Source organism: Diabrotica virgifera, chromosome 2, assembly GCF_917563875.1.
Source record: "Diabrotica virgifera virgifera chromosome 2, PGI_DIABVI_V3a".
Classification (NCBI taxonomy): Eukaryota; Metazoa; Arthropoda; class Insecta; order Coleoptera; family Chrysomelidae; genus Diabrotica; species Diabrotica virgifera.
In genome coordinates, this window is record NC_065444.1 from 248764046 (window position 1) to 248898429 (window position 134384).

The 134384-nt window shown below is 32.3% G+C and overlaps 1 protein-coding gene across 1 annotated transcript; it reads left to right on the plus strand.

The window, feature by feature from the left end:
- Positions 1-3798: 3798 nt before the first annotated feature.
- Positions 3799-60027, plus strand: LOC114326530 (uncharacterized). Its single transcript, XM_028274925.2, has 3 exons — positions 3799-3937; positions 30153-30406; positions 41165-60027. The coding sequence occupies exons 1-3, from the start codon at positions 3823-3825 to the stop codon at positions 41738-41740; spliced, it is 945 nt and encodes a 314-aa protein (XP_028130726.2). The 5' UTR covers positions 3799-3822; the 3' UTR covers positions 41741-60027.
- Positions 60028-134384: the final 74357 nt, after the last annotated feature.

Sequence of the window (134384 nt, forward strand, 5' to 3'; positions counted from 1 at the left end):
CCTCTTAATACGGTCTGCATTGTATGTATTATTGATTTCCAAAAACCCGTTGTCTCTTCTTAAGCTGTATTCTATCTAATTTGCAGAGAAAGTTAAGAAACTGTAAAAAAAAGAATGTGTGTGTACTTTGTACGCACGTAAGAAGTTATACTTCTATTATATGATTTAAACGAAATTAATATACTTTTTATTTATATTTTATTTAAATATTAAACTAATTTATACTTAGTACTTTTCAAACAATTTTATTAAAACAGTGCCAAAAATTAGAAAAATAAAAGAATAAAACACACACAAACACATTAAAAATGCCACAAATGATTTCTGAACATTAATTGTCGGAAATTTTTTTAACTAAATACGTATTTTCTGAAAATAAAATTATATAATAAATATACTTACAATCATAAAATGTATAAAAAAAATAAAAAAATAAAAGTTTTTATTGGGATTCGAACCAGCTATCAGCGCGGTTGGTATATTGGGGTTCATTCGCCTTAAACGCTTCGTCACGGAGGCAATGTGTCATTATGTGCGAAGATCGACTAACTAAACGGATTAAGCTTTTGACATTTTTGAATTAAATTAAATTATTTTGATTTTGAATTGAAATGATTTAGAATTGAAAAAATACAACAAAACATAGAGTAAGAAAACAATATATTAGGTGAACATTGATAGAAATTTTGATGGTAATCAAATTATGTAAATAAAAGAATTACATACTATGTATTTTGGTAGGTTCAAATAGGTAGGTACCTATGATACATTTACAATTATTACGTACCTGTTGCTTTTAAAAACTATTTAAATGTCACTACAATTATATAAACTTTTTTGTTTCTGTCCTCACAACAATAAAACTAATATATTCTACATTTGTTTATCTTCATATTGAACAATTATTTATTATTGACAGATCATTTTAACGCCCAATCAGAGCTCGTATAACGACTAATACCATACTGTCGGTGTGCGCATGCGCGCAGATCAATATAAATTCACCCTCAATCTCAATCGCGCCTAAAGAAGTATAACTTCAAAAATATTTTTATTTTATAGAGGCAAAACCAATAGGTCATTTAAGGGCGTAAGGGCAAAATTTCGGCTTCAATGCTTTTTGAATTCATTCATTTTTTCGAATCCTAAGAAAACTAGTATATATTTTTGAAAAATTAAACGCAGAATGAAATATTACATATTAATATTACAAATATTACAATATTACAGGCCCGCCCCCTGGGGATTTTGCCGCCCTGGGCAAGATCAGCGACCGCCGCCTCTCCCCCTTGGTATACCCAAAAACTCAAAAATTTCACCATGGCTCTTAATTTGCTGAAATCTATCACTTAATACATTAACGGTCTATAATTTTTAAATAGAAGTCAACTTTATATCGTGTCTCTGGATCTAGGTCCATACTTTCATCTTCAGCCTTCTTTCGAATTCTCAGTTTCTAACTTTGATGAGCCCTTTTGCGTCTGTCAAATAGTCCTGGAATTTTAAATCACCTCCGAGAGACTTAAAATGTATTTCCTATTTTTCTAATAAATTGATAGCTTGATACGCTCCCATATCAATACTCTGCATATGCGACTACGTTAATGTGAAGTAAAATGCCATGCCATATTACCACAGAGCAAAGAAAAGTAAAATCACGGATTTGATTTGCCAAACAGCTTGCCTCATGAGCAACCATTTTATCGTTGTTTTTATTCACGGTGATTTCTACAAGAGCATCGTAAATTTCTTCAATTTGGTCTCTAATGGGAGTACCTAATTGCATCAATTATTCTACTTTCCCATATAGTTTCGGACAAAGGTTTCAATGTTAGGCTAGAAATATGATTTTTCAGCATAGTTCAACGTTGAATAGATGCTGGCTGAGAAAAAGTTGTAAATTTTGTCACTAAGGAAAAGAAAGAAACTGCAAACTGTGAGGCTTTAGCAGCATCGTTCACGACCAAGTTAACTGAATGGCTAGAACATGAGACATAAAAAGCTCTAGGATTCATTTTCAAAATTCTGTTTTGAACTCCAAAGTTCTTCTCTTCCATGCTTGCCCCATTATCATACCCTTGTCCTCTCATATCTTCCGAAGGGATTCCCAGTTCATTCTGGGACTCTGTAACTCCCAAGCCAGTGGTTTCCACTACAGGCACAAATCCACGAAAATGCTCTTCAATTTTAACACTTTGTGAACAAGAACCTAAATCGACAAAATGTACAATAATAGTCATCTGTTTCACCCCAGCAATATCAGATATACAATCTAAAATTATGCTATAATACTTTGCTGATTTCAAAAAGTTTAAAATTTTATTTTTGATTTGGTCATGGAGGAGCTGAATAATTTCGTTTTGAATACGTTTTCCCATATAGTGATGCTGCTTGTTACTCCCATTAGTTATTCTCCTAATGTGCTCTTGTAACACAGAATCAAAATTTTTAAAGAGCTCAAAAAGCTTAAAAAGTTAACATTGTTTTGACGAAAATGTTTATCAGAATCGCCCCTCATTGGATGACACTGATGTGCTAAGAACTGTATTATTGATATAAGTCGTTGTATTACATTTTTCCAATGACCAGTTTCTGAATTTAGAACTTTTTGTGTTTCTTCATCGATGAATTTGCCCGATTCTAGTCTAATTGCTAGTTCTACCCACTGTCGCTGTAACTGTAGATGAGCTGGAGACTTAGCGCGGCTGGAAAAATCTTCAGCCATATGTTTCTAATTATTATATCCATTTTCAGTAAAGTTAATTTTAAGTGAATTTCAGTGCATTTAGTTTAGTTCTGATCCTACTATTCTTATGCGATGAAAAGAGGCGGTGTTTTCTATTTTCCGTCGAATTGCAATTCCGAACCTTGAATTGTTATTGTTTCACTTACTTAATTCTCGTTTTTACAGTTGCATTTTTGCCGCTCTTTTCCATAATACTGATTTATTATAATATTAAAAACAAGTTATTATTTCTTTAATTTCAAAAATTGGCTGTCCTCTAAAATTTGCCGCCCCTGAATTGGCCGCCCTGGGGCCGGGCCTGATTACATTGTTACCGAAGCCAAAAGTCTCTTAGAATAAACAAAAAGTTTCTTTTGAATGAGATCAATTAAAAATCACACTAAATTTTCTCTTTTTCACCCCCGTAACCTATTTAAATAAACATTATAGAAGTGTTCAGGACTTTCGGCCTTCGGTATTTAATAACATAATCGTTCATCCTACGTTTAAATTTTTCAAAAATACTAATTAGTTTTCCAGCATTCGAAAAAAAAATTGAATGCATTTAAAAAAACATTGCAGCCGAAATTTTGCACATACCCTCTTAATAGGTGTATGGATTCATTGAAATGTCATGAAACAAATGATGTAAAAAAACGAAGAAAAAAAGAAAAATCATGGAAAAATTGGGTGAAATAGTAAAAACGAAAAATATGATGTCATTATAATATTAAAGATAAGGGTTTTAAGAAACAGTCTCATTTTTTTATCATACGACAATCCCAGAACTGCTAAGGTGATCGCTTTTTAAAGTCACTCTTAACTCTATCTTTTTTTAGCACCAGTAATTAGTAAAGAAATGCATTGTACGCGATACCTATTGTCCAACCCATAAATTAAAGTATTCCAGACAATGATTTGGAGAATTATTATTTTTTACCGTCTATTAAATTAAAAGAGCAACTACAATCACACCCTGGACATGGAATCGATGAGTCGGTGCTGCCTATTTAAGCGCCTATCTGAGTAAGAGCTGCTCAATCCGAGACCAGTCTGCGACAAGTGTTGTGACCCTTGGGACCCTTGGACCTTCCAGAATGAAGCCTATGTTTTACTTGCCGAACGACTGGTGGTTGTTCTTGTACTATGTGTTCACCGTGGCTGGGCTAACCAACGTATTGGTGGGTATATTCAAGGGGAGATCTTATGAGGGTGAGTACCATATTTATTTTTGAAATGATTTTTTTTTAATTGTTGAGTTGAGCTATTTCTTAACTTATTAAGTTTTTATTATAGCATTTTTTAATCATTTATCTATTTTTATTTGTGCAAAAATATTTACCGGCAAACCAAATTTTAGTTTACGAGATGTTTTCTGTATTTGATTAATTTTTGATAGCAATAGTGAGTTAGTGAAAATTTTATTTTTAAATCATAAATTTTTTTCTACCTGAATTTTTTGTTAATTTGTGAGTTGGGCGTTAGCTTAACTTAATAAATTCTTATTTTAACCTTTTTATAATTTATCTGTTATTTATGCAAAAATAATTACCGGTAGGTAAGACAAATTATTAAAACATAAGTATTTTTGTGATTTGTTTAATTCATTTGTTAGTTATAATTATAAAGTAGGTTTAGTAGATCGAAAAGCCTTCATTGCTTATGATAATCTTTCTTATAAAATCTTATTTTCAATTCATAAACATTTAGATTTTTTTTGTAATGTTTTTTAATTCGTTAGTTGAGCAATGGCTTGACTTTCTAAATTCTTATTTTAACATTTTTTTTATCATTTATATGTTTTTTTATGAAAAAATAAAAACCGGTAAGCCAAATTTTAATTTAAGTAGGTACAAGAATTTTTAGTATGTATCAGATTAATTTATTTTTTAGTTAATATAATAAACTAAAGCTATAATAGCATTTATTTTGTATTTCAGGCATGTAAAATATTTTCAATTTATAAATTTTGCAATTTTGCTATAATATGATTCTTTTGTTAGGTTGTGAATTAGGCGGCAGCTTGACTTAATTAATTCTAATTTTAACATTTTTTTATCAATTATCTGGTTTGTTTTGTGCAAAAACAATTACCAGTAACCCAAATTTTAGCTTACATGTACTTTTGTATTTGGTTTATTTATTTTGAAGTAAGTAAAAATAGTATATCAAAAAACCTTAAGAGCTCATGAGAATTTTTTAATAAAATTTATTTCTATATGTACTTTTATAATTTGTTAATACACTTTGGGCCAAAATTAACCAGCCACCTTAAAAATGGGTAATTTTTGATGTCTTATATCTTCTACACCTGTTGGCCGATTTAATTGATTTTTTTAATGTGTTATAGCCTTATTTCTTGAGAATATCGTTATAATAATATTGTTCCTAAACAGGTAATTTTTCATTGTATAAAGGGTGTCGGAATCAAACAGTTTTTTTTTCCTTAAAGTTTGCATCACCCTGTGGAATATTCTAGCATTTGTAGAATACTGAAATTAAAACCTAACTATATCCTCAGCTTTCTCAACATTTTGTTTTTTGATTGATTCGCTTATGTTGGATAATAAAAAAGTTAGGTGCTTTAACAACTAGACATGTTTTTTATCAATGTTTTTAAAAAATTTTGGCAAAGTTTAAGGGTTAATTCTGCATGAAAAAATAATGACAGTTTGCTTTATAAACTTATGTCCGCAAATGCTTCGTTTCCGAAATATTGGGTTTTGAAATTCTGGATCTCGGAGGTAAACTACACTATGTCATTTCGAGCAACTGTGCTTAGCGTCTGTTTGCAACAAAGTTTAGAGCACTTAGAATGTTAATAAAAATCTGATATATGTCATAATGGGCTGATAGACAATAGGTCTATACTTTAATGATATTATATAACCAATTTCTATAATCCAACTAATAAAACAAGTGGATCAAAAAAACTTGTTCAAAAAAACACCATGTCGACATAGGTAGTGTAGTTTACCTCCAAGGTCCAGAATTTTTCTGACAAACTGACGATTTATTTATTGCTTTAAAACCGGTGGAGATATTCAAATGCAATTTGTTGGGTTTTATGAAGCAGTTATTACATATTATTTGATATACAATTAAGAAGTTAATATTCACCATTGTCGCGCATACGGGTAATATGAGCCATCATATCCGTAGGGTCTAGGACGTTTCATCGTCGCCGTTTCGATGCCGCCAGTTCATCGCCGGCCGATTCATCGCCAGTCAGTTAACAGCTATCTGATATATTTCCGAATTTTCGAAAGTTACAATTATTATTTATTTTTAGTATTAATTAGGTCTAGGAAATGCGAGATATGACGGCGATGAAATGGACTGGCGATCAACCGGCGGCATCGAAACGGCGGCGATGAACCAGCGGAGATTGAAACGTCCCATTCCGTATCCGTATGCTCGCCAGCGGTGAATATTAAATGTTTAATTTTATGCCAAAAAATGTGCAATAAATACGTCTTAAAACCCAACAAATTTCATCCCCTGTCTCGGAAACGAAGCATTTGCGGACATAAGTTTATAAAGCAAACTGTCATTATTTTTTCATGTTGTAATTATATTTTCATAAAATTTTTTAAAAACACCCTGTCTTGATAAAGAACATGTCTAGTTGATTAAGCATCTAACTTTGTTTATTATCCAACATAAGCGAATCAATCAAAAAACAAAATATTGACAAAGCATGAAGCTATAGTTAGGATTTAATTTCAGTATTCTACAAATGCTAGAATATTCCACAGGGTGATGCAAACTTTAAGAAAAAACAGTTGGATTTGTACACCCGGTATACTTTCAAGGAATAGGGCTACAAGAATATGAGGCTATATTGTCAAGCAATAAGGCTATAATATATTAACAAAATCACTTAAATCGAACAACAGGTTTAGGAGATATAAGACATCAAAACTGATCCATTTTTAAGGTGGCCGGTTAATTTTGGCCCAGAGTGTATAATCAATTTGTTTCTATAATGTTTTTTGGTTAATTTGTCCCTTAGGCGGTAGATTGATTCAGTAAATTCTTGTTTTAACATTTTTTTTATCTTTTATCTGTCTTTTTTTGTGCAAAAAATAATTGCCTGTAAGGACAATTTTAATTTACAAGTATATTTTGTATTTGGTTAATTTATTTTTTAGTTATTATTATAAAGTAGAATTAGTAGATCGGAAATCCTCCATAGCTCATGAGAATTAAAAATAATAATTTTCAATTCATAAAATTTCTATATGATTTTTTATGATTTATATTTTTCTTTGTGCAAAAATCAATTACCGACAAGCCAAATTTAAGTTTACAAGCATTTTGTGCATTTAGTTAATTTTTTTTAGCTCTTATTAAAAACTAGATTTAGGTACTAGGTCGAAAAAGCTTCATCACTCATAAGAAATTTTTCTTATTTTATTTTATATTTTTTCAATTTTAAGCTTTTTAAATATTTTGTATCGTGCGAAGGCATGTACAATATATGTTTTAATTATTTATTTGAGGACCTATTGGGTTGTGAAGAGTAGGTTCTAAAACCAAAAAAAGTTAAGTAAAGTTTTCCATTTTAGTGGGTACTTTCCATTTTTAATTTAATTTTCCATTTCCAACAGTCGTTTTTTCCGATTATAGCGCGATTTACCCATAATTCGAAAAAATGTTTCAAAAAGTTACTTATTTTACGTAAGGAATCCGAATCTGCAATAAAAAATGGGGGCTCCTATTTAAAATTTTAAAGTAACTCCCCACCCCACCTCCGTGGGGGTCGTGTTTGCTGCCATTCGATAGATTTTTCAAACATATAGGGCTTTTCATCGATTGTCATTTGTTTCGAGCTTGTGTCATATGTCGTATAATCCGTGTATATTAATATTATACACAGATTATACAACATATGACAGAAGCTCGAAACAAATGACTGTGAATGAAAAGCCCTACTCAATAAGCTTATTTTTCAGTTTTTCGATCTGATGTTCATTTCGCGAAATATCGTCATTTTGATCGTGTTTGGTATCATTCGATAGATTTTTGACAAATATTGAGCACGTATTTTTTTGTTTTTAGATCTATCGTTCATTTCGCGAAATATTCGCTTTTTTCTTGTGAAACTTTGTGACTCACCCATTTTCTTACGCCCCGCCCAAATGGTCAGATTTTTTAATTATACACTGTTTTGCATGTACTTAACTTACCTTATCTTAATCTGACGATTTCGAGTTTTTCTAAGGATATATTTTTTTTGGCCCCCCTTAACAAATTCCCTGTGTTTAGAGCCAATATATGGTAGAGATACATCTACAGTTTACCAGGTTTCTCCCCACATGATAATCTGACGCGCTCGAGTTACTGCAAAAATCCCCGCTTAGGCTCCCCTACCATTATGAATTATGTCTTAAAACAAATATTATCATTCTCTTTGATTTTGGGTCGGCTTCCCTAATTACGTTTCCCCATAAGTTTCTATCTTGGGTCATACAAATACCAAACCCCTTTTAGACTTGGCTAATTATCTCTCCATAGGTCTTCTTTAGCCTTCCTCTTCTGCTCCTCCTACGAATTTAATTATTTCTCTTTTTTTCTTTGTCCAAATATACCATTTTTTTATCCGTAAACCAAATTATAGTTTATTATAGTATTTCTATTAGATTAACTAATATTTATTTTTAATTATTATGATTTAGTACAGTTACAGTACACTCAAAAGCCTCCCGCATTTCAATCTCCAACTTTTTCGGTCGGTCCATACCTTCTGTTTTAAGGCTGTATCTCTCATTATTCTTTTTCTCCATTCTAATGCTGGTCTTTCTCTTCTTCTTCTATTATTACTCTAGGCTAATTAGCAAAATACAAGAAAAAGTTATTTACCAGCAATTTTATTTCTGAAATCGAATCTTATGATTGTATATATTAATAATATAGGTATGCAAATTCCGCAGATAGTGTGCTACTTTTTTATAAACAAAATGGTGCCCGAAAATCGTGTTTTTTTCGATTTTTTGCTCTATAACTCCAAAGATTTCAACGTTACACCAAAAGCACCCAAATAAAAATTCACCGTAATTAAATTCTGCATACAGACGTGTTTTTCCCGATTTACTTCGACGAATATTTTCCCCGGAAAATGCGGGTTTTTCCAACAAAATCTTTAATTTCCAAATAAAATTTTAAATAAGTAATTTTTTATCAATAATTAAAAAAATCCTGAGAAAAAAGATTATAATTCCAGAAGCCGATGAAAATTGAATCAACAGTTTAGCAACAATTGACTTGTTAATTAAAAATTTACAGTTGCTATAATAACCACAATAATTACGATACATAAGAATAACTATGATTTTTGTATAAAAAGACGCTGTACCTATCTATTTCATTTTACAGAATTGAAATTGGACTATTTAAGCGGCCTCAGAAATATTTTAAAATTAAAAACAATTTTTTGGCTTATATATAATAGAATATCTCGAGAAATATTATAAACAAATAGAATATCTCGAGAAATATTACATTAAATTAAATCATGAAAACGGTATTGAAAAAAAAAGCGGCAGGACGTTTTTTAAAAGAAAAAACGTTTAATTGTGATGAGTGGTTCCTGAGATACAACCGGTCAAAATTCACCGGCATTTACGGCAAAGACATAAACATTGGGATCATAATTTTCAAACCATCACTATAATAAAAACTATCGATATTACCAAAATTAGTGAAAATTACCAAAAATTGCAAAATTCTAATCAATAATTAGGTTTAAGAAAATGTAATGTCAAAGTTCAAAATCGGTATACGTTAAGAAAATGCATTTTCTCGGCTTTCCATAAACCAATTTTCTTCACTCTTTTTTTTGTTCCCAAGTAACTCGAGTAGAGCCATCTAACTAACGCATTATTAAATGTCAAAGTTGCTTTTGTTTTGTTATGATAAATTAATTTATTTATTATAACAAAAATTACTAATTTGTTTAAATAAAGATTGTTTAAATAATTATACATCTTTAAAATCAGAATATTTGTGTTTTAACGTTAAAAGGTACACTTGTAGTAAGTTTATCTATAAAAAGTCTGCAACTGGCAAAAATATGTAGTTTTCTTTTCTTATAAATAAATTAATGTATTATAACAAAACAAAAGCAAGTTTGATATTTAATAATGCGTTAGTTAGATGGCTCTACTCGAGTTACTTGGTAACAAAAAAATAATGAAGAAAATTGCTCCATGGGAAGCCGAGAAAATGCATTTTTTTAACGTATACCGATTTTGAATTTTGAGATTACATTTTCTCCAACCTAATTTTTGTTTGAAATTTTGCTATTTTTGGCAATTTTCACTCGTAATATCGATAGTTTTTATTATAATAATATATGCTATGAGTATTTTAAAAACATGACAGTTGGTGTGGAGAAAGAGGACAAAAATAAAAAGGTGGTGGTTCCAAAATTATGATCCTATTGTTTATATATTTGCCGTAAATGCCGGTCAATTTTGACCGGTTGTGTCTCAGGAACCACTTATCATAATTAAACGTTTTTGCTTTTAAAAGAAGCGTCCTGCCGCTTTTTTTCCAATACCATTTTCATGATTTAATTTAATTTAATATTTACCGAGAAATTCTATTTGATTATAAGCCAAAAAATTGTTTATAATTTTAAAATATTCCTGAGGCCGTTTCTTCTTCTTAAAGTGCCTATCCGTTCCGGATGTTGGCGATCATCATGGCTATCTTGACTTTGTTTACCGCAGGGCGGAACAGTTCAAAGGTAGTCGTGTTATACCACTTACGTAAATTTTGAAGCCAGGAAATGCGTCTTCTTCCCGGTCCTTTTTACCATTTACCTTCCCTTGGAGAATCAGTTGGAGAAGGCCGTAACGTTCTTGATTTCTCATTACATGTCCTAGATGTTCTAATTTTTTTGTTTTTATGGTTATGACAATTTCACACTCTTTCACCATTCTACGCAGGACTTCCACATTGGTAATTCGGTCAACCCAGGATTAAGATGCGCCTATAACACATTTCGAAAGCCTCGAGCCGATTCATAGATGCAACAGTTAGTGTCCATGCCTCCATTCCGTAGAGCAGAACGGAGAATATGTAGCATTTCAACAGACGGTATTTTGTTTTTAATGCTATGTCTCGACTGTTGAAAATGGGCTCATTCTAACGTATGCTGTTTTCGCCCTTATTATTCGCTGTTTAATTTCTGTTGAGTGGTCCCATTGGCTATTTAAATTCGTACCCAGATATGTATAATGTATATTGTGCTCAACTCTTTCGATATTCTGTTGGTTGATTGTAAGTTGAGCGTTTAGTATTGGTTTCTTACTAATTTACTAATTGTCATAAATTTGGTCTTCTTTATGTTAAGAGCTGGTCCGTATCTGTTGCCGACTTCTGTTATACGATTTGTTAATATCTGTAAATCATTGAGATTATCGGCAAAAACTATGGTGTCATCTGCATATCTAATGTTATTCAACCATTCACCATTTTTTGATACTCCTTTGGCACAACCGTCTAACTAGTGGCCGTTTAACTAGTCCAATTTCAATTCTGTATAGTACGTTAGATAGGTACAGTGTTTTTATATAAAAATCGTACTTATTCTTATGTATCATAATTATTGTGGTTATTATATCGACCGTAAATTTTTAATTAACAATTCAATTGTTGCTAAACTGATTATTTAATTTCCATCGGCTTCTGGAATTATAATCTATGCGTAAAGAGCGTTTATATTACCAAGTTATTTAATTATTGATAAACAATTACTTATCTAAAATTTTAGTTAAAAATGAAAGATTTTGTTGGAAAAGCCCGCGGAAAAACATGTTTCTATGCAGAATTTACTTACGGTGAATTTTTATTTGGGTGTTTTTGGTGTAAAGTTAAAATCTTTGGAGTCATAGAGCAAAAATTGAAAAAAACACGATTCTCGGGCGCCATTTTGTTTATAAAAAAAAGTAGCACACCATTTGCGGACTTTGCATACCTATATTATTAATATATAGAATCATAAGTTTCGATTCCAGCAATAAAATTGCTGGTAAATAACTTTTCCTTGTATTTTGCTAATTAGCCCAGAGATTTTTAGAAAAAACAAGTAATGAACCTGAGATCATTTTGGATAAATATTTTTATTAATTCAATGTAGCTTTTATATAAAATAAACTGTTCTCGCAGAAAAAACGCTTGAAGTGATTTTTAATGTCAATTACGAGAGCCCAATCAATTTTTTAAATAACATTTGTGTCAACTCGACGCTAAAAAATATTTTAATCAGATAAATATCAAAATTCGTTTTATAGACAAAGGGTACAGGTTTCGCGTATTGTTTTTGAATTTTGCCATAATTAAAGTCAGTTTCTATAGGGCTGTTAAATAAATTAACGTTGCGCGATTTTTTTCATTTTTTACATTTCTCATGCCTCACAGAATTTGGTGGTTTTGAAAAATGGGCTCTAACAATGGAAATTCCATAGTAGTCTAGTCGCAACATAGGGGGTCCCGTGGGCACGTTTAGGTCGCCGCGAGTTGATGGTGGTATTATAGGTTTTTTGGGTCGCTGAATCCAATGGAAGTGGTCTGGAAGCCCAAATGTGGTTCGTTTAATTGTTATTAACAAATTATGGTAACAATAGGTGTTTTCAGGAATTATTAGAAGTTTTGTAAATAAATTGATAGTGTTAAGGTCTTCTCTGATATATTTTTGGTCGCTGAATCGAATGCGACTAGTCGCGATTGTTCAAAATGTGTTCTTATCTTGTCAACAACAAAATAATTGTTTATTCGCCAAAAAACTCGAAATGCGTTATCTACAGCAAGTTTGTAGTCTTTTTCATAGGATTTGTATATGCCAAATCGATTGTCACTAGTCGTGATAGTTTAAACAATGTTCCGAATTTAATATTAATAAATTATTGCAAAAATAACGGTTTATAGTACGTTTACTCACGATTTTTGCTCTAAATTTAAAAAAACCGCTTGGAATAACATGAAATTTGGCATGGTGAACTCGAACTCGAAAAGAACTCGAAAATTATTGACTTAATGAAAAAACTGTATAGAACAAAAGTTGCTTAGAATTAATCATTTTATCCACTTCTTATTTTAACTTATTTTAAAGGTTTGTTTTTCAACCATCAAAATGGGGTGAAACTCACCCCCAGGCTATAAGCAGACTCAATCCAAGTGGTTTTTTTAAATTTAGAGCAAAAACCGTGAGTGAACGTAGTATAAACCGTTATTTTTGCAAAAATTTATTAATAACAAAGTCGGAACGTGGTTTAAGCTATCACGACTAGTGGCAAATCTATTTAGCGTATAAAAATACTATGAAAAATACTACAAACTTGCTGTAGATACGCATTTCGAGCTTTTCGGCGAATAAACAATTATTTTGTTATTAACAAAATAAAAACATATTTTGAGTAATCGCGACTAGTCGCATTCGTCTCAGCGAACAAAAATACACCAGAGAAGACCTTAACACTATCAATTTATTTACAGGGCTTCTAATAATTCCTGAAAAACACCTAATTTTACCATAATTTGTTAATAACAATTAAACGCACCACGGGACCCCCTATGTTGCGACTAGTCTATAGCGACCGAATCAATCGCAGTGATAAACTTGAGAATCGTAAAAAGTGGCGAAAATCTCGAAGTGTTTATTTATTTAGCAGATTTTTTACCTCTCCTTACCTTTAAAATATATTATTTTGGTTTACGTCGATAGGATACTCTTATCAAAAAAATTTAGAAAAATCATATCGAATTTTTGCCGTTGAGTTGATAAAAATTTATTTAAAAAAAAATTATTTCCCACTCCCAGCTGTGTGTAAAAGTAGTAATACACATTTTTGTTGACAATTATCTCAGCTACACTATTTCCCTTTTTTAGGGGGCCCGGGGTTACAAATATTTTTGCGTCTTTTTTTGGTTCCCAAAATTGACATTTTCAGCAAAATTTAGCTCGTTCATATTATTTTGAGAGGTTCAGCGGCATTTTCGTATTTGACGATTGGACTATGCACTTCTATAATAATGCTATTTTTTTAGCATAAGTATATAGCACTTACTTAGTTATTTATTTTTCTTATTAGCTGGAATTAATTTTTGGAAATTTTATGTTATCAGATCATAGACATAATAATTATCTTAACAGTTTCAAATTATCTAAACTTACAGTGTAATTTATCGTTAGTAGTCAAAATACAGCTTAAAATATACAGTGCTAGTCAAAAGTCCGTACCCCTCCTCGTAACTTTTGAACGGTTATACCTATAATAGTGAAATTTGGAGGGAGAAAATAAACGGACGTAGGCTTCTTAACTAGTCATGACAGGTGACGTAATAGTGACAGATGACATTACAGAGCCACTGTGACCAATAATTTTAAATAGGACCTTATGGCAAGTGATACCTCCTTTGAAAGGTATTCAAAATACCTATTCAGTCATACTAATTTTTTTGGGTTTAAGTTGATTTTGATTTTAGTGAATAAATTAAATAAATATAATATTGTAGTTTCGCATTTAATTAATAAAAATTCAAATGTCCGCCTATGGTTTTTTTGTCAAAAAAGTTGACGTTATTCAATTCTCTGGTAGTTTTTACGTCAACCTCAACCTTTTTGATAAGTAACCATAGGCGAAATTTTTAAATTTTTATTAATTAAATTCCAAACTACAATTTTATATTTATTTCATTTATTCATCAAAATGAGCTTAAAGTCAAACAAAATTAGTATGGCTGAATAGGTATTTTGAATACCTTTCAAACGAGGTATCACTTGCCATGAGGTCCCATTGAAAATTATTGGTCACAGTGGCTCTGTAACGTCATCTGTCACTATTGCGTCATCTGTCATGACTAGTTAAGAGGCCTACGTCCGTTTATTTCCTCCCTCCAAATTTCATTATTATAGGTGTAACCGTTCAAAAGTTACGAGGGGGGTACGGACTTTTGACTAGGACTGTATATGCTGGTAACGCCGGCCGGGGCCCCACAGTGTCAGTTAAATTTAATACCTAAATAGTAGTCGGCTGAAGTAAGATTTTTCTCAGTACTTCGAATAATCCAGGTATCCAGGAAACTTGTTTAGTTATTGTAAACCTATAAGAAGAAAACCTAACTGTTTGCTGTAATAGGCTATTGATTATGTATTTTAGAAAGGAACTACAACGTTAACGGGGTTTTATAGAGTCAATGGACCTCTATGTATGAAAAAACCGCGGAGTGCTACCATTTAAAGGGGTGCGTTTTTAAGAAAGGGGTGAATTAGTCCCTAGGCACAGGGCGAATTAGAGTGAGTTCTATTCACCTTTGGTACAAACATGTCTACAGAAAAATTGTTACAGGTTAAATTTACTATCGAAATGTCACATTTTAAAGTCAAAAATATTTTTTTTTACAAAAATATATTCAAAAGAAAAGCAAGAAAAAAACACGAAAGGAAGCATTTTTGTTTCTTGCCCTATAACTTTTTTCCACGGGGATATAGGTATATGCATTGCTTAACAGAAAAAAAACTTCCATCCTTGCTATTTAAAATGGAGTTTGGTGTAAGTCTGAATGATTTATAGTTTCCAAAATATGATTTTTCAAATTTCGCCACTCACAACAATTTTGGGCGATTTTCCTTGTTACTTCGCAAATATTGTTTTGTAACTTTTTTTACACAGCTTTAGGTATATGCAATGTTACATTTAGTAGGAAGAAAAGTCAAATACCTTTAAAATGGTCTATCGTAGAAGGCTGTATGACTATTTTTAAGTAAGATATGGTTTTTCAAAATTTTACACTTTTAATGACTTTTGATATATTTTACGTTTATTTTTAAATTTCTCATTATAACTTTTTTATTGTATATTTAGGTATACACATTGTGCAATAAAAACGAAAGCTTATTTTCTTTGCTTTAAAATGGTGTATTGTAAAAAATTCTAGGTCTATTTTTAAACAAGATGTGCTTTTTCAAAGTTTGACATATTATACACATGCAATAGGTCACACTAAGTTGGAACCATATGGAAAACTTTTTATTATTAACTTTATGAAAAAAATTATTCTTTATAAAATGCTCTGCATAGTCTAAAACCTAAGATGTAATCATCAGATATAAAGTTTTATCAATAGTGTACGAGGTATGTTAAAAAATATGAATTTCACTCAAGAGTAAAGTACCCTTATATTTCACAATATCGAAAAGTGTTATTAAGGAAAGTTATTTGGAATTAAAAATTATGGTACAGTATGTAATTATACTCTTCTAATTGAAAAAATAAAATTTTTTAAATTTTTTCTCAAATTACGGATACCCTTGGATATCCTACGGATATCTTGTTTAAAAATAGTCCTAGAGGCGACTGCAATACACCATTTTAAAGTAAAGAAAATAAGCTTTTTTTATTCCAGAACGTATATACTTAAATGTACAAGAAAAAAAGTCATATTGAGAAATTTAAAAAATAATCATAAAAAATATCAAAAATCATTAAAAGCATAAAATCTTGAAAAAGCACAACTTGTTTAAAAATAGACGTACGACCTTATACTGTAGACCGTTTTAAAGGTAATTGAGTTCTCTTTCTACTAAATGTACCACTGCATATACCTAGAATTGCGTAGAAAAAAGTTACAGAACAATATTTGCGAAATAATTGGGAAAATGATTAAAAAATTCTGTGAGCGGCAAACTTTGAAAAATTCTCTTTTGGAAACTGTATATCCTAGAGTCTTCTACCAAACCTCATTTTAAAGAGAAAGGATGGAAGTTATTTTTTGCTGAAGCAATGCCTATACCTATATCCCTGTGGAAAAAAGTTATGGGGCTAAAAACAAAATTGCTTTCTTTCGAGTTTTTTTCTTGCTTTTCTTTTGAATGTATTTTTGTAAAAAAAAATACTTTTGACTTTAAAATATGATATTTTGATAGTAAATTTATCCTGGAACAATTTTCCTGTAGAAGTGTTTGTACCAAAAATGAATGGAACTCACCTTAATTCACCCTGTGCCTAGGGACTAATTCACCCCTTTCTCAAAAACGCACCCATTTAAATGGTAGCACTCCGCGGTTTTTTCAAATATAGATGTCCGTTGACCATATGAGACAATAAAATCCCGTTAACGTTGTAGTTCCTTTTAGCTTTCTTATTTTGAACATAATCAATAGCCTATAAAGAGTTCGGAGCCATTTTTAAATTATTAACAATTTAGTATAAAAAATGCGATTTTTTAATCATTTCACACCCAATTAAAAAGCTAAATAGTTAACATAAAATTACGGAATTTTATTTTTTAGAACATTGAAAAAGCTTCAAATTGTCCATTTTTGAAATTTAAAAAGGCAATTTGTTCCTTTGCACACTGCAAAATAGTGCAAAATCGTTATTTGTTAATACTATTATTGACATTAACCTAGAATTTTGTGAAGTTTCCCCCAAACGTAGTTATTTGGGTACTTGGACGAACTCCCAAAATTTCAGAACAATTCATCAATTAGTTTAAACCTTATTATTCTATTTGATTTCGCAGAGACTTATTTTTTTTTCAACAACATTAGTCAGAAAACAATATAAACACGGAAATTCTACGCTTATCAAATGAAAGCTTAGAGATAAACTGTCAATATTTGATTTGGCACCGTCAGCATTGTCCTATCTTCATTAATTTCTGTCTTATATTATTATGAAAGAAGCTCTTTGGAATAAACAAATAGAATAACTTTTAAACTAATTGTTGTATCGGTCTCAAATCATGAGGGTTTATTAAATAGGCCAATATCCAACTGTGTTTGAAATACCAAAGTTTTAGGATAATTATTTTAATATTAATTTATTAACAAAATAACGATTGTATCTTATTTTGCAGTTTGCGAAGCAACAAATTGACTTTTTAACTCAAAATTTTGAAGCTTTTTCAATCTTCCAAAAAATCAAATTTTTTAACTTTATATCAACTATTTAGCTCTTTAGTACATTCGCGGACACGACTGCATATGCAGACACTGAAAAAGAGGCATGACTGTGAATATGAAGATGTGTCCGCGAATGTGTAATGGGGTGCCAAAAGTCGACTAAATCGCTTCTGTTGTACCAAATTAATGATAATTAAAAAACAGCTCCAAATTTTCTTTTTATATATCTACAATAACTAAAAAAGTTGTCAGATACAGTTTGTTAAACCTAAGAAAAAGTTTGATAAACTGTACCTGGATTATTCCCTGAGTTATGAAGTCCTGAGAATAATCTTACTTATTACCTGGACTAGGGACCTCACAATTTGAGTTACGGATGTTTGTCCAAATTTTCGCGCCAATGTGTTTAAAATGCATTTATTTTTTTCGAATCCTGAGAAAACTAATAAGTATTTTTGAAAAATTTAAACCCAGAATGAAATATTGCATTATTATCGAGGGCCGAAAGTCTCTGAAAATTTCTGTAATGTTTATTTAATAGGTTACAGGGATGAAAACAAAGAGAAAATATAGTGTGACTTTTAATTTTAAATATTTCATTTAAAAGAAACTTTTTGTTTATTCTAAGGGATGTTCACCTTCGGCCATAGGTAATAATGTAATCTTTCATTCTGCGTTTTAATTTTTTAAAAATATTTATTAGTTTTCTCAAAATTCGAAAAAAATGAGTGCATTGGAGCCGAGATGTTGTGCCTTTATCCTCAAAATTTAAAATTTAGATAATTAGCATGTAGTACCTAGCTAAATAACAAAATATATGCCAATAAAAAATCATTTTATATTGTTATTAAATTAAGAACAGTGTTTCTATTTTTTATTATATTTTACTTTATGATAACAGCAAAAAATGTAGTGTAATGCATACAGTCAATAATTATTGTAATTATTCATTCAAGTGATTAAGAAGTAGTTCGATAATATCATTATACAAACTTTTTATCGACCTCTTTCATGTTTTAGCACTTTTTTATCACATAATTATTAAGATAAGTCTCCTATATTTGTTGATATACTACAGAGGAATTGTCATTAATTATTCACCGTCTAGTTATTTGTTAATAATTGTTCATTGTGATTACATATATGCATTCCAGAAAACAAATAATAGTTAAAGAATGAGTTTTGAATTTTTGCACGTCGTCGTATAAATAAATCATAATTTTTTTAAAATCTATCGTGATTTTTATGTAGATTTTTTTAATAATGCCTCCATTAGTGCAGCCGATATGTGAAACAATTGTGCATTTAATGATAGAAATATATAATTTGGACCACATATACAGGGTGTAACAAAAATACAGGTCATAAATTAAATCACATATCCTGAGATCAAAAATAGTTCGAATAAACCTAATTTACCTTAATACAAATATGCACATAAAAACAGTTACAGCCCTTTGAATTTACAAAATGAAAATCGATTTTTTCGAATATATCGAAAACTATTAGAGATTTTTTATTGAAAATGGACATGTGGCATTCTTATGACAGGAAAATCTTAAAAAAAAAATTATAGTGAAATTTGCGCACCCCTTAAAAATTTTATGGGGGTTTTGTTCCCTTAAACCCCCCCAAACTTTTGTGTACGTTCCAATTAAATTATTATTGTGATACCATTAGTTAAACTCAATATTTCTAAAACTTTTTTGCCCCTTAATTTTTTTCGACAGGGCAGTTTTTATCGAGTTGCGGCTTCTTTTTTAATATGTTTACATAAAAACTTGATGGGGGTTTTGTTCCTTTAAACCCCCCAAATCTTTGTGTATGTTCCAATTGAACTTTTACTGCGGTACCATTAGTTAAACACAGTGTTTTTAAAACTTTTTTGCCTCTTTGTATTTTTTCGAGAAGGCACTTTTTATCGAGATGTGACTTCTTTTTTAATATGGTTCAAAATATACCTAAAAATGTAAATGATAAATAAATTTTCATATTAGAGAGATATCGAAACCCTAAATTAAAAGTTCCTTTATTACAGGATCTTTTAATAAAGTACAAATACAGGATATGTCTAATGAGAGTTATCGGAAACTCAGTTTAAAGAATCTCTTATTTTGACAAATGACACATTAAATATTTTTGTAAATATAAAAATAACTTATAAAATTCTATTTGTTGATAAAAACATAAATATAAGTGAAGTTCGACGCCTTTCTTTTCTTGTTTCTTCTCATAATTTGACAAATTTGTCACATTTTTGACACGTTACGTCAAAATAAAGGATCCTTTATTAAAAGATTTTTGTCCTCTATTTTTCCTTAAATACGGGCGGCCTGTATTTTATTACAGGACAAAAATAAAGGACGTGATACTGCGCTTGCGTATATGTCAAAATAAAGGATCTTTTATTAAAGGACGATGTTAAATAGGAGAGAGATATCGAAACCCTATTTAACATCGTCCTTTAATAAAAGATCCTTTATTTTGACATAAATAACCATGCTTATATGTCAAAAGTGTCAAAATAAAGGATCTTTTATTACCAAACGACGGTTTCGATATCTCTCTAGGGTTTCGATGTCTCTCTATTATTACCAAGTCTCCATAATCGTACTTAGTCATATACAAATATGTGGTGGATTTGACAAATATTCAAAATATCTCGATAAAAACTGACTTTTCGAAAAAGTACTAAGAGGCAAAAAAGTTTTTAAAATAGTGTGTGTTTAACTAATGGTACTACAATAATATGTAATTAAATTGGAACGTACACAAAAGTTTGGGGGGGTTTAATGAACAAAACCCCCATAAAATTTTTAAGATACTACTACCATAAGAATGCCACATGTCTATTTTCAACAAAAGATCTCTAATAGTTTTCGATATATTGGAAAAAATCGATTTTCATTTTGTAATTTCAAAGGGCTGTAACTTTTTTTATGTGCACATTTGTACTAAGGTAAGCTAGGTTTAATTGAACTATTTTTGGTTCCAGAATCTGTGATTAAATTTATGACCTGTATTTTTTGTTACACCCTGTACATATAAATATTCAAATTACTAAATACTTTTTATATACAAAATACTTTTTGTACTACACATATAAATATTCAAACTTAGATATGATGGCATCTCAGTTTTTGTTACTTTTACAAAAATTGCGGGCATTCAAAATGGCGACTATACATATGTGACTAATATAGCACGATAACTTTTGAACGAGACGTCAGATTTCAACCAAATTTGGTACAGTAGAGCGTCGATAATCCGAACCCTGTTAATCCGAACGTTCGCTAATCCGAAGGCAAAAACAAATTATAAAATTAAAAATATGATCGCGGACCGAATTTTTGGATTTAATATAATAGTCAATATGGGCAAAATATGACCGCGGATTTTTGTTTTGTTTATTCAGAAATACATACAATACATATTTGTTTATTATGCTGAACTAAAACGTATGTACATAATGTACTATGTTTATGAGCTTTGTATGTATTTTGAACATATGTTCGATAATCCGAACAATTTGATATTCCGAACTATCCCTGTACCAATTAGATCCGATTATCGACGCTCTACTGTATATAGGTTCTTTCTTTGATGAGTAAGATCAAGGTCTTGAACCGGAAGAATCGGTTTACCAGAAGTTGTGTTTTTACTGTTTTTTTTTATGTAAGAATATGTTGTTTCTTTTTCAATTCTTTCACCCTGTACATATAAATTTTTCAAAAAAGGTAATACCGTCATTGAAAAGAGCGCAAACATATTTTTTAGGAAATATTTTGAACTTTTTAGTTATCTACAGGTGAAGATAAGTTATGCATTTATTAAATGGTTATTAATACAACTAAAGAGTTCAATATATTTCCTAAAAAATATTTTTACGCTCTTTTCTATGCCGGTATTACCTTTTTGAAAAATTAATATATACATGGTGAAAAAATTGAAAAAATAAACATATTTTTACAAAAAAATCAGGCAAAACACAACTTTTGGTAAACCGATTCTTCTGGTTCGAGGGCTCGATCTTATACATAAAAAAGAAGCTATATACAAAATTTGGTTGAAATCGGATTTTTCGTTCAAAAGTTATCGTGCTATTAATCACATATGTATAGTCGCCATTTTGAATGCCCGTCATTTTTGTAAAAAGAACAAAATCTGAGATGGCCTCATATCTAAATTTGAACCTTTGTATGTGTAGTATATGAGGTCCAAATCATATACTTCTACCATTAAATGCACAATAATTCTTATAATATTTGCACGAATCTGCCGCACATAGGTACATGTGAAGATAAGTTATGCATTTATTACATGGTAATTAAGATAACTAAAAAGTTCAAAATATTTCCTAAAAAATATTTTTACGCTATTTTCAATGCCGGTATTACCTTTTTGAAAAATAATATACAGGGTGATTGATTAGTGTGAGGAAGCTCAGTAGATCTGTTATAGTAAAAATTACAATAAAAAGTTATTGACAAAAATTGTAGGCAGCTTTAAACTCCACATTTTAAAATTAGTTACAATCTTACAGGGTGTTCCATAAGATGGTGGCAGACCAAACTTCTGTTTTTTTAAATGGAACACCCTGTATTTTATTTTAAATTTGAAATCTGCTTCACTTCCACATCACAACAATGTAAAGTTTTATTATGTTATACCGGGTACTTAAAAAGCTATAGCCAATGTTACCTGAAAATCGTATCCAGTTTAACTCCCTGTATAATTAAAAAGGAGTATAGGAACATTGATCTATTGCAACCAGAGTTTTTTAATAATAGTTAAAAATTACAAAACATATTCGTTTTCATAATATTAGTTAAATCAAATACACGGTAAGTCAAAATGCAAGTACATTATTTTCTTGGTAATTTTAAATAGAACACACTGTATTTTATATCACTATCGAAAAGTACTAATATCCTACTTCAAATTTTATGAAGTACTCCCTATACCTAAAGTTATCAGTTTTCTAGATATTTTTATTTTTCCATCAAAGTATTAATTTGGTAGATATTTTAACGTTTACCAATAATTATTGTGAGTTGGCCATGATTGATTTGTCAGAAACTGACAGTTTGACATTATTGTTTATTAATTCAGTAACGAAATAACGACACAGAAAAGAAAACAATTTATTTTAAATAAAATTTATAAAAAATAACCGACGAAAAATTAAAAAAAAAATAACACAAAAAAATAAAAAACAACAGTAATTTTAACTTATCTTACTTAAGTAAGGTGTTCAAAATAACCTCCCAAAACATCTATGCATACTTGAAAGCGGTCATTGAAAGAGTTGCTTACATTACTAAGCATTATTGTAAAGAAATATTTTGAAATACAATTCGGATTCTATTTTCATATCATCTCTTGTTGTTGCAGGTATTTTATATACTTCGTTCTTAACGTAACCCCAAAAAAGAGTCCATTTTATTGAACTCTGGTGACCTTGGGGGCCACCTTACTGGTCCATCCCTTCCGATCCATCTTTCACCAAACTGATCATTAAGTTCACCACGTACTAATTCGTTGTAGTGCGCAGGAGCACCGTCATGTAGAAACCACATTTGTTCACGTATATTAAGTCAACCATTTAAATTATCTTCAAAAAAATATGGTCCTACTACATGGTTACCGACGATACCTCCCCACACATTTAGAGACCATCTTGTCTGACTATGTGTTACTATGTGGTATGGATTACTTGTTGAATAGTAGTGAAAGTTATGCCTATTAACAGAACCGTTTCGATGGAATGTAGCTTCATCACCAAATAGGACATAATCAAAAAAATCTCTCTGCTCATTAATTTTTTCTAAGGCCCATTCACAAAATACTATTCGTTTCTGAAAATCATCATTATTTAATTCTTGGTGCTTTTGAATATGATAAGGGTGCATATTGTTTTTAGATAGAATGTTTTGAACAGAGTAGTAACTAAGTTCTTGTTCATTGGAAATACTCCTTATACTTGTGTGTGGGTTTTCTGTAACTGCCATCAACACACTCATTTCGTTTTCCTCTATCACACTAGTTTTTGTTTGTTCATGTTTTTCATAATTCACTGAACCAGTGCGGTTAAATCGATCTTTCAATTTTTCAAATGTATCTTGTCTAGGTTGCCGCCTATCTGGAAACCGTTCTTGATAAATTCTAGCTGATAATAATGAATTTTTATTGCATTCCCCAAAATCCAGATCATATCTACCATTTCACCAGTAGTAAAATTCATTATTGCTAATTTAAATTGAATTAATTACTGAATTACTAAATAATGATTGTTGCTTATTTTAGGGTGTGCCGCAATACTGAATTAATAAACAATAATGTCAAACTGTCAGTTTCTGACAAATCAATCATGGCCAACTCACAATAATTATTCTAAACGTTAAAATATCTACCAAATTAATACTTTGATGGAAAAATAAAAATATCTAGAAAACTGATAACTTTAGGTATAGGGAGTGCTTCATAAAATTTGAAGTACGATATTAGTACTTTTCGATAGTGATATAAAATACAGGGTGTTCATTTAAAATTACTAAGAAAATAATGTACTTGCATTTTGACTTACCCTGTATTTGATTTAACGAATATTATGAAAACGAATATGTTTTATAATTTTTAACAATTATTAAAAAAGTATGGTTGCAATAGAGCAATGTTCCTATGCTCTTTTTTAATTATACAGGGAGTTAAACTTGATACGATTTTCAGGTAATATTGGTTATAACTTTTTAAATACCCGGTATAACATAATAAAACTTTACATTTTGTGATGTGGAAGTGAAGCAGATTTCAAATTTAAAATAAAATACAGGGTGTTCCATTTAAAAAAACATAAGTTTGGTCTGTCACCATCTTATAGAACACCCTGTAAGATTGTAACTAATTTTAAAATGTGGAGTTTAAAGCTGCCTACAATTTTTGTCAATAACTTTTTATTGTAATTTTTACTATAACAGATATACTGAGCTTCCTCACACTAATCAATCACCCTGTATACAGGGTGAAAGAATTGAAAAAATAAACAACATATTTTTACATAAAAAATCAGGAAAAACGCAACTTCTGGTAAATCGGTTCTTCCGGTTCAGGAGCTCGATCTTTACTAAATTTGGTTGAAATCGGAATTTTAGTTCATGCCATTTTTGTAAAAGGCAAAATCTGAGATGGCCTCGTATCTAATTTTGAACGTTTATGTATATGTAGTATATGTGGTATATGTAGTATATGTGGTATTGTATATGTAGTATATTTGGTCCAAATTATATGCTTCTATCATTAAATGCACAATTTTTATAATATTTGCACGAATCTGCCGCACTACATAGTCTCGACTACATTGGATATCTATCTTCTTCTATTTCCTTTATTACCAGAGAACGGCAGTTCTCGCCAGTGGCGCACATCCACACTCCCCTAAACGTGACACTATATACACACGAAATTTTAGATTTTCTAAATCTGACTGAATTGAAAATTGGGCCAACACCCATCTTAATGTTCAGGAAAAGACTCACCCATTCATATGTCAACCATCCATTTTGGTCCACGGGTGTGGATTTTACGGCCCTTCCTATTTAGGGTTTGTTTTTCGTTCTCGTCCCCAAAACTCCCAAAAACTTCGAAAATTTAAGTCCGACCTTTGCGGCTTCTAATAGTACTGATCATTACCTTTCCAACACATGTCTAATTTTGAAAATCGGTTATACCATTCAAAAGTTACCGAGCTCAGAAATATGACTCAATTTTTATTTAAAAAAGGGAAAATGTTTGTCGATATGTATGTATGTGGAAAAGTTAAACCGATCTGAATTTTTTTTCTGCGTTTGAAGAGGGGGTCAGGGCCGATTGAGAACCGATGTAGTTTGAGACTTTTGACTACCCATAAGCCAGTTATAGGACTTGGTAGGTACAAAACGGCATATTTTTTGGGGGTATATATCTTCGGGTCAAGAAGAGACAGGAGAACCGCAAATACACCAAATCAATAGTATTGAGTTAAGCTTTCAAAAGGAGTTTAAGCCGCCATGATCAGACATACACACGGCTCAGTATAGACAAAAAACTGAAAAACTAAACTTTGAAAATTTTGGTTTTTCGACAATTACTCAAAATTTCAACTTATGAATTGCGCCAATAACTGAGCGTTTGTAGAATAGACCAGTAAGGATCTGCGAAAAAAACGTCTATTTTTGGATGTGAGAGGTGGCATTCGGATTTTTGCAGATAAAGTTAGGTGACATCTTCAGTAATGCTTATGTAATAATGCTTATGTAATAATTGACTTATGCTCCTTCTCAAATATGCCCGGAACATCAATAAAAAAATTAAAATATTTAAAAATTTCGAAAAACATCGATTTTTTTCTGCTTTCTTTGCCTATAACTTTAAAACGATTCGTTTTGGAAGAAAGTCGTAGAAAAATCAAATAAAGATAATTGAATTTTGTATGATATACGACTGGTAAAAAATGTCTTAAGGTATTACGTTTTCTGCGATATAGCAATAAATACAAAATAAGGGGGCAAAATAAGTCTGTTGTTATTCAATATTTTTTAACCAGATTGGTGGCACTTAGAACCTTAGTAGTTCACTTAGGAAATTCTTTGTAACATACTTAAATCGTGTACCAAATTTCATTAAAATCGACCAAATAAATTTTGCATAATAAATTGGCAATCTAAATGTTTTTAAAAAAGTTCAAATTTTTTAAAATCTTTCTGAACAAAAAGTCGACCATTTAGAAGGGGCCACAGTAATGTTTTAAATTTATAAACAATTTTTTGGCTTATAAACAAATAGCTTTGTTTAATAATAAAAAAATTAATTTTTAGCAATAAAAATAATTAAAACCTGTATAATTTGACTTAAACTTTCAAATGAAGTCAGCAGAATTGCTATTTTATTTTTTAATCAAACGTTATTCGCGTTCAAAAATTGCAATTTCTCGATTTTTTGAAAGTTCCACCGCGTTTATCTCAAAAACTATGCATCCTACGAAAAAACTTGTAAGAACATTTTTTGCTAGGAGTTACCCAAGAAATACAAAAAAGTGTTTTATTTTGCGAAAAATCGATGTTATGTAATTCCTCAAGTTCTTAGTTTAATCAATCTTATCGACATCCGGATCAACTGACCCAATAAATTCGTGTTCTACGGGTCAAAATACATAAAAAACTTGGGTAAGTCCATCTAAATAAAGGAGCCCGTAGCACCCCCTCCTGGCCACAGCACTGATTTGTTTATAAGCCAAAAAATCTAATCTAACGGTGTATACCTCATATCCGGGAAAATTCGAATTTTTAAGTTATAGGCTTCATAAGTACGATCAAATCTATTTCTTATGGGAAAAACGGTTTTTCAAGCTCAATAAATCCTGTAATAGCTTCAGTTACCATACTTGACCTTAGATTCATCAGATACTACTTGTTAATACGTTTCAAACTCATGTTTAGTGATCAAAATCCGTTATGCCGTTTAGAAGTTATTAAGCTACAAAAGTATAATCCAATTAACGATTACTCACTCAATGGTTTATGTAGTTGTAGTGGTTACGACGCTAAATTTGATCTGGCAACGGGCAATTCGAATTAATTTACCGGCCATTTCAATATTCTTTTTTCAATCTATTTAGAATGGAAAAAAAATGTAGTGTACATTCGATGGACACTAGATCATTTGGGAGATAATGCGACTTCTTCTTCTTCTTCTTCTTCTACTTAAGGTGCCGAGACCGCTTGTCGATCGTTGGCTCTCATGTTGCCCAGCATATTAACAATCATTGTCTTATTTACAGCCGCACGAAATAGTTCAGTGCTAGTTTTCCCAAACCATTGGCGTAGGTTTTTAAGCCAAGAAGTTTTACGGCGGCCCACACTTCTTTTTCCCATTATTTTACCTTGCATGACAAGGTGAAGTATGTCATATTTTTCTGGGTGACGCATTATATGACCAAAGTATTCCAATTTGCGCCTTTTAACCGTGTTCACTACTTCGCAACTTTTATTCAAACGTTGCAAAACCCTTTCGTTTGTGACTCTTTCTACCCAACTGATCTACAGGATACGGCGGTAGACCCACATTTCAAATTCTTCTAGGTTTTTTAAAAGCGATTCTGCCAGTGTCCATGCTTCGACCCCGTAAAGTAGTACTGGGAATATACAGGGTGTCCAGAAACTCTACCGACAAACGAAGACAGGAGATTCCTCAGATAATTTTAAGACAATTTAACCCAATTCACCTAGTTCGAAAATGCTTCTGAAGGGAGCTAGAGCTCTTTGAAGATGGCGTCATGAAATTAGTTTTTCTTAAATACCTCCAGAAGGCTTCTATTTAGAAAAACGAAAATTGGTATGCGTATTTACTTTTCAGAGATGAATCGATTCCATCGATTGCAAATTTCTAGTACCGGTCATAGGCGTCCGTTTTGGGTAGAGCAACGGGTATTTTATCGTATAACTTTTTTGTCCTTAACTTTTATGCATTTTTGATACCGGATTATTAAATTGTGAGGGATTCTAGTACTAAAAGGTACTCTTGCTTTAAGTCGGTAGGATGCACCGTTTTCTAGAAAAATCGATTTGAAAGTTTTTCGTTTTTGGAATTTGAAAAAAAATTGAAAGGACTTTACAACAAAAAACGAAGTATTTTACCAACATAAAGTAAGAGTAACTTTTTGTACTCGAATACCACATAATTTAAAATTCTAGTGTCAAAAATGCTCGAAAATTCAAGACAAAAACATTATGCTATAAAATAACTGTTGACCTACCCAAAACGGACGCCTATGACCAGTACTAGAAATTCGCAATTAATGAAATCGATTTATCTCTGGAATATAAATAACTGTACCAGTTTTCGTCTTTCTAAACAGTTTTTTTTTATTTTTTTTTTTGTAATTCAGAAAGTGAAAAATTTTCAAATCGATTTTTCTAGAAAACGGTGTGTCCTACCGATTTAAAACAAGAGTACCTTTTAGTACTAGAATACTTCACAATTTAATAATCCAGTGTCAAAAATGCATAAAAGTTAAAGATAAAAAAGTTATGCGATAAAATAACCGTTGCCCTACCCAAAACGGACGCCTATGATCGATACTAGAAATTTGCAATGTATGGATTAGATTTATATCTTGAACATAAATACGCGTAACAATTTTTGTTTTTCTAAATAGAAGTGTTCTGGAGGTATTTAAGAAAAACTAATTACAAGACGCCATCTTCAAAGAGCTCTAGCTCCCTTAAGAAGCATTTTCGGACTAAGTGAATTGGGTTAAATTATCTTAAATTTACCTGAGGAATCTCCTGTCTTCGTTTGTCGGTAGAGTTTCTGGACACCCTGTATAACATCGGACCATTCTTATGCGAAGTTCCAAATTTAGATCATGACTGCACAGGATTTTCTTAAATTTCATAAAACTTGTTCTTGCTTTGGCAATTCTACTTTTTATTTCTGTACTAGGGTTCCAGCTTTCATTAATATGAGTACCCAGATATACAAGATTACTTACTCGTTCAATTGAGTCATTACCGATTGTTACGTTATAGTTATTATTATTTACGGCTGCCTGTTTACTAATAACCATAAACTTTGTTTTCCTTGCGTTGAGTTTGAGTCCATATATCGCGTAGAATGCCACCATTCGGTTCAATAACGCTTGAAGATGTTCAATTGATCCAGATAATGCGACAAAGGCGACTATTTATAAAGCTTAACGTGTAATCGAGAAACATTGCATTTAACTTCATACATTTAATTTATAAATAACTTTGAAAAACTCCTGATATAAGAATAAAACACCGCTAAACGCCGTAAAAATGAGTGGCGCATACAATATTCCAGCTACAAACGATCTGATATGAATATTACGTGGCGCGAAAATGTATTTTCATTTTGATGCAAAACAAACTTCTAGTTTTATTTTAAAAGATTTTTCCATAATATTTGCTAAATTTGAAGTAAAACGTACCACAAAAGAGTAACTTTGATACAGTTTGAATTTTGAAACTCTTTTGTGGCGCGTTTTACTTCAAATTTAGCAAATATTATGGAAAAATCTTTAATAAATATCTAAAAATAAAAATAAAAAATATCAGAAAATATCTAAAATAAAACTAGAATTTTGTTTTGCATCAAAATGAAAATACATTTTCGCGCCACGTAATATTCATATCAGATCTTTTGTAGTTGGAATATTGTATGCGCCACTCATTTTCACGGCGTTTAGCGGTTTTTTTTATTCTTGTAAGCAATTTACACTGCGGTGCAAAAAAATCGATCCACTAAAAATGTGGTCATTGGTCATTTTTGATATCTTGAATTTCCTAAACCTGTTGTCCGATTTAAGCGATTCTTTACCACGTTATAGCCTTATCCATTGACAATATCGATGTAATAATATTGTTGCTAGACAGTTAAACTGTCATTGTATACCGGGTGTACGAATCAAACTGTGTTTTTTTCACCCTGTATAACTTGCTTTATTTTATTTTTCAGGGGTGTCGTACCAAACCTTTTCGGTTTATGTACTATGGAGTGTTACAACGTTTACAACTTACTTCTATCCAGACATGCGCCTTCCATCGGAATTTCATCTACTCGTATTAACTGGAGTAATGTCCATGTGGATTACTGCTTTGTACTTTCCTTATCGGCAAACTTATCAAAGAAAATATGATATAAAATCATATGGTGCCTGTATATCTTTGATGATCATCATGCTTTATTTCTTAGAAAAGGATTTTTCAAAGGTAACAATATTTTATTACTTTTAACTTTTATAATCGAAGGTAAGAAATTAGCCATACACTAGGATTGCCCTTTTTTATTTACATTAAGCAATTTAATAGGGTACCCTCATTAAGATAGGCAAAATGTCCTCACTCACAGATTTTTCATTTTTTTACGTTTTTGTTCCCACCATCCCTCCTCTTTTCCTATAAACGTGATTTTTTCGTTTTTAGAAACGCGTTTCTTATCTCACAAAACTTATATATTTTTATAGACTTTTAGTCTGGGCAGATTATAGTAGAATATGCTATTTTTGGGAAAAGTTATTTACCAGCAATTTTATTGCTGGAATCCAATCTTATGATTGCATGTATTAATAATATAGGTATGCAAAATCCGCATATAGTGTGCTACTTTTTTATAAACAAAATTGCGCCCGAAAATCGTGTTTTTTCAATGTTTGCTCTATAACTCCAAAGATTCTAAATTTATACCAAACCACTCTAATAAAAATTCACCTTAATTAAATTCTGTATAGAGACGTGTTTTTCCCGATTTACTTCGACGAAAGTTTTCCCCGGAAAATGCGGGTTTTTCGAACAAAATCTTTAATTTTCAACTAAAATTTTAGATGAGTAATTGTTTATCAATAATTAAATATCTTGGCAATATAAAAGATCTTTTCGTACAAATTATAATACCAGAAGCCGATGGAAATTGAATGAACAGTTTAGCAACAATTAAATTGTTAATTAAAAATTTACGGTCGCTATAATAACCACAATAATTACGATATATAAGAATAACTACGATTTTTGTATAGAAAGACAGTGTACCTATCTAATGTACTTTACAGAAATAAAATTGGACTATCTAAGCGGCGTCAGCAATATTTTAAAATTATAAATAATTTTTTGGCTTAAAAACAAATATAATATCTCGAAAAATATTAAATTAAATTTAATCATGAAAACGGTATTGAAAAAAAAAAACGACGGGACGCTTAGGTCTGGATCCCGCGTTTGAAAAAAAAGTTGATTAATAGCAAGCTGAAAATTTGTTAATAGCTTAAGGGTGTCTAGTCGGATAAACTTTGATATATGGGAACACTGGAACAGGGGCAGTTTTAATTATGGAACAGGTTAAAAATTTGGAACGGTCATACCACGAAAACGGCACATTTATTTTGTCCGACAGAATAGACTTAAACTCTCCGAACAGAGATTAAACTCTCATGCAAAAATCAGACTGCTATTTATCACCTGTCATAATTCCTGTCATTTGACATATTCTACATGTTCCACTCATTAAAACGCCCATTTGGTGATAAATAGGAGTCTGATTTTTGCATAAGAGTCTAATCTCTGTTCGGAGAGTTTAAGTCTATTCTGTCGGACAAAATAAATGTGCCATTTTCGTGGTATGACCGTTCCAAATTTTTAACCTGTTCCACAATTAAAATTACCCCTGTTCCAGTGTTCCCATATATCAAAGTTTATCCGACTAGACACCCTTAAGCTATTAACAAATTTTCAGCTTGCTATTAATCAACTTTTTTTTCATACGCGGGATCCAGACCTAGCTTCTTTTAAAAGTAAAAACGGTTAATTGTGATGAGTGGTTCCTTAGATACAATCGGCCAAAGTTGACCAGCATTAACGGCAAAGATATAAACAACAGGATCATAATTTTCGAACCATCACCTTTTTGTTTCTGTACTCTTTCTCCACACCAATTTTAATATCTTTAAAATACTCATAACATATATTATTATAATAAAAATTATCGATATTACGAGTGAAAATTACCAAAATAGCAAAATTCCAATCAAAAATTAGGTTGGAGAAAATTGTAATCTCAAAGTTTAAAATCGGTATACGTTAAAACAATGCATTTTTTCGGCTTCCCATGAAGCAATTTTCTTCATTCTTTTTTTGTACCCAAGTAACTCGAGTAGAGCCATCTAACTAACGCATTATTAAATGTCAAAGTTGGTTTTGTTTTGTTATAATAAATTAATTTATTTATTATAACAAATATTTTTATTTTGTTTAAATAAAGATTGTTTAAATAATTATACAGCTTTTATATGAGAATATTTGTGTTCTTTTACGTTAAAAGGTACACGTGTAGTAAGTTTATCTAAAAAAAGTACAACTGGAAAAATATGTAGTTTTCTTTTCATATAAATAAATTAATCTATTATAACAAAGCAAAAGTAAGTTTGGCATTTAATAATGCATTAGTTAGGTGGCTCTACTCGAGTTACTTGGGAACAAAAAAAGAATGAAGAAAATTGCTCCATAGGAAGCCGAGAAAATGCATTTTTTAATGTATACCGATTTTGAACTTTGAGATTACATTTTCTCCAACTTGATATTTAATTGGAATTTTGCTATTTTTGGCAATTTTCACTCGTAATATCGATAGTTTTTACGCTGTATTTAAACTGCCGTCAAACGGTCTTGCAATATGATGCCGTTAACAGCAATGACGTCATTCGTATGTTGCGTTTGACGGCATTTTCTTCGGCTGCCGTTCGCTTTCATTTGCAGTTCAGCATATATTACACGTGGTGAGTTAATGCACGGGTTAACGATTCTCTTATCTTATTTTATTATAATGCCCGTCTCAGTATATAGTTACAAGCGTTATATTTGTACTTAACTCACCGATTTTTATAACCGAGTTACAGGGTGTTTTATCAATTTTGCCCATTATTTTCTGAACCATAACTGTAGAACCACCTTCTATATCTCATTTAGAACTCAAACCACCCAACTACTAATCACAAGAAAAATCCAGGTCTGGATTAAAAAAATACTTCAACGCCGGAATTAACTGATCGGCAGACTTGCAACAAGTATAAGAAGAAGTAGAAGAAAAAGGATTAAAAAAAAATTATAATAAATTTATTGTGACCTTGAAACAACACCCTGTATATTGAAAATTTCAAAATCCATTTATATATTTGAAAAGAACACAAAAAACTAAGTTTATTGGTTCGCTTCTATTTTTTGTGCAGACAATTTAATGAATTTAATTTTGAAATTATGTTTAAGTTTTTAAGAACTAACAAAAATTTTGATATAATTTCAAAATCAATGTCATTAAATTTTCTGCGCAAAGAAATTTCATTAAATTTTCTGCGCAAAAAAATTAAGCGGGCCATTAAACTTAGTATTTTGTGTTCTTTTCAAATGTGCAAACGGATTTTGAAAATTTGAATATATGGGGTGTTGTTTCAAGGTCCGTACCTATACTTCATATGGACCTTTATCTTTGTAACGATATTCACAAGCTTTTTGAACAAAGTTTTTAAATGTATTTTCGGTATTTATTTCACCACCTGAGGTTAAATTTTCGGTATCCATCGTTTCCTTTAGATCAGTGTTTCCCAACCTTTTTTGTACCATGCCCCCCCTTCGCCTTTATAAAATTCTTATGCCCCCTATGTAACAATAATTTTTAATATAAAAAATTTAATTATTGACTTCCGAAATATAATGAAAGATTTTGGGAAGAAATCACAAATAAATTGTTAACGAAACACAGTTCAATTTTCAAAACAAAATTCAAATTTCAAATAATTTTAATAAATGTTTTCCTACTTTAATTTAGTGAGATTCTTGCGCTTGATTTTTTGCTGCTTGCTGGACAGAGATTTTATAAAAGGTTCGAATTTGGTTAGTTTCAGTCTTAAGTATCCACGTTTTGTTATGTCCAACCAATTTTCCTTTGCCAGTAAATCAGTCAGTTTTTATAAAATAAAAAACTGACGTCATCATTTTTCAATTCTGCGAGTCCTTCTAAATACTGCATATTTGATATATCAGACAAATGCACGAATATTGGCTGCATCATCCATCTTGGAAAATCAATTTGTTTTATATCAGAAATCTTTATTTTAAATCAGCCCATAGAATATTCTGATAATTGACAATAACAATTACTCGTAAAGAGGTATAAGTTACTTCACATTTTTGGAGCCAATGATACTGTTCAAAGGTTTTGTTGTTAGTACATTTCTGACATAACTCAATATGGGTAATGAAACCGAATATATTCGCTTTGCATCGACAATTGTTTTATTTGTTCCTCGAAGTTGCATATTTAAATTTGTTTTTAAAGATTTCAACTAAATAATTCACAAATACTTTACCATCGATTGTTAACAGATACGTCATTTCAGGTTTGTCATTTAAAAAATCGTTAACAGAAGCAAATAGTTACATAAACATTTTCAAGCAGTTCCCTTCAGATACCATCTTACTTCAGTATGAAATAAAAGTGTCACGTTGTTTTTATTTTGTTCTTCACAAAATAGCTTGAAGAGATGCTCACATTTGTTATTATATTTAATATCATTAACACACTTTATTACGGAATGTAATGAATATTTAATTTAGAACAGGTGAGATGTTTTCAGCTACCAAGATTTCCTTATAAATAACACAATACACATGAATCATTCCTGGATTCGCATCTTTCATGAATTTCAAGCAGCCATTTTTCTTGCCCATCAATCCATCAGCAGCATAAGATGTAAGTTACCAATACTGTCTCAATGTCTCTCAAAGTTGATTCAACCATTTGCACTGAGAAATTTTTTGTTTTCAGCTTTTCAACAAGTTGTTTTTCAATAGCTTCACCCATTTCATCTATTAATCCACTAACAGTATTTTACTGACATAGCTTTTACATCTTTGTTATCTTTTCCAAGAACCGTTTTAAGAAATGCTGATATTGACGGTTTTATTAAATTCTCTCCTAACAGTTTTAGCGACGAATAAAGAAATCTGATAACTAGCCTCAAACATACGATTATTAGTTGAAGTATGAGAAGTAAATAGAGACTTTAATATTCTTCGTCGAAATCTAGCATTGAAATTAAATGGGCCGGAAGGAAAGGGTTAAACTCATCTCGAGTCCATATTGCTATTGCCCCCCTTAACAATCAAATTGCCCCCTGTGGGGCGTGGGCCCCACGTTGGGAAACATTGCCCTAGATCATTACATAATTTTTTATTCTGATGTTTAACTTTGGCTAACTGGGGAGGTCCCCCGTCAGTTTCTCCCATAATCAAAAGCGTTGTATACCTCTTTTTTAATACTAATAAACTATTACTTTTCTTTACTTCAGCTTCAATTATGTTATCTATAATTTATTTAAGAGAAAGAATAAGTTAAGCAAAGGATGTATTAGTACTAAATATTTACCGTTTACACACTCTGTGTAATCACTGATCCTTCCACCAACCTTTTTTCTTTTCTCTGGTAGATGGACGTTGAATAACTCCAAAACTGAACTCCAAATAATTTCAGAACTATCAATATTACTGAAAAATTATAATAACGTATTTAAAAATTTCTTCGAATTTATAAGTATTTTTGACCCTAGATTATTAAATTATAAAATATTCTAGTAATAAAAGTTAGTCTTTCTTTCTTCTTCTTAGCGTGCCCTATCAAGTCCCCTTGACGTTGGCGATTAACATGGCGAAACTGTCTCTGTCTCGAGCTATTCTAAATAGTTGTTCTGCTTTCTTTATTCCTGTCCACTCCCTGATATTCTTCAACCAAGAGGACTGCTTTCTACCAATTCCTCTGCCTCCTTCGATTTTACCCATCATAATAAGTTGAAGAATATTATACCTGTCTTCCCTTACTACGTGTCCAAAATACGTCAACGTGTCTTTATATATTTGATGTTACCAAGCTGCTCGCGGGCAGCATTTGCTCTCTTAAAGACTGTCACATTTGTCAGCATAGCCGTCCATGGTATTTGCAGTGTACGCCTGTGCAGCCACATTTCAAAGTCCTCCAAACCATTACTTGTGGATATCTTTAATGTCCATGCTTCGACACCATACAAGAGGACTGACCAAATGTAACATTTAATCATGCGCTTTCGAAGTTGAAGTTGCAAGTTATCATTACAGAAGATTGACCTCATTTTTAAAAATGTCGTGCGGGCTATCTCGATTGTACATTTTATCTCTTTATCTGGATCTAGTTGTTCAGTAATATGGCAACCAAGATATTGAAAACTGGGTACTCTTTGAATTATATGACCATCAGCATATAACCGTGAGTCTTGATGGGCCAAACGGCTAAATATCATTTATTTTGTTTTTGAACAGTTTATGTTTAGGCCAAGCTCTCTTCCCACTGTGTCAGTGGCATTTAAAAAGTGTTTCTTTAAGTCGGTAAAATACATCGTTTTTTTTTGAAAATTTTTTTCAATTATTTTTTTGAATTTTTCAAATTCAAAAAACGAAAAAATTTTCAAATGACCAAGAGCTCAACGTCGGGAAAAAAATCATTTTAAGACGGCTGATTCTTTCATATATTGTTCCCAATGCTTCCTAGAACACCGTACCGGCCATCTGGCTACTGATACGACAGGTTGCGTTCATTACTGCGCAGCACACTTGTACAGGTAAACATATCGAATTTAAAATTATTGTAAGCCGAACAATTTTTTTGTCATTACTTTTTAAACATTATTAGAAATATGAACTGTAATTTCCAGACATTTCTGTGGTATAAATAGTAATGACAAAAAAAAATTTCGTCCTAAAATAATTTAAATTCAATATAATGATTTATGAGTGGGATAAAGCTCAGTAGATCCGCTATAGTAATAGATAGCAATAAAAGTTAATAATAAAAATTGTGGCCAACTTTCAGCTTCACATTACGAAATTAGTTAGATTGTTACAGGGTGTTCGATAACATAGTGGCAGACCAAATTTATGTTTTTTTAAATAGAATACCCTATATTTTATTTTATATTCGAAATACTCTTAACTTCCCCATCACAAAAATATAAAGGTTTGATATATTATATGGGGCTTTTACAAAGTTATAACCAATTTTTTATGAAAATCGTAAGTTCAGCTCCCTGTATAAATAAATAAAAAAATATGAAAAATTTTTTTTAAGAAACGATTTTTTTAGTTACGAGTGACTAAAATTAAAAATATTATAAAAAAAATCAACTAAAAAGCAAAAAATAAAAAAAATTGAAAAAATCTAACACATCCGTCAAAGAAAAGCGTGGCGCGTGTTCATAGAATAAACGGTTTTCGCGCCACGCTTTTCTTTAACGAATGTGTTAGATTTTTTCAATTTTTTTTTATTTTTTGCTTTTTAGTTGATTTTTTTATAATATTTTTAGTTTTAGTCACTCGTAACTAAATAAAGTGTTTCTTAAAAATTTTTTTTCATATTTTTTTATTTTTTTACTTTTTAGTCTTACACTTTTCAAACATTAAAATATATCGTCATGTTTATTAAACTATGTATAAAGCATATGATTGTAAAACTAACATGAAAAGTAGTCAAAAAATTTAAAACTTTATTGTTTATTAATGAAGCATAACGTAAAAAATTAACGTAAAAAGTGAAATTATGTATTGTTCATATCATTAGCTATTATATATACAATCCGTAAAAGTTTCAAGTTTTTACATTGTAAAAAACAAGAGAATTTAAGCGTTTTCCATTAGAATCGTTTTTTTTTATTTAAACAATTAATAAACATGGAAAATGTTTTTTTATTCACTATTAGTGTATTGTTCCCGTGAATGCATATGTCTGCAAATTTTCATTCATTTGCATTGAAGAAAAGGCAGTCAAATTAACGTCTAAAAATTTGACGCAAACTATTGAACTAAATAAAAGCGTTTGAAAAAAGCCCAACAGCGATGGTTTATTGGTGCCATATTTTTTTGTTGATTGTGAAAATTTTTAAGAATTGTCGATTTTGCTAATTTTCCTTATATCGAATACAGGGTGAGTCAAAACGCAAGTACATTCTTTTCTCAGAAATTTTAAATGGAACACCCTGTATTTTATATTACATCGAAAAATATCATTACCCTACTTTATTTTTTTGTATACTATTCCCTATGCCTAAATTTGTCAGTTTTCGAGATATTTTCATTTTTCAGAGCAAGTTATTAATTAGGGTGTTCTATTTAAAATTATTGTGAAAATAATGTACTTGCGTTTTGACTCACCCTGTATTCGATATAAAGAAAATTAGTAATATAAACCATTTTTATAAATTTTGACAATCAGCAAAAAATATGGCATCAATAAACCATTGCTGTTTTGCTTATTTTTATTTATACAGGGAGCTGAACTTATTACGATTTTCATAGAACATTGGTTATAACTTTGTAAATACCCTGTATAACATAACAAACCTTTATATTTTTATGATGGGGAAGTTAAGATTTCGAATATAAAATAAAATATGGGGTGTTCCATTTAAAAAAACAAAAGTTTGGTCTGCCACTATGTTATCGAACACCCTGTAACATTCTAACTAATTTTATAATGTGAAGCGCAAAGTTAGCTATAATTGTTGTTATTAACTTTTATTGCTATCTATTACTGTAGCGGATCTACTAAGATTTTTCTCACTAATCTATCACCCTGATTTTGTGTTTACCTGTACAAGTGTGCTGCGCAGTAATGAACGCAACCTGCATCAGCAGCCAGATGGCCGGTACGGTGTTCGAGGAAGCATAGGGAATAATATATGAAAGAATCAGCCGTCTTAAAATGACTTCTCGAAAACGTTGCTAGCTCTTAGACCATACTGACTTAAAGCACGAGTACCTTTTAGTACTAGAATACCTAACAATTTAATATTCCAGTGTCAAAAATGCTTGAAAGTTAAAGACAAAATATAGTAATGAAACACAGACTTACTCACAATCATTTAATTATACTTTGACGACCGGTTTCGATCTCTACAATATACAGATCATCTTCAGGTCGGCGTTACAAGTAGTTAAATGCTACAATAAGAGAAAACTTGTGTTAGACCAGTGTCTGATTGAAGAGATGTTAATAGAAAGCCAAATTTAAAAAATTTTTATAAAATTTTTTGACATAAAGGTTTGCAACTGTTGACATTTCAGAATATTGGTATATACAAAGTCAAACCTATGAGTAAAAATGCTCATAGTCATGTATGTGCAAATGGGTGCATACAGTTTGAATTTGTTGAAATTAAAATTTTTAACCATTAAAAAACAAACAAAATAAACATAAACTGACTTAAATATGCTTCCAAATTCAAAGTAGTAATAATAAAAGAGATAGTAATATTGTTCTAATCTACTTACATGCCGTTACAAGGATTGCGTTGCAACTTAGTTGTTGTCATATTAGTACGTCCAAATTATGCTAATTGGTTTGTTGGGATAGTGATAGGGTAAACAGACATGTTACGTAGGTTAAAACACAGTAAGATTTCGAATTTGGAATGGATCCTGAAGGAAGATGCGTATGTGAAACGGGTGATGTTTTGTTAGAATGGAGAAAGACAATGCTCCAGGAGTTGCGTATTAATTGTAGCAAAGTATGAAATGTTATTCTAGGCTCTTGTACAAATGTGATGGTCTTAGCTCTTAGATGTTATACGAGCTAAGACCATCACATTTGTACAAGAGCCTAGAATAACATTTCATACTTTGCTACAATTAATACGCAACTCCTGGAGCATTGTCTTTCTCCATTCTAACAAAACATCACCCGTTTCACATACGCATCTTCCTTCAGGATCCATTCCAAATTCGAAATCTTACTGTGTTTTAACCTACGTAACATGTCTGTTTACCCTATCACTATCCCAACAAACCAATTAGCATAATTTGGACGTACTAATATGACAACAACTAAGTTGCAACGCAATCCTTGTAACGGCATGTAAGTAGATTAGAACAATATTACTATCTCTTTTATTATTACTACTTTGAATTTGGAAGCATATTTAAGTCAGTTTATGTTTATTTTGTTTGTTTTTTAATGGTTAAAAATTTTAATTTCAACAAATTCAAACTGTATGCACCCATTTGCACATACATGACTATGAGCATTTTTACTCATAGGTTTGACTTTGTATATACCAATATTCTGAAATGTCAACAGTTGCAAACCTTTATGTCAAAAAATTTTATAAAAATTTTTTAAATTTGGCTTTCTATTAACATCTCTTCAATCAGACACTGGTCTAACACAAGTTTTCTCTTATTGTAGCATTTAACTACTTGTAACGCCGACCTGAAGATGATCTGTATATTGTAGAGATCGAAACCGGTCGTCAAAGTATAATTAAATGATTGTGAGTAAGTCTGTGTTTCATTACTATATTTAATATGGACTCACATATGCAACCCATTCAATATTTAAAGACAAAAAGTTATGCGATAAAATAACGATTGTCCTGTGATATACCCGAATGAGATGCCTATGACCGATACTAGTCGTTCGTAATTTATGGAATCGATTTATCTCTGGAAGCTAAGTATGTACCTAGGCGGACCAATTTTCGTTTTTCTAAATAGAAGCTTTCTGGGCTGTTGTAAAAACTAATTAACAGGCGCCATCTTTAAAGAGCTCCAGCGCCTTTAGAAGCATTTTCGCACTAGGTGATTTGGGTTAAAACTTAATATTTTGAGCGCAGGAATTTACAGCTAAAATATTTCCAGTTATTAATGAATTTTACTTAGAATTTGTCCCTGTATCGATTTGTTGAATTTATCCCTCTATCCGTTTATGGGGTTATTTTTAAAAAAGTTGGCACCCACTTTTATTTCTTGAGGTATCCTCTAACTACTAACCAATTTTCATGAAAATCGTTGACGGTTCAATGAAATCGTAGATAAAAACCTTCGGCGACTGCACTACAAATATTTGCAATACTTTATAATAATATAAAGAGTACACAAAATAATAAACTTGTGATTTTATTTTAGGTTCTGGAATTGTCTGCACTTTCGATGTCAATAACACTTCACATCCCACAAGTCGTATTAGTGCTCGAAAGCAAGAAAATTAACCTGTATATTTTGGGATTTCTAATTCATCTATTTTTTGCGAAAATATTCTTCCTGTTGCACACAATATGTTATCCAAGATATTATGTAGTTGATTTAATCCACGGAATACTTGGATTACTATTGGTCATAGTCTTCATCCCCCTATTTTGGATCTCTGACCTAAAGTTTGATATGAGCCCTTTCATTGAAAAAGACACTAAAAATATCGCCCAGAATACAATTAAACTTGAACGAGAAGGCCGACTACACCCCGTGGATGATATTGTGACTGTAGTAAGCCACAAGCAGGTAATAATTAAAAAAAAGGTCCAACAAAAACAACAGAACCTTCCAAAGCCTGACTCAGGAAATGGGGTCCAACAAAAACAACAGGACCTTCCAAAGCCTGACACAGAAAAGGGGGTCCAACAAAAACAACCGGACCTTCCAAAGCCTCACACAGAAATGGTACTGAAAGTTGTGCCAATCAAACCAAACGATTCAATGGCCTAAATATGTATTTACAGTTTTTGACGACGCGACGACTAGACTAGCGTATTTGATGATGGATTTTAACATTATAATATATAGTGTATAATCACATAATATATCGTACATTATATCGTAGGTTTAAGTTTTGCTTTTTTACTTTGTTAACAATTATTGTACAACTTATACGTTACTATAATTAGATTCTTATTTGAGTTCCACAGTCGCTAAATATTTCATCCAAATCTCTATTATATCGGATTTACTATCTTCATCGTATTTTTATGATCCCTGTAAGTCAAATGAGTCCCTAATTACACACAATTACATATTTGAATCTGAGATCAAAATATGAATTGTATTTACAGACATAGATATAGACACAGTCCTACATTCCCTGTAAACGTGGATTCCAAAAACTTGGTTATTTTCCTCCATTTCTGCCGGTTCTTTTCTTTTTCTCTCAAATCTCATCGATTTCGCCATTTCTTACCCACTCAGTATTGTTTTAAAATTTTAGCACTTTGCTTTCCCATATCTCTGCTTTTTTCTTTCTTACTTAGGCACCTTTCTACCTTAAGGTGTAAGGCTGGTGGAGTTGAGTTTTGCATTGTTGTCTCCATGCTTTCCAATCTTTTGTTACGTTTCATACACTTTCCAATATCAATCCTTTCTTCTCGACTTCTTTTCTGATTTCATCTACTTTCATTTACCCTCATAACTCTAAGTATTCCTCTCTTTTGTTTTTTCCCTACACCTTCGTTTCAAACATTTGGTTTGTTAGTCTCTCGTTCGCCATTCTGCAAACGTGCCTGAACCATCTAAGTTGTCCTTATACTATTTTTTCATTGATTGGTTCTAGTTTAAGAACCTCATTTCCATAGCATTGGCCCTGGATTTTTGTCTCCTCTGTCTTCCCGTCAATGTACATGTCTCGATGCTATACACGATTGTTAATCTAACGACTGCCGTGTTTACCTTCTCATATCTTCCGTTTTTACCGTTTTTACCTTCTTAAATCATAGTGTTAAATAAGCTTCTTGCTCATCCCATTCTCTCATTTATTTCCATGTCTTGTTTACAATTTGATTGAATTATTACTCCTAGTTATTTAAAATATTCCACCTGCTTTAGTCGTTTCACGTCTAGTTCTATTCCGTGTGTCTTCCTCGTATTTGAATTTATTATTGTTTTTTTTTTCTCTATATTTATTTTCATATTTATGTTTGATCGTTCTTCTTCTACGATTTGAAGATTGTTCTGTAAGTCTTCTCTGTTTTCTGCTATCAATAACATGTCGTCTGCAAATAGTAGCTCCGATAGTGTTGAGTCTGTTTCATTTACCAGTATCCTAAGGTTACTTTTCTCATTCTTCTTTTGGCTTTCTTTATTGCTTCATCGAGTACCACTGGACTCAACACGCATCCCTGTTTGACGCCTTGATTTGTGGTAAATTCTCTGGATTCCTCGTTATTGGTTCCTAATTGTATTATTTTTGTACATATCCTTTATTAAGTCTCTTATGTTCCTGTTGATTCCCCTTTCCATTAATGTCTTCCTTATGTCCTTTCTTCGGATTCTGTCAAACGCCTTCTTCAGGTCGATGAAGCATATATGTATCACTCTATTCTTATTGCTTATTTTCTTTTTTCTTTCTGCTGGTTCATAGTCAACGATTCTCTGGCATACAATATCACCGTGGGTTTGAATACTGTCTCGTAATCAAACAGGTTATCTGTTCTTGACTCATCTTTGTTAATTTTTTGCCTGTCCCTTTACTTTCTTTCCCCGTGTTCTTACTCTTAAATTCTGACACTTTTTTAAAACTATAGCCTTTTAATTTTGATATATTTGTTATTATTTGTTATGTCTGCCCACATTTCCATATGGGTACTGCTTTTTAATTTGGTTTATTTTTAGTCTGCTTCTTCGTCAAATTTCTGGAAAACTTCTATACCTTATAATTTTCGTACTCCGTTATGTCGCCTTTTTATAGACCGGACAAATAAGAACGCTATTCCATTGTTTGGACATTTCTTTGTTTTGGCAAACTGCTAATGTCAAGAGGAACACTCTTTCTTCCAGTCTTTCGCCCCCTTCTTTAAAAATTGCAGATAAGATACCACATTTCTCCTGCAGTTTTGATATCACTAAGGTGTCTAATTATTCCTTTAACTTCATTCAAAAGTGATTCCTCTCACGCCCCTTCTTCATATTGTTGTAAATTTTTATTTCCCTCTAGTTCCTCTTGTTAGTCTGTATTTAGCAGATCTTCGAAATACTCCGCTCATCTGTTTAATTTTTCTGTGGTTTGTCCTAGAAGTAAATCTTCTTTATTTCTGCGATACTTTGTATTATTCTTTTTAGATTCGCTGAATTTTTTAACTTCATGGTAGAAATTCTTTTACCCTTTTTTGTGTGGGGTTTCTATGGTTTTCAATGATTTTTTTCTAGCTTTCTGCAAATTTTCCTAATTTCTCTTCTTCTAACCACATAGTTTTCGATCGCATTTTGAGTATTTTCTCTGGGTTACAGAAATACCTTGCTGAAATATCTTTACCAGGACTTCTTTTTCAACTCCTTTTAGTTACTTTATACTTCACTGGATGATTTATTTTCGGTGTTTTGTTATCAATTAATACAATATTCAGACATACCCTAATAAATTCAGTGTGACAATAATTGTTTAATAAGGTTTTGTATATAATCAGCTTTTTTAAATTTATATATACCATAATATATCCATATTATGTATTATTGTATATACCTACACATGACCATTTTATATTTACCCATATTAATATTTTGTACATATTATGCTAGTCAAAATACAATAATATCTTTTTATAAAAAATACGCTGATTGTCCAAATTGTGCAGTAGAATCAAGATGAATAATTTTGATAATAATACTGATATATGACAATATTTTCACTAATTTTTATTATTTCTGTTAAACTTAAAACTTGATTTCGACAAATTTTTTTTGGTAATATGTATTTTTCTTTTTGGGGCCATCATTACATACTCGATATTATTACAAATTAAGTGTTTCGACTAGCACTAGAATAGTATTCTTTTATTTTTATTATATCATATATCATATTATATATTTTATTTTTAGTTTTATTATCCTATCACTATATATCATAGATTTAAGTTTTGGTTTTTTACTCTATTAACAATTATTGTACAACTTACCTTCTTCTTCTTCATGTGCCGTGCTCGATTATTGAGCGTTGGCTATCAAATTGCCTATAGTAATTTTGTCGACGGCAGCTCGGAAAAGTGATGCAGAGGATCAAATCTGTTAAACCATTCTCTGAGGTTTTTAAACCATGACGTTCTTCTTCGACTTGGCCCCCTTCTTCCGTGCAACTTAAACTTTACTATAATCAGGTTCTTATTTCCTTGCCAAAATCGCCACATATTTCATTCAAACCCCTTGGTGTATCGGCTTTACTATTATTGTAATTCTCTTTACCTCTCTGTGAGTCTAATTCGTTCCTAATTACACTCGATTGTAAATTTGAATCTGAGATCAAAATACTGATTATTGTATTTAAATATATAGAACAGTGCTATAGACCTTGCTTCCAAAATATTGGTTATTTACCTTCATGTTTTCCAGTCCCTTGGTTTTTATCCCCTTCATTAATCTTTTATCTATTTGTTTTGTCCGTATCTTTTTGCCTCTTCTTCAAATTTCTTGAAGATTTTTCTAGAGGTTTATTCATTATCGGGAAGGGTTTTTAGATTACTCCTAAATAGTCCTGATCATCATTAATGGGGTTACAACTCTTCGTGAGTCTTTGCCGCGTTTGCTATTGCCTTCCATGTTTGTCGGTCCTGTGCCACTAAATCTCATTGTCTCACTCCTATATTCTACAGATCGTCTTTGACTGCATCTTTCCACCTTTTTCTAGGCGTCATATAGACCTTCTTCCATCTAGCCTTTCCCAGAACACATTGTTTATAAGGCGATTGTCGTTACTGCGTATCACATGCACTTCCCATCTAGGTAAGTCTATTGGACTTTATATATCTGAATAGATATTCGTTTCCGTTATTGTATCTGCGCCTCCATTCGTTTGTCACGCTATCTCTGCAAGGGCCATATATCATTCGAAGGATTTGACGTTCCCACACCAGCCATTTATTTACTTTTCTTTTTGTTAGCGTCCATGTTTCGCTTCCATACGCAACTGCTGGTCGTATTATGGTCTTAAATATCTGGGTTTTTGCACCTAGTGAAGGAAGTTTTGACTTCATTAGATGTTTCATTACAAAGAAGGTTCTGTTTCCTGCCATTATTCGCGTTTCAACTTCTCGCTCTATTTTGTTGTCATTTGTGATTGCAAGATATTTAAATTCTTTAACCATAGTGCTATTATACCTTTATAGTTCCCGCTCCCTGATTTGTCACCTTTTTTGTAGATCAGAAAAATACGAGCGCTATTCCACTCTATCGGCATTTCTTCCTTTGGCAAAACTGCTAATATTAAGCGGAATATTCTTTACTTCAGTCTTTTGCCACGTTCTTTTAAATTTTTATCTGAGGTACCACTTTGTAATATAACATTCATTAAAATAGGACGGCTGCGTTGGATGGGACATGTAGAAAGAATGGAAGAAGGCGAAATACCAAACAAAATATTCAAACAGATGCCAGTAGGAAAAAGAACAAGAGGAAGACCGAAGCTGAGATATTTAGAACAAATAGAAAATGATATAAAAACCTTAAAAATAAAAAACTGGAGAAAAAAAGTACGAAACAGATCAGAGTGGAGAAGAATCCTGGAACAGGCCAAGACCCAGAAAGGGCTGTCGAGCCAATGATGATGATGATGACCACTTTGTAATTCCGCTCATATATGTTTAATTCTTTTTAATTTTTATTTGATTTTAAATTCCCAATACTTCAGTGCCGTACATCATATTTAGTTTCACATTGACCATGTTGCTGAAATTACTACCATTTTGGCATTTTGGTAGCACATTAAGAAATACCCTAATAAATTCAGTGTGACAATAATTGTTTAATAACATATTCTATATAATCAGCTTTTTTGTGTGTAAATATGTACATACATAAAATATATTTTAACCATTTTAGAATAAGGTATTCTATAATCAGTTTTTTTATATTTATACATACCATATAACCATATATCCCTATATATAATAATATATCCCTATACATAACAATTTTATATTTATCCATACCAATATTTTGTATAATATGCTGGTCAAAACACAATATCTTCTGAATGCTGATTGACCAAATTGCACAATAGATGATCAAAATGAATAATTTTGATAGTAATGATAATATTTACACTATTTTTTAACGACGATCATTGCCGCTATACTTTTAAACTTGATTTCCACAAATTTTTTCCAGGAATGTTTTTCTTTCTATAGCGATCACTACTCATTATAATATTTTAACATTTTTTACCGATTTGCTCTTACAAAACTACAAATTCCTGGAAGAGTGTTTCGACTAGCGCTAGAATAGTGTTTTTGACAGTTCTTGATGACGATTTGTGCATTTTAGAACCGAGTTGACAAAATTATTGTACATCATATGTTTAACAATATATATATATATATATATTCTATATAATCAGCTTTTTTGTACATATGTATCTACATACATAAAATATAGCCATATATATTTTAACCATTTTAGAATAAGGTATTCTATAATCAGTTTTTTATATTTATACATACCATATAACCATATTATAGTATATTATATATCTCTACACATAATAATTTTATATTTATCACTATCAATATTGTGTATATGTTAGTCAAAACACAATATCTTCTGAATGCTGATTGACCAAATTGCACAATAGATTCAAAATGAATAATTTTGATAGTAGAATTGATAATATTTTCTCACTATTTTTTAACGACGATCATTTCCGCTATACTTTTAAACTTGATATCCACAAATTTTTTCCAGGAATTTTCCAGGAATTTTCTTTCTGGAGCGATCACTACTCATTACAATATTTTAACATTTTTTACCGACTTGCTCTTACAAAACTACAAATTCCTGGAAGAGTGTTTCGACTAGTGCTAAAATAGTGTTCTTGATGACGGTTTGTGCATTTTAGAACCTAGTTGACAATTATTGTACATCATAATATGTTTAACAATATATTATATATTCTATATAATCAGCTTTTTTGTACATATGTATGTACATACAATATAGCCATATATATTTTAACCATTTTAGAATAAGGTATTCTATAATCAGCTTTTTTATATTTATACATAATATAGTACCATATTATAGTATATTATATATCTCTACACATAATAATTTTATATTTATCACTATCAATATTGTGTATATGTTAGTCAAAACACAATATCTTCTGAATGCCGATTGACCAAATTGCACAATAGATTCAAAATGAATAATTTTGATAGTAATATTGATAGTATTTTCACTATTTTTTAACGACGATCATTGCCGCTATACTTTTAAACTTGATATCCACAAATTTTTTCCAGGAATTTTCCAGGAATTTTCTTTCTGGAGCGATCACTACTCATTACAATATTTTAACATTTTTTACCGACTTGCTCTTACAAAACTACAAATTCCTGGAAGAGTGTTTCGACTAGCGCTAGAATAGTGTTCTTGATGACGATTTGTGCATTTTAGAACGTAATTTACAATTATTGTATTATACATTATGTTTAACAATATATTATATATTCTATATAATCAGCTTTTTTGTACATATGTATCTACATACATACAATATAGCCATATATATTTTAACCATTTTAGAATAAGGTATTCTATAATCAGCTTTTTTATACTTTTATACATACCATATTTACCATATTATAGTATATTATATATCCCTATACATAACAAGTTAATATTTATCCATATCAATATTTTGTATATGCTAGTCAAAACACAATATCTTCTGAATGCTGATTGACCAAATTGCACAATAGATGATCAAAATGAATAATTTTGATAGTAATGATAATATTTTCACTATTTTTTAACGACCATCATTTCCGCTATACTTTTAAACTTGATTTCCACAAATTTTTTCCAGGAATGTTTTTCTTTCTGGAGCGATCACTACTCATTATAATATTTTAACATTTTTTACCGATTTGCTCTTACAAAACTACAAATTCCTGGAAGAGTGTTTCGACTAGCGCTAGAATAGTGTTTTTGACAGTTCTTGATGACGATTTGTGCATTTTAGAACCGAGTTGACAAATATTCCTCATCATAATGTTTAACAATATGTATATATATATATATATATATATATATCATTATACATATCATAGATTTAAGTTTTGCTTTTACTTTGTTAATAATTATTGTACAGTGTATACGTTATGGTAATAAGGTTTTTATTTTTCCTTTCAACAATCGCTAAATATTTCATCCAAACTTGCTGGTATACCGGCTTTACTATCATCATCGTAATTGCCTTTCCTATTTGCAGGTACTATCATCATCGTAATTGCCTTTCCTATTTGCAGGAAAAAATCTTTCCTAATTACACTCGATTACCAATTTCATCTAAGATCAAAATACCAATTGTATTTATAGACACCAGAGCTACAGGCCTCGTACCACAGGATTCCAAATACTTGGCTATATTCCTCCAATGTTTCCAGTTCTTTTTTCTCCAATCTCTAAGGCGTATCATTATTTTCTTCTATTTTCCCATTTCTCTCTTCTTCAGTATTGTTTTAACATTTGACCGCCTTTCTTTCTCAGATCTCTAGTTTCTTTTCTTCCCGTTAGTTCATAATACTCGTTTCATACAAACATCACCATGGGTCCGATTACTGTCTTGTAGACTCACAGTTAACTGTTCTCGATACATTTATTGCTTTCAGTATTACTTTTAATGACCCTACGGCTCTGTCCCCCTTCTTCTTTTGCAGATCTGTAGATATTTTGTCTACGTCGTTTGTCCGTATCTTTTTAAGTATTTACCTCTTTTTTAAGTAAGTTACAGGCTACTTCTAATAGTTAGTTATTTTCTTCTTTTGCAGATCTGTAGATATTTTGTCTACGTCGTTTGTCCCTATCTTTTTAAGAATTTATCTCTTTTTTAAATTTACTTAAAAAAGAGATAAATGCTTAAAAAGATACGGACAAACGAAGTAGACAAAATGTCTACAGATCTGAAAAAGAATAGTAGTTATTAATAGTTACTACTAGAAGTAGCCTCTATCTTACTTAAAAAATAGATAAATACTTAAAAATATACGGAGAAACAACGTAGACAAAATATCTACAGATCTTCAAAAGATGAAGGGGGACAGAGCCGTAGGGTCATTAAAAGTAATGCTGAAAACAGAAAATGCATCAAAAACAGCTAAAAACTGTGAAGAAAAGAGAATAACTGTTATTTTCTTGGTCACTTATTATTTCTCATCTCATCTTTCAAAGTTATTTACTCGCACGTCCCTTCTTCATATTCTTGTCAATTCTCATTTTCCTCTAGTTCCTTTTGTTAGTCTATTTTTTTTAAGTTTTCCGCCCATTTATTTCATTTTTCTGTCGTGTCTCCCAGAAGTAAGCCTTTTGTGTTTTTGCAATACTTTGCATTATTTTTTTTTCTCTGGATTTTTTAAATTTGTGGTAATAATGTTTGACACTTTGTATATGTGGGCTTTATGTTTTTCAATTGTTTTTGAGCTGTTCTCTTTTCTTCTTTCTGCCAATTCGTCTAATTACTCTTCTTCTAACCACATATTTTTTGATCGTATTTTGAGTATTTTCTCTTTATTACAGACATAACTTGCTTATATCTTTCACCAGATCTTCTTTTGCTACTCCTTCCAGTTATTTTACACTCTTTATATTGGATGATTTATTTTCGGTGTTTTATCATCAATTAATAATTATTGGTAACTTATTCAGATGTACCAACCTAACAAATTCAGTATGACAATAACTGATTAATAAGGTATTGTATATAATCAGCTATTTATATTTATACATACCATATATTATATTATATTATATTATATATTATACCTATACATAACCACTTTCTATTTATCCACATGTATAATATTTTGTATAAATATGCTAGTCAAAACACAATATCTCCTTCACGCTGATTGTCCAAATTGTACAAAGGAATCAAAATGAAAAATTTTGATCATGTACTGACAATTTTTTCACTATTTTTTAACATCACTTCCGCTACACGTTAAAGTTGATTTCGGCAAATTTTTTTCAAGAATATTTTCCTTTCTAGACTGATCATTATTCTTTGTAATGTTTCACATTTACTACCGTCTTGTTCTCACTAAACTAAAAATTCCTGGAAGTGTGTTTCGACTAGCACTAGAATAATGTTCTTGACAGTTAGAACCGAGTTCACCATTATTGTACATCATATTATAATTGACAATATGTATATATCATTATCATAGATTTAAGTTTTGCTTTTTACTTTGTTAACAATTATTGTACAACTTATACGTTATGATAATAAGTTTATTAATTCTTTTCAACAAGCGCCAAATAGTTCATCCAATCTTCCTGGTATATCGGCTGTACCATAATAATCCTAATTTTCTTTTCTCTCTGTAAGACAAATCTTTTCCTAATTTTATTCGATTACAAACTTGATCCGAGATCAAAATACAAATTGTATTTACAGGCAACAGAGCTACAGGCCTTGTATCCTGGCTTCCAAAACCTTGGTTATGTTCCTCAATTGTTTTCGGTCCCTTGTTTTCCTTCCAATTTCTCAGGCGTATTTTTGACAAGTCTTACTTTACTGCTTTCGACCATTTCTTCTTTGGACGTTCTCTTCTTTTTTCCCATTTCTCCCTCCTTCATTATTGTTTTAACATTTGAGCACCTTTTTTACCAAATCTCTAGTTTCCTTTCCTCCTGCTATAATTTATTTCACGTTAAGAATAGAACATTGCGAAGATATCCCCATGCATTTGTTATGAATGATAGAAGCGCGCCGATACCACGCCGTACTGATTAAAATGAATCATATATCGGCAGTCGAGTAGCCACCCGTGCCCGAGAGGTTTGTCAACACTGATCTCCAAAAGCGTAACGTTCTATTCTTAACGTGAAATAAAGTATAGTTCATAATCTACATTTCATACATACATTACCATGGATCTGATTACAGCCTCGTAGACTCACAGTTCTCAGACCCACTGATCTTGATACATTTCTTGCTTTTAGTATTACTTTTAATGACCCAACGGCTCTGTCCCCCTTCTACTTTTGTAGATCTGTAGATATTTTGTCTACGCTTTTGGTCTGTAACTTTTTAAGCATTTATATCTTTCTGAAGTATTTTATAGGCTAGTTTTAATAGTTATTTTCTAGGCCTCTTATTATTTATTTAACTTCATTCAAAGTTGGTTCCTCGTACGTCCCCTCTTCATATTCTTGTAAATTTTCATTTTCCGCTAGATCCTCTTGTTATTCTATATTTAACAGATTTTCGGATGTACCCAGCCCATCTGTTTAATTTTTCTGTTGTTTCTCCTAGACCTAAATCTTCTTAGTTTCTGCAATACTTTGTATTATTCTTTTTAGTTTCTCTGGATTTTTTAACATCGTGGTAGAACTTCTTAACCTCTTTGAATATGTAGGATTTTTTGATTTTCAATTATTTTACTAGCTGTTCTCTTTTCTTCTTTCTGCAAAATCTTTTAAATCCTTTTCTGCTAATCACATATTTTCCGATAGTATTTGAGTATTTTCTCTGTTGTACAGATATAACTTCTTTTTCTACTCCTTTCAGTTACTTAACACTCTTCATATTAGATGCTTTTTGTTCGGTGTTTTGGCATCAAATGGTACCTACCGTATTCAGATAAACCAACCAAATAAATTCTGTGTGACAATAATTGTTTAATAAAGTATTCTATATAATCAGATTTTTATATTAATACATACTATATATACATTATACATATTATATATTTTTTATATATAACTTATACATAAACATTTTATATTTATCCATATTATGTATATGCTAGTCAAAACACAATAACTTCTGTATGCTGATTGTTTAAATTGTACAATAGAACCAAAAGGAATAATTCTGACGATAATATTTTCACTATTTTTAACATCATTTCTGCTATAATTTAATTTTCATTTCGACAAACTTTTCTCAGGAATATTTTATTTATGGAGATTTTACAATTTTTACCATCTGGCTCTCACTAAACTACAAATTCCTGTAAATGTGTAGCGACTAGCACTAGAATAGTGTTTTTGACAGTACTTGACGACGCATTTGATAACGGATTTTGACACTATATTATATCATATTATTATGTTTGACATTATTTATCATTATATATCATAGATTTAAATTTTGCTTTTTTACTTTGTTAACAATTATTGTACACCTTATAGGTTATTATAATAAGGTTCTTGTTTCCTTTATACAATCGCCAAATATTCCATCCAAACTCATTGGTATATCGGATTTACTATCATCGTAATTTTGTTTACCTTCCTGAAATTCTCTCTCTCTGAACTTTTTCCTAATTATACTCGATTACATATTTGTATCTTAGTTCAAAATGTTAATTGCATTTACAGCCATAATTTTCTTAACTGTCTTTTACCAGGTTTTGTTTCCTGCTCTATCCAGGTACTTTACATCCTTCTTATTACATGGGTTTTTTCGGCGTTGAACTATCTCAGCCTATCCTCTCTCGTGTTGACATCTTTACTCCGAACAATATTTACTCCGAACAAATTTTTTAAAAAGCACTGGATGAAGCAAATGAAGGCAAAAAAATCAATGGAGAATTGACAAATAACATCCGATATGCGAACGATACAGTGGTACTTGCCAGAGTAGTATCGATGAACTGCAGTATCTTATGGACAGGGTACAAAGAGCGAGTGCAGAAAGAGGACTTAACCTCAACATAAATAAAACAAAATGGATGCTGGTCAGCAAAACTCGAAAACATGCCAGACAATTGAAAATTAAAAAACCAATTAATTGAACACGTTGACTCGTATATATACCTTGGAACAGTTGTCAACTGGAAATGGGATCAAACAACCGAAATACGATCTAGAATTAAAAAGGGCAAAGCAACATTTAACAACATGAGAAATATATTCACCCATTCCGACATATCTCTCACACCAAAAATACGGCTGCTAAAATGCTATGTATTTCCAGTCTTGCTGTATGGACACTAACGGAAACATTAATGAGGAAGCTGGAGGCATTCAAAATGTGGGTGTATCGACGTATACTCAAAATATCCTGGACGACTCACACCACCAACGTAAAGGTATTGCGCCGAATGGGAAAACAAAAAGAAATCTCTTTCACAATTAAAAAACGGAAACTTGAATTCCTCGGTCATATTATGATACATGATAAATATCATATACTCCAACTGTTTATATAGGGTAAAATAGAAAGCAAACGAGGACCCGGCAGAAGATGACACTCATGGCCAAAACTTACGCCAATGGTTTGGACTAACATCGATCGAGTTATTCAGAAACGCCGCAAACAAAATTAAAATTGCTATGATGATAGCCAACGCAACGTCCGCAACGGACAAGACACATGAAGAAGAAGATGGAAGTCTTTTCTTTCATTTTTCATATTCTGCACTATGGTTCACTTTCCTTACCTAGTTTTTTGGATAGAACTTTTCTTAAACGACACGTTCAGTCACCATTTCCGTGATCGTTTTATTCTCTCGTTTTTTGAGGTTCATCAAATTTTTCGAGGGTTTTTGTTATCAATATTCTTGATTATCTTCTAAGTATTGATTTGCCCTTAAATGAGTCTCCATTTTTTATGATTCCTTATAAAGGGACGATTCCGAACAATACCGCAAACTGCAAACCGCAGACCGCAGCGACAGACCTACTGGTTCATATGGTTTCTTATGAGCTGTATGTCGAGTAGAGCGGCACTGTCGCCGCCGCACGCAGAACGTCGCCACCGCAGACCGCAGTACTCCACCAGAATCAGTAGTGTCGCCGACCGCAGAGCGACAACACGTATTTTTGCTGTTTCCAAATTGACTGAAAAGTGAAAAGAATTGAATTTCTTTTGAAAATGAGTATTTCAAATGAAGAATAAGAGCAATAATTAATTAATTTTGTACCAAAATATTAAAGATATTTACGACGCAGGATTCCTTCAAATTGTCTATTTTTAAATAGAGACTTAGTTGACTTCCTTTTTCTTTTATAATGCAAAAGTAAAAGATCGTCGTCATCTTCTTCTTCCATAAAATGATATAACATTAATTCATCGCTGTTCGTTGCGTCTGACATCCTACTTATACGATTTTTAATACAAATTATACTATTATAAATTCCCATCGTGCAATGCTGCTGTCGCTATTATGTAGATTCCGTGCAGTTCTGCTCTGAATTGGCCTGACCGCAGAAGACACTGTCGCTGCAGTCTGCGGTTTGCGGTCTGCAGTGTGCAGCCACTTTCGGAATCGTACCTTTAGCCACTTCTAAACCTCGTTTCCTGTAGCATATTTAGTAATGCCACAGAATGATTTTGGGCCCACAAAACCTTGTTTTGCAAAAAAATCTGTTCTTTCATTCCTATTCCCTTCATGATCTTTTTCTTTACGTGCCATCTCCGTGACAAGGTTGGCAATCATCATGGCCATTCTGATCTTAGATGCTGCTGCTCTGAGTAGATCGATTGATGTGCATCCGTACCATTCCCTCAAGTTACGCAACCATGAGATTCTTCTCCTTCCTACACTTCTCGTGCCCTGGATTTTCTCTTGTATAATTAATTGAAGTATGTTGTATCTCTTATTACGCATAACATGTCCCAGGTAATGCAGCTGTCGTATCTTGATGGTTTACAATATTTCCATTCTTTTGTTGACTCTTCTCACGACTTCTTTGGTTGTTACATGCTCGGTGCATGATATCTTCAGGATTCTTCTATACACCCACAGTTCAAATGCTTCCAACTTTTAGTAGTCGAAGCATTAAGTGTCCATGCTTCTATCCCGTAAAGCAGAGTCGAGAAAATATAATACTTTGTCAGCCTACTAAGTCTAATTTCAGTTCTAATGCACAAAATTCCTTTATCATTTTATTGAAGATTGTTCGTGCTTTCTCTATTCGAACTTTGATTTCTTTGGAGTAATCATTTGTGTGATTAATTATTTGCCATCATATTTGCAGTTTTCAACTTGTTTTAAAATTTTACCTTTAATTGTCAGGCTTTCATCATTATTTTGGGTTTTTGTGATCCTCATAAATTTAGTTTTCTTGATGTTTATGATAATCCATATTCTTCTCCATACTTTGTTGCATTGACCTTTATTCCTGCTGTTTCTCCCTCAAGAGGTCTTTTCATAATTTCTTCAGAGTATGCATTGAACAGTAGTGGTGACAATACACACCCCTATCGCACTCGTCTTTTAATTTCGAACTCTTCTGAAGTTTGATGACCCGGCACCCATATTAAAGACACTATCTTTTGCCAGCTTGTTGATGACATCTTTGCAGTTCCTCACCAATTTTGATTTTTTGAGTCAGTTGCGCATTTCTTACTTATTTTTGTTTCTTAAATTCCCAACACTTAAGGACGTTACATCATAGCTAGTGCCACGGTGATAGTGTTAATGAAATTACTTCCATTTTGACCTCAATTGGTACCATATTCAGATTTACTCTAATTCCTTTTTATTTCCTGATTAGTATAGATTTAATAAACTCTCCTATACAACATTTACCCGAGTATTAAAATATATTCTTCTTCTTCTTTTTGTGTAGACATGACCCTGTCTGTTTTTTCAATGTGCCTCCAGTAAGTTGCCATTCCATCGTTTTCGTGATCTTCAAACTTATCGTCTCCCTTAGTACTCTATTTGTTGTGATTCGGCTTATGTGGTCGTTCCATTCTACTATTCTGTTTTTTACCCAGTTATTAATGTTGTCTACCTTGCATCTCCGTCGTATATCTGCACTTCTTCTTCTTAAAGTTCCATCTCATATCGGAGGTTGGATATCATAATGGCTATGGTCACTTTGTTGGCTGCTGCTCTGAACAGTTGTAATGAACTACCGTTAAACCATTCTCAAGGTTAATCAGCAAGGAGACGCTTCTTCTTCCTATGCTTCTTCTTCCTTGGATCCTTCCTTGCATAATAACTCTCAGCAACTCATATTTTTCTCCTCTGGTAATGTGATCCAAATATTCCAGTTTTCTTGTTTTTATACTGTTCATAATTTCTAACTCCTTATTTAAACGTGGTAGCACTTCAACATTGGTAATCCTTTAAACCCACTGAATTTTCAATATTCTTCTGTAAGACCACATTTAGAAAGCTTCTATTTTTCTTATGTGTTGTTTCTTCGATGTCTAAGCTTCCATTCCGTATAGTAATATAGAAAATATGTAGCATCTTAGAGCACTCAATCTGAGAGGCAACTAAAGGTCTTTGTTTGTAAGCAGTGTCTTCATTTTTATAAATGCTTGCCTTGCAGTTTCAATTCGGACTTTAATTTCTTGACTTTGGTCATTTTTGGCATCAACACAGGTTCCCAGATATTTGTACATATTTACTTTTTCTATTTGGGTTTGCTCTAGTATTTATCTTTCATTTCCATATTGTGTTTTTGAGACAATCATAAATTTAGTTTTTTTCTTGTTTATTTTTCTGCACTTCTAGCTCTATTCCAATATATCCGTTCTTTATTTGACCATTGTTTGTCATTGCACTTATCTATCTAAACAATCTCGTCTCAGTCAAATGTATTTCTTTTCTGCTTCATATTGATTTCTTTGAGACTCCTCAATTTTGGTCGTAAAACCTTTGTACCATACATACTTTATTTTTTACATTAAACTCTGAGACCTGTGGCTTAAACGAATGCTGTTTCCTGATCAGTAGTTTTAAGCTCCCTCTGGTTCAATCCTAAGATGGCCAGCGGATTCCCGCTTCATATAACTTATATTAGCATTGCAATGAGATAGGGTGTGAATAGGATTCTCTTCTTCCATTTCGCATTTTCTGCATTATGATTCACCCTCCATACCTAATTTGTAGATTTGTTTTCTTAAACGACACTGTCCTCGGTTTTAATCTCTCGTTTAGCGAGGTTATTTTCTTAGTCTGGATTTGCCCTTGAGTGGCTCTCCATTTCTTTTCATGATTCTTTATCAGCCATTTCTAAACCTTATTTTTTTAGCAACTTTAGTGATGCCACAGAATGGTTCTATGCTTATAAATCTTTCTCTCAAGAAACAAAGCTTTGCCTTGTTTTACCAACAAATCAGCTCGATCATTCCATCCTATCCATAATAAAGACACCTTATTATCTTTTGCCAGTTTTTTAAAGAGATATGCAGCTCCTCTGTAGTTTTTTCATAATGTATGAGCTACGTACTTCATGTTTTTATTTGTTTTAAATCCATATACATAACTTCAGTAAAGTGCACAACTAGTTGTTACTCTGACCATGCTGATGATATTTTTCCCATTTTGGCATCAATTGGTATCATATTGAGACCTACCACCCTAATAAATTCTTCATCATCAATGACGTTACAACTCTTTGTGAATCGTTGCCGCGTTTACTATTGCCCTCCGTGTTTGTAGGTTCTGTGCCACTAATTCCCATTGTCTCACTCCCATTTTCTACAGATCTTCTTTGACTGCATCTTTCCACCTTTTTCTAGGCGTCATATAGACCTTCTTCCATCTGGTCTTTACCAGAACACATTGTTTATAAGGTGCTTGTCGTTACTGCGTGTAACATGCCCTGCCCATGTGAGTGTATTGATCTTTATGTATCTGACTAGATTTTTCTTTCCGAATAGAGACTCTAACTCGTTATTGTATCTGCGTCTCCATTCGTTTGTCACGCTGGCTCTGCAAGGGCCATATATCATTTGAAGGATTTTACATTCCCACAACAGCAATTTATTTACTTCTCTTTTTTTAGCGTCCATGTTTCGCTTCCATACGCGACTGCTGGTCGTATAGTATTATGGTCTTATATATCTGGATTTTTGCACCTCGTGAAAGAAGTTTGGCTTCAGTAGATGTTGCATTGCAAAAAATGATCTGTTTCCTGCCATTATTCGCGTTTTTCGCTTTATTTTGTTGTCATTTGTGATTGTTGCTCCTAGATATTTAAATTCCTTAACCAATTCGAAGTTATGACCGTTTATAGTAATGTTTTGCCTTACTCGCCATCGTTGTTGTTTTGAGACGACCATCTATTTTGTTTTGGCTACATTTATTTTAGACCGATGTTTAAGCAGCTTCTTCAAAGCTCCAGAAAATCTCATTAACATCTAATGTTGATTGTGCCACTGATTGTATGATTTTTACTCCCCGAGCAGTTATGTCTGGTTTGATTTTTGGATAAATTTTTCGCATGGCATATTCTAGGGTTAAACAACAATGGGGACAAAGGATCTCCCTGTCTCAGTCCAGAATTTAGGCAGAAAGCATTTGATATTTTCCCCCTATTCTAACTTGTGCAAAGGAGTTACTTACACACGTTTGTGTTACCGTAGTTAGTCTCTTGGGTACGCCGATCTCGATCATTGCCTTCCATAATGTGTTCCACTAATAAATTCAGCATTACAATAATTGTTTAATAAGGTATTCTAAATAATCAGCTGTTTTATATTTATACATATATGTTTTATAAAATATACATACATTATGATATTTTTTAAGTACTTATAACTTCTTTGTATATGCTAGTCAAAAGAAAATATCTTCAGCACCCTGATTATCCAAATTGTGCAATATAATCACAGGTTTTGTAGAAGTGATCAATATTTATTATAATATTCACTTGTTTTTACAATTTTACTCGTACTGAGCCACAATTTGCTGGAAGTGTCTTTCGACTAGCAACAGAGTAATATTTTAGAGATAAGTTAACTCGAAAAATATCTTACGACATTCAAGAAAATTACACCCATCCTATTTATTCAAGTCACTTGAAAACTGCTAAAATACCTTAGAGAAACCTTTGCCATTTGTGATCTTTGTTTATCAGAAAATACACACTAAAAAACATTTTCACTTGAAAAGCTAACCTTTTAGCTACGCGAAAATATACCAAATAACAAAAATGTTGCCGAAATATAACATCAGCTATTTTAGGTACCTACACCTTTTTCGTCGTAAGATAAGCAATCGAGTTTTAGTTTTAATTACTACAATTATTATTTTTAATTTTTATTATTATAGTTATAATTATTTTAAGGGATTGTTCTAATAAAGTTTTGCAGCATCAAATTGTGTTTATTTAATTGTTTATTTTTTAAATGCCACACCAAATGTTTTCAAAAACAAAATGAGTATTTTGTCAATGCTATTTAAATGGGATTCATTTTTTTGAATCCTGAGAAAACTAATAAGTATTTTTGAAAAATTTAAACGCATAATGAAATATTACGTTATTACCGAGGGCCGAAAGTGTCTGAAAACTTCTATAATGTTTATTTTAATAAGTTACAGGGGTGAAAAACTAAGAGAAAATTTAGTGGGATTTTTAATTTCAAATCTCTCATTCAAAAGCAACTTTTTATTCATTCTAAGGGACTTTCGGCCCTCGGTAATAAAGTAATCTTTCATTCTGCGTTTGAATTTTTCAAAAATACTTATTAGTTTTCTCAGGATTCGAAAAAAATGATTACATTTAAAATAAGTACATTGAAAATTTTGACAGGCGTCAAAATGTTCCCTTCCTCTTAAGAATATAATCAAGCCATCAAAAAAACCTAATTATAAGAAGTGTGTAAAATAAAAGGCTAAGTTTCTATAGCTAAGAAACATCTGACAATGGACAAGGCTAAATTTTAAAAAGCTAATAAGAACAGCTGAAGACAGAGAAGAGTTTGCAATTGTAGTAGCCAACCTTAATTGAGGAGAGGGCACTTTAAAAAGATGAAATAAAAAATTCGGTTTGAGATTTTAGCTGTTTATACAGACTAATCGTAGACATGAGGACAGTTTCTTCTTCTTCTAACTTTATATAAGCAATTCTGCCTATTCATTGAAGGGTTGTTGCAAGAAGAAGAAAAGTATAAAACGCACATAAGGATTAGATGGACTAGATTATTAGGAATTAATTAGTGAAACTTGTATTACACTTATTAAAAAACTGTTGTACTGGCGTCTTCACAAGAAGAACTGGAACAAATTATGATTAGGCTAGGCACGGTGAGTACGGAATATAGTTTAAAAATAAATATACAGAAAATCAAAGTAATGATCATCGATAGAATCAGAATAGTCTAAGAGCTAGAACCGAAAAATCATCGTCATAAGTAATATGGAGTTTGGCATGTGAAATGTGTCTATTGCATATTCATAATTATGACCCCTTTCAGGCTGACACCTCAGTGGATACAGAAAGTAGCAATAAGGGATAAAAGGGGAAAGTTAGTGTAGTCTTTAAATGTTTTCACCTCCTATTTTGATAAAACTCCATCGATTTCATAAAAATTGTCAACTAGTTAGAGAATACCCCAAGAAATAAAAATTATTTGGTGGCAACTTGCACTTTTACCCTGGGGGTGGATACCACCCCTTCTCGTTAGTGTAAACTATTTTATTAAAAATAACCCCACAAATCGATAGAGGGACAAATTATAAGTAAAATTTGTTATATCATGTTATTAAAATAAATCATTACTTTTTGAGTTATTAAAGATCAAAGATTTATGTGTTTAAGAGCACATGCGTGAAGTTACCGATGATAAAAAGAACATATTAATTAATTGTATGTTACTAAAATATTATTATTATATTATTTCGATATTATAAATTTAGAAAAAGTGTATTCGAATATGTCAAATGTACCCATTATTGGACACCCCCAGTTTCTGGACATATTCAGTTTATATTGATATAAAAAATTCAATTAAATATCGAAATAATATAAAAATAATATTTTACTAACTTACAATTAATTAATATGTTCTTTTTATCATCCGTAACTTCACGCATATGCTCTTAAATAGACACATTTTTGATCTTTAATAACTCAAAAAATATTGATTTATTGTAATAATATGATATAACAAATTTTACTTGAAATTTGTCCCTCTATCGATTTGTGGGGAATTTTTAATAAAATTTTTTCACCCGCGGGATGGGGTGATATTCACCACCAGGGTAAAAGTGCAAATTGACACCAAATCAGTTTTATTTCTTGAGGTATGCTCTAATTAATCACCAATTTTCATGCAAATCGATGAAGGTTTGACAAAATAGGAGGTGAAAAACCTTTAATGACTGCACTAACTTTCCCCTTTCATCCCTTATTGCTACTTCCTCTATCCACTGAGGTGTCAGCCTGAAAGGGGTCATAAATGTCAATATATAATGGACAAATTTCACATGAAAAACTCCATATTACTTATAGACCAGGGGGCATCTGTAAAAATATTAGTACATTTGGACGTTGAGCGGTGACTCAAATTTTTTTGCAGAAATTGCTTCAAAATAAATCAAATAATAATATCTGAGTTATCCTCTCTCTCAAAAAGGTCCGGAACATTGTTTAAATAATCAAAATGTCAAAAAATTAAGGAAAAATTCGATTTTTTTCTTGGTTTTTTGATTATAACTTTAAAAGTATTCATTTCCAAGAAAAGTTGTGCTAACATAAAAGTTGCGTAATTAAGTTTCCTACAATACAGAATTAGTTAGATATTTAAAAAATAGTCACCCTTGTTGCAAAATAGCAATAATTGTGAAAAAAAGATACAAATACAAGTATTCGCATTTTACGTTTTTCAACCATTTTTGCTAGACTCAGGACCTTCATATTTCACCCTGAAAAACTTTATGATACACTTAAACAACACTGTAAATATCATTAGGATCGGTTTAATAGATTTTGTAAAATAAATTTTGCAATCCAGCTTTCGTAAAAAAAAATTCATTTTTTCAAAATGTTACAGGACTGAAAATAAAGCAGATAGCAAGTTGAAAATTTTTTTGCGTATAGAAGTGCACTTTACATTTCATTTGCAATTTTGCAAAATTAAAATCGATTAACACCACGGCGTCAGGAATTTTTTTAAATAAACATTAATTATTGGTGCTACGCGCAGGCCAGCGGATAGTTTGCTCTGATTGGGCCTTCCAATGACCTTTGACAATAATTGATACATTTTAATTTTTATTACATTTCGATATAAATAAATAAATTTGTTTATTGCAAAATAAAAACACTACTCTATTCTTTGAACACTTTTATTAGCAAAAACTTTCTTTGTTCATATATTTTAACTTAAATAATAAAAGTTTATTATTTTTAAACATATGCAATTGTTTAAACAATATTTCACAACCAATAATAAAATTAGTTTGATTTTTGTGGAATTAAAATATTAAAATACAACAAAATATAGAGTAAGAAAATAATATATTAGATACATATTGGAAGAAATTTTGGTGGAAATCAACTTGTGTGAATCGAACACCGCTGTCCTGCGCGTAGCACCAAAAATTGTTGTTTATTTCAAAAATTTTCTGACGCTGTGGAAATTAATCGATTTTAATTTTGAAAATTGCAAATGAAAGGTACAGTACATTTCTATAAGCAAAAATAATTCAACTTGCTATATGCTTTATTTTCAATCCTGTAACATTTTGAAGAAATGAATTTTTTTTGCGAAAGCTGGATTGCAAAATTTATTTTGCAAAATCTATTGAACCGACCTTAATTAAATTTACAGTATTATTTTACTGTATCATAAAGTTTTTCTGGGTGAAATATGAAGGTCCTAAGTGTAGCATAAATGGTTGAAAAACGTAAAATGCGAATACTTGTTTTTGTATGTTTTTTTCGCAATTATTGGTATTTTGCAACTAGGGTGACTATTTTTTAAACGTTTAACCAATTCTATATTGTAGGAAATTTAATTACGCAACTTTTATGTTAGTACAACTTTTGTTGGAAATGAATAATTTTAAAGTTATAATCAAAAAGCGAAGAAAAAAATCGAATTTTTCCTTCAATTTTTGACATTTTGATTATTTAAACAATGTTCTGGACCTTTTTGGGAGGGAGGATAACTTAAATATTATTATTTGATTTATTTTCAAGCAATTTCTGCAAAAAAATTTGAGTCACCTCTCAACGTCCATCTCAAAACAGATGCGACCTGGACTATTATGACGATGATTTTTCGGCTCTAGCTCTCCGTCTAGAAACAACCAAGCAGATACAAGAAACATGGTTATGTGTTCTTCATTACCTTTCAAATAGTGCAATTATTGTTTTGTAGAGATTAAAACGGTGCAGATTATTTAATTGTTTATAAGGTGAAAGGTGGTCCTTTTCTCTGCACCAATTATTTGTAAGTAAACAATTAAAAATTAATTTGATAAAAAAAAAACTGAAAATTTGAGACCTTACGAAGAAAGTGAGATCAAAAAAGCTCTTTATAAACATTGACAAAGTAGCTGTACAAATATTTGAAAATTAACTTTTTTTTTTCAAAATTTGATGGGATAGACAAATAGAATTGTTTAAAAATGTTTTTCTACAAACGTGTTAAAAATGCAAATTTTAGTAGGTACCTACTCTATAGGAGCCTTAAAAATGTTACTTTAAAGCACTGGGTGCTTTAAAATTTTTAAGGCACTCCAGTTAAAAGTGAAATGTCAAATTTTGAAAGCAAACGTCAAAATATTTATATTTCATTAAGGCTATGGGTACATAATTCGCAAATATTTTACGGCCATCTCTACCTTTTCTGTCTTTACATGGCAAATTACGTGTAGTAAAATTCACACTGGTATGGATATGTACATATTACTAGAATGTCATTCTACTTGACAATGTCATAACTAGCTTAAAGAGATGGCTTTTTAATGTTCTTGGATAACTGTTATTTTTTGTATAATTGCAAATTATTAATTAAGTTAATAAATGTGATAATTTTTTCACTAGCTATGTATTCAGTGATTGTAATAATATGTACCTACAACAAAAACTAATACTCAATCGAGAAAAGAGCAAAAGTGTTAAAGTGTTAAAGTTTAAAAACAAAATACTTGGACCACAGAATATATCTTAATATATTCTCTGCTTCTATCTTCCATAAATAATACACAATAAATAACTTTTTTGCACGATTGATCATTTTTGACTGTTTACCGTGACAGATTTTACGTCAGTAGGTGACATTTACTAGCAACTCGACGGTAAGTAATTCACTTACCGTCGAGTTAAAAAACCTCTTAATTTATTACCTTGTGAACTAGAAATTCTTCATCCGGTGCTTCCATCAGAAATTTTTCAAATTGCTCCCTTGTAAAAATGCTCGCTTTGTTAGGCCTATAGCCAACATTTTTTCTCTTCAAATACGCGATAAAAGTTGAAAACTTGGAAATATCAATGCCATCATAAAGAAAAACGGTGGATTTAATCATTGAATATTCTGTCCAGAGGCTTCCAGGAGCTTTCAACTGCATATGTCTTTGAACGAAATATGCCAATAGAGTCTTCTCTTCGATTCTTAAATTCTTGCCTTTGCACCATTTTTTAAAACTTTGGTAGGTATTTTGATAACGGATTTTGGATTTTTCGGGAATAATTGCGGAACACCCTTCTTCCCAAGCCCGTTCAATTTCTTCAAATTCACTTTCGCTCATATTTTAATTTATAATAATCAAAATTGTACTTAAAATTATTAACAACTAAATAAAAACTCAATTCTCCATTGTTGTTATGCACCCTAGTTACTACCTAACAACCAAAGTATCTATGTTGATAAAATGAATGAAACTAGTCAATATGACGAAAATGTTTAATTTTATAATTTATAATGGTATCAATCGTGCAAAAAACGTTATAAGCATGTCGAAAGTTAAGGGTAACCGATCTCAGACAATAATTGGAGTCGTCGCTCCGCTCCTCCTCCAAACAATTGTCTTCGATCGGTATACGCTCTGAGCTTCGCTGGTGGCGCTCCTGGCGGATTACTAATTCAACTTTCACTGGTAATTTTTAAATTTACTATTTAATTGTTATCGCTTAACATTTACAACGCAAAAAAGTAATTAAATTGTAATCGATTTTTTTTAGATTTTGCTAATCATTTTGACGTTCTATTGATAAAATATGAATTTCTTACTTCGGATACTTTCACAATTATCGTGTAGATGGCGCTAAGATTTTTAGATTAATCTATAATTACATATTACGGAACATTAAAAAAACTTAAATTTAGTATTTAAAACGTAAGTATATTTAAGGTAAAAATATATACCACAGCTTTGACCAACTAATATTTTTTATAATTAATGTTTTTACTTTTAATTTTAAATTAATCACTTTGACATTTATGTCAAATTTCCGGTAAACGTTTACAGATTTGCCACTACTGGCGCTCGCGACTTTGTAAATATCCCCTCTACGTACGAGCTCACAGCGTATAAAACCCTTACCGTTCTCCATACTTAATATACTATTTATAAAGTTCACCTCTTAAATCAATTATTTATCAAATACACTATATATCAATATTATTTAATCAACAACTAAAAATATTCCCGATTCATGTCAAATAATTATTTAAAATTGTCACTGATTGTCAGTGTCTGACTGACAATATTCTATTCGAGTGCGTTGTATGACAAAGATAGATTTGGAAAAGATTACCACGGACATTGTGTTTATTTTTTTCGAATCCTGAAAAGACCAATAAATATTTTTGAAAAATTTTAACGCAGAATGAAAGACTAAATTATTACCGAGGGCCGAAAGTCCCTTAGAATAAATAAAAAGTTTATTTTGAATGATATATTTGAAATTAAAAATAACACTAAATTTTCTCTTATCACCCCTGTAACTTATTAAAATAAACAATATAGAAGTTCTCAGGGACTTTTGGCCCTCGCTAATAACGTAATCTTTCATTCTGCGTTTAAATTTTTTAAAAATACTTATTAGTTTTCTCAGAATTCGAAAAAAATGAATCCCCATTTAAATAGCATTGCAACCGAAAAAACGTACCGATCCTCTTAACATTAATAAATAGTACAATTTGCGCAATTTGAAAAATGAATTTCTTGCACTGCAGTTTTACCATTTTCCATGGTTAAGGCGGAATGAGCAGAAATAACTGAATTTCCAATCTAAGTTGAGTCCACAATATCATCGGATGTTGTTGGTGATGTTCAACACATGATATACTACACGTTTGTAGAAAAAATATTGTATGATATACGTTAAAAGTACATTTTGAAGGTACTCATTTACTCATGTGCCTTAAAATTGTACTTTTAACACTTATATCATAAATAACTATGTATTAAAAAAATTAAATGCGAATCGGGCCCATTTTTGGCTATACTAACTACATAATAGTTATTTATGAAACAGTTCGTGAAGTATGCTTTTTGCGAACGCACGCGATGTTTAGAACAAGAGCGACAGCGGGGCGAGTGCTATACATCGCTAAGTTCGCAAAAAATACTACACGCACAGTTTCATATAATATTTTATCTACGATAACAAATTAAAAAACTGTAACTCTTCATCACTGGGATTCATTTCTATTCTACAATTTTTAGAACTTTGATATTTAAAAATTCTAACTTCTTTCAAACCTGAAAACTGTCAAAACGTTTGTTGTAATTTATTGCTCACATGTCATCACCATAACAACGCGAAAGTTAAGGATATTTGATTGTATAAAAGTGTGCCAAAAAACAGTGCGAAAAAGTAAATCCCATTTAAAATACATTGTTACTTCACGCACAAAAATTTATACATAATATGAGATAGAGTAGATAAAAACTCATATTGTGAAACATGATTTAAATATATTTATATATTGTGTATGTGTATTTTATTAATTATAAATTACTGAAAAAAATGCTTACTTTCGGATTTAATTTTCAATAACATTTTTTGTAAACATTTTTTAATTTAAAAAATCTCGCTTTAAAAAATAGTATCTATTTTCAAGACAGTTGTCTGTTGAATATTTTTATCTACAATGCGTCGTTTTTTCACAATATTGAAATGAGTGAAAAATTCAAAAAACGCTTTTTTGTTGTAATGTTAGAAAACCATGACGCAGTAAAAATTTCGGTACCCACGAGTTGGTGCGCCTTTTCTATTGACTTCCCCAAGATATTCCACTTAAAAAATAACGGCCAGCAATTTTATAAAACCTGTATGGACATATGGCATCCAGCTATGGGACTGCGCTAGTAATACCAATTTAAACATCATTCAAAGATTTCAAAACAAAGTACTAAGGAACATTGTCAACTCTCCATGGTACTATAGGAACAGTGACCTCGATTTTTCGAATTTTTCGATTTTTAAGTGCTTCGTTTCCTGGAGTATACCTAACTCTAGAGTTAGAGAAAATGTATATGTAAATGTAAAGAAGTGTACCTAGTTTAAATAAATTGAATTTAATTACTGTGAACTTTTTCTCAAAATTTTCGCGACGCCTTGTTACACCGGCTATTCTATCTACTTACTAAAATCGTTTCTAGAATAGTTTTTATATTTATTTTCCAGCTGGAATCCAGAGAGTCTAAAATGTCCCCTAACAAGGTTGCCTCCCATATAGAATCTCTATCCAGAGCTCCACGAGATCGAACACATACTACCAACGTGAAAAGATACTTAAGGGCATTAAAACAAACTAACAGAAAGAACTCCTAATAATCAGCAAGAATACTTATTTCTGAAATCACACATGCGCTGAAAGAAATGAAATCAGGTAAAGCACCTGGGTTTGATGGTATCCATCCTGAGTTCTTGATACAGAGTGATGCATATACGAAACAGTGGCTTGCAATGTTCTTTAATGATATACTTCAGTTAAATAACATTCCTTTCTCACCTAAGCGAACAAAGATAACTGCAATTCTGAAACCGGACAAATCAAACGATAAGCCAGAAAACTACTGCCCCATAGCTCTACTCAGCATGGTATATAAACTATTAGAAAAGCTTCTCCTTAACAGAATTAGTCACAGGATACTAGAAAACGTCCCCATTGCACAAGCTGGCTTCCTCCCTTATCAAAGCTGTACGGACCAAGTGCTGTCATTAACAATTTTTATAGAAGCTAATTTTCAAAAAAAAACAAAAGAGAGCAACAGTATTCATAGCTGTAACAGCAGCATATGATACTGTTTGGAGACAGGGTTTAATATACCGTTAATATAACGGATTAATATACCGTTAATAATAAACTGGCCCGTATTATCCCCTACAGAAAGATAAATAAGCTCATTGACAACATGATGACAAACAAAGCCTTCCAGATTATAATGGAAAAGGAGACGAGTAGACAGATGAAACTTAACAATGGCCTTCCATAGGGTTCTGTCCTGGCCCCTTTACTTTTCAGCCTCTATATTGCTGACATGCCTGAAACCGAATCTCGGAAGTTTGGATGTGCTGATGACTGGGCCCTTGCAACAAGCCACCAATCTTTAGAAACTACAAAAATCACTCGCACAAATGACCTCTCCATCCTCAGCGAATGTCTTAAGAAATGGAGACTGCAACCAAGTACTTCAAAAACTGAAGTATCAGCTTTTCATCTCAACAATAAGCTGGCAAACAGAGAATTACGAGCTTTGTAACAGAGAATTGTATTTTAATAATAAGCTGTTGAAACACAATAAATACCTGAAACCTTCGGGTTACTCTAGACAGAACGCTCACATTCAGAGAACACCTGACAAAAACAGCAGCAGCAAAATTGAAAACACGCAACAATATAATACAGAAACTCTGCAGCACTACATGGGGGTCCACAGCATCAAGTTTAAGATTCTCTACTCTTGGCCTGATATATCCGGTGGCAGAATACTGTGCACCAGTGTGGCTAAATAGCAGGCATACCTACCTAGTCGACACTCAACTAAGCCGTGCTATGCGTATGATAACAGGCACAATTAAGCCCACCCCTATAATATGGCTACCTGCCCTTATTAATATAGCACCACCCAACCTACGCCGCGAACATGCATTGGCTAAAGAATATAACAAAATAATGGAAAGTCGCCAGCTTCTAGTCCACAACGACATCCACGATATTCTTGGAAACCGTCTCCGATCCAGGTTACCCTCTCTACAATCTGCTCAAGCGCTGCAGCAATCCAACTTTGACTTAAATACCCGATGGAGAAAAGATTGGGAAAGTAAGACAGATCCGCATTACCATAGTCTACCGGACATCATAGAAAAACCTGGCGAATTTGAACGTCCCCGTAAGATTTCGGCAGCCCTTAATCGAATTCGAACAAACTGTGGAAGATGCGCCGACCCCCTCTACAGATGGAGTAAACTTCCCTCGCCTTATTGTGACTGTGGCGCTACAAGACGGACGACCAGACACATTGTTCAGGACTGCCCACGCAGAGCATACACAGGCGACCCTATAGACTTTGTAATGGCAACCGAAGGGTCAATCGAATATATAAAAAAATTGGACAACTGTTTGTGATGCATTGTGTATAATGCATAAATCTAAATATATGCTGTGATGTACTTAAGCCATACGCTAAATAAAAAAAATAAATATGTATTTACCAATCAACGTTAACAATAAAAAACACTGGTGTGGTCACAGGGGTTAACATCAATGGTGGTTTCATTACCAATAAAAATGTTCTGGTCTTCATAAAAGCCCTGCGCTGTAATAGCTGCCATTACAAGAACTAACGTTAGATGTGATCATTATGAATGCAGATTATCCGAAAGAAACGTAGTATTTAAATGTAATCCTATGGGAACTCTAGAGAACTCACCACAGAGCAATCAGTGAACAAACTGCGTCCCTACCTGAAACAAAAAACAAACTGTTAAAAACTTCAAATTATTATTTTTGACATTTCAGATAACCTACATATGTCTATACTGTCAATATTCCCTCTCAATAACAGAAAAACCAGACTTTAATTAAAAAATAAAAATTAGTTATTTACTGAATTGGGGAAATGTAGTGCTACCTCCCTTCTAAATTTTTTTACCAATTATTGTTATGTCTGTGTGTTTTTAAAATCCTATGTGTTATGTGTTAATTAATTTATTTATTTTTTAAAACTATTCTCAAGTAAGTGCCTACACCCTACCATTAACTTTCTCTCTGAACATATTCCTTCATACAATAACTCAAACAAAATAACCCTTGCCTTTTTCTGATCTTTTTACAATTTTTTACTTTTTACAGTTTCTTAACCACTCTCTTTTGACAACTTTTTTACTATTTTTTCATCTAATTAGCCTTCTTATAATTTCTACACATTTCATAGGTTTCAAAGTGCTTGGCACCTACAATTTTATTAAATTTGTGACATCCCTTAGTCCTTTGACCGGGAACAAGACATTTTAATTTAATTTAATTAAATACTTTCCTATTTGCCATTTCCCATACTTTGACCTCTGCCCATATCGCAAAACATCAACGAGCAAAGACCATCATCACATTAGTACAAGAGTCTACAATAAAGTGATTTCAAACTTAGCTACATTTAAAACACATCCACTCGAGCATTGTCTTTCTCCTGTCTAACACAACATCCTTTGTTTCACAGCACGCATCTTCCTTCAGGATCCATTCAAATTTCAAAAAATTTACTGTGTTTTGACCTACGTAACATGTCTGTTTGCCCTATTCCTCTCCCAGCTAACCTATTAGCATAAGTTGGACGTATTAACATGTTAACAACTAAGTGGCAACGCATCCCTTGTAACGGCATGTAAGTAGATCAGAGCAATATTACTACCTATTATTATTATTTTCTGAATTTTGGAAGCATATTTAATTTTGATTAATATTTTAATTAGTTTTAATTTAAAAAAAAAATTATTTTTTTAACTTTTTCAACCAATATTCATAAACTGCATGCATCCATTTGCTTATACATGCTTGTGAGTATCTGTTACTCATAAGTGTGCATTTGTATGTATCGCATTTCTGAAATGTCAACAGTTGCAAACCTTTATTTCAAAAAATGTTTTCGAATTTACCTTTCTATTAACATTTGTGCAACCAGACAATGTTCTAACTCTGGTTTCTTTAATTGTAGCATTTAACTACTTGTAACGCCGACCTGAAGATGAGTAACCTATTATGTAAATCGTCTGTCTTTATCAATCCTTATATATTAAAAAAGCACAGATTACTTTGTAATAGTGACACATTTAGCTCTGAATGTCTGATAGAGACGAGCTTAATAAATTATTTATTTCCAGAAAATTACTGCTAAACATTCTGCTACCGTTTACATACAAATATATTGGACGACTATCTAATACTGACAAATTACTTCAAATCGATACATAAGTCATTGATTGAGTACGTGTTACTCAGTCGGGTTTGACTACTCGCCAATATTTCAGCTGTTGGTTCTCAAACTCAAAATTCCAGAGAATGGAAGCTGCAGATTATTTTCTTCTGTTGACTAATTCCTTGATGTATTTTGGAGAAGCGTTCTTGTTATTGGGTATCATCTTTCGAAAAACGTATGCTGGTAAGTAGGAAATAGTTATTCAAATAATTATTATCTTATGACTCAGACAAATCTTTGGACGTTCACATATCAGAAGTTATTGATTACCTATATAGGTGGATATTTAAATTCCTCAGATAACCAAAATTCATGGTTAAAATTATTTCTTATATAGTATGTTTATGCTTTTAAATTGAAAACAATGTACATAGTGCAAAAGTTAAGTGAAATAAAGTATTTATAATATATTTTACATTTCATTCTTAAAGGCATAGCCGCAAAATGTCACCTGTCAAAATGTTCAATGTGTTTTAAATGTATTCATTTTTTTCGAATCCTGAGAAAACTAATATGTATTTTTGAAAAATTTAAACGCAGAATGAAAGATTGCATTATTATCGAGACCCAAAAGTCCCTTAGAATAACCAAAAAGTTACACTAGATTTTTTCTTTTTTTTTCTTCACCCCTGTAACTTATTAAAATAAACAATATAGAAGTTTTCAGGGACTTTCAGCTCTCGGTAATAACGTAATCTTTCATTCTGCGTTTAAATTTTTCAAAAATACTTATTAGTTTTCTCAGGATTCGAAAAAAATTAATACATTTAAAACACAATGAACATTTTGACAGGCGACATTTTGCGCCTATACCCTTAATTTAATAGTTTGTTATTATATTTAAGGACATTGCAGTGTTTACCAAAATTTTCGCACAGGTTTATTCATGTCATTATTTTATTATTATGATAATTAGATTGACAAACTTTTGTGGGTCTTAGCTTGTTCCATAATTTTCCACCACGCTGATCTGCTCCTTGCGTTGTTTTTCCAGTTGGCAATCTTTAAAATTATCAAATCTTGTTTCACTTGTTCCATATGTCTAAGTTTGGGTCTCTCTTCTGATATCCCTACTGGCATCCGACCTTATTGTTTACTTCCTTCGTCTATCACACTCAACGAAAAAGGTACGTAATATCAGTAAAAATATTAATTCAGACAACAAACGCAATACTTAAAATTTGTCCAATTCTTGGTGTTATTGGGACAACAAAACGATGTTCATCAATTCATTATTTTCGTTCGTTGAGCCAATGAGTGGATGAACATTCATTATGTATACCATAATATCACTTTATTGGTATTACGAAATCTGTTCACTGAGTCAACGAACACTATTTATTGATATTACGAACTCTGTTCACTGAGTCAACGAACACTATTTATTGAAACAACAACGTCGTAATACCAACGTATTTCGTTTATTTCTACAATTATTTCCGTTTATTGTTACAATTAATTCCGTTAATTCCCACAATAAATACGGTTTTTCTTACAAGCAATTCTATTCATTCTTACAATCAGTTTCGTTCATTCCTACTATGAACGTATTTTATATTAAAAATTACTGAATGCAATAGCCCAATGTATGATATTAATTGATTAATAATAATTTTTAAATCCCCCTTTTTTGTCCTTAACCTAAAGGACTTTACACTGTGTGATTTTTCATATGATTTCACTTATACAGTGTACTGGAATAAGTGTTACACTCCCCCCACCCCTTATTAACTTATTTATTTTTAGCACATAAACAAAACGCTCAAACAGGTCGATTTTTAAAATAATCAAAGTATATTATAACATCAATGTTTCGAACTATACACGATCCCTCGTCAGGTGACAGGCGCGGCGTAACTTTGATTTTTTTTTAATGGGAAAGTACGTCATGTGACAGCTTATTTAAAAGCGTTTGAAATAGTGATTCCAAAAATGTATAACACTTTAATCCTTTTTGAGAGCGCAGGTGCAAAATTTCGATCAAATTCTTTTTAAACGCATTCATTTTTTTTGGAATTCTGAGAAAACTAATAAGTATTTTTGAAAAATTTAAACGCAGAATAAAATATTACATTATTACCGAGGGCAGAAAGTCCCTTAGAATAAACAAAAAGTTTCTGTTGAATGGTATGCCTATTTGAAATTAAAAATCATACTAAATTTTCTCTTTTTCACCCCTGTGACTTATTAAAATAATCATTATAGAGGTTCTCAGGGACTTCAGACCCTTAAATTTTCAAAAATAATAAATAGTTTTCTCAGGATTCGAAAAAAATTAATACATTTAAAAAGAATTCGATCGAAATTTCACGATAATAGATACACAAAAACTTCCTTCTACTACGGACTACACTTGAAAACGAAATGCAATTATTATTCGGCACTTCGGTAACACAGAGAAGCTAGGGGTATCACGATAAGGAAAAGCCGTTAACTTTCAAATGGTCAAGCAAAACATTTATTGTTTTAACAACTACGATTATTGTCACAATGAACGCATTGATTGTGGGTATTAAATGCAGTAGTAGATTGTTAATGCATTCGTTGTCACAACAATCAATTTACATCTATTCAATAATCATATATTACTCTATATTAACAACATTTGTACATTGTTTTAATGAAATCTGTACGTTGTCACGATAAACCAAGGTAATTGCTTGTCATCTACGAAATCAAGAACGTGAGTTGCTGCCAGAATTAACAGAATTTATTAAATATACGAAACTAAGTTATTGGCTGAATAAATTTAGTGTTATTGATTAATGTACTCTAGTTATTCTCACAATTATTATTCAATCATTGTGACAATAACCAAATACATTCGTCAATGTCTAAAAGTTCGTTGAAACAACAAATTAAATTGTTGTGACAACGAAATACTATTCAGTAATCACTGTTATTCAATATTACGAACTAAATTTTTTTGAGTGCATTCTCCTCTATCCCTTCAACATGTAGATATGGATCTTTTTGTAACTGCATATAATTTAAAATTATATCTGCTTCCCCATATATCATTTACTCCTGTGCTGGATGAATATCTCTAATTGCATTTCTCCATAAGTTTCTATCTTTGGTCATATCAATATCAACCCCTTTTACCAACATATCCTTCCTATAAGTCTTCCACCAGTAGTAGTTTGGTCTTCCTCCCTACTCCTCCAAGGAACTCACATATCAGCATTTCATCGTATTGGGTTATTAACCTTCCGTTGTTAAACATGACCAAATCATCTTAACCTATGCTCTCATATTTTGGCATCAATCGGTGCCACCCCTGGAGTTCTCCTAATGTGCTCATTCCTAATTTTACTCGTTATTGTTACTCCACTTATTTATCGAAGCATGCTCATTTCCGCCACATCCATTCTTTGTTACTTTTTCTTTTTAATTGTCTAACATTCAGATCTGTGTACATCATAGCTAGTCTTAAGGCTGTTTTATAAAAGTTTTACTTCAGCTTCATTGGAATTTTTCTGTCACATAACACACCAGTCGCTTCCTTCCACTTCATTCATCCAACCCTAATTCTCCTACATGCCACCTCGAAGTTATAATCTTTTATAGTAATAAAATAAAAATGTATACCATTTTTATTCAGTTGCAATGCGAAGGCAAAACAATCTTACTTTTCAATTAGAATACGGAGCGCAGTCCAGTCCTCTGAATTGCGATTTTCGGCTCTTATTGGAGCCTTATCGGAAAGAACGTAGGCACTGTTCTCCATACCCCAATTGACCAGCGTCGAGAGTCTCTCCCACCCATTGCAACCGAAGTGAAGGTATTAGGTGACTAGCGTCATCTGGCAATTGAAAGATGAAGTTAGTTTTCAATCCTAATAGAAAAATTAATAATATTGAAAATATTAAAAATATTACTAAAAGATTTTTAAATTGAAAACTTATTGGTACATTTCCCTGGTGACACCTCCAAGGCTTCTACAATTTGCAAGCCAAATGGATGCTGCAGTGAAGACAAAGGGAAGGAATTCTACACTATGCAATTCACATCTCCCGTCTGCAGCTCGGTAAAGTTCCAACGGAAAATGCACCTGGTTATTCTACGGAGTAATACGACTAGAATTCCTTCCCTTTGTCTTCACTGCAGCATCCATTTGGCTTGCAAATTGTAGAAGCCTTGGAGGTGTCACCAGGGAAATGTACCAATAAGTTTTCAATTTAAAAATCTTTTAGTAATATTTTTAATATTTTCAATATTATTAATTTTGCTATTAGTATTGAAAACTAACTTCATCTTTCAATTGCCAGATGACGCTAGTCACCTAATACCTTCACTTCGGTTGCAATGGGTGGGAGAGACTCTCGACGCTGGTCAATTGGGGTATGGAGAACAGTGCCTACGTTCTTTCCGATGAGGCTCCAAATAGAGCCGAAAATCGCAATTCAGAGGACTGGACTGCGCTCCGTATTCTAATTGAAAAGTACGATTGTTTGCATTCGCATTGCAACTGAATAAAAATGGTATACATTTTTATTTTATAGTCGTATTACTCCGTAGAGTAACCAAGTGCATTTTCCGTTGGAACTTTGCCGAGCTGCAGACGGGGGATGTGAATTGCATAGTGTAGAATTCCTTCCCTTTGTCTTCACTGCAGCATCCATTTGGCTTGCAAATTATAGAAGCCTTGGAGGTGTCACCAGGGAAATGTACCAATAAGTTTTCAATTTAAAAATCTTTTAGTAGGATTGAAAACTAACTTCATCTTTATAGTAATATTTCACCGTATTTGCTATCTTTTAGACCCATATTTAATGCAGCTTCTTGAAAGCTCAAAAAATATACATTAATGTCTAACGGTGATTGTGATATTCTAGTGCCAGGTTAAACAACAATGGGAACAGCGGATCTCCCCGTCTCAGTCCAGAATTTACGCAGTAATGATTGGTTTTCTCTTTTATTCTAACCTGTACAAATAAGTTACACATTTGCGTTACCGCAGCTGGTTTCTTAGATATGCCTAGCTCTCAACCATTGCATTCCATACTCTTAGAGAATTAATAAATGAAGTATAATAAGCCTATTTGAATTCTATAAACAGTTGTCTCTCTTATGTTGTCTTACCTCTCCGTAGCATATTTAACCTGGATTCGGCCTATTTGATCCTTCAGAATTGTCAATTTATTGTTGTAGATATTGTCTCTTTTTGCGCCCTAGATATCTCATTCTTTTTTTGTTTGTTTCTTTTAGAGCTCTTTCGCATTCTTGATCAAACTATTTTTTCCTCTTGTTTTTTTTTTTCATTATTTAATAGGTCTTTTTATGGAATGCCATTACTGATCTAAACCTTCACTTTCATTTTCATTTATTTAGAAAACCTGAAACCTATTTCTTATTTCTAGTTGATATTGTCTTCCTTTATCTTCTTCTTGCAGTTTCGTCATATTCTATCTATTGATCTTCGTCTGTTTATCTACTGTTTGTGTCACAATTCTTCTTCTGAGCTTGGCTTGCACTGGAAAATAGTCCGTGTAGCTATATGGCACTCTCATGATTCTTATGCCTATTATACTGCTAGAATGTCTCTCGTATATCAACACAAGATCTATTTGATTATTTGTTCTTCTTATCATTTTTTTCTTTTGATATTTTTTTCTAGTGAACTACGTGCTTTTGATGAATAAGTTGTAGGATGTCGCAAAATCGATCAATTAAGATGCATTTTCATTTAATATAATATAACTATAAATTGATATAGTTCTTCCATTGTATTTTGGCACATGCATAAAATTATTTACGAAATACTTTTTATACTACCCAGGCAACCAAGTGACGTAAATAACGTCGAGAAAACGTCAGCTTTTGGTTGAATATATACACGTGTTTGAACATTACGTCGTATAAACGTCTTTTGTAGGTGACTTTAAATACGTAAGATTAATGACGTTAAAATACGTTTAATAACACGTTTTCATTTCAGACAGCCCAAATCTGGCGTCACAAAAATGGGAGGAGCTTAACGAGTTAATGCTCATAATGTTGTTGTATATTGACGTTTGTAAGCTTTTTACGTGCTTTGTGTGATAATATAAGACTTTTCATTTAGATATTTAGTTGAAGAAACCTGTTAATTAAGAGATTTTTATTCGTTTTTCTCAAGTGAGTTAGTTTAAAGCAATAGTTCTTCTTGAAAACGGTTTGAGGTTATGTGTTTGGTTTTGGTGATTATTTTCTGTTAATGAACTAAGTAATTATGTGGTATCGAGTTTAATTAAATTAATTTGTTAATAAATTATTTATTAGTTTATATGTTGTTTCAGTTTTGACACAGTAAGTATACCTATATAAAAAGTGAAAATTCTATAATGTTGCATTGAGAGTACCTATTGCAATTCTATGCATTTTATAGTCTCTCATTTGGTTTTAGTTTTAGCCTATAAGCTAAATTTAAAATAGTTAAAAGAAAAATTGCAATACTAACAATGCCCACACGAATAATTATTATTGTGTATATTTAAAACCATAAAATGAAAAATAATCTAAAAAAACGACATAAAGACTTCGGTTTTTATTTCACGTATTTAAAACGTGATAAAAATGACGTCAGTTATGGTGGGATATATTCACGTGACTTTCGACGTCGAAAAAACGTGACAAACTGACGTGGTTTGGTGATAATTATGACGTTTTTTTGACGTTTTGTAAACGTTATTGGTTGCCTGGGTAGGTACGTCTCTTTTTTACTCACATAAACTAGTATCTCAAAATTAAGCCGATTGACCATAAAAACCACAAAAAGTTAAACAAGGATAAGGGATACGGCATTGTCTTTGATATCTTTGACTTTTATCATTTTCAATGACAGTGAAATTCGCACACTTACTGTATGTATTGGTTTATTTGCATTTATTGCCTATTTGGTTTTTTATCTTATTTAAACTTTTAGTATTTGTACATTTAATTGTAATTTTTATTTTCAAACATAATTGTTAGACCAATTTTATCTTTTGATCTCTTAATTTAATTACTTCCGGTAACTATTTATTTTTTACGCTAATGAGACAACTAATATCTTCTAACCTACAAGTTGTCATTACATTGACAGTAATATTTTGTATTTTGACAACGGCACCCGATTTGGAAGTCGAAACGTTAATAAAATTATTTTTTCATTTTAATTGTGGCTTATTTCCCATATAAATAATTAATCATAAAAATGCCACAAGGAAATAGCTTCAGAACAACATTGACAGTACATATTAATGATATTACATATCGACTTATGTTTCACTGAATGTATTGATTCAACTTGTTTGCAAATGAATCATGACGTGTGTGCAAAGATACAATGAAAGAACTATAAATGGTAATATTTGTACATAACGTGCGTTTGCATAAGCTGCGTTTTGGTTCAAATCAGTCTTCTTGCGAAGTCTCTTTGATAAAGGGTAGACCCCGAAACACGGTATCAGAGAATGGCAAGAGACTCGATTTGAATCAAAACGAAATCGATTATTTTCATTTGTACATACATTATTAATTTTACACTAATCTCACTTGATTTTTAGGTGTGTCCTTCCAAACACAAATCCTCCACTTCATAGCGGCTTTGACAAATATTTTGAATCTGTTTGAGACTCACATTAAACTGGAACTGGTAGTTTTCATCTCATTGTGTCATTTGTTGATATCCGTTTTTCCAATTTTCATATTGTATCGGTACCACTGTACTTACCAGAAAGAGCATGACACGTTACTTCCATACGGAATATTTCCAGCAACTTACTTTCTAGCTTTCTTCACTTCAGAGGGTGATTATTTCCGTGAGGTAATGTATTTTCTCTTTTTTTTTTTTGTTTTTTATTTTGAATAGATTGCACGACTCTATTTAATAACGAATTCTACTATTCGCTCCGTGTATGACTGACGCAACACCTAGCGTCTTCACTTGACATTTTTGGCAACCACAGTTTGAAGTTAAGTATATGATAATAGTAGGGGAGCCCAAGCGGGGATTTTTGCAGTTACTCGAGCGCGTCAGATTAGCATATGGGGACAAACCTGGTACCCTGCAGATGTACCTCTACCATATATTGGCTCTTAACACAGGGGAGTTCGTTAAGGGGGGCCCGAAAAAAAAAATCTATACTTAAAAAAACTCGAAATTGTCAGATTAAGATAAGCTAAGTTAAGTACATGCAAAAGAGTGTATATTTCAAAAATCTGACGATTTGAGCCGGGCGTAAGGAAATGGACGAGTCCCAAAGTTTCACAAGAAAAAAGCGAATATTTCGCGAAATGAATGACAGATCGAAAAACTACAAAATGTGTGCTCAATATTTTTTAAAAATCTATAGAATGATAAAAAAACACGACTTTCCACGGAGAGGGGTGGGGGTAAATTTAATATTTTAAATACGAATCCCACGATATTTCGCGAAATGAACATCAGATCGAAAAACTGTAAAATACACTTATTTAATATTTTTAAAAAATCTATCGAATGGCACCAAACAAGACCCCCCACGGAGGTGGGGTGGGGGGTTACTTTAAAATCTTAAATAGGAGCCCCCATTTTTTATTGCAGATTTGGATTCCTTACGAAAAAATAAGTAACTTTTATTCGAAACATTTTTTCGAATTATGCATTGATGGCGTTATAATCGGAAAAAACGATTGTTGCAAATGGAAAATTAAATTAAAAAATGGCAAGCGCCCACTAAAATGGAAAATGTTACTTAACTCTTTTTGGTTTTAGGACCTACTCGTCACAACCCAATAGGTCTCCAAAGCGCTCGAGTGACTGCACATTTAGCATACTTTGCTCCCCTACCATAAATACATATTGTGAAGTCGTAAATTATTAATACCTAATTAGTTTTTTAACGACACTTTTTAGACTAGGGCGGATCTGTTTTGAGGTGGATGTGAGAGGTGGCATTCGGATTTTTGCAGATAATGTTAGGTGACAACTTCAGTAATTATAATTGACTTATGCTCCTTCTAAAATATACCCGGAACATTATTAAAAAAGTTAAATATTTAAAAATTTCGAAAAATATCGATTTTTTTCTACTTTTATTGCTTATAACTTTAAAACGATTCATTTTGGAACAAAGTCGTACAAAAACAAAATAAAGATAATTGAATTTTGTATAACATACGACTGATTGAAAATGTCTTAAATGGTTACCCTTTCTGCAAAATAGAAATAAATAGAAAATAAGCGGGCAAAAATACTGTTTTTATTCAATGTTTTTCAACCACTTTGTTTGCACTTAGAACCTTCATAATTCGCATAAAAAATTCTTACAACATACTCAAACCGTCCACCAAATTTCATTAAAAGCAACCTAATAGATTTTGCATAATAATTTTGCAATCTATATTTTTTTAAATAAGTTCAAATTTTTTAAAAACTTTCTGAACAAAAAGTAGACCATTTAGAAGTTTGCTAATTTTTTTACATATAAAGAGGTTCTCTACATATCTAATAAACTTTACAGAATTAAAATCGGGGGATTAGGTTTTGGAACTAGAAATGAAGCTGGAGATGACATGCTAGAATTAGCAACAGCATTGGATATGGCTATTGTTAACACATTCTTTAAAAAAAGAGAAACTCAACTTATTACCTACAAAAGTGGACAACATCAATCCCAAATAGACTACTTCATGATAAGGAAAGAAGACATACGTGAATGCAAGGACTGCAAGGTAATAGTTAGTGAGACAGTAAGCCAACAACATAAGCTGCTTGTTCTGGATATCGAAGTAAAAAGCGGAACTAAACAAAAATATCGGAGAGGACCACAAAAAATCAAGTGGTGGATGCTAAAAGATGAGAAGGAAGGTCTATTCAGGAAAAGAATAGTAGAAAAAATATGTTGGAACACGAAAGGAAGCCCTAACACAATTTGGAGAAAAATGGCCAATATTATTAGAGAGACGGCTATTGAAATACTTGGGAAAACGTCAGGAAAGAAGTTTGAGGATAAAGAGACTTGGTGGTGGTCAAATGAAGTACAAGGAAAAATAAAAGAGAAGGGAAAATTATATAAAAAGTGCCAAGAAACCAGATCGAATATAGACCTTCAAAACTATATGGTCGCCAAAAAGGAAGCGAAAGTAGCAGTAGCAAAAGCTAAAGCAGAAGCGTATTCAAACCTATACGATCAACTTGATACCAGGGAAGGCGAAACAAAGATATATAAAATAGCCAAACAGAGAGCAAAGAAAGCAAGAGATTTTAATCAGATTAGATGTATCCGAGATGAAAATAATAAAATACTAATTCACGAAAAGGATGTCAAAAAGAGATGGACAAAGTATTTTGACAGTTTATTAAATGAAGAATTTGACAGACAGCCTGTCGAGTTAACGGAGACAGTAACAGCAATGGTTACCAGAATAACAAAGGAGGAAGAGGCTCAAGCGCTTCAAAAAATAAAGAAAGGAAAAGCAGTAGGATCAGATGATATTCCTGGGGAAGTATGGAGAGCATTGGGAGAGACAGGAATAAGTTGGCTAGCAGGTCTATTTAACAGAATTATGGAAGTTGGACAAATGCCAGACGAATGGAGAAGCAGTATATTAGTACCTGTCTACAAAAACAAGGGAGGCATACAACAATGCACAAACTACAGGGCTATAAAACTACTTAGCCACACCATGAAAATATGGGAGAGAGTAATTGATAGACGGATACGTGAAGAAACCGAAATATCCGATAATCAATTTGGCTTTATGCAGGGCAGATCAACAACAGATGCAATTTTCATTGTAAGGCAACTGATGGAAAAATACAGGAATAAAGAGACCAACGCTCATATGGTATTCATTGATCTTGAGAAAGCATATGATAGAGTTCCTCGAGAGATTCTGTGGTGGGCTCTCAATAAGAAAGGTGTCCCTGGCGAATATGTAAAGATTGTGAGAGATATGTATGAGGGAGTAACGACTAGTGTTAGGACAGGTGTGGGAGAGACTGATAAATTTCAGGTGAAAGTAGGATTGCACCAAGGCTCGGTGCTTAGTCCTTATTTATTCTCATTAGTTCTGGACCAGATAACATCGAAACTACAGGGTAGTATTCCATGGTGCCTAATGTATGCTGATGATGTAGTGTTAATAGGAAATAGTGAAAGAGACTTAGAACAAAAACTGGAACAGTGGAGACAAGCTCTGGAGGAAAAAGGTTTAAAACTTAGTAGGACAAAAACAGAGTATTTGGAATGTTCATTTAAAGATGGAGTTACTACAAATAAAATGGTATCTTTGGATGGTGAAATGATTGTGAAAAGCAATAGTTTTAAGTACCTAGGATCGGTATTACAGAGTAATGGAGAAATAGATGGAGATGCATGCAGTAGAATTAGGGCTGGATGGATGAAGTGGAAAGAAGCGAGTGGTGTGTTGTGTGACAGAAAAATTCCAATGAAGTTGAAGGGAAAATTCTATAAAACAGCCATAAGACCGGCTATGATGCACGGAACTGAATGTTGGGCAGTGAAAAAGAAAGAGGAACAACGAATGCATGTGGCTTAAATGAGAATGCTTAGATGGATGAGTGGAGTGGCAAAGAAGGATAAAATTAGAAATGAGTATATTAGGGGAAGTCTAGGTGTGGCACCAATTGATGCCAAAATGAGAGAACATAGGTTAAGATGGTTTGGTCATGTTCAACGTCCAGATGTTAATCACCCAATACGAAGAATAGCTGAAGTGCAGATTCCTGGAAGGAGTAGGAGAGGAAGACCAAAGAAGACCTGGGGGGAGACGATAAGGCAGGACATGTTGGTAAAGGGGATTAACATCGATACGACCCAAGATAGAATTGTGTGGTGAAATGCAATTAGGGAAGCCGACCCCGCATAGGGATAAGGCAAAGAGAATGATGATGATGATGATGATTTACAGAATTAAAATCGGAATATTTAAGCGGCCCCAGCACTGTTTTAAAGTTATAAACAATGTTTTTGCTTATAAACAAATACAGTGAGGACGTTTGAGTTGAAATAAATTCATTTTCTTGAGAATGGGCGACTCGGGAGATAAATGCCGAAACAGATCGATTTTTATTTTTAAGTTATAAGTTTTTGGCATAAATATCATACTAGGGACGTCATCCGTCTGGGTGTGATGACGTTATCTAAATATTGGAATTAATTTAATTCAAATTTTTTTTTTAATTCAAACCCTGTACAAATAATTATGTTAATGTTTATATTAGTGAATACAAAATTGAATAGCCTTTCGATTGAGCTATCACGGCACCTATTCTCATTTAAAAAAATCATCGATTCACTTCCAGATGGATGATGTCACTGGTATGATGTATATACCAAAAAATTAGAATTTAAAAATAAAAATCGACCCGTTTCGGGATTTATCTCCAGAGACGCCTATTCTCGAGAAAATGAATTTAGACAACTCAAACGTCCTCACTGTATTTGTTTGTAAGCCATAGAATTATTTATAACTTTAAAACATGGTAGGGGAGCCCAAGCGGGGATTTTTGCAGTTACTCGAGCGCGTCAGATTATCATATGGGGAGAAACCTGGTACCCTGCAGATGTACCTCTACCATATATTGGCTCTTAACACAGGGGAGTTCGTTAAGGGGGGGCCGAAAAAAAATCTATCTTTAAAAAAACTCGAAAATGTCATATTAAGATAAGGTAAGTTATGTACAAGCAAAAGAGTGTATACTTCAAAAATCTGAAATATAGGGAAATGGGGGAGTTCCAAAATTTCACAAGAAAAAAGCGAATATTTCGCGAAGTGAATGATAGATCGAAAAACTAAAAAATATGTGCTCAATATTTTTTAAAAATCTATCGAATGATACTAAACATGGCTTCCCACGGAGAGGGGTGGGGGTAAATTTAATATTTTAAATACGAATCCCGCGATATTTCGCGAAATGAACATCAGATCGAAAAACTGTAAGATACACTTATTCGATATTTTTGAAAAATCTATCAAATGGCACCAAACACGACCTTCCACGGAGGTGGGGTGGGGGGTTACTTTAAAATCTTAACTAGGAGCCCCCATCTTTTATTGCAGGTTTGGATTCCTTACGTAAAAATAAGTAATTTTTATTGGAAACATTTTTTCGAATTATGGATAGATGGCGTTATAATCGCAAAGAACGATTGTTGGAAATGGAAAACTAAATTAAAAAATGGCAAGCGCCCACTAAAATGGAAAACTTTCCTTTTTTTGGTTTTAGGACCTACTCTACACAACCCAATAGGTCGCCATAACACACGAGTGACTGCACATTTAGCATACTTTGCTCCCCTACCAACAGTGCTGAGGCCGCTTAAATAATCCGATTTTAATTCTGTATAGTTTATTAGATAGGTAGAGAACATCTTTATATGTAAAAAAATTAGCAAACTTCTAAATGATCTACTTTTTCTTCAGAAAGTTTTAAAAAATATGAACTTTATTAATAAAATTTAGATTGCAAAATTATTCTGCAAAATCTATCAGGTCGATTTTAATAAAAGTTGGTAAACGATTAAGTATGTTGTAAGAATTTTCTATGCGAATTACGAAAGTTCTAAGTGCAACCAAAGTGGTTGAAAAACATTGAATAAAAACAGGCTTATTTTGCCCCCTTATTTTGTATTTATTGCTATTTTGCAAAAAGGGTAATAATTTAAGACATTTTTGACTAGTCGCTTATCATAAAAAATTCAATTATCTTTATTTTATATCCTACAACTTTGTTCCAAAATGAATCGTTTTAAAGTTATAAGCAAAGAAATTAGAAAAATATCGATGTTTTTCGAAATTTATAAATATTTTAATTATTTTAAGTTTTTTTTATTAATGTTCCGGGCATATTTGAGAAGGAGCATAAGTCAATTATTATTGGTGAAGTTGTGGACCAAGAGCTAGCAACGTCGGGAAAACAGTGATTTTAAGACACTTGGTTTTTTAATATATTATTCCCTATGCTTCCTTGAACACCTTACCGACCATCTGGCTACTGAGACAGGTTGCGTTCATTACTGCGCAGCGCACCTGTATAGGTAAATATATCGAATTTAAAATTATTTTAAGACGAAAAATTTTTTTGCCATTACTTTTTAAACATTATTAGAAATATGAATTAAATTTGCCAGGCATTTCTGTGGTTGCTAAATATGCGCCAGACGCTATTTTTTATAAACAATAATTGAAAAATTTAAGTCATTTTAGTATGTCTGAAATTTTAATATTATATTATTTACACATAAATAAATGCAAAATTAATTTGCCAGGCATTAATTCGGTTGCATTCATCAGCCAGATGGATTTAAAATCAAAAAAATAATGTGTATTTTCAGCAAAACGATCGCTGCTTGGGTTAAGAAACTAGACAAACAAAAGATACGACAATTTCGGGGTGAATGTTGTTCGCACATGTTATTAAGATGGTCAGTCACAGTCACAATAAATTCACAGTTTGTTAACGATTCTTGTCGAGTTTCTATTTAGTGAAAAGTAATTGTGATACAATATAATGGCAAATAAAATACAATGTGTGTTTTGCAAGTAAAAAAACGAGAATATAATAACTTTTGTGGATGAAAAACTGTTAAAGTGTAAAGAAGTTTTGAGTGCGCGTATGAAATACAATTTAAAATATAATAATGTACAGTTACCGGACCAAGTGAATACCACTGATGGATACCATAAAAAATGTTACAATTCTTTTGCAGCCTTAATGGCTAAGTATCGTAACATATCTGACATTAATTCAGTTTTGTCAAATCTTCGTCATACATCAAGTTCTTCGCTGTCAAGTGTGAGTGACACTGTTTTAGATAGTGATGAATTTTCCAATTTATCGTCGAATTTTCCAATTTATCGTCGACCGGTTTTTCTGATACATCTAGTTCTAAGACATTATTACCAAAAACTTCAATTAGTATAAGTGAAACAGTGGCATATGACGAGGCTTCTTCAAGTTCATGTACCAGTTCAAATTTCCAAGAAATAAACTCTTGTCCTGAAATCCCGCCGATTGACGATCATCAGTCAACAGACACAGGTAATAAAAGAATATGTTTTTATTGTGGAAAAGATAGAAAACAATTGGAGTGTAAGAAACAAATTCTACATTCCTGTAATGATGTTAAGATATATGATAAAATAACAGAGTGGGTAACAAAATTACAAAATCAGGAGTTATTAAAAAAAATTAATGATAGTAGAGCTTTAAATAGTTTAATTTTTTATCATCATTCATGTGAATTGGAATATTTAAATAAATATATATAAATATATAAACATATTTAATTCTGTCATTATTAGCTAGATTGAGATAAATAAAATTTTTTTTAAATACCGTAGGTAGATTTATTCCTGTCTCTTTCCGCCAGTCTACTTACTCTACCGCTATCTTTCTGTAATAACTAATAATATATTACTGGAATACCCTACAACTTTAACTTGATCTGGATGATGACTGCAACCGAGTTAATGTCTGGCAAATTAATTTTGCATTTATTTATGTGTTAATAATATAATATTAAAATTACAGACATACTAAAATGATTTACATTTTTCTATTATTATTTATAATAAATAGCGTCTGGCGCGCATTTAGCAACCACAGAAATGTCTAGCAATTATAATTCATGTTTCTAATAATGTTTGAGAAGTAATGACAAAAAAAATTTTCGTCTTAAACTAATTTAAAATATATTTACCTGAATCTTTTGTTTGTCTTATTTCTTAACACAGCCAGCGTACGTTTTGATGAAAATATATATCATTTTAAATGATTTTAAATCCATCTGGCTGATTACTGCAACCGAGTTAATGTCTGGCAAATTAATTTTGCATTTATTTATGTGTTAATAATATAATATTAAAATTACAGACATACTAAAATGATTTACATTTTTCTATTATTATTTATAATAAATAGCGTCTGGCGCGCATTTAGCAACCACAGAAATGTCTGGCAATTATAATTCATGTTTCTAATAATGTTTAAGAAGTAATGACAAAAAAATTTTTTGTCTTAAACTAATTTCAAATATATTTACCTGAATCTTTTGTTTGTCTTATTTCTTAACACAGCCACGTACGTTTTGATGAAAATATATATCATTTTAAATGATTTTAAATCCATCTGGCTGATTACTGCAACCGAGTTAATGTCTGGCAAATTAATTTTGCATTTATTTATGTGTAAATAACATAATATTAAAATTTCAGACATACTAAAATGATTTAAATTTTTCATTTATTATTTATAAAAAATAGCGTCTGGCGCATATTTAGCAACCACAGAAATGCATGGCAATTATAATTCATATTTCTAATAATGTTTAAAAAGTAATGGCAAAAAAAATTTTCGTCTTAAAATAATTTTAAATTCGATATATTTACCTGTACAGGTGCGCTGCGCAGTAATGAACGCAACCTGTCTCAGTAGCCAGATGGCCGGGAAGGTGTTCGAGGATTCATAGGGAATAATATATTAAAGAATCAGCTGTCTTAAAATACTTTCTCGAAAACGTTGAGAGCCATTTAGACTATAGCGTCTGGCACGTATTTAGCAACCACAGAAATGTCTGGCAATTATAATTCATATTTCTAATAATGTTTAAAAAGTAATGGCAAAAAAATTTTTCGTCTTAAAATAATTTTAAATTCGATATATTTACCTGCACAGGTGCGCTGCGCAGTAATGAACGCAACCTGTCTCAGTAGCCAGATGGCCGGTAAGGTGTTCTAGGATGCATAGGGAATATTATATTAAAGAATCAACCGTCTTAAAATAGTTGCTCGAAAACGTTGCTAGCTCTTAGACCATTGTCACCTAACTTTATCTGCAAAAATCCGAATGCCACCTCGCACATCCAAAAATAGACGTTTTTTCACTGATCCGCCCTGGTCTATTTCTAGTTTATGTATAAAATGAATGTAGTGTTAAGAACTGAGTTTGTAAAAATTCATCACAATTTATCTTTTGGACCCCAAACGAAATAAACCGTTTTAAATAAAATTTAAAATCTATCCTCGTTTTTAAACTAGGAGGAGTAATTCAAATTTACCGCGTTGTAAAGCTTGTTTGTGATTGGTCCTATTGCAGGCAAGTTTACTAAACTAAATTATGAAATTTTGACACTATTAGAATTTATAAAATTTTGACACTATTAACTTTTTTAAATTAATTAATTATATCGGCGATTCTTATAAATTGTTTCAATTTTTTTTAAATAAATATAGCAATAACTCCGAAATTACAGCATTTATACGGGTATATATAGTATTTCTTAAGGACTTCAAAACGTAAAAAATATACAGGGTGTTGCATTTGCACTAAGAAAGTTCATTAGATTTCCAGAAAAACGAAAAATTTGACAAGAATGTAAATACCACTAATATCGGTCCCATTAAAACACCCTTACCCACCAAAATCTACAAAAATCGTGCAGGCCCTTTCCGAGTTAATTGACGCATTCCATACATAAAACTCACTCTTCCTATCTGTAATACACATATTGAGTAATAAATAAATTAGTCTTTGTGCATAACTAATATCAAGAAATGTACATGATAAAGATAAGAAATACAAATAAAAATATTTTAATTGCTGAGCTAATTAAAAAACATTGTACCTACTAAACACAATTAACTTTGTTGTCGCGTTCTAACATTCGAACAATTTTCAATTCATAACGTATTATATTTATACATATATTAAATCATATCAACGTCAATGCTGTCCTATTACGGATTACCTTGATACTTCGTATTAAGTTTTGTAAGATAGTAGTAGAGACTTAGGGCCGGCGTAGCTCAGGCGGTAGTATGCTTGACTCGAGTGCTGGTAGGCCGGGGTTCAAATCCCACCGTCGCGGCCGGCAAAAACAACCAGACATTTTTAAAATGTCTATAGGCTCCAGATCGACTCAGCCTGAATAAAATGAGTACCTTGGGTCAAACCAGGGGCAATAAAAAGCAATTGAAGCGTAGCACTGGCCCTGTTACCTTCCTTGTATACCGTAGGCCCTAGATATAGCAGACGACCCTGCTATAATTCCAAAGCCGCGTCAGCGGTATGGAACGGGAGATTATTATTATATTACCTAGACAATTTCAGCTTTTTGCATTGTACTATAAAAAATGAGTAGAAATGCATAATTGCACTGTAAAGTTCATAACATGGATCCAAAAGGACATAAACATGTCAAGGTCAGTATACTAAAGGCACAGTATAAAGAGGGACAGTAAAACCTCTTCCATGTCGGCACTTTCATCTCAAGAAGTAATACCGGCAGTACGCAATTGGTAATTCACCAGTGATGGATGCGGGTTTTCCCTGTTCAAATCAGTACGTTTCTATGCGACTAGCAATGCGAGAGTGGGGCAAAAGCGACTGGGAACATTGCGGTTGTTATTACAAAGGTTTTACGGTACACGACAATTAGACCGAAATCATTAGACCGAAAGCCGTAGACCGAACTCATTAGACCGAAAAGCACTTTACCGAAACCTCACTAGACCGAACAGCATTAGACCGAAATGGTAAATAAATTTAAAGAGTTTGCAGTAAGTTATGCTAAGATTTTGTATATCTGTCTTTTTGTTTATTGTATTTTTTTTGTATTATTTTTTTATATATAGACTGTGTAAATTGTTACTCTATACAATCTGACATGAAATAATTTTGATCCGTTAAACAAATTAGTGAAGGTAAAAATAAATTAAGGGTAGAGTGACGTTAACACCATTTTAACTGTTTATAATAACCATCCAAATAACATTTTTTAGTTGTAATTACATTAGTCTTATCTCTTTTACTGCGAAAAGTAAAAATAACTGCTTTTCGGTCTTCTGCTGTTAGGTCTAGTGAGGTTTCGGTAAAGTGCTTTTCGGTCTAATGAGTTGGGTCTACCGCTTTCGGTCTAATGATTTCGGTCTCTTTACAGTAAACCAGATTTTTCTTCCAATTTTTCGGAAACTGGTTCTACTGTCCCTCTTTATACTGTGCTAAAGGCCACATTTTGTTATTCGGGGGGTTTTTGTGATCACTTAACACGAATACGACATGAGATCCGACCCCCGGAGTACCTGGTGCACAGTGTCACTGCAAGGGACGTCATCTTCTGGAGTTTCGAGGGTTTTCGGCATTAAATGGATACAAATGAATTACTCGGGTTTTTTGGGGTCGCTAAACACGAATAGGAACCGACCCTTGGAGCACCTAATGACTAGGGTCACTACTAATACACGTCACACTAAGACACACGAGTTTTTAGGGTTTTCGGCATTAAATTAATAAAAATGGATTACTCGGGGATTTCTGGTGTCACCAAACCTAAGTATGCCAACAGAACCGACCCCCGGAGCACCTGGTGCAAAGGAAATCATTTTCTGGAGTTTCGAGTGTTTTTGGCATTAAATTGATGCAGACAGATTACTTATGGGATTTTGGGGTTGTTAACCACGCAACCAGACCCGACACACGGAACATCTCGGAACATCTGATGCCTAGGGACGTCGTTCTCTAGAGTGTCGAGAGTTTTCGGTACTACTTGGATTTTTTTTTCCTTTTTCCGAGATTGATTTACCATATTCTAATTGGATAGAGTTATTATTGTCCATTGACGCTGATATTCGTCATCCTCGACAACAGATACGCTAGTGGCCTTCATCTAAGTCATATTCGTATTTTCCGCCATTCGGTTCTGTTCCTTGCTTTGTTCTTCCAGTGGGTAATCTCAAGTGTTTTCAAATCTTGTTCCACTTGTTCCATGTATCTAAGTAAACCGTGTACCTTTTTCTCGCGCAGTCGTCGTCGTTTGAACAATCCGGTTTTCTTTGCTTAAATGTTCGTAACATGTGTCTTTTCTAGGATAGAGTTGTTAGCCCTACGCCCAACCCCCTTTTCGGAGGGCCATTTCTCCCTTTCTCGTCGGCCCTGACCCTACTTTCCACTGGGGTTGGTTACCCAATCTCCGGTAGGGTTGTTCAGGTTTACCGGGGTCCACCCGTGTGATTAAGTTACACTTCTTGGAGGCGAGGATAGGAATTGAGTAGAAGTGGCTAGAGGTGTTATCAGCAAGCGACACCTTGTATTGCGCATCACTACTCCTTTGAACCCCCATCAAACCGATGCTAGTGCCGAAAACCCTCGAAAATCCAGAGGATTATGCACCTTAGTTAGTTATCCTAGTGATAGTGATGCGAAGACTGATAATACAGGGAAAAACAAGAAGAAGGAGTATAGGACGAAGAAGGGTTAACAATTTTAAGGGACTGGTTTAAATTCTCTAAAGTTCAAACTCAAAGTTTAATAGAACTCTTCAGAGCAGCGGTAGATAAAGTAAAGATAGTGATGATGAAATCCAACCTCCGATTGGGAGACGGCAGTTAAAGATGAAACATAATGTTATTAGGGAGTTTTATAATATTCCTGAAAAATAATAGTTATTTATGTACCAAAGTAAAGTGACTCTTTATCGAACGAGTCTGATATTACGAGAAGAGCGAGCGTAGCGAGCGAGGCGAGTAACAGACGAGTTCGATAAGGAGTCTTTACTGACGTGGTGCATACAAAATTTGATCGCCAACATATATTTTTTAAATTTAATGTCACTCGAGCCACTGGGGTTATAAACGACAAAAATGGAAAATACATATTAAAAATAAAAAGAGATTGTAATATTAAGTAAATACATTTATGTACTAACAAAAAGTTTACCTGAAAAATTTGTGATACAATTAAATGTCTTTTATTCCTATTTCCGTTAAAAACTGTATGATATTGTTGATATTTGTATTGTCTCTAAGAAGCTCAGATATGTCCCTGGGAAGGTTGAGTTTACTTCTCGTTTGCTTGTATATTTGACAATAGGTTAAGATATTATGTTGTATTGATATAAAATAATATTTGCCAACATAATTTGATATTGGTTTTAACACTTACTTGCAATTTACAATTTAAGAGCTTTTTAAATTTTAGACGTCATAATAATTTCATGACAGTGATGACAGATAACTTGCAAGATGGCCGCTTTCGATTTTTAATCGATAGTTATCAATATTGAATAATTACTAAATCGGTAAAGTTTTAATTTATTTTATATGAATATAATTACAAAATACTACAGAATTTCACTTTTTGACATAAATTTAATTGATAATATCGCAAATTGTGTTCAATATTTTTAATAATTAAAGTAAATAATTGTAAGTCCACTCAAATATTCGCTATTTGATTACTGCCATCGACCACTTACATTCAATCTTGGTAAATTTGATTAATCGCGGCAGGTAAAGTAAAATTCTTCTTTCAGTACAACAAAGTGTTACTTTACTGCCGGAAATGAGGGCAAATGAGTACAATAATGAATGACTTTAATGACGGTTGGCGTTAAATTTCTTTTATGGCCAACCTTCACTAAAGTCATTCATTATTGTACTCATTTGACTCCAGTTGCGGCAGTAAAATAACACTTTATTGTACTGAAAGAAGTACTTTACTTTACCTGCTGCGATTAATCAAATTAACTGAGATTGAATGTAAGCGGTCGATGGCAGTAATCAAACGATTATTCATTTGAGTGAACTTAAAAATTATTTACGTTAATTATTAAAAAATATTGTACAAAATTTACGTTATTATTAATTAAATTTATGTCAGAAAGTGAAGTTCTGTAGTATTTTGCAATTATATTCATAAAACATAAATCGAAACTTTACAGATTTAGTAATAATTATGAAGGTACTTATTCAATATTGATTACTTGAACTTGAACAACTATTGATTAAACATCGAAATCGGCCATCATGCAAAAGCATTCTGTCATCGTCATTACTGTCATACGAAATTTTTATTTCGTCTAAAATTAATAAAATTCTAATCTTTTAACTTTTGTATTAATGCAAATACAATTATTTGTATTTGTATATTATGAAATTTGTTTTGTATATTATGAAATGGTGTTTTTGTTAATTCGATTATACAGGGTGAGGCAAATAAAGGGCCTATTAGAAATATCTCGAGAAATAAAGGCAACAGAATCATGAAAATTGGAATAAATGGGTTTTGAAGGATGATCTATTAAATGAAAATATTTTCATCTCTTTGCAACTTCCGGTTATACCGGAAGTTGCTTATAACTTCGTTTTTTTAAATAGGACATCCTGTATATTTTTACATTTTTGCATTCTATTCGATGTCTTCTTTCTTAAAATATGAGGTTTTGTAATATTATACAGGGTATTTTAAAAGATAATTACGTTTTTTTATTAATTTCGTAGCAAAATTAACACCCTGTAGAATTGTAGTAGTTTGACATCTAAAACTCTGCTTACGTTCAAATGATTTTTAATATACTCTACTATTGTTAAGAATCATTAGTATAGCTAAATTTTTAATTTTAGTATACAGGGTTGGTCGAAACTCGGAATGAGTATTTTCTGAGTTTTCTTAAATGGAACACCCTGTATTTTAGTATAGTAATGCAATGATATTTTATGGTACTTTTTTATTTCTTAAGCATTCCCTATACCTAACTGCTTTAATTTGTGCTTAATTGTTAATCGCACCAACAATCTTAACTAAGTAGGTATTTCGATAGCTAAACCATTATTGGTAATTTTAAGGACCAGTCTGGATTAATATGTATTTATTTCTGAAAAATTATTTGGGATTGAGTATTTTCACGGCCAACCTAATAAAATTTTACGTATTTTTTGTTGCAATTAATGTTTAGCTTGAATCACCAATAACTCACAAATTAAAGCAGTTAGGTATAGGGAATGCTTAAGAAATAAAAAAGTACTATAAAATATCATTTCACTACAATACAAAAATATAGGGTGTTCCATTTAAGAAAACTCAGAAAATACTCATTCCGAGTTTCGACCAACCCTGTATACTAAAATTAAAAATTTAGCTATACTAATGATTCTTAACAATAGTAGAGTATATTAAAAATCATTTGAACGTAAGTAGAGTTTTAGATGTCAAACTACTACAATTCTACAGGGTGTGAATATTGCTACGAAATTAATAAAAAAACGTAATTATCTTTTAAAATACCCTGTATAATATTGCAAAACCTTATATTTTAAGAAAGAAGACATCGAAGAAAATCCGAAAATCCAAAAATGTAAAAATATACAGGGTGTCCCATTTAAAAAAACGATAAGTAACTTCCGGTATAACTGGAAGTTGCAAAGAGATGAAAATATTTTCATTTAATAGATCATCCTTCAAAACCCCGTTATTCCAATTTTCATGATTCTGTTGCCTTTAGTTCTCGAGATATTTCTAATGGGCCAGTTATCTGCCTCACCCTATATATAGGACGGTGACAGATCTTAATGATAATTTGTTAGCAAAAATATATTTATTTAAATTTTCTACCATTCATCAAGGGAAAAGCAACTGCGCTGCGAAGGCTACACTTCATAAACAATAACGTAACTTTTAACGGTACTTTTAATTTTTGGTATTTTATTTTAAGTGTTAAAATTGGTTTAATATATAAATTAAAATGCAATTAAACGGTTTAAAATAACGTTAACGGTTATATTTATTTCGTTGACATTATAATAATAGAAGTATAAAGTCTTACGTGCGTACCAAGTACACACACTATTTTTTCATTAGGATGTAATTAAGTAAGTGCTAATGTTTTTTATGATTGGCGATAAAATTTTGTATGCACCACGTCAGTAAAGACTATCTATCGAACTCGTCTGTTATTCGCCGCTCTCGCTAACGCTCGCTCTGCTCATAATATCAGAATCGTTCGATAAAGAGTAACTTTACTGACTTGGTACATAAATAACTATTATTTAAAATAACGAATTTTTAAGATAACAATGAAATCACTTATAACAATAATTGCGCAGAGTAGGATAATGTTATACCCAATACAAGTTTTTGTAAAACTTATAAAAACTAAACTGAACTAAATTAAAAAGTGAGCATAACTGATTTAACATATAGTCCGTTCTTTAACGGTAAAATATTGCAAAACTTCTAAATTTTAAAGAACCGCTTGGATTGACATGAAATTTGGCATACACATAGCTAACAAGTCAAAGAAAAAAAGTGATATTGTGCCGATATGTGCTTTTGCCCTGGGGGTGGGTTTCACCCCCTCTTGGAGGTGAAAAAATATTCTTCCAAAGTAAGTCGGGAAATGGATAAAATGGCTAATTTTAAGTAACTTTTGTTCTATAGAGTTTTTTCACTAAGTTAATACTTTTGGAGTTATTTGGCAGTGAATATGTTCATTTTTTCAACAAATTAACCACGCTTTTAGACGGTTTTTCGCAAATAACTCAAATAGTAAGTATTTTGTCGAAAAAACATTCTAAGTAAAAATATAGCCTGTAAAAAATTTAAAAAAATGGTGTATATATCACGTCTCTATACCTAGTAGAAGCAGAGTTATAGCTAATGAAAAATAGGTTCATATTCGTCAAATTCCAAATGGAATACTTTAACGTGAAATAACTAAAAATGAAGCGCATTTGGGGGAAAACTCATTACAACTTATTTAAAGTGTTTAAAAAAACATTCTCATTCATTCTTCATTTTTGTTTTGTAAAAAAAATTTCTAGCATCAAAAGTAATCAAGTTACGCTCAAAATAAAGTTAGTTCCTTTTGGTTTTGCTAAAAAAATCGAGAAAATCGCCCCCTAATTAGTATCTTAAATGAACTTAATAGTTACGACTTCACAAGTTTCTTGACGCGTGTATGTATTGTTTATATGATCTGTATGTTTCATCGGTTCAAAGTCCTTATTTTTGAAAGGGCTGTAGTTAAAACGGGTTTAACGAGTCACTGATCACGAATGTATGCAAATTTGGAAACACCAAATCTTAATCAATTTTTGTCTAACAGAAAAACAAAAAATACATGATATGCAGAAAAGCAATGCTGACTTTTTTTGTTTTTCGAGATTTTTGGTATCTCTAAAAATTTTTAAGTTATTTTGAATAAAAGCATATTTTTTAAAATTAAAATTTTTGAAAAATTTATTTTGAAACCAAATTTTTTCAAAAATAAGCACTTTAAATCGATAAAACTTACAGATCATATAAACACAACATAAAAGTAAAATAATTTGTGGAGCGGTAATTATTAATTTCATTTAAGTTGCTAATTAGGGGGTGGTATTCCCGATTTTTTTATTGCCAAAACAAAAAGGACCAACTTAATTTTGAGCATAACTCGCTTAAATTTAATGCTAGAAACTTTTTGTAAAAACATAAATAAAGATTTTTTTAAACACTTTAAAAAAGTTATAATGGGTTTTCCCCAAAAAGGGCTTAATTTTTTTGGATATTTCACGTCGAAAAATTCTATTTGAAATTTGGTGAATATTAATCTACTTTTCCTTGGCTATAACTCTGGTTCTACGAGATCCAGAGACCTAACGCGTACATTTTTTTGTAATTTTATATAGGCTATATTTTTGGTAAGAACGTTTTTTTCGACAAAATACTTACTTTTTGAGTTATTTGCGAGAAACCGTCTAAAAATGTGGTTATTTTGTTGAAAAATGAACATATTCACTAGCAAATAACTAGAAAAGTGTTGACTTGGCGAAAAAGCTCTGTAGAACAAAAGTTACTTAAAATTACCGGTTTACCCATTTCCGGACTTAATTAGGACATATATTTTTTCACCCCCAAGAGGGGGTGAAAGTCAGCCCCAGGGCAAAAGCACACATCGGCACAATATCACTTTTTTTCTTTGACATGCAAGCTATACGTATGCCAAATTTCATGTCAATCCAAGCGGTTCTTGAAAATTTAGAGCAAATACCGTGAAAGAATGGACTAATAATATTTTTGCCTTTTAGGTTAGCAGACTCACCAACGTGTGTCTACCATTAGTGGCAGATTTACCACAAGTCTTGATGTCTGTTCATCTTAAACAGCTTCCCACCCACGTTTTGTACTACTTCATAGGACTGTTCCTTTCGAAAATCAGTACAGTAATATACGCTATAGACAACCACCTACTACAATATGGATACTTTTTGGCTACTATAGTGGATCTCTTATGTTTTGTGTCTGCTTTAGTTTTTCTGTCGTTCTGTGGCGTGAAGATTGTAAAGTCGGTAAAGAGCGATCAACAAAATTAAGCCGAAAGGAAAGTAGTCTTCATATTGGGAAAAGAAGACGAAGATAGCAGTTTAATTCTCTAGAAACAAGAAACTAGGATGTAAGCATATTTGTTCATTGTAACGCATATTTACTTTTTTTGTAAATCAGATACTTCTTATTAGATTCAAGAATTTTAATGTTAAAATAGACAATAAAGATATATTAGGTTAGGGCAATAGCTTGAATATGTAATTTGTAATACTTAATATATTTTATTTTATTGAAAAACCTAATGGTATCGAGGTGCCTCCTCGACACCTAATGGTAAAAGAGGCAATCGATTATGTATGTATGTATGTTATTGAAATAGTCAAACAAGTACAACTTGCTATTTAATAGAGTTTTCTTCTTCTTCTTCTTCTTCTTCTTCTTCTTCTTCTTCTTCTTCTTCTTCTTCTTTTATATAGGCAGTACTGCCTGTTTTTCTTCAACGGTGCCTTTCATTCTGCCCCTAAGTTGTCATTACATCTTTTCCTTGGACGTCGTATACTTCTTCTGCCTAACGGCGACTTGTCCCTGGCTATTCTTACTATCCTTGATTCAGACATCCTGCTTATGTGTTCATTCCACTCTTCTTTTCTGTTCTTTACCCAGATATTTATATTGTCTACCCCACATATGCGTCTGATTTCCTCACTTCTTACCCTATCCTGTAGTCCAGTGTTTCCCAAACTTATCTAAAGCGCGACCCCTTTTTGTTAAAAAAATTTTTCACGACCCCCTACTCATCACCCAAACCAAAATAGCGACAAAAATAGCGTGCCTAATTTACAACTGATGGTTTCTCAAATTTTATTTTACTTTACTGTTTAAATTCAAACTAAATACATTTAAAAAATTCAACAATTATTTTAATAATTGCGATCTGTCCCACTAGTACACTAGTAGTACTTCTGCCAGACTAGCATTTACAATAAAAATTAATAATAAAAAGTCGACTGCACATCGTACACCGCGACATCTTTGTGTCTACATCGCAATACTTTTCCATGATATTCGCGAAGGCTCTACTCCTTACTTCGCTACTAGATGGCACTCTGGAACGTTCTCGTAGCCTCGTTTTGGCTTTATATAAGCGGCGATGTACAATGAGACCTCAGTTCGAAACAGCACGTTGTGGCGAATGCAGCGGTATTAAGTAATGAGTAAATATTTTGCGACTTACGTATTTCCGTTTACGTATTTACGTCTACGATAAATTACAAATTATGGATAAGTTTTTAAAAAGAAGTGCAGAACCGTCTACGTCTGAAAGTGGCAGTAATAAAAAGAAAAACAGACTTTACAGTGATGAATATCTTAAATATGGTTTTACCATTATTTCCAATAAACCACAATGTGTTATTTGTGGAGAAGTATTGTCAAACGAAAGCATGAAGCCATCAAAGTTACTTCGACATTTAAATAGCAAACATCCAGATAAAAAAGACAAACCCGTAGAATTCTTTGAAAGAAAGCTGAACGTCCTTCACAAACAGCAAGATACTTTTCAATTGGCAACCACTACTAACGAAAAGGCATTATTAGCAAGTTATAAAGTTGCTTATCGCGTTGCCAAAACTAGTAATCCGCACACAATTGCTGAAAATCTGATTTTGCCAGCAGCTGTTGAAATGGTACATATAATGATTGGTGAAAAAGAGTCTGCAAAGTTAAAAACAATACCTGTCAAATAATACTATCCAAAGAAGAATTAGTGATATGGCAGAAGGTATTCAAGCGCAAGTTGTGGAAAATCTTAATAAATGCACGTACTTCTCTCTTCAAATGGACGAATCCACGGATATATCTAACTGTGCCCAATTTATTACGTTTGTAAGATATGATACAAATAATGGCATTCAAGAAGATATTTTATTTTGTTCCCCATTGGAGACCAATACCACTGGAAAATGTTTATTCGACAGTTTTGTGAAACGCACAAGTAAATATGTTATTGACTGGGGAAAATGTATTGCTATATGCACAGATGGCGCTAAAGCTATGACAGGACATCAATCTGGTCTTGTCGTCAGATTACAAGAAATAATGCCTAATGCCACATGGAGACATTGTTTTTTACATCGAGAAGCTCTGGCATCAAAAGCTTTACCTCCTGAAATGGACTGTGTTATGAAATCCATCATTAAATTTGTAAATTCCATTAAAGGAAAAGCTTTACAGACCCGTATTTTTCGAAAAATCTGCGAAGACATGGGTGCTATATTTCAAAATCTTCTTTATCACACCGAAGTAAGGTGGCTTTCAAGGGGCAACGTCTTAAAAAGAGTATTTGACTTAAGAGCAGAGCTTTTAATGTATTTGAAAGATGAGAAGTCCCCATATGAAAATCAATTTTCCGATCCTATTTGGCTTTTGAAACTAGGTTTCCTTGCTGATATATTCGAACAATTAAATATTTTGAACAGTAATTTGCAAGGTCGCGACATTAATATAATTACAGCCACAGATAAAATTAAGGGGTTTATAAGAAAAATCGATTTATGGTCAACTTCACTTGGCAAAAAGCAGCTCGATTCATTCCAGTGCGTTCAGGAAATTATAGAAAATGTATGTTAGAGTGCTACAAATTTTGAACAAGGTTATGCAGGCATGCAAGTTACTTTGCTTAATTTAAAACAACAGCTCTGTGATTATTTCCCCGAAGAAATTCAAAACAGTTACGACAGTTGCAGATGGATACTGAATCCGTTTTTAGACGATTCCTTTCAACATGCTGAAATACCAATAAACATGAAAGAACAACTTATTGAAATATCAAGTGATGGAATGTTGAAGCTCCAATTTTTTTCCCAGAACCCGGACGAATTTTGGACCAAAAAGATGCAGGAATACCCTCAGTTGGCGAATGAAGCTGTAAAATGTTTATTTCCATTTGTAACATCATATTTATGTGAGTTAAGTTTCTCGTCTATGACTGCCATTAAAACAAAAGTGAGAAATCGTGTCGTACTTGAAAACGATATAATTGTGTGTGTCTCAAATACACAGCCTAGATTTGAAAGACTAGTTTCAAAAAAACAGGCGCATGGGTCTCATTAACATTGTAATATTTGACTTTATTTTTTTCTTTTACTTTTAAGGACTTTTAATATTTAGTTTTATGTTTCGTTTGATAATTAATTGTTAATTTTTATTTACGGCTTTATTAAAATAAAAATACATGATTTAACAAAGTAGTGTTTTTGTCTTATTTTGGAAATTTCCAGCGACCCCCCTAGTACCTCATTGCGACCCCCCAGGGGGTCGCGACCCACACTTTGGGAAACACTGCTGTAGTCCTTTTCCAGCAATTCTTCTTAAGATCTTCATTTCGTTGGTCTCCAGATGTCTTCGTGTTTGCTTGTATCTGGTCTTATTTCGGCCGTGTAAGTCATAACTGGCCTAAGAACTGACTTATATATGTTCGGGCCTTTGTTTCCAATCTTAGGTGTCTGTTTTTCCAAATTGTGTCGTTTAGGCATCCGGCCGTTCTACTGACTTTAATTATTTTGTCTTTTTTACCTCTTCTTCGATATTGTTGTCGGCTGATAGATTAATTCCCAGGTATTTGAAAGCCATTGCTTGTTGTATAGGATCATTGTTTAACTCCAATTTGCATTTTATTGGTTCCTTGGCTATTACTAATCTTTTTGTTTTTTTGGGCTGATATTTTTGCGTTAATGTTGAATTCATGCAGTAATCTTTGTAGGTTGTCTTCACACTCTGCTACTAACACGGTGTCATCAGCGTAACAGAGTATTTTTATCTCTCTATCGCCCATTTTGTGTCCTCTTTTTTTCTTCACTTGTTTTATTATTGCATCCAACATTATGTTAAACAGTAGAGGACTTAGTAAATATCCTGATTCCTGTGTTTGCCTCTATGGGATGTGTTATTATTCCATTGACTTTCATTTCTATTTTATTTCTTACACATATGTTTTGTATCAGTTTTATGATATCCATTGGTAAATAGCTGTCATATAGTAGGTGTATCATATCTTTTAATTGGATTCGATCAAACGCTTCCTCTAGATCTATGAAACAGAAAAAGGCTGGTTTATTATATTTTAATGATTTCTCCGCTATTTGCCTTATCACAAAAACTGCATCGTTACATGATCTTCCACTTCTAAATCATTATTGTTCATCCGATATATTTATCTTCTTTCTTCTTCCTTCTTGTATGTAGGCTTTAAAGCCTGTTTCTTCTTCAATATTATCCTCCTAAATTGTTTAGGTTATCGCACCACCTTTTTCTTGGTCTGCCAATACTTCTTCGTCCATTTGGTGACTTATCTCGTGCTATTCGTACTATCCTATCCTCTGCCATTCTACTAATGTGTTCGTTCCACTCCTGTTTCCGTTTTGTCACCCATCCATTTATGTCTTCTATATTGCATGATCTTCTTATGTTTTCGCTCCTCTCCCTATCCAACAGACTTTTCCCTGATATTCGTCGGAGTATTTTCATCTCTGTTGTTTCTAGTAGTCGTCTCGTTTTAGATGTGTCAGGCCTTGTCTCCGCCGTGTATGTTAATATAGGTCTAATTGCTGCTTTATAGATTCTTGCTTTTGTGTCTTGTCTTAAGTGTTTGTTCTTCCAGATTGTGTCATTAAGAGATCCCGCCGCTTTACTTGCTTTTAAGCTTTGTTGTCGTACTTCCTCTTCAACATCTCCGTAACTGGTTATATCAATTCCCAGATATCTAAACCTTGCTTCCTGCTTTATTATTTTCCCATCAATTTCGATTTTACATCGTAGTGGGTATTTAGATGTTGTCATACATTTGGTTTTTTCTGCTGATATTATCATATTGTATTTCTTGGCTGTTGTATTAAAGATGTGTGTTAATCTTTGGAGATCGTCTTCTGTCTCGGCGATTAATGCGACGTCGTCTGCATAACACAATACTTTGATTTCTTTATTCCCCATTCTGTAACCACGACCTTTACGTACTGCTTCTATTATTTCGTCCATTATTATATTAAAGAGCAGTGGGCTTAATGAGTCACCTTGTCTGACTCCACTTTGTACTGGTATAAACTGCGTTAGTTTTCCATTTATCTTTGCCTGTATTCGATTATGAAAGTAGATGTTTTCGATGGTTTGTATAATATTGATTGGTATGTTTCTTCCATACAGTAAATGTAAGACGTCTTCGACTTGGATGCGATCGAAAGCCTTTATCAGGTCTATAAAACATTGATATGCTGGTTTATTGTACTCAATGGCCTTTTCTGTGATTTGTCTCAGTACAAATACGGCGTCTACGCAGGATCTTCCGGATCTGAATCCTTGTTGTTCATCTGATAAAGTTGTTAGTTTATTGATTTTGTTGGTTAGGACTTTTGTGGTTAGCTTAAGTGCGGTGTTTAGTAGATTTATACCTCTATAATTGTTGGGGTCTTCTTTGTCTCCTTTTTTGAACATTGGTATCATTATGCTGTTTCTCCATGCGTCTGGTATCTTGCAGTGCAATATTAGTTTTTGTATAAGTTTTGTCATCTCTAGGGTTATACTTTCTCCTCCGTATTTTAGAAGCTCGTTGGTTATTCCGTCTGGTCCTGGTGACTTCCTATTTTTGAGTGAATTTATGGCTACCCCTACTTCCTGAAAACTGATTTCAATTTCGTGTCTTAATTCAGGTAGGTTATTATTTTGATTATGATTTTCCTTTCCTTTAAACAGTTCCGTCAAGTATCTTTCCCATTCGTTTGCTGGTATGTTATTGTATTCCTTCAATTCTGCCATTTCTTTCCGTTGGTTTCTTATGAATCTCCATATTTGTTTTTGTGTTCCGTAGAAGTCGCTTTCCATCCTTTTTGTAAACTGTTCCCAGTGTTCATTTTTTGTTCTTCGTACCAATTGCTTTGTTTCATTTCGTATTCTTCTATAGGTGTCTCTGGATTCTGGAGTGTTTGATGTTTTATACTTCATGTAGGCGTCTCTCTTCTCTTTACATTTGTCTTTTATTTCTTTTTTGAACCATGGTGTATTGTTGTTGTTTCTTTTGTTCAGTATGACTTTGCGTTTTCCTAGAGCTTCTGTTGCTGCCTCTTCAATATTGTTTTTAATTTTCTCCCAGCTCGCGTTTATATCTTCGATGTCGTCTATCTGCTTCAGCTGTATCTTCTGTGCTAGCCTCCTTTGGTACATTTCTTTGGTAGAATCGTTCCACAGTGATTCTACATTGAATTTTTCCTCGGTGATTTCCTGTGGAAAATGTTTTGGTGTTAGTTTCATTCTTATTTTTGCTAGGACTAATTTGTGTTCACTCCCTGCGTCTGCCGAGTTTAAAGTTCGAATATCTAGAATCTGCTCTGGGTGGATTTTTCTATTAGTGACTATAAAGTTAATCATAGATTTGTGCCCCCTGGAGTTTTCAAACGTATATTTATACTGAAGCTTATGGTCGAAAAATGTATTATTGATTCGCAGTTCGTTAAAAGCACAGAGATTAGCCATGAGTTCTCCATTTGAGTTGACATGGTTTTCATTGAATCTTTGTTTTACTCCTGGAACTATTTCATTTCCGATTCGTGCATTAAAATCCCCCATAAGAATTAAGTGTTCTTCATGAGGTATATCGTCCAGGATGGTTTGCAACTGTTCGTAGAATGCCTCTCGTTCCTTCTTAGGTTTGCAGTCCTCGGGGCTATAGATAGATATAACATTTAATTTTTGGTAGTCCATTGTGATGTTCATATGTATTATTCTTTCGGAGACGTAACGGCAGTTACTTATGTTGTCTTTAAATTTTTTATGGACAAGTATACCTACGCCTGCTCGTGCTCGTTCTTCTTTCTTCACTCCACTATATGCTAAAATATATTGGTTATAGTCTCTTTGACCTTTACCTTTCTTCTTGGTTTCTTGGATTGCACAAATGTCTATGTTTTTGTTTATCAGTTCTTCGATTATCTCTTGGTCTTTGTTGTTGAACGAAGTTATGTTCCATGTTGCTAATCTGATTGTTGGCTTCTTTTTCCTTCTCGTTTTCCTTTTCTTTGCGTGGTTCGTCATCTTAGGTTCCGTCGAGTTCCGAGGCTTTATATCGGTTCTTTGAGCCTTGTTTTCTTTTATAATGGGTAGGATGCTAACCTGGCCCATCAACCCTCCTCTTTTTTCCGGGCTTGGGACCGGCTGTGAGTGTGAACGTGACTTCTGAGCTACTCAATCCACTCAGTCTTCGCGCTCACAACCCCCAGGCAGAGTTCGATATATTTATGCATGTCATTATTTTCTACATCAGTATTTTTGTTGTGAGTTTCAGTATACTCCTCAGTAAATTTATCCCTCTATAGTTACTGGGGTCTGCCCTATCACCTTTCTTAAATAACGCTATCATTTTAGTGGTTCTTTATTCTTCTGGAATTCTTCCTGTATTTATGATTTTACTTATAAGAATATTCAGTTTTAAAACAGCAAATTGTCTATTTTTGGTTAAGACTTTTTGGTATTGCAGACGAATCCTTACTATCATCAACTGTTTTAAGAATGCTGCAGGACATGTCCCCACCTCCCCATTTGTGTGCAGAGTGTATGGATCTAATTTCGGTGTCCACCTTTCGCCCTTTATCTTTTTCACTTAGCCAGCTTAGCTCCATTTCAATCTGTAAACTCTCTCCACAAGATTCATAACTCTGATGAAAGCTCTAACTATTATTTTTGATGAACTGTATCTGCGGTTTGAATTCTCTCGCTAGATATTTGACTTTGGAAAAAAGCCCTATAGATTCTTGGCGGTCAGCATGATCTAGTTCTAGACACTAGTTGTGCATATGTGTCTTTATTATAATTATTTTTGTTCCTTCTGCACAAGAGTTTGTAGTTGTATTTTATGTGGCTATCTCTATTTTTTTGTATTAAATTTGATGTGCCACTTCTAAGGTTTCATTTTTCTTCTACAAGGTTGTTTGTTTAGTTATTCAATGATATTTTTCTATGTGCTTACACATACAAACACATTTGCATACACATTTTTACTAACTTGCACTTTGCACTCACATTTTCTGGTTGTATCACTAAAGTCCACCCACATGTTATTTTTTTTCCAATAACTGAAGTTCATCGATGATTGTTTGTTTCCATTCTACGTCTTTGACTGCTTCAGCGAAGGTTTGAGGAACATCATCAAGAAAATATACTAATAAAACTGCTAGTAGATTTGTTTCTGAATCATACTCACAATTAATTATTTTAGTTTTCAAGATAGGCTGGTTTATTTTTTATTTATTGTGTTTCTCCTATTTTAATTAATTTCTTCAAATACTTCTTCTTTTTCATTTTCATGTATATTTTTATTGATCAATGATTCTTTCTAGAATATTTTTCGCTCTATTTTCAGTTTGAATTGAATTTTTGCTATTAGCTTATTCTCAAAAAGTCTAATTTTATCGTTTTCACTTGAGTTTTCATAAAAAGTTTTATTCCGTGCATGGATTAATTTTCTTTATTCTGGATTTCCTAGTTTTCAACCATTATCTGAGTCATCATCATCATGCAACCTCTTCCGTACACTCCTGGACATAGGTCTCTCCCATTTTGCGCCACTTTCCATGGTTACGTGAGTCTTACTGCGATTTCTTGGACATTCGTTTAATGTCGTCTATCCAGCGAGTTGGTGATCGTCCTCTGCTGCGCTTCTCTTCAGTTGGGCGCCAGTCAATTAGTTTTCTTGACCATCTTGAGTCTTTTAGTCTCGCTACTTGACCGTCCAATTCAATTTCAGCTTGGCTATCCCTTCGACGATATCATTGATACCTGTTATTTTCCTCAGGTCTTTCCATGCGCTTTTGTGCCACTCGAATTTTTAGTGCTGTTGTTTTTGTGAGCGTGAGAATTTCTGCTCCGTATGCCATAATAAGAACGCATTAAACTTTAGTCTTTTTCCAGCAGTGGCCGCCAGAGCATCTATGCCACTTCGTTCGTTGCAATCCGTGACTGCACGCCGGGGTTTGTTTTGGTTCGATCAGAGAGAGCAGCATATGTGTCTCCTGATGAGAGACTAATAAGTTTCGCAACCGGTAGAGGTGCTTGCTGCACTCTCTGATTGGACTAGAATATGGTTTGGCTGTATTTTCGTTTTGCAACGAAATGAAACGATTGAAAATGGTTATTCATTTTTGATTTACATTTACTCTGATTAGAGTACGAAGGGAACCATTCTCGTTGGAACTTTACCGCGCTGAGCAGATGGGACGTGAATTGTAAATTGTAGAATTCTCTCATCTTCCTTAGTCTCAGCATCCGTATGGCTTGCAAATTGAAAAAGCCTCGGAGGTGTAACCAGAGAAGGTTCCTATTGCTTTTATTCTGGTGGGATGTAGAATAGCATTATGTTGTTTTATATGCCATTAGAGTGAAAACTTAGTCTTTTTGTTAGCAGTTGCCGCTAGGGCATCTATGCCATTTCGTTGGTTGCAATCCGGGACTGCACGCTGGGGTTTGTTTTGGTTGGATCAGAGAGAGCAACATATGTGTCTCCTGATGAGAGACTAATAAGTTTCGAAACCGGTAGAGGTGCTTGCTGCACTCTCTGATTGGACTAGAATATGGTTCGGCTGTATTTTCGTTTTGCAACGAAATTGAAAATGGTTATTCATTTTTGATTCAGATTTACGCTGATTAGCTGATGGGACGTGAATTGTAAATTGTAGAATTCCCTCATCTTCCTTAGTCTCAGCATCCATATGGCTTGCAAATTGTAGAAGCCTCGGAGGTGTAACCAGAGAAGGTTCCTATTGTTTTCATTCTGGTGGGATGTAGAATAGCATTATGTTGTTTTATATGCCATTAGAGTGAAAACTTAGTCTTTTTACAAAAAAGAAGATTGAATAAACCTTTGCACCACAATAAAAAGTAAATCCTAAGGAAAAATCTAAAATAAAAAAATAGCGGAATAGGTTAATCTGTTCACGAAAAAATCAACTATGAAAATGAGCACAATTGTCTATATCCCTAACTTGTGCCTCGCAGTGTATGTAAAAATGTGCATAATGCGGTATAAACGTAACAAAATATTTTTAATAATCGTGAGTTACCGGATCTAGACCACATACATCTGTTGACACAACTACAATTCTTTTTGCTTTTCATTCTGAGCATCATCACACTTTAGAGTATCAACCAACAAACTTTAGATCATTCGACGATTAGTGTAGAAAAATAGTGAAGCATAACATCTTGCTGAGCATAATGAACACACATTGCATGGTAAAAAAAAATGAAGAAAAATCTTCTGCATAAATGGTATATTTATTTTAAAACCCCTAAAAAAGGGCTACAAATACAAACGTTGCAAATACAACGAAATACGTTTTCGTTTTAAAGAGAGCATCATCAATGTTCTTGCAAACTTTACATGCCAAGCCACCAAAAATACATTGGTTAAAATCGTTTAAACGTCGACTAAATGTCTTACATTAGAATATTAAATGTTAAATCCAGATGATGGATGAAATCCCTAAGGATCTACCCTAAGGCATTATATGACGTTGAGTAAAATTTCAATTTTAAAACGTGGGTAGATCCTTAGTCAACTGACTTTTGCCTTTCTCAATGTGAAGACATAGAATTTTACTCAACAACCCACGCACGTGCTTCGTGGAGCGTCATATAATGGCTTAGGGTAGATCCTCAGGGATTTCATCCATCATCTCAATTTAACATTTAACATTCTAATGTAGGACCTTTAGTCGACATTTAAACGGTTTTAACCGATGTATTTTTGGTGGCTTAGCCTGTAAATCTTTCAAGAACATTGATGATGCTCTCTTCAGAGTGAAAACGTATTTAACATACCTACATATTCGTTAACCCGTTGTCCTAGGTGAGCGACAAACGCGACAACGCGACACGACGCGACGCGACGCGAAAATATCAAGTAATGGTTGCATTTGTGTGTGGCCTACGTTTTCGGGTTAATCAGTCTACGACAAGACGCGACGAAGTGCGAATTTGTTTTGTTCGCGATTGTTCGCGACGAGACACGACGCACTGAAGCAGTGTCAGTGTCAAGCTTGCAGTGTCAAGTGCAAGTTGCTTTTTTCAATTCAAATTATGCTACTCAATAGTTTATTAAATAAATAAAAACTAATATGTATAGTACCAGTGTTTTTTCATTAACATACTTTAAAGCCAGTAACAGCGTCTTCTCAATAGAAATTGGTTTTTGAAAATTACTTATTGACAGTTGAATATGTACTGGGTTTAACAGCTGCAATAATATAATCGAAAGTGCATGGTAATAATCCACAATACATTTTAAACCGACGTGGATTATTTATTAATTTCGAATATAAATGATGAAACTCTCCAAATTTATTTCGCTCTAAATATATGATATTTGTTGTCTTTCTTCTTCGTTTATGGAATTTTTTAAAGCTAAGTATTTAATATGAATTTTCCAGCAAAACTGCAGTATACTTCCCCATACTTAAGATTAGGAATGAATTGACATCGTCACCTTTGTCCTGGTTTGAGTGATGGAAAGCGACGCGATGCGACGCTACATAAGCCACACGTCGCGTTAATTACTGGTCGCATCGCATCGCATCGCGTCGCGTCGTTTTCCGTCGCTCACCTAGGACAACGGGTAAAGCAATTTGTTACAGCGGCATTGTTCGTTCGGTTCGTTCGGAGAAAAATGTTCAAGTCGCACCTTGTTGTCTCCTGGTATATGTCTATTGAATTTCCAAATTCCGATTCTATAAGATATTAGATATAGCTCTTCTATAAGAATTATTACTTATCTTTCCGGCACTTGATAAGAATAATACGTATTTTATTAACTGATTTAGCAATGCAATAAATCATAAACAACAATAACATAACAAGATCCATTGCCTTACCCTATAACGAATATGTAGGTATGTTAAATATACTTTTAAAATCAAAATATACCAATCACTATAAGAGTACATTATGCAATTACAAATGAACGTTCTTTGCCTGTACCCCTCAAATATAAGACGCAATAATTTTTGTTCAACATTGTTTTAAAACAGCTACTTAATGATCTCTTTGTTATATTTAATTATTGAAAATTACAATACTGATTAAAGCATTTCAATGTTGTGTTTTATTTATTATCCTCTCTTATGTATATAGATATACAATATACACTAATCAGTTTGAACGATTAATCAAAATATATATAAATAGCTTTTATTCATGCCGTAAATATTTATAGGAGATATAGAACCAAACATCTTACTTCGATATCAGGCTTAATGGGAAATTTAATTTCTTATTAACTTTGTCAACAGTCGCTAAAAGAGATGGAAACAACAAACTCAAACTTTACTATATAATAGGTGATAGGAATCAGTTGATTCCTTAAGAACTGAAATATATATAGTTTATGTTTAGTTATCAATTTTTTTTCAAGTTCAAATAACGAAAAATGTTCGAATCGTTTTTTCTAGAAAACGGTGTATACTACCGACTTAAAACAAGAGTACCTTTTAGTACTAGAACAGAATACCTGACAATTTAATAATCCAGTGATTAAAAATGCTTAAAAGTTAAAGAGAAAAAAGTTAGAGAAATTTGTAATTTATGGAATCGATTTATCTCTGGAAAATAATTAGGCGTACCAGTGGACCATTCTGGTGGTATTTAAAAAAAACTAATTACAAGACGCCATTTTCAAAGAGCTCTAGCCACCTTAGGAAGTAGTTAATTTGGGTTAAACCTTAATATATAAAGGAAAAGATTCCTCTCATTGGCTGTATACCATAATAAAAAACTTACTAAGGAAGTAAAACTTCACTTTTGTAGGTAGATGGTATATAAATTTATTAAATTTTTTATATCCAATTTGGATTGAAGAGGGTACATCTATAGTACAAAAACACACAAACGTTTTCGGAAAAATCAGTCCATCATTAGGTAGAAACTTTAGATCCAAAGTAGTTGGAATTAGCTACATATAAAGTTAAGTCAAAAACCTTAATATTACAATAATTAGGCCATTTCGGCTACAACAATGTCGACAATAAGTCGATGTTTGAAGAATTTCGAAATGTAGTGGTACTATAGTGTGTACTAGTGAAGACCACACTATAGTACCACTACATTTCTAAATTAACATCGACTTATTGTCGACATTGTTGTAGCGGAAATGGCCTAATTATTATAATATTAAGGTCTTTTGACCAGGGCCGTAACTACGATGTTGGGAGCCCTGGGGTAAACGTGATCTGGGGGCCCCCTACCGGGGGTATCGGGGGTTTACCCCCCAGAGGAAGGGTAAACCCTCGATCTTTCATCTGGCATCATCTGGAAAACGTTTTACGAAGTTGATTGCTTTATTTTGAAGGTCTTGTTCGTTGGCATTTGAAATAAATAAAATCAGGTTGAACAATTCGGTACGTATCTTACACTGCTTTCATTCCTTGAAAGCGAGTGTCTAGCTGATGGCATCATAATGTGTCGATCATTGAGTAAAACACGGTTACTCTAAAGCATGACTTGGGATCTTGAAATCTTTTATCTTAGTATTCCCTAATAGTATTCCCCAACGTTGACACATATTTGAAGCCACTTAAAAGAAGGTTTCAAATTGTTCTCTCATTTCAGATAGTTTTAAGAGGCTCTCTTTAAGTAAACTGTAAGCTGTTAAAAGGTCCAAAGATTTTGATTGCAGTGTTTTCGAGACTATGTTGAGGATTTCAAGGATTTTAATTTGCACAACTAGTAACAAAACAAATTTAAATGGTTCTATTTTCTATTTTTCAGATGTGCTGCTTCGTCTCTTTCATTTCCTTTGTTACTTGTCAGAACTAGACTTGAAAGGCACTTCAAAACATCGCAATGTCTGTATTTCAATGTATTAACTGCATCAAATCTTCAGCCCAGCGTGTTGAATTGAGAGGTTTTAGAGTCACTTTCGAGGAACATCTTTCAGATTGATATGAGGACTTCAGTGTCTCCCAACGAAAGGTTAGAAGAAAGATAAGAAAGAAAGATATGAAGGTTTATTTAGTACTTAAAAAGTTTATTTGACCCCGTTACAATCTATGCAAGGCCAACCAAACGGTTGCCCCAATGGTAGTTACGGCCCTGCTTTTGACCTAACTATGTAGCTAGTTCCAACTACTTTGGATCTAAAGTTTCTACCTGATGATGGACTGATTGGTCCGAAAACGTTTGTGTGTTTTTTGTACTATAGATGTACCCACTTCAATCCGATTTGGATCATTTTAGATAAAAATTTTAATAAACTCATATACCATCTACCTACAAGTGAAGTTTTACTTCCTTAGTAAGTTAAACCTTAATATTTTGAGACGAGGAATCTACAGTTAAAATATTTCCAATTATTAATGAAACATCCAATATAGACCGCTTATTTTATAGTTAAATATTGTATTTATTTTGTCTTTAGCTTAAATGTCTCGACAACTAAGGCCATTGTCATGGTACAGTCGATTTCGCAATCAGTGTGTGCAGGGCTGCTTTATCCATTAGGCAACATAGGCAGTTGCCTAGGGCGGCAAATTGTGAGAGGGCGGCAAAAATACTGTACAAAAAATATTTGTATATAAAAATTAAAATCGAATAACAAGTATGTATGTTCATTCATCAATGAAGTAGAAGTGGGCATTCATTTCTAAATAGAATAAAACAAATCGCATTCGTAACAAAAATAAAACAAACACAGCATTCTGTTATCTTAACACTATTCATTCAAAAAGTACGGAAGTAATAAATTTAGTGATTATTAGGCTGCCGGCAGCTGGGCACGGGCGGTGGGCCATGGAACACTTCAATATTGCACATTTTGCAGAAACTAAAGATAGGACTTGTCTACAGTAGGACATCGAGTTAAAGTTGGGATTTTCAAACTGTATTACTAACAAGTAGATAAGGTTCGTGTCGTCGCACAGATATACTTCAGGGAAATAAGCAAGAAATAGACCATGTTCGGGACACTGAAATATCGAGGTAGCTGACTACTTTTTTAGTTATTGTTGACTGTTGACCATGACCTATAGGATGAAAACCTACATGTTTCCTGCCTAGACTTCGCGTACGTTTTTTTAATTATTACCAATTTAGTGCAATAAACACGATTTTTTTCAATTATTTGCACGCAATTAAAAAGCTAAATAGTTGACATAGAATTACAAAATTTATTTTTTTAGAACATGAAAAACTTTCAACATGACGATTTTTGAAAGTCAAAAAGTTAACTCGTTGCTTCGTAAACTGCAAAATAACTAAAAATCGTTATTTATTAATAACTTTTACTAAAACTAACTTAGAACTGTACCTTATATATTATAATAAATAAATAAAAATGTATATATATATATATATATATATATATATATATATATATATATATATATATATATATATATATATATATATATGATGTGATCTTGATTATTGATATGAGATAATATTCTTATATGTTACTTAATTTAATCAATGTATTAATACTAATCCAATTAATCAACCAGATCACATATCAATATGTTTTCAATCTCAGGGCGAATTATAAATTAATTACTTACTTCCGTGGCTTCTAAATATTTCTTAATGGTTCCTAATCGGGATAGAAAAGAAAAGAGTAAAAAAAATACACATATGGGTTACAATTATAATCAAAATATTTTTTATTTTATTTAAAAGGCAACCAATGCTTAATATTTGCTATTTCTTATTATTCTTAAACATAACATTTACAAATGGGAATCTTATTTCCTTTTGGTTTTCAATTGAAAGTTTTTATTAACATTTAACTATTAGGAGTTATTAGGAACAACTCTATTTAAGTTTGATGAAGCTTTTCTGATATTATTGATTATGTTATTCAATTTTTTATGTGGAATTTAATACGAAAACCCATACATTCATGTCCAAACAAATGAGACTGACCTTTTCCTGGTGAACTGAAAATGTCCTCACACAAGACCCTTTCCTGCTATCCTTGGCTGCGATCAAACCTCGTCCTGGCTTCCAGTGATGTTCTCCTTTGAAAAACTAGCTCGAATAGCTCTCGCTCCTGCTTTTGTCGTGATGCTGTGTTCTACCTTTTTCGAAACTGCTATCAGCTACCGGGACACTCTGGGCTCAAGGAGGTTCTTTTACTCTCGACCTGGCCTACTTCTCGTTCCACGATAGATACTCCACACTCACGGAACTACACCGGCTTTCTCACTCCTCGAACACTACCGTCTACTACTCGACTTCACTTCTCGACAGCTCAAAACATTCTGCTCTCACTTTGTCATCCATTCCCCTACTTTCTAAATATCCCTTCCAGATTCACAAATCAATTTTCCACCACCAACTCTCATTCGTAATATTCCTCAAAACCAATTTTTAATCTTTCTAAATATGCTTAATGGATTTCAAAAGAAAATATTTAATTCCCATTCTAAAATACTTTCTAACTATTTACAAATTTTAATGACCTATTCTCTCTTTCAAATGAGTCTTATTTAGCATAGGCTAATGATCGAAACCTTCCGCGAAAAACGATAATGAACTATCATCTATTTCACTGAGTTTTATTTAGCATAGGCTAATGATCGACCTTCCGAGAAGAACGATAATGGTACGCGTCATTCACTTTGTTTATCTAAGCACATTGTTCCGAGTTTCGTACGCTTATTCTAATCACTTCTTAAAATTACATATAACAATTTGTTGTATACAGGTTGTTTTAAATTTATATGCCCGTGGTTGAGAAAATTGAAATTATTTTATATTAAATTGAATTTTGTTTATAATTATCAAAATTTAATTTTCATATCAAATAGAAATATAACAAATCCCCGCCTTGTATTCGATAAAATTTATCTGCATTTTTAAATAAATTTTCTCGAGGCAAAACCAACTCCCTGTATATTTCCTTACTTTAATCTACTTCTTATATCCTAACTTACTATCTACTTCATGTAATTCTGTCTTTTATTCGTGATATTTGTATACATCGTGAATATTATAAATTCCTCGGATCTTTTCCGAGTTCCTGTGCCTCAACTCATAACTATTTATCCCATTTTCATTATTCACGATGTACGGGCCTTCGAAAACAGGCATCAACTTTGCGCAAATGCCCCCAGGAAGATTTGATACTCGTAATGCCCTCACGAGTACTTTTTCACCCTTTTGGAAAGTCACTGGTCTTCTTTTTCTATTTTGTTCCTGTCTTTGGATATATTTTTCGTTGCTTCGCCGTAATCTTCTCTGTACGGTTTCAATCACCTGTTGATATTCTTTTGGCTCTTGGTCTTCCCATGGCCTTATCGGCAATACACCCTTCATGATGTATTCTGGGGTCTCTTTTGTTACTGTGCTCGGAATTGTATTTAGATACCTTTCTATTTCCGCCATTTTCCTGTCCCAGTGGCGATGTTGACCATCTGTTGCAATGCGAAGAAATTTCGTCACTTCCTGTATGAATCGTTCCGAAGGATTACTCTGTGGATGCCTGATGCTGACAAAATTTGTCTCTATTCCTCGTTCTCGAAGTTGTCCCTTGAAACGATCATTTCGGAAATACGTTGCATTGTCCAGTAGGATCTTTTTTGGTGTTCCTACTATGGCTATAAAATTGTCGATTTTTCTTAATATTTCCTCCCCCTTTGTGGTGCGGCAACTATATAATTTTACGTATTTTGAAAACACATCCACCATTACCAGAATATGTTTGTTCCTTTTAGTGGTCATAATTAGATCGCTTAACATATCTATTGCTACAATGTCTAGTTTGTTTCGGGCTTCAATATTTTTGGCAACATTTTCGTTTTTGAAATTCCGACTCTTATATTTTTGACATACATCGCACTTCTGGGTAATTTCCTTTGCAATGCGGTAATCCTGTCGGCTGATGTAATTTTCCCTAAAAACGAGCCAAACTTTTCTGCTACCGATATGCCCATTGTCCTCATGTAATTTCTTTATTATCTTTTCGGCCAATGTCTGTGTCACTAAATATAGTTCCTTTCCGTCTATTCTCTTAAAATATGTCATTTTCTACTTCCGCTCTTCTTTTCTCTCTTTCCTCTAGGTCTTCTTGGTTTGTCCTTATCTCATTTAACGAATATATCCCTTCTTCTTGTATTAATCTATTTAGTCCCACCTGTAGAGTAATTGTTTCCTTTTTTCCCGTGTCCTCATCCCGTGTTAGAGCGTCGGCTATTATGTTGTCTTTTCCTTTTATATATCGGAACTCAAAATCATACTCCTGTAATAATAGAATACCTCTATGTATTCTATTATTTACTAATCTATTCTTCATGATATGTACTAAAGCTGCATGGTCTGTTTCGATTGTGAATTTTGCTCCCAATAAGTAAAACCTCAATTTGTTTACGCAATATAGTACACTGGCAAACTCCAATTCTGTAACACTATATTTTCTCTCATGTGTTTTAGTCACTCGCGATATAAAACATATCGGCACTTCTTGGTCGTTTTGTATTTGAGACAGAACTCCTGCAAATTTTTGTATGGACGCATCAGTTCGGAGTATAAAAGGTAAATTGTAAATGGGGTGGTATATTTTCGTTCCTTTTGCGAATTCTCGTTTTAATGTTTCGAAAGCTTCCTCCTGTTCTTCTTTCCAATTCCATTTTATTCCTTTTTTAAGCAACTTTATCAGAGGGATTTCCTTTTGGCTCAAATCGGGAATCAGTTTTTTAAAATAATTAATCGTGCCAAGAAAACCTCTCAATGTTTTCAAATTCGTTGGTCTTGGATATTCATCTATGAGCTTGACTCTGTCTTCGGATAATCTTACTGTTTTGGTGTCCAATTGAAAACCCAAATAAATGACTTCTTTTTGAAAAAATTGACATTTTTCAATGTTTAATTTCAATCCCGCTGTGTCCAATTCTTCCAGAATTATTTCTATGTGTTTCAGATGACTCTGAGTATCTTGTGAAAAAATTAATAAATCATCGATATAATGAACTATGAAGTCTTCGTGGCGATTCAAAATGGTATGTAGAGCTCGGACGAGTGCAGCACAAGCACTCTGCAATCCAAACGGCACTACCTTAAACCGGTAGACAATACCATCAATAGAAAAAGCGGTGTAGTTTCTACACTTTTCAGCTAACGGTATCAACCAAAAACTGTGTTTTAAGTCAATTTTCGAAAATATGTGTGACCCGGTGATTCTTCCAAAAATGGCCTCGATGTTTATAGGTGATTCATATTGTGATACAGTGTGCTGGTTGATATTCCTGGCATCTAAACATAATCTCAATTCTCCACTGCTTTTCTTTACTATCACAATCGGGTTAACATACGGTGAATCACATCTTTCGATGATTTGATCTTCCAACATTTTATTTATTTCTTCTTTCACCTCTTGTCGATACTTGTATGGAATCGGGTAAGTCTTTGATCGAAAATTTCCCAAGTTTTTCACCTCAAATGAATGTTCGTATTTTTTAGCCACTCTGTTTTCCTCATTGATCAAATTTTCGTAGTTTCTTAACATCAACCGCAATTCTTTTTCTTTCCCTTCTCCACACATCAATTTTCTGTCTTTTTTCTCAGATTCTTCACACATGTTTACCGTGCATTCTGCATCCTCGTTTGCATATACCTCCTCTTCAAATACCACTGTTTCAATCATATTCTTTTCACTTTCATTTTTTAGCTTTATTTCTTCTTCTCCTGAGCCCGTCTCTTCTTTTGAGGAATCCCAGGTTTCCTTTGTTTCTGATACTCTCAAATTTTCTTCTTCTGGGCTCAACTCTTCTTTTCAGGAGCCACAGGTTTCATTTTCTTTTATCTTTTTCTGACCTTTTCTCCTTTTTCTTCTTTGTCCTTGCTTCGCTGCCAAATTCATTTCCACTGTTTGTTCTTTACCTGATTCGTCCGTATTTTGTTTCTCATGTTCCTTGTCCTGTTCTTTTTCTTTTTCTTCTGTTAGTTTCATCGTATTATTTTTAAAATCTATCACTACATGTTTTTCTGCCAATTCGTCCACTCCTACTATCATGTCATGTGACATGTTTGGCATTATTACACATTGTAGTGCATACATATTCTTGCCCAGTCGTACCATTACTCGTATGCCTTCATTTATAGTTGCCAATGTCCGTTTGTTTGCGCCCACTAAATTTACCCTAGGTATTTTATAAATTAAATTTGTTAAGTTAACTTCTTCTATTAGTTTTCTGTTGACCAATGTTATTTCAGATCCAGTGTCTATCATAATTTTAATTGGTTTCTCGTTGATAAATCCATCCACAAATTTTAAATTAACTCCATTTTTCTTTTCGTTGTTTCCTGCCAATTTAATAAACTCCTTGGGGTGACAAAAGATTCCTGTTTGATTTTTGGTTTTTAGTGAGCGCCGTCGTGAAAAGACGCCGGTTGCTCATCGTTGTTTATATTTTCGTCATAATGTCTCTCTCCGTCATATTCATCTGTCTGGGTATTATTTACTTCTCTTCTATTTTCTCTTGGTCTGTCGGATCTGTTTCGGTTTTCTCGATATCCCTGTTCATATTGTCTACCATTATTTCTGTTTTCTTGATTTGAGCGTGTGGTGTTTCTATTCTGGTATTCTCGATTTCTGTCCTCATTCCATTGCCTATTTCTTTGTTCATAATTTCCTCTTCCGTTGTCTCTATTTTCGTTTTCCCTTCTGGGATTAAAATCTCGTCTTGTATAGTCCCTCCTATTTTGATTTCTATCTCTGTAATCTTGTGTTTCTCGGGGCCTGTAATCTTCTCGCGACCTTCTTGATTTTCTTTCTCTTAGACGTGATTCTCTTATTTGTAGGAATTGGCATAAACTATCTATGTCTTTGTAATTTTGCAATGTGATATGGTCTTCCAGCGTTTCCTCGAAATGTCTTGCAATCAGTTCGACTAATTGTTCCGATGAGTAATTATATTGTAAATGTTTTGCATTATTGTAAATTTGCAAAGCATATGTCCTTTCTGATACACCCATCCTATCATTGTATTTCCCATTTTGCAATTCCTTGTTAATTTCCAATTGTTGGACCTTTCCCCAGAAATAATTCAAAAATTTTTGTTCAAATTGTTGCCAATTGCCGAATTCTTCTTCTTTACTATCGAACCATAGGCTTGCTTCATATTTGAGATGGTTTCTGATAGTTTCTTTTGCTGTATCGAAATTTCCGATGTGTTGTATTTTCTTTTTCAGGCTATTAATGAACGGCACTGGGTGTAATCTTCTTACATCCCCGCCAAACCTTATCTTCACGTCATCTGTGCTATGTATAACCATTTCTCTTCTTTCTCCGACATTTTGTTGCGTATTGATTTCCGCAATCTTTCTTTCCACTTCTTCTATGTCTGCTTGAATAGCGTTTTGCAACTTGTTTTCCAAACTTTCCATTTCTTTTTTCTGGCAATTCGTTAACTCCTTCATTTTATTTTGAATTTTCATTTCTTGTTCTTTCATGTGGTCCTTCATTCTCATTTCTTGTTTTTGCATGTGATCTTTAATTTTCATTTCATACTTTTCTATGCGTTCCTCTATTTTCTTATTGTTCTCTTCTATCGCTTGTTTTGTTTCCTGTTGATTGTCATCCATTTTTTCTCCACTTTATCCATTTTCTGATCCAATTTTTGTTGTGTTTCATCCATTTTTCGATCCACTTTTCGTTGATTGTCATCCAGTTTTTGTGACTGGAGTTGCATCAGTTGTAATAGTTTATCTATTCCTGATAATTCTTGCTGTTCTGATGCCATGATTGTCGTGTCTAAAATATCTTCTTGGTCTGAATGTTCTTTTTGTTTTTTGTTGTCCTTGCTTTGGCTTCTTGTCACAGACATTTGTTTTCAAGAAGTATTATCCCCGCCAAATATGAAATTTTACTAGTATGTTACCAAGACGACTTTTTTTTTTACCCAAATATTATAAATTGTCAATAAATATATCAAATGTAAATATCGTAAAAATAAAATATTAAATCAGTTATGTAAAATTTGTACCTAAAGAGATCTAAAATTTTATGTTATCAAATGTAAGTATCTCACTTTTTACCACAGGCATATAAATTTTCAAATACCGGCTTTACTCTTTCTATCCTTCAAATTTGCCACTAGAAATACTTTACAATGCTTTCCACGTTGGACGACAGTTGATGTGATCTTGATTATTGATATGAGATAATATTCTTATATATTACTTAATTTAATCAATGTATTAATACTAATCCAATTAATCAACCAGATCACATATCAATATGTTTTCAATCTCAGGGCGAATTATAAATTAATTACTTACTTCCGTGGCTTCTAAATATTTCTTAATGGTTCCTAATCGGGATAGAAAAGAAAAGAGTAAAAAAAATACACATATGGGTTACAATTATAATCAAAATATTTTTTATTTTATTTAAAAGGCAACCAATGCTTAATATTTGCTATTTCTTATTATTCTTAAACATAACATTTACAAATGGGAATCTTATTTCCTTTTGGTTTTCAATTGAAAGTTTTTATTAACATTTAACTATTAGGAGTTATTAGGAACAACTCTATTTAAGTTTGATGAAGCTTTTCTGATATTATTGATTATGTTATTCAATTTTTTATGTGGAATTTAATACGAAAACCCATACATTCATGTCCAAACAAATGAGACTGACCTTTTCCTGGTGAACTGAAAATGTCCTCACACAAGACCCTTTCCTGCTATCCTTGGCTGCGATCAAACCTCGTCCTGGCTTCCAGTGATGTTCTCCTTTGAAAAACTAGCTCGAATAGCTCTCGTTCCTGCTTTTGTCGTGATGCTGTGTTCTACCTTTTTCGAAACTGCTATCAGCTACCGGGACACTCTGGGCTCAAGGAGGTTCTTTTACTCTCGACCTGGCCTTCTTCTCGTTCCACGATAGATACTCCACACTCACGGAACTACACCGGCTTTCTCACTCCTCGAACACTACCGTCTACTACTCGACTTCACTTCTCGACAGCTCAAAACATTCTGCTCTCACTTTGTCATCCATTCCCCTACTTTCTAAATATCCCTTCCAGATTCACAAATCAATTTTCCACCACCAACTCTCATTCGTAATATTCCTCAAAACCAATTTTTAATCTTTCTAAATATGCTTAATGGATTTCAAAAGAAAATATTTAATTCCCATTCTAAAATACTTTCTAACTATTTACAAATTTTAATGACCTATTCTCTCTTTCAAATGAGTCTTATTTAGCATAGGCTAATGATCGAAACCTTCCGCGAAAAACGATAATGAACTATCATCTATTTCACTGAGTTTTATTTAGCATAGGCTAATGATCGACCTTCCGAGAAGAACGATAATGGTACGCGTCATTCACTTTGTTTATCTAAGCACATTGTTCCGAGTTTCGTACGCTTATTCTAATCACTTCTTAAAATTACATATAACAATTTGTTGTATACAGGTTGTTTTAAATTTATATGCCCGTGGTTGAGAAAATTGAAATTATTTTATATTAAATTGAATTTTGTTTATAATTATCAAAATTTAATTTTCATATCAAATAGAAATATAACAATATATATATATATATATGTATGTGTCTGTATATTATATGATATATGAAAATGTGTAATATATTGTAATTTAACTTGTGAAATTGCGTTAATACCAAACTAGACTGGCTAATTGGCTATGCCAAGGCCCTAATAAAAAAAAATTAGAACTGTAGTCTTTCACTCAAAGTTGGGTATTGGGGTACATAACAAACCCTCAAAATTTGAGACAGATCCATTAATCAGTTTAAAAGTCATTCTATTTGTTTTGAGATCCCAGAGAAATTTATTTTGCAATAACAAATGCCAGAAAATAATGAAGACAGGACAATTCGGCGTATGCCAAATAAAAGTAGAAAAAAAGTGATACTATCAAAATGTATTAATAAAAGATAAAAAATTATCTCATATAGTAAAAAATCCTGGTTTATAAACATTTAGAATAGCTTTAAAAATATTGTCGAAATAAAACATATTTTTACATATTATTCGAAAAGGTGATATTTTACTCGAATTTTTAAAAATGTAGTTCAAAATGGTGACTAGCCATGACAAGTGAAGGGGGAGCTACTGCTTTGATTGCACTTAATTGTTAATAATTATTAAAAAACGGACGCGAACTCTAGGCAGGAAACATGTAGGTTTTCATCCTGTAGGTCAACAATAACTAAAAAAGTTGTCAGCTACCTGGCGGGAGCCGACAAATGCCTGAGTTCAAAAACTAAAGAAGCATCTTAAAACTACTATCATTTTTTATATCTTGGGATCTACTCAATGGATTTTTATCTTTCTTCTATTAATTTGTATGTACTTTTGTGTACATTACAAATATGAAATGTGTATAGACATTTATTAATTAATAAACAGTCTAATTTTTTTGAAACAATTTTTGAAAAAATAATTTTTTCTCAAAAATCCATTTTTTGTAATCATACTATTATTATTAATAGAAAAAGTTAAGGTAGGTATACTTTAATAAATAAATTATTTTCAATAAATAATTATTTAATAAAAATAATTTATTTATTAAAATATACTTTAACTTTTTCTGTGATCATTAATGACATGATTAAAAAATAGATTTTTGGAAAAAAAATATTTTTTCGAGGAATGTTTAAACAAATTAGACCCTTTATTAATTAATACATTTATAATAAAATTGCATATTTGTAATGTATGTAGAAATTACATAAAAATTTAAGAAATATTACATACACATTAAATAATTAATTACAATAAATTTGCGGAAGAATCACCCGCTGCGAAAGTGTTAATTAAGAGCTGCACTATCTATATTTATTTATTATTATTAGCAATATGTAATTTAAAAAAATCTTTAAAAGAAAATAATGCACTTTTTTGCTCGGGCCGCAAAAAAATGTATAAAGGGCCGCATGCGGCCCTAGGGCCGCACTTTGCCCACCCCTGTCTAGCTTATTAAGATTTTAACTCAATTGCTTTAAACGTATTTTATTTTCATCTCACGTCTCCTTACACTACTTACGGCACTTTATCTCACTCAAACGCCATGTTGGAAAAACTATTTATCTTCGAGGTTTGGAACGTGTCATTTCTGAGTAACTCTTTTATAAGTTTATTCAACGGCCCAGCAGCAAAAGATAAACGGCAAGAAAAAGGGAATTTGTCTTGAAAACTTGGCAGACAAAAAAGTTTTTTGCGCGTTTTCGCTATAATTTTGACACAGAAGGAGGAGGTCGGGAAAGGTACAAAAAAGGTTTAAGAAAAATATAAATTGATATACAGTAGATCAATGTTTTATCGACAATGATGAAATATTTAGGTTATTTTTCAATAGATATCATGTCAGGATGCTTTCAAACAAATGGGAAATTCTAATTTAATAGTTATTTATGATATAAGTTTAAGGGTTTAAGGCACACGTTTAAGGCACGCATGTGAAAGTTTGCAGAATGAGCGATAGCGAGTTCTGCAATTCACATGAGTGCCTTAAAAATGTACTTTTTAACACGCATATCATACAATATTTTTTCTACAAACGTAATTACAGGACAATATCTACAAAAGCTTTTACTTGAACTTGACTGACATTTCATTTTTATATTTTTTTGACATTACATCAAAATTGCCTATACGCTGTGAGCTCGTACGTAGAGGGGATATTTAAAAATTCGCGAGCGCCAGTAGTGACAAGTCTTTAAACGTTTACTGGAAATTTGACATAAATGTCAAAGTGATTCATTTAAAATTAAAATTTTAAACATTTACAGTACAATACAGAAGTCTATGAAGATGCTTGGCTTTATAAAAAGAACCACTAGAGACTTTACAAACATCTCAGCTATTAAATCTCTTTATTTCTCCCTGGTTAGATCTCATTTCGATTACTGTTCCACAATTTGGTCCCCCTATTACTTTACTCATAAACTGAAGATTGAGGCTGTCCAACACAATTTTCTGAGATATACTGCCAGTAAGTTGCATGTATACTATGACTATTCTGTATTAGAGCGCATACTGAACTTACCTCCTCTTGAGGTACGCAGAAAACAAAGAGACTTAATTATTTTATTTAAAATTATCAACGGGCTGTGTAACTGCCCCGAACTTCTCTCCAAAATATCTCTATTTGTCCCCAGTCGTTCGACTAGGCAGGTGCAAACCTTTTATGTCTCTTTTCATAGATTCAATTATTCTTACAACATATTTATTCCTAGAACTCTTCGATTAGCTAACTCATTAAATAACCTCGAAATTTTTAATATATCAGTTTCCCGCTTTAAAAACCTAATTTCTTCCCTAACTTTTTAACTTTTTAATATTTTCGGCCAGAGCTTTTGTATTGTGATTAGTGTTACATGACCTGTATGTATTAGATAACTTAAAACCGTTATACCTTACAACATTTCCGAATTGATTTAGGTGATATCTTTTGTTTGTAATTGTACTGACCTAATGTTATCTTATTCTTTTTTTTTTCTTTTTTGTAACTGTATTACTCATACGAGTTATTTTTTCTCAAACCACTTGGTTATATGTTATATTACGATAGTTTATGTTATATAATTGGTTAACATTAATGTTATATAATTGTATAATTATGTTATATAATTTAGAACACTGTAAAATTTATATCGGAATAGGGCTTGCCCGTGAATAAATAAATAAAAATTAAAACATTAATTATAAAAAATATTAGTTGGTCAAAGCTGTGGTATATATTTTTACCTTAAATATACTTACGTTTTAAATACTGAATTTAAGCTTTTTTAATGTTCCGTAATATGTAATTATAAATTAATCTATTAATCTTAGCGCCATCTACACTATAATTGTGAAAGTATGCGAAGAAGGAAATTAATATTTCATCAATAAAACATCAAAATGATTAGCAAAATAAAAAAAAATTGATTACAATTTAATTAATTTTTTGCGTTGTAAATATTAAGCGATAACAATTAAATAATAAATTTAAAAATTACCACTGAAAGTTGCATTACTAATCAGCTAGGAGCGACACCAGCGAAGCTCAGAGCATATACGGTCAATACGAACTGCAGTGCCTTAAAAATTTTAAAGCACTATGGTTTGTTTTTTAACCAAGAGGAGTGATTCAAATTTACCGCGCTGTATTGCTTGTTTGTAATTGGTCCAACCTCAGGCAAGTTTACTCCATTGCTATAAAATTTTGACACTAATTACATTTATCAAATTTTGACACTAGTGACAGTTCATAGGTTAATTAAGTTATATCGGCAGTTTTTGTGTTTTCTGTGTGATTCCTTTAATTTTTAGATTGTTAGTCTGCTTTTATATAAAAAGCAGTTGTTTTTGGAACTCTTTAGCGTCGTATTAATTTAATATAATATTTATGGATTACCGTTGAGGGCCGACTAGATCAACCAAAAAGAAGATGTATTTGGTTATTATTCTAGTGACTTTCTTGGGTGTGAATCTGTCTTTTTAGGTTACTCCTCCTGGTTAAAAAATAAACTATAGTGCCTTAAAGTAGCATTTTTAACGCTCGTATGGAGTGCTAAAAATTACATTTATCTACTCTATGTCATACTATGTATAAGTTTTTATTTTGTGAAAACTGTCATTATAAATAGCAGTGCGTGAAGCGTTTAAAGTGTGAGTGAAGTAACAATGTATTTTAAATGGGATTTACTTTTTCGCACACTTTCAATAGGGCTGTTCATTCACCGTCATTTGTTTCGAGCTTGTGTCATATGTCGTATAATCCGTGTATATTATATAGAGGTATATATTAACATGAGAGAGCTTTCACTCCGCGCGTCTTGACGACAAGATCTCTTCGACTGGTTTGCGTTATCTCTTTCTAGCACATTGTACCGAGAAACTAAGATAATATTAAGGTGTGAATATATGCACGGAAGAGGAGGACAACTGTCGCAGCTTAATATGCGTAAGAGTGAAACAGCACTAATCAAAATAAAAAAGATGGTGTCGTCACTTCGCTTTGAATGACACTCTCTCTATGTCAATATATACCTCTATGGTATATTAATATTATACACAGATTATACAACATACGACAGAAGCTCGAAACAAATGACAATCGATGAAAAGCCCTATTGGTTTTTTGGCATACTTTCATATGATCAAATATCTTTAACTTTCGCGTTGTCATGGTGATGACAATGACAATATGAGCAATGACTTACAACAACATTTTTGACAGTTTTTTGGTTTGAAAGTAGTTAGGATTTTTAAATGTCAAAGTTCTAAAAATTGTAGAATAGAAATGAATTCCAGTGACGAAGAGTTAAAGTTTTTTTATTTGTTTATCGTAGATAAAATATGGTATGAAACTGTGCGTGAATTACTTTTTGCAAACTTACGCGATGTATAGCACTCGCTCCGTTGTCGCTCGTGCTCTAAAAATCGCGTGCGTTCGCAAAAAGCATACTTCACGAACTGTTTCATAAATAACTATTTTTAATAGGGTTGTAGAAAATAGTTATTTATGATTTAAGGCACGCATGTGAAAGTTTGCAGAATGAGCGAGGCGAATTCTGTAATTCACATGAGTGCCTTAATAATGTACTTTTTAACACGTATATCATACAATATCTTTTCTACAAACTTCTTAATATATCAGCAATTATAATTTATTCATTCTCAATTACAGGACAATATCTACAAAAACTTTTACTTGAACTTGACTGACATTCCATTTTTATATTTTTCTTGATATTACATCAAAACTGCCTATACTGTCAATACGTAAATCATAACAACTATAGAATAACATCTTACTTTTATTGTTGTATATTTTAACAAATTTTAATAGTTTTTTTCTACAAACGTGTTAAAAATGCAATAATACAGTTTAAATTAAATTTTAAAAAACCACCAAGTTGTACTACTAATATTTTTTTTCTTTTATGGCCTTTGGGAACTGCGCCCATTTAGCCAGCAACATTTCTTAAAATCGACGCCTAACCATACACCAAGACCCTTACGAATCCATCTCCGAATCCATTACAAAAACAATCCAGGGTAGGTAAGGGGAAAAAATTTTTTCGCACCCAGATCGTTCAGGGTGACTAACCACATACTAAGTAGGGATACGGGGTATTATTAATTTACACGACTAATTTTATAATCTAAAGTTTCAATTTACACGACTTAACATAATTTAGCAGAATCCTAAAGATTGACGGTTTGTTCAAAGCTAGTAAGTTCATCATACTATTATATTAATATTAATGTTAATAAAGTAAATATAAATATTTTGACGTTTCAAAATTTGACAATTAACTTTTAACTGCAGTGCCTTAAGAGGAAACAGTAGCGATCAACAGGTAGCAAAAACGCGTTCCAAGATTGCGGCTGTAATTTTGAATATTTTTTCGAGATATTTCGCACACGTATTCGTAATATAATAAAGAATGGCGGTACAGAGCCCAATTTGAAAAATATATTAATATGTGGAAATTACTCTATAATTAAATACAATATTAAAAAAAACGAGCCTGTACCGCCATTAAGAAGAAAAAAAAATACACTTTCTTCAAATAAACTTTTTTATCCGATGCCTACATTTTGTGTCATTTTGGAACTACTAAATCTTTTTATTTCATTAGTAGTTCCAAAATGACACAAAATCTAGGCATCGGATAAAAAAGTTTATTTGAAGAAAGTGTATTTTTTTGTTCTTCTTAATGGCGGTACATGCTCGTTTTTTAAATATTGTATTTAATTACAGAGTAATTTCCTCATATTAATATATTTTTTAAATTGGGCTCTGTACCGCCATTCTTTATTATATTACGAATACGTGTGCCAAATATCTCGAAAAAATATTCAAAATTACAGCCGCAATCTTGGAACGCGTTTTCGCTACCTGTTGATCGCTACTGTTTCCTCTTAAAAATTTTAAAGCACTAGTGCTTTAAAGTAGCATTTTTAACGCTCCTATGGAGTGCTAAAAATTTCATTTTTAACACGGTTGTAGAAAAATTCATTTTTATAGTCCCTTAATAAAAAAGTATTTTTGTTCTATTTACCGGAAAAGTATTTTTATTGTTTTGTAGTTTTTCTTCCAGGATATTCATTATTTTTGGAAGAACATTTCGTTACAACGCACGATAGTAGGGAACTGTCTCTTCTACATTGAACTAATGTTGCCCAAATGCAAGAACAAGACGAGACTTGTCCTTGGTCTTGGACAGTCTTGGTCTTGGTCTTGGTATTGCGTTCCCGGTCTTGGCAGTAAGAGTCTTGCAAGTTTTACAGTTATGTAACAGAGTAGGTACATGTTTGAATTAACATAGCCACAGTAAAGACCAACCAAATTAATAAATGACTAGACAACCGGCACCGGATGGGGTTTAAACCTTTCTATGTTGGTACAATTTACAAAAGTCAATTTGGGATGGGCTACTTTTGAATATTTGCCACGTTCTTTCAGCGATTTTTGTTTATCCGAATGGTCTTATCGCACACTCAGCAGAAAATCAGAAAGTCTTATAAGAACAGATAAGGTTTCTGGTATTTAGATTCCGACTAACTAACATTGAAAAACATTTAGTTGTTGAGTAAGCGTAGGTATTCTAACTTTATTATACTTTTTATCAGCTAAGCAACGCAAAATTATTTTATGATTAGATTGCGTCTATTCTCAAAATCTGGACAATTAATTTCAAAGAGAAGAAATCTGCTGGAAAATAATGTACAAAATAGTTTATTTTACATTATACAGTGCGCTGGAATAAGTGTTACCCCCTTATTATTTTTAGCACATAAGCAAAACCCTCGGACAGGTCGATAATCATAGTAAATTATAGCATCAATGTTTCGAACTTTACGCGATCCCTCTTCAAGTGACAGGCATAACTTTGATTTTTTTAAATGGGAAATACATCATGTTACCCCTCATTTAATAGCTTTTAAAACACTGATTACAAAAATGTATAATACTTTAATCCTTTTTAAGGGCGTAGGCGCAAAATTTCGTTCGAATTATTTTTAAACGCATTTATTTTTTTCGAGTCCTAAGAAAACTAATACATGTTTTTGAAAAATTTAAACGCAGAATGAAATATTACATTATTGCCGCGAGCCGAAAATCCCTTACAATAAACAAAAAGTTTCTTTTGAAAGATATATTTGAAATTAAAAATCAGACTAAATTTTCTCTATTTTTCACCCTTGTGACTTATTAAAATAATCAGTACAGAAGTTCCCAGGAACTTTCGACCCTCGATAATACTGTAATATTTAATTCTGCGTTTAAATTTTTCAAAAATACTTAGGTTAGTTTTCTCAGGATTCGAAAAAAATAAATGCGTTTAACATTGATGCTATAATCCACCAAATTGAGCCAAATCCCACCTTAAAGTTTAGGAAAAGACTCGTCCATCCATATATTACTTCTCCATTTTGGTCCAAGGCTGTGGATTTTACGGCCCTTCCCATTTAGGGTCTCTTTTTCGTCCCCAAAACTCCCAAAAATTTCAAAAACTTAAGTTCGACCTTTGCGGCTTCTAGTAGCACAGATTTCCAAGTAACACCTTTCATAGTTTCACCTACATAGTCAACACCTACATAGTAACACACCTTTCCAACGCATGTTTAATTTTGAAAATCGGTTATACCGTTCAAAAGTTACCGAGCTCAGAATTAGAACTCAATTTTTATTTAAAAAGGGGAAAAATGTTTGTGGATATGTATGTATGTATGTATTATTGTGTTTCAATTTATCAATCAAAGATAGAATAAAAATTTTATTTTTTTTTAATATAACGCGATCACATAAATTTGATTCACCCTGTATATTGATTTGTAACTATTTATTATAAGTAGTTTTTAAGAAGTGATTTATCGTTAGTAAGTTTTTTCCCTGAAAAATAAAACACATTTGATATAAATAGACAATAATTGTTCAAGGTATTTGGAGATTATAACGGTGTTTTGTTATGCACGAGGCCAAAAGCCACAGTAATTAGTTCTTAGAAAATTGAGGTAAAGAAAGTTTGGAATTTTAAATATGTTTGTTTAATGATAGGAATATTTAGATAATTTCCGAAAAGTCATAAGTTTTGAGTAGAAGTATTGTTTGATAGAATGACTGGATTTTTCGAATAAAAAAAGGAAGGTGGGGAGATAAATGTTTCTGATTGGCTAGGCACTTTTGGAATGGGGAAAGAGAAGCTTGAAAGTTGGGACAGTTTGAAAAAGAAAAGGTTATTATGTTATTGGCATCGCTGAAGAGCAGTCAACGTTTTCGTGGATAGTTAGATAGCAAGTACCAGTGGGTGTTTGATAGTGGAGAATAGAGCTGAAAAGTGGAACGAGAGACAGATCAAATTGAGACGAAATACCTCTTTGATTCTGTATTATTGTGAGAAGCAGAGGAGAGAATTTTTGGAGTCTGTTTGAATCGAGTACTGGTTAAAAAAAAGGCCTGGCTCGTTGGAGAATTGGTGCTGGTATGCTGATAGATTTGAAGCTTGAGAACGGAGAGGGCTTTGATAGGTAGCCTAACATAGTCAACGAGGGAGAGCTGTTTTGGGTCAAGAGAAGAAATCAGAGTGAGTGAAGCAAAAGGTCAGTCAATTTATGTGAAAATATTTTTATGTTTGGAAACTAAAAATTTGAGTAAAAGCATATGAATTAAGATTACAATATTTCAAAAAGTAAATAGGAAGTATAGGTAATTTTGCGAATACCTAAATTTGTTTGTTTAGCTTGTTTTATGAAAGTCATCGGGAACAAACCGATAAATTGTTTTTTTAACTAGAATAAAATTTAAGTGGTAAAAATTTCATTCGGACAGCTGTGTCCACAGGTTTTAAATTTGATCGATTTTTAGAGTATTGATTTTGATAATAAAAGACAATTATGTATGCTTATTTTATATTTCTATTTAATTCCCTTTCCTAATATTTTTTCCCGATTAGAACCAACTAAGAGATACTGAAACCACGAGAGAAGATAAGTATAACATAAGATAATTTAGATAATTTTTTTTTGTATTATAAAAAGGCACCCTGAGATTTTTTCTTATTTTTTTTGTATGATTTGCGACAATTGGATAATTGATTAAATAATTAATTGGAGTAATCAAATAAAGATTAATTGATATTAAAGTAATAAAAAGTAAATCATAACAGTATGTATGTGGAAAAGTTACACCGATCTGAATTTTTTTTCTGTGTTTCAAGAGGGTGTGAGGGCCGATTCAGAACCGGTATAATTTTTAACTTCTGACTACCCGTAAGCCAGCTATAGGGCTAGGTAGATAAAAAATGGCAAATTTTTGGGCGTATACATCTTAAGTTCAAGAAGAGACAGGAAAATGGCAAATACACCACGTCAATAGGGTTGAGTTAAGGTTTCAAATGGTGTCCAAGCGATCAAGCTCAGACATACACACGGCTCAGTATAGCCGAAAAATTGAAAAACTAAACTTTGAAAATTTTGGTTTTTCGACAATTACTCAAAATTTCAACCTACGAATTGCGCCAATAACTGAGCGTTTGTAGAAGGACTCTAGGCGAATCTAACGTTGTTTACCTTATATCCGGGAAAATTCGAAATTTTAAGTTATACGCTTCCTAAGTATGATCAAATCTATTTCCTATGGGAAAACGGTTTTTCAAGCTCAATAATTTCTGCAACAGCTTTAGTTTTCATACTTGACCTCAGATGCATCAGATACTACTTGTCAATACGTTTCAAACTCATGTTTAGTGATTAAAATCGGTTAAGCCGTTTAGAAGTTATTAAGCTACAAAAGTATAATCCAATCAACGATTATTCCCGAAATGGTTTATGTAAGGTAGTGGTTAAGACGCTAAATTTGATCTGCAACGGGCAATTCGAGTTCATTTACCGGCCATCCCAATATTTTTATTCAATCTATTTCGACTAGAAAAAAAATCTAGTGTACATTTGATGGACACTAGATCATTTGGGAGATAATGCGACAAAGGTGACCATTTATAAAACTTAACGTGTAATCGAGAAAAAATGAATTCAACTTCATCCATTTAATTTGTATATAACTTGAAAAACTCCTGATACAAGAATAAAAAACAGCTAAACGCCGTAAAAATGAGGGGCGCCTACAATATTCCAGCTACAAAAGATCTGATATGGAAATTACGTGGCGCAAAAATGTATTTTCATTTTGATGCAAAACAAAATTCTAGTTTTATTTTAAAAGATTTTTCCATAATATTTGCTAAATTTGAAGTAAACGCGCCACAAAACTGTATCAAATTTACTCTTTTGTGGCGCGTTTACTTCAAATTTAGCAAATATTATGGAAAAATCTTTTAAAATAAAACTAGAATTTTGTTTTGCATCAAAATGAAAATACATTTTCGCGCCACGTAATTTTAATATTAGATCTTTTGTAGCTGGAATATTGTATGCACCACTCATTTTTAAGGCGTTTAGCGGTTTTTTATTCTTGTATACTATGTTTATTAAAAAAAAAGTTCCAACCACGTGGGGAGAGTCCTGTGTTGCCCTGGGTAACATCCAGGTTTATCTATAACATCCGATGAATTTTATATAAATATGTAAAATATCTTTATTATTTACATTTAAAGGGTTTTTACCCTATACATTTTGGTGGCTCAGGCATGCAAATTTTGGCTTTTAAACACTGATGATGGATTCCTTAATCCGAAAACGTTTTGTATTGTGACCCTTATTTAGGGTATTTTAATATATACCTTTTACAAGAAACTTGGTATTTTTGTGATTTATGGTATACAGCCAGCTACAGGAAGTTTATTTTCCTCGTGGATTATGTTTATTTTAAAAATCGACCTGTCCGATCGTTTTGCTTATATGCTAAAAACAAATAAGTTAATAAGGGAGGGGGGGTAACACTTATTCCAGCGCACTGTATGTAATTTACTTGCTTACTTTACATTTTAACCGTACTCAGAGTGTCAAGTGTTCTTTTAATAGATATTTTGATCCTCTATATAAATGGTTATAGTGTATTATGCATAATAAGTAGTAATGCATGCGTATAACTCGTAATCCGTATAACTCCAATTTTCCAAATTTTTGTTACATATTTTTATGCGTCTCATATAGAGTCTCTAATCATGTGCCCTAACTACTATACTCCCTAAAACGACACTCAATCATAAATGCAAGTCTCAAGAGTCTCGCAGGCTTAGTCTTGTTCTTGCTCAAATCTTGCACGGCTAGTCTTGGTCTTGGTCTTGCTAAAATTAGGCGGCCTTGGTCTTGGTCTTGGTGTTGCGAAAACGCAAAAACAAGAGCAAGACCGATTTTGGGCAACACTACATTGAAAACATCTTTTGGGGCATAATCCTTTAAAAAAGAAAAAGGGCTTTTCTTGCTTGCTTCATAGTTTCATACGACGAAATCTTTCTAACCAACCAATTGATGCCTTGAAATCACTTAGTTCCAGGCATTAAAAAACCTTATTAAAAGGTACCATTTTCTAAGAGCTCTAGCTCCCTTAGGAAGCATTTCCGAACTAGGTGATATGGGTTAACCTTCGTCGGGCGGCATAGGTACAATTCTAACTTTTGAGTTTTCAAATTGTGATAACTTTTTTTTTCAAAGCTCGTTTTACGCTGTTTTTCCGCTCGTTTCGACAAACATGACAACTTCCGGTTATTGGAGTAGATCCACAAATGCTGTGAAATACTTAAGGAGGAGTTTCTATAGCAAATACATACTCTGTTTCGACCAAGGATCATTTCTACAGCATTACAAAAAAAATGACTCCTCATTATCATCCGGTTTTTACTTTGAGATTGAAATGAAGGCAATGATCTTTAGAATGATCCTTAAAAAATTTTCTGCGTTAGTCCTTTGTTTTTTATAATGGATATACTCTGGATGTATAATGTAGCATGCTAAGCCAGTGACGTCAATCACATTATAAGAAAATGCCAAGGGCCAACGCAATATTCGACATAAAATGCTGGGTGAATATACGGTCAAATACTCACCCAGCATTTTATCCAAGTTATCAATTCCGCTTTGGTTTTATTGTAACAGTGAATTATTTCCGACTTTTGATTACGGACGAAAGTAACACTACTACTTTATTTTTCTTTTGCACATATAAGAGCATACAGTATCATCATCATTGTATGCAAAATTTGTGGAAAAACCAGCTCTTTCCTTGTTTGCTTACATATTATTGGGTAGAAACCTCTTATTTTTTTCTAACTGTGCCTATTGGCCCTACTAACCT

Bases quoted from the DNA above. Each gene is read 5' to 3' on its own strand.
- LOC114326530 (XM_028274925.2), top strand. From the start codon at position 3,823: ATGAAGCCTATGTTTTACTTGCCGAACGACTGGTGGTTGTTCTTGTAC. The intron at 3,938-30,152 runs GTGAGTACCATA...TTTATTTTTCAG, and splicing joins CAAGGGGAGATCTTATGAGG to GGGTGTCGTACCAAACCTTT. The intron at 30,407-41,164 runs GTAACAATATTT...ATTTTATTTTAG, and splicing joins TAGAAAAGGATTTTTCAAAG to GTTCTGGAATTGTCTGCACT.